We start from the raw sequence: 135,179 nt of genomic DNA, 5'->3' as shown, positions 1-135,179 counted from the left end.
TCTTGTTCATTCATTTTTTTGTTTTTAAAATGTGTTTATTTGGTGGGGGTGGATGGAGTAGGGCAAGGAGGAGCAGAGGGAGAGAATCTCAAGCACACTCCCCACTAGAGGTGGGTCTAGGGTGGAGCTGAATCCCAGGACCCTGAGATCATGACCTGAGCTGAAACCAAGAGTCAGACACCTGACGGACTGAGCCAACCAGGCACTCCTCTTGTTCATTCTTGCATTCTTAAGGTCTATAATAGAGGCTGGCATATTTTAGTTGCTTAATAAATATTGTATAAATGAATTTTCCATTTTTACATCTTACATTTTCATTCAACATTATGAAAGTAAAGCAATAAATATGTCTAAAATCATGGAAGATTGGCACAGTGGGAAATTCCCTGCAAAAAGTAGGTGCTTCTATAAACATGTATCCTTAAGAGGAAATAAAAAAGAATTCATTTTAATTATTAGCCAAAATTTTTTACTTTTTTGTTGAATTAATTTTTATATTTGCAGAAAGTTGAGGAAATATCCAAGCTAACATCAGATCATATGGAGAAATCCTTGAGAACACAGCATCTTTAGTATTCCATAGAAAGCACAGATTGAAATTTTGATCATGAATACACATTCCTTTGACACTAGCCATTATTAATCTTATTAATTTAAGGCACATTAAAACGTTTTCAATATTTGGTATAATAGTCTAGTTTAAATAACATTCCCTTTTCATAGGAAAATTTAATAAACAGATCTACTATGTGGGTAAAAAGTTCTCCCCATATAGTTTTTTAAATGTAGGTCTATAGATATGTCATGATAGTAACAAATTATTGGAAAGAAGGCTCTATTTTTAACTCAGAGAGTCTAAATGCTATGGGTTAATGAATACCTAGGCTTTAAAAAATGTCTTTTATAGACTCCCTAGGCTTTGTTTTCTTCATCTGTTTAGTTTGGCTACTCTCATTTACATACTTGTTCTCATTAGGGTTTGAATTTCAGAGCTGGCCTCACTCTGCAATGGGAACAAATGTCTTGCCATGTGATACTAACTTTCCATTACATGCTGAATTATTTGCAGTCCCAGAGGCAAAGAATTTATGGTTGGTACATGAGAGATGGAACCATCACATAAAAGAAGCCAAATTTGAAAACATATTTTTTTCTTGGTACCAATATAGTTTCAAGATAATGAGAACTTAGGATAATCAGCTAATGACCAAAAATGAATCATTGTTAAAACACTGTTTTTTTGGCATAAAATAGCTAATGTTTCTAGTTGGTTGATAATTTTCATAGCAACCATGGTATTTGGCATGTCCTAAACACCTTTCATTAGAAGGCTTCAGACCCCTCTGAGGCAGCTCATTATACTCTGAAACAGTTCTGAGAATAAGGAAAAATAATACACAACTTTTGCTGATATTCTGTAGCTGTGTAGAGGGCGTCATGTAGCACATACTTAGAATGCATTACAAGATTTCTCAGTAATTCTCCAGCCAAGTAGGAAAATCAGTAGATGCAGCAGGAGAGATTTGAAGTATTGAAAGTCAACTCCCAAGTTAGAGTTTGGTCAGAATTCGAAACTTAATTGTTTTATTCTTTAAAAAAAAAAAAAAAAGTAAATAAATCTTAGAGGCTATTTCAATAGCAGGATCACTATTAATACCCATAAAGATAACATGGCACCGTATTTTCAAGGAGTTCTGTATACTTCGTATGCTCTATGAGATTTTTCTGGTGGCAAGTTTTATTTTAGTTTTGGTCAGAAAGTCAAGGGAAAAGAATATTAAGAATAGTAGTCAATGACTACAAGAACTCATCACAGATCTATTTATATTTCTAGTCATACCTTGAATTTGCATAGTACTTTATGGTTGTCAAACTTTTGCCATGTGTCATATCATTTGATCGTTATAACTCTTTGTATGATCTTGGGCAAGTCATTCAGCCATAGCTGGGGTTCCCATTAAGTCAACTAAATTTAATAGATGGCTTCTACTAAGCCTAACAAATGCTTCAGAATTAATAACAAAATAGTTCAACACATTATGAACTCTTTAAAAGAAAGGTATTATTATAAATATATTTATATCCATCTAACTTGGGAAACTGAAATTTGGAGAGACCAAGTGAATTGGCCCTAAGTATTTAACCATATTAGTCCCAAGAAACCCACAGAACCATGGATTAAAATATTTATATTTTATACCTTAGTTTAAAAATGGCATGAGATTTTATCACAAAGGGCAAAATAGTATCTCTTAGGTGGAGAAGTGGAGAATAGTACCTTCTAAAAAATGTAGACAAATATCCATTCTGAACCATGAACTTACTAATTTTACTTAAATGCATCAAACTGAATATGATTTCATTGGTTGTTGATCAGCATTCAGGCTGTATATGATAACTGATAATAAAACAACATTTTTTTAAAAAGATACCCAATTTAGCAGTGTTTATATACTTAAAAGAAAAGTAGGTAATATTTTTGATAAAAAATGTTTTCCAAATAAATACATAATCAGAATAGTATTTCATAAGCAATAATTAAGATGGTCAACTGCTATAGCTTTGTTGTATAGCTTACATATTAGACTAAAACCTCCCTAAGAACATTGGCTATTCTATGACATGTCTCAGTATGCATAAAATGTCTTCTCTAGCTTCTAAAGTATTGTGTTTTTTTAAAATATTTTTATTTATTTATTCATGATAGAGGGGGAGGGGCAGAGGGAAAAGCAGGCTCCCTGCTGGGAGCCCAATGCGGGACTCCATCCTGGGACCCCAGGATCACACCCTGGGCCAAAGGTAGGCGCTAAACCACTGAGCCACCCAGGGATCCTGTAAAGTATTGTTTTTTAAAAATATATTATCACCCAAATCTGCAGGATTAAAAGATTATTTATATTTACTAAACATTGTGAACATTAGGAAATGATCATTTTTAATAACTTTATTTTGAAATTTTTATAATTTTGAATTTTTAATAATTCCAAATACATAGAAAAGTAGAATTATATAACAAATGACACTATTTGCATATTCAACAGGGTTCCTAGAAAATGGAGAAAAAGTGGGCAGCAGAGAGAGAGTAGAAAAGAGTTCTTAAAATGTGTGCCAGGCAGTGTGGTAGATCCTTAAAGGTGTCTTCGTTTAATCTCTATAGCAACTCCATGAGATAACCATTAGCATCTCCAGTTTAGAGATGAAGAAATTGAGCCTTAGAGAGATTGAAGACTTCTTCAAGAGTTTAGAACTAGAACCATATTTGCACTGGGTCTGCATGTTCTTCAGGCCCGTGTTCTCTATATTACTCCATTTTATAATTTATGAGCCAGCAGATTAGATATTCCCAAACTTGTGAAGACAAACTACTTTCTGGGTTTTGGTCTTGTTTTGCGATCTCATGATGGTGGAAGGAGAGGCCAAGATAAAGGGATTGAACCTTTTATGGATGGCTTTGAGGAGAAGAGCTGATAGGTTCTTGGGTGGGAAGGAAGTGGGCAGGAGGTCATTGCCTGGCACATGAAAGAAACAATAGACCAGTACAGGCTTTGGGTTGTACTAGTTAATTAGGCTAGTGTGTTGGGAACCACTGCTGTGGTTGAGTAAGCTTCTCTGGAGAACTTTCTATTTACTTATATTAAGAAGTAGAATTTTTATAATATGAGATAAAGAATTTTATTTTTCTATTCTTAAAAAAAAAAAGAAAACAACTGGAGGTATTGGTCCGCCATTCTATTAAAATGAAGATGCATCTTTAGCAGGAATGTATGTGTAACTGTCTTGGAATTAGACTCTCCAAGGTCAGACTATCTCCACACAGCAGACAAGCAAATTCCCGGGATACCAGGCAATGTTTTCAGCAGGCTGATGCTGCTTCCTGTCCCAGAGAAGAGGAGACATTGGTTCTCATCCCAGCTCTGGAACTGGCAAATCATCTCACCTCCCTGGGCCTCTGTTTTCCCTCCTCTGAAAAATAAAGAGGCTGCAGTGGACAATTCCTAGACCCCCTTCCAGGCCTTTTATTCTGTGGTTTTATGAGAACAGAAATCACAGCTATTCCTTAGGCCCTGTGGGGAGAATAAAACCAAAATAATTACCTTGCATGGTAAAATCCTCTGTCTGCTACACAAATTTTAGTGTCCAAAGATTTAAAGAACGTTTATCCTATAGACTTGCTGGGAAGCAGGTCAGTTGACATTTTCCTACACTTATTTGAATGTGTTTGAGCATTGTTCGAAAATTGTTCTGTAGGCTGAAACTTTGCTGGGAGTTTTTTTGTTTTGTTTTACATCTCATATTGAAGTTCAAAGTAATTGACTTGTTCTGTGTGTCTTATTTAGGTGCTTTCCAAATCTCAAATAATTTTGTCGGACACTCCAAAAATTGTACTCTGCTCTCAGAAATTGTCTGGGACAACTGCTTGTTACATGAAATGGGATAGATGAAAACTTAAATGTTATAATATTTCAGTTACTCAAACATTCACAACTTAGCGATGGATTCAAGCTAAGTGGAGACATATCTCACTATCATATGACTTTATGCTTTTCTACAGCATAAGGTTCATTTGTTCGTGAATGGGTGGATAAGCTTGGTGAGAAAATGAAAAGATTTTTGCATGTGTGAAAATGTAGACTCATCTTCTTTTGGAGTTATTGCTTGCTCAGCACACATATGTTGACTTCCTGCTCACTTGATAAGCACTGACCACTGACTGAGATGACTACTTTCACAGATGAGTAAGATATGCTCTCTGCCCCCTGGTAAATCAAGGCTAGTAGAAGATGCTTGTAGTTTGTACAGAAAAAGAGCTGATAAAGTTTTTCCACTCTATTATCTCATTGGAGCTCATGAAGTAGTATTATTGTTTTCTTTATTTTACTCTCAAGGAAACTGAGTCTTATAGAGGATAAATTATTGTAATGGTCTACTTGTTATTTACTTGCTCAGTATTTGTTGTCCTGTTTCTCAAGGCGTGGGACCATGTCTGTCCTTTTCACTCTATAGCGCTAGTGCCTAACACAGCACATGGAACCTAATAGGTGCTCAATACATAGTTAGTGGATTAGTAAATATTAGATTATTAGTATATCTAACAAATCTGATATCCCAGATTGGCATTAGTAGCATTAATCTTCTCCCTCTTCCAGCAAGTGTTTTTTCACTATGCCTTGCTGCCTCTTTAATTATATCTGTTTAGTATTAACAGAATGGATGCTTGAGGTCTGGAAAAAGAATTACGTACTACCTAATTATAAATAAGGAAAGAGATTGCCTTTGAAAAGCAGAAGCTGAACATCCTTGCAAAGCACCACAATAAATCCCCCAGAACTTGGACTTTGAAACTCAACAAAGTAGTACTCTTTCCTTCATAAAGAAACAATTATGTCATATGTATCAGAATTTCCAATTGTTTAATGGTTTGAAATACTTTTGAATTAGCCATTAAAAGAGATGGCAGCAAGTTTGAGAGTCTAGAAGAACTTGTGTGCAGTGTTAGTAATTTGCATGATATTTATGAAGTTCAGTTTACGGCGGAAGCTAAGATATTGGGTTATTAGCACTTTAGAATATAAGAATGGAATTCAAAATGACCTTGGCAAAACAGAGTTGTTAATCCTAAATAGGAACACATGTAGGCAGGAAAGACAAATGTACAATAACTGTAATATGCGACTTTGGCAGGAAGGAATTTAGAGTTCTAAATTCAGTAATCACAAAGTAATTCTTGTATTGCATTCTTCAGACTGTTACTAGAATACTCTGGCCAGTTGTGGGTCTACCTGTTTAAGAGATTTGTAACAAATCATATGAGATTCAGAGGATATAGAAAATAATTGAAGGTTGGAGATTTGGGAACATAAAAACATAGAAAATAAATTGAATTTCAATCATGTAAGGCCTCAAAAATTTTCACCTCTCATACACCCATTCTCAGAAGCTATGTTAGGACTTGCTGCACCAAAATGAGGGAATGAAGACAGAGAAAGGCAATGGAGACAGGATACAGGGAAGGGGGAGCCAGGGTGGCAAGTGGGTCTCCAGTGTCCAGGACTATCCAGCTGATCAATGCACATTACAAGGCTCAAGGAGAAGCTTCTTTAGAAAGATGAAATTAAAAGAATCCTGATGTGTTTGAACATTTTAAGAAAAAGGTTAAATAATTAATGGAGACCTTGGAGTTAAATTAGTGATAATACATAGAGTACTTGGCAAAACAAACAGAAAGTAACCCTAGGGAGACAAAAGTCTGAGCCAAAAAGAATAGGAGAAATATAGTATATATATGGCAAATCTTAGCTGTAAATAACATTTATATATTTACTATAATATAAACACTAAGTATTAATTGAACCAAAATTGTGATCTTGTGATACTGAGTGCATGAAGAGGTGAGAAGGGGAGCTGTGCCTGACGGGGTGGAAGAAGGAGCTGAAAGGAAACTTTGTCCTTATCGTCCACAGTGAAGAGTCATGTTAATCAAATTAACAATCTGAACAAATATAGTATATTTAGAATTGTGGAAGTTAACACCAAAAACATCATTCAGCCAATTAATCAAATAGACAAAACAAATAGCTAAAAATGTTGGATATGGTTGCCTTTGGAATGGGGAGAAAGGTGCTGGGGGAGGGATGAGGGACTGCTGTTTTTCACAATAGACCATCTAAATTGCATTCTTTTTTTTTTTTTTTTTTTAAAGATTTATTTATTTGAGAGAGAGAGAATGTGAGTGGGGGAAAGGACAGAGGCTGGAGGGAGAAGGAGAGAGTCCTCAAGCACACTTCCCACTGAGCAATGAGTCCCAACATGGGGCTCAATTTCAGAATCTTGAGATTATGACCTGAGCCAAAATCAAGAGTCAGGCACTCAACCAACTGAGCCACCCCCTAAATTGGATTCTTTACACCGTGTGTGGGCATAGCTTTGATTAAAACTATAAAAAATCAAGTTATTTAACTACCAAAAAATATATTTAAGAGGTGACCTAATAATATCCAAACATGGAGAAATTTGTCTTTTCTCAAGGTGATAGCTCACTGCTTGTTGTATTTGTGAAGTCAAGCTTTTGCTTAATGCTGCATTCTGGTAAGGATTGTTCTGCTGGAGTTTCTAAACAGATGAGGCATTTCCTTTCCTGGAGCTGTGCGGCACTAGCAATCCACACTCAACAGTCTGGCATGGCTCGCCTTATATGCAGTTATGGAGTAAGGCCCCAGTGCATTGCCCTGGCTTATCTCCTGGGTTCCTTATAATTCTGTGGGCCTCTGGCAGGGGTGTGATGTAAAGGACAGAGCACTGGCCTTGTAGACACACAGACCCAAGGTCAAACTCAAGCTCAATCATATGCTATTCATGTGACCTCTTCAGGAAAGTTACCTAACCTCTCTGAACCATGATTTCATCATCTATAAAATGGGTCTGTGCAATACATACCTCATAGTGCTGCTGAGGGATTAAATGCAATTATAAAGCACTTGAAAGATGCTCTAAAAATAATCCCTTCCCTCCCCTCTGACATAGTAATCTCACAGGTTCAGAGAAGTAATCATTTGAATCATATTATCATGGTATCTGTTTAACTCTAATACAATCAGGTAGAAAATTTTAAATATGTGTTTAAATACATGCTTGTTCTTTTCATTTACATGAGGCAAAAACAATCGGTTCTTCCACCCTAGATGAATATGCTTTAAAAATAGTCGATTTGTTCAAATTAGATAACTATTTTGATGTCTTGTAGACATAATTGGAGTGTTTATGTGTTACATGTGGTTTCGTAGCATGAAAAGACTCCAGAAATGCTCAAGGCCTGTAGGTGATGGAATAGTCAAAACATGCCCCATCCAACCAGTCTCCCAAATTGCTACATAACCCCTTGAGAGCCAGTGAATCATAGTTTGTAAACAACTATTTATGGATCCAGGTATTTCCCCTAGGGTAATTTTTATGTGAGGCTGCTAAAGAGCAATTTGGGGGAGGGGGTACTTGTTAGTGTTAACTCTAGTGCCTGGCTCACAAAGGCAAAGGGATGCAAGCGTGGAGAAGAATCCACTTAAGAAGAGCTAAAGAGACCCCTTGCAGAGCAAAGATGGCAAAAATTAAAAATAAATAAATTTAAAAAGTCAGCCTTTGAAGAAAAGTCTTCTTAAGGAACGGAAACCATGTGGTCCTATGGTCCTCCATAATCCAGATGCCAAGAATAAATGATCCTGCTTGATGAAGCACCTACCACTGACTTGATTTCATAATTCTGCCCAAAATGGATTTCCAGATGAAAGATTAAAAATAAATATTCTATGTTGCTGCCTCTCAAATCCACAAGATATTGACTATCTTCAGTGCCTATTTCCACATTGAATTTGTCATTTAATAAAAATATTTTCATCTTATATACCCTTAAAAAATGCAATCCCTAATTTTTCCAGAATTGGCTTAGGTTAAAATAGATTTCTCACCTTTGATCTAGGTGAGAAAGGGCATGGAGTTCCTACTTTGAGTTATTCCATTTTCTTTGCCTCAAACAGGAACAAAAATCCTTTCCATCATTCTTCAGTTGAATTCATCAGTTCCTTGGATTGAGCACCTGCTGGACTCTGGGGATACTAAATGGTTGTGACAGAGTAACTGGCCAGGAGGAGCTCATTTTCTGTTTAGGGTTGATGGTGGAGGGAGAAGAACCCAGATTTGGAAATAGTGATGGTGAAGATAACAGAATATACAAAGGTTAAGATAGTATAAAAGCTAATAAGGCCAACCATGGGGTTTTCCGGAAAGGCTTCCACAGATGCCCATCAGTCAAAGGGAAATTGAGGACATTTATGAAGGATAGCAAAGGAGTGGTGTATGGTCAAGGAATCGAGTTTAGGACCAAACAGTATTTTAGGGAATGGCATGAAGCTCCCTGTGGCTCAGGTGAGAAGTAAATATAGGAAGGTGGTAGGAGGTGAGAACCAGGAAGTCAGTACAAAAGTGACAGGCTCCAAGATGCAATGCTGACAGGGCTGGAGTAGGTGAGACACTAGTTAGGAGTCATTATGGTGAGGGATATGGAGTTCCTGAGCTATGGCCATAAGCACATCAGCAGGAAATGAAAAGTCATCAGAAATCATTGACAAATGTGAAGTACTATGCAAAATCATAAAAAAGATATTAATTATTGGTGTTATTATCTGTCCTAACTTGGAGTGTGTTGGGACAACCCTTCCCCAGTTTAACTAGTCCCTATGGCCAATCTAATGTACAATGTCATCTACAGTAGGTAGGTGCTAGTATCACAGTCCCCTCATGGCTTCCCGGAATTTCTTAGGAAGGCTATTTATGGAATAAGCTCATTTTAGTCTCTTTAAACATCATAAAACACACTTAGATTGCCCGCTTCATTTTCTTTAAGTACCCCGCAGAAGATGATTAACTTTGCTACTAGCACAAAAGATAATGTCAATATAACTTTTGTGGAATTGATAGGATAGTGAAATTTAAGGATGTGGCCAAAGATGCCTGTGATTTATAGGCTTTTTCACTCAGATGAATGAATTGATGGTTTTGCCACAGCATTTTTAGCATTCCAGGCTTGTGATAAAATGGTATCCAGTTGGAGTTTCTTTAGCCTTCATTTTAAGGAGCCAAGTGGCACTTGTGAGTAGATGTGTAAACATTTGTCAATATACATGCTTGGATTTGAGAATGATTTAAATTCTGACCAAATACCTATGCTAAATCCATCAATAAGGCAGCTGAGGAAATAATTTCTGGAAGAATTTTTACTGTTCTTCAGTGTCCCTGGGCAGGAAGTCACAGGAAATAATGTATTGTGGTGCATATTTCCCTGCAGGATTTGGTGTGTCATTCATTGTGCAGAATTTTGCTTTCCAGCTGCCTGTAGTTCACGTTTTTGTACTTGCTTTTCCCTCCAGGATAATTCGATGAAGTCAGTTCCTCAGAGATAGAATATGTCTTTTTATTATTATTTTTTTAAGATCAGGCACTTCCCTCCCCCCCCACCCCAGTTGAGAGATAAACTTAATTAAACAAAATATTGAAGTAGCCAGAATTATTTTGACCTATGAAATAACCATGATTGCAATATGAAATAGTCATTAGATAATTTGAATAATCTAATTGGATAAATGTTTTTGATTAAATGGAAAAATAAGGTCTGTCAAAATCGGGGTAGTTGAAGATGTAGTAAATTAGAACCTGGAATTGGAAATGAAAACCACCCCTTCCGAGAGAACCTCACTATTCTTTTATTAGGTATGGTTTTTACCCTAAAGTTTCTTTGTGCTTTTCTTCTCACTTTCCTTCACACTGTCTTTATTGAAAAGTGAAACATTTTCCCCAGTCTTACATGGGAAAGTAGTAGACCAGAATGCTTTTAAGTCAGGACGGATATTCTCCAGTGAAGTAACTCTTTTCTTTTGAACACCTATACCGCTGATTTTTCAACCCTGTCCACCTGTTAGAATCACCTGGGAAATTAAAAAAAAAAAAAAAAAAAAAAAAAAAAAACGACTCACAGACCCCACCTCCAGAATTACTAATTAGTTGGTGTGGGGAGGGGCCTGGGTGTTCACATTTCTTAAAACCTCCTAGGCTGACTCTAAAGTACAGCAGAATCGAGACCACTGACCTCTATCATTCTTTGTACTCTTTGGACGAGTATCCCCAGGTTCATTTTCAACCTGCCAAACTTGGCCCCTGAGCCCCGCTTAAAGACTGCTCTCGGAATAACTGTGGCAATTAAGAGCAGTAGTCTCCAAGGAGAGGACCATGATGATTTATTAGGGTATGGGGGAAAAAATGAAAACTTCTGTCTCTATTTTTAAATCCCATTCTCTAATGGTAGCTGTTCTTAAAATACTTTATGCTGCACGCACTATAGTAGCATAATAGACTTTATTTTTCAGAGGAGGATGCGCTATCAAAAAAGTTGACAACCTTTGAGGTAAGTGGAACAGAAAATGTTCTTTTCCCTGTCACTTGGGTCCCATAATTCTTTGCTGTCATCAAAAGTAGCTCAAATATTTTTGTGGCAACTAATTGACGTAGTTATTTATTTATGATTTTATTTTATTTTTTTAATCTCTATACCCAGGGTGGGGTTCAAACCCACAACCCTGAGATGAAGAGTTGCATGCTCCACAGGCTGAGCCAGCCAGGCACGCTGTAGCAGAGTCTTTTAGAGCTGTTGTATGGAGTCTTCTGGTCCCTTCTCTTAGTAAAGTTTCCTTAGCTTTTCTAGGTTGTTTTAAAATGCATAAGCCCTTTTGGGTACAGCAACAAAAGGAAAGGCTTTATCATAGAAATGACTTCAAAGTAGCCCCTGATATCAAGAAATTATTTTTAAGGTATAATAACGATATTGTGACTATTTAAAAAGAATAAAAGTAATCTTGATCTTTTAGAGATACATACTATATTTCCTGATGAAATGGAACAGTAGTTGGAGTATGCCTTCAACTAGTGTGAGAGTATTTTTAACCACAAAAATTAAAAAAACAAAAACCTAGTATGAGAATGAGGGAAATAGATGGAAGTTGGATGAGGCATGATTAGCTGCAATTTGACAATTATTGGAGTAATAGGTATATGAAGGCCATTTTTATATTCTGCTTACTTTTTTGTATGTTGATTTTTTTCTATGATGAAAAGTTAAAAAAAAAGTTTGGATCCTTTATGGTTCATTTATTTATTTACTTTGAAAGATTTTCTTTATTTATTTGAGAGAAAGAGCATGAGCAGGGGAGGGGCAGAGGGAGAGGAGAAGCAGACTCCTTGCTGGGGCTGGATCCCAGGACCCCAAGATCATGACCTGAGTCACCCAGCGCCCCAACGGTTCACTTATTTAGAGACAATCCTCAGCCCAATAATAAGAGCATCCCAAACCACAACTCTTGGGCCTGTACAATTTCAGATTGTGTTCTGCTGTGAATTCCACTCCTTCTGGGGGTGTTTCCTCCCCTCTCTCTTTCCTGTTGCTCTTTCTTCCTGACACCCCCCAGCCTCCCTCTCTCTCAACCTGCTGACTCACTTGCCTACAGTGAGTAGCCCCTCTTCTACCTTTTCTCCTTCACCTGCCTTCATGGTTCTCTATCAAATCATTTCAGTTTCTGCTTCACCTCAAAGCCCTCTCAGACATCAAACAGTCAAACCTAGTTGGTGCTCCCAGGCCATTTTCTCGAACCACCACCTAGTTTTGCCAAGTGGGCTGACCAAGCACCAAACCAATCCTCCTTTGCTGTGCTTCTGTCCCTGGGGGACTGGCCTTCCAGCAAGGTGAGAAGAACAATTTCCCAGCTTCTTTTGGGGGCTGATTCTTGATCTCACAGCTCTGGCCTGGAATCTCATCCTGTAGTGTCCTGTGTCCTTGGGCCTCGTATCACAATCCTGCCTGAGGGGATTTCAGATATTTGCTGACTGGGAGAAGGTGACCTTTCTGCTCCCTTCTGCTGGGCTCAGTGGAAACCACCCCCCACCTTCCATGTCCCCATGAAACGGAAAGTCTCTATGCAGGTTTCAGAGTTTGTTGGGGGGAATTTCTAGGATGCCTATTAATCTTCCCGAGTTTTTGTACTCTTTTTAAATATGAGTTGCTCTGAAAGTCCCTGAAGCATTTATCTTCATAATTGTAATTCATCCATGATATTTGGAGAATTTCAGGGTTTTCAAATAAGTTGGATGTATGTCATCTCATTTAAACAATTATTTCTTGTTCTTTCGTGAGGCACACAGCACCTGCTTTGCACGGGTCATGATGATAGGTGAAAAGGGCCCCCCTCAGCCACGTGGATACAGGCTCCATTCACTGTCCGGATCTTGGTTATTTTCCTAACAGCTTTCTGGTCCCCTACCCCTCGCCTGGCTATTAGATATTGCATCACCACTTCCCTTTCCCCTACTGCTCTGTGACCTACCATGTGAAAAGTGGTCAGTGTGAACAAGCTGGCATCACAGGGTTGGCAGCTGCATTCATCTTGACCTATAGCTGGGCCTGTGTTGGGAAACTGAGTGGGGAGGAGCCAGAGCGGAGAGGGGAGAAGAAACTGAGAATTGTTCACTTTCTCTTCTCTCTCTGCACTTTCAGTTTTAGAGTGGAGCCTCCTCTTCAGCTTGTGTTTCAAGGACACTAGGAGAGTACAGCTTAGGACCTTCCAGCCTCACTTGCAGCCCCAAGACTGAGACCAAATAGGGGAGGGAGGTGGAGGGAAGGGAAGACACCAGGGCAAGGCAGTCCTAGGGAGGGGGAGGAAGGAGGAAGAGAAGTGGGAGGGGAGGCAGCCAAAGAGGGAGAAAGAGAAAATATTTACTTGTTGATTTGCTTCTTATTCAGAAGAAAGCTGGATTATCCTGTGCCTTATTTAATTAAAATGCATTTCATGAGACTTCTGATGAGGTATTTAAAATGTCTAAATGGTAGGTGAGTTACTGATATGCTAGGATGTGGGAGGCAAAATAAGGCAATTTTTCAGATGCTTCGTAAAGCAAGAAGATCCTGACATTGAAGAGACAGTCATCTGTTGACCATATTTTCCAAGTTTCCTTCACAGCTCCTCAATAATATTCTGCATAATATGTATTTCATATCAGGCTGATGTTTTAACTCAATTTTCCAGGCCATTGAAGATAATTGCTTAAAATTCTTTCTTTTGCCTCTATAGACAAAGCCTGTGTGTTGATAACATTGGTTTATTCTTTTTGTCTAAATCCTGGCAGGAGCCTATATATAACATTTACCTTTTTACCTTTTTGTGTAATCTGGCCGCCTAAGGAAATCCAGAAAAAGTACCAAAAAAAAAAAAAAAAAAGAAAAGAAAAGAAAGGGTCGAAAGCTCAGAGAATTGCTGTTACTATTTGGTGTGTATCTGGTCCACCTGCTGGATGGATACATATACCCACTTCTCGCTCTCTTCCTCTCCCAGTAGGGACCATGGTGTTCATTTTAGCCTACATCCCTCTTATTTAACACTGTACTCCAGACACATGCCTGGGTACGTAACAGAATTTTTTTTAATAATAAATTTATTTTTTATTGGTGTTCAATTTGCCAACATACAGAATAACACCCAGTGCTCATCCCATCAAGTGCCTCCCTCAGTGCCTGCCACCCAGTCACCCCCACCCCCCACCCCCCCACTCTCCTTCCCTTCCACCACCCCTAGTTCGTTTCCCAGAGTTAGGAGTCTTCCATGTTCTGTCTCCCTTTCTGATATTTCCCACTTATTTTTTCTCCTTTCCCCTTTATTCCCTTTCACTATTACTTATATTCCCCAAATGAATGAGACCATATAATGTTTGTGCTTCTCCGATTGACTTATTTCACTCAGCATAATATCCTCCAGTTCCATCCAGGTCGAAGCAAATGGTGGGTATTTGTCGTTTCTAATGGCTGAGGAATATTCCATTGTATACATAAACCACATCTTCTTTATCCATTCATCTTTTGATGGACACCGAGGCTCCTTCCACAGTTTGGCTATTGTGGACATTGCTGCTATAAACATCGGGGTGCAGGTGTCCCGGCGTTTCATTGCATCTACGTAACAGAATTTTTAAAGTATGGATTTGGTTGCAGTGTAACACAAAAGTGCAAATACACAAACTGTGAGCAGTTTGACAAATGTTACCAAAGCGAATGCACCCACATAACCAACACGTGCAAAAGAGGCACCCCAGAAACAGGATGCACCAGCTTTCCAAAAGCCTCCCCCATGCCCCCTTCTAGGCACTGTGCTCCATCTCAGGTCTTCCCACTAGCCCACCTTCTAAAGCATAGATGCTTCCCCGCCCCTGATTTTGAACTTTATACAAACAGTATATTTATAAAATGGATGATCTGTTATAAAATATTTATAAAGACTATAGTATGTATTTTTCACTTTTGTTTTTTTGTCTAGCTTCTCTCATCCTTATGTTCAGAGCAGCACCATTCATAATAGCTCAGGAGAGGCCAACACCACAAATGCACATGGAAAATAGAATGGTTAAATACTTTGTGGTGAAATACTATGCAACAAATCTTCTAGCAGACATACATACTCCTTTCTCTCCTAGAAAATGGATTGTTGGGTTGTATGGTAGGCATATGGTTAGCATTACTAGATGATGCTGAACAGTTCCCAAGTGGCCATACCAATTTCAGGCTCTCACCAGCAACGTATGTTTAAGGGTTCCACTTGTTTCTCATTCTTGCCAACACTTGGGATTCTCAGTTTAAAAAGGCCAGACCATTGAAGATAATCTGTTGAGGCTCTTCTTTTATGTACACTGATAAGGCCTATGTATATGTTTATCTTTTTTTGGATAAACTCTACAGAAGCGTGTAGATAATATTTGTCGTTTTTATTACCACGATGATATGTTCACTTAAAGAAATATAGGACAATTTTGGTCGTTTGGATGGGTGGGTAGTGGTACCTCATTGTGGTTTTAATTTTCATTGCACGTATTTACTGGTCATTTGGATGCACTGTTTTGTGAAATGTCTATTCAAATCTTTTGCTTATTTTTCTCTTGAGTTGTCTGCTTTTTTTGTATTGACCTGTAGAAGTTCTTGATATCTTTGAATGAGTCCTTTGTCAGATATGTAGTACAAATATCTTCTCCCATTCTATGGCTTGCCTCCTAATGGTGACTTTTCATGGAAGGCAAGTTCTTATATTTAATGTAGTCGAAATTTATCACTTTTTTATGATTAGTAATTTCTATGTCCTGTTTGAGAAATCTTGGCCTATTTTAAGGCCATGAAGATATTCTCTTATGTTTTTTCTGAAAGTCACATATTTTACCTTTCACATTTAGGTCTATAATATATCTAAAGTTTATTTTTATATGTAGTTTGTGGTAGACGATCAAGATTTTTTTTCACATGTGTAGCTGATTGACCCAGTGTCACTTATTAAAAAATTCCTTTCCACACAACATGTCTTTTATTGTAAACCTATGATATTTCACCGTATGAACGGAGAGGTACTATTTAACTAATTGAGAAAGCATTTTAAATGAGTATTTTCTTGTATATATTCTTCTTTAACATGAGACCCGAGTAACTGCCAAAAAAAAAAAAAAAAAAGAAAAATTACTGCAGAGTGCTAAAGCACTTTATCCTATAAAGAATAAATACTGAGATGCTAAAAACAGCCATGTGTGTTAAAATATGATAAAAATTCTTAGTTATAATTTTGAATTGACCGTTAAGAGACAAACAAAAGGTAGACTTTAAAAAGTGAATTTTTTAAAGAATATTTTATTCATTTATTTATGAGAGACACAGAGAGAGGCAGAGACACAGGAAGAGGGAGAAGCAGGCTCCCTGTGGGGAGCGCAATGCGGGACTCGATCTCCTGACCCAGGATCACACCCGGAGCCAAAGGCAGACACTCAGCCACTGAGCCACCCAGGCATCCCTAAAAAGTGAATTTTGACTTAAGGCTTGTATAAAGCAATAATTTGGGAGGTTTAGGTTAATTCTAATTAACAATGACATTGTTATTCTATTAGCTGTACATTAATCAGCTGAATAATTAAGCTAGTGTTTCACATTTTGATAACCAGTTTGGAAATGTAACAAATTATGTGATATTTACCAGAAGAAACTTGGTTTGAAAATACATAAATACTATTAGCATTTTTGGTTATTTCACTATTAGCATTCATTTCCCCAGTAACTTATTTTGAGGTCTCCACTTTATTTGATATGACTCATAATTGTAAAGGTTTTAGAAAAATGGAAACTTGTGAAGAGTTATTTGACAAAGATGGCTATAATTAAAACTTAGTTAGGAAGTGGGTTTTGGGGGTGCCTGGGTGGCTCAGTAGGTTAAGCATGTGCCTTTGACTCTGGTCATGATCCCAGGATCCCGGGATAGAGCCCTGCATTGAGCTTCCTGCTCAGTGGGGAGTCTGCTTCTCCTTCTCCCTCTGCTGTTCCCCCTGCTTGTGCTCACTTGCTCGCTCTCTATGTCAAATAAAAATCTAAAAAAACAAGGGAATTAAAAAAGGAAGTGGGTTTTGTATATGCTCACGATATATATGTGAACTTTATGATTAAAATTTGACATTTTCATATGGTTAGAACAACCATTTTGCATAGTTTATGAAAATACATTAATCAGGAAAGAATGCCAATTTTTCAATGGACATTAAATATATTATAAAATGGTATTGGAGGAAATTGCTATTAATCTTATTTTTAGTTACTGAAAGAGTATCAGTGGTATTAATTAGCCTTTGACATGGTTTTTTTTCCCCTCTATTTATATTCTTATGAAATCTGATTTCATGTATCTGATTTTTAAAACATAATCTTAGAGTATGCTTGATAATTTTTGCCATTTAAAATGGTTGTAATCAGGGGTGTCTGGGTGGCTCAGTCGGTTGGGCATCTGCCTTCAGCTCGGGTCCCGTTCTTGGGATCTTGGGATCAGGCCTCACACTGAGTTCCCTGCTCAGAAAAGGGATCTGCTTCTCCCTCTCCCCCTGCCTCTTCCGCAGCTTGTGCTTCTTCTCACTCTCACATTCCCTGTCAAATAATAAAATTTTTTAAAAAATAAAATAAAATAGTTGTAATCAAAATAACCAAGCTGGATTTGTGATATTTTTTTTTTGCGTTTGGTTGAGCAAAAACCATTAATTTTAATTTAAAAAATCTGACTAATCTGCAGTGCATAAAAATGCATTTAAATTGAATTTTAACCTTTAGCAATAAACTTCTTGTTTTTCTGTAGCATTTACATTAGTTTATAGTCACATATATTTATCATTACACCTATTAATCATTTTTAATTTTGTTGAAATTATTTTAAGGTGAATAAATTTGTGAATTAGATTTGTTGTAACTCATGTACTCTTTTATCTTTATACTTGCAAACCAAACTATTTTATCTTCTAAAGAATCCTATCTCCTTATTTATCCCTGAACAAAATGGAATTGGAAGCTAGAAATTACCACTGCAAGGCTTGTGAGCTATGGAGAGTGATTTAGACCAGAGCTTCCTGAAGTCCTGGTTCTCAGGACTTAAGCATTGCTGTGTTCAAACAAAGCAAAACAAAATAAAACACGTACAAACACGTACAATGGTCAAACTAATTGGGAAATCAAAATTAACCAGTTTTTCAAAATGCTGAATTATTCAGAGACCTTAATATGCTAAGGTACATTATGAGTGCCCCAGTGGTTGGGGGATGAGGGTTGGGAGAGTAGTGCTAGGAGGAGCAATATTTCCCCAAAAGACTTGAAGGTGACCTGGGATCTAGTCTGGCATTTCTGGAACATTCTTCAGGAAATCTTGTTTTACAGAAAGCTTCTTCATTTACCTGTTCTTCCCAGTTCACCCCCACTGCCCCCCAACCCTTAAAGGCCCCAAGTCTAAAATGGACTTGATCATTTTGGTGCTTTTCTCTGTCTTATACTCCCGAACTGAAAAGTTCGTATAATTCCAGTTCCCAAACAAGAGGAGTTTGAATCTCCTTTACATCCCAACCAATCCCTTCCTTCCAAAAGCATTTTGAGCTCTTACTTTTTTCCTTTAGCCTGGAATAATCTCATCCTTCATATTCCTTGACATGACTGGCCTCTCATCAGTTTATTACTCAAATGCCGCGATTAGGCCACTTTATCTTATGTTGTTCTTCCCCTCTCTTACCACATTTTAGCATATTATGCCATTTTGTTATCTTCACAGCTCTTGTCCCTATCTAAAAATATTTATTGTTGCACTTAACTTTGTTAATTGTCTGTTTTAACCCACTGGGCCATGAGCTCAGAGACATCAGGGACTTTCTCTTGCTTGTTCTTTGCATTCTTAATTCCTACACCTGTGCCCTGACACATAATGGGTCCGGGATCTGCGGTCAAGGAATGTACATTCTAGAGGGAGGGAGATACAAACACAGAATCCTCTATGTTCCCAGTTGTGCTTGAGGTTCATGTAGGCTGCTCTGGGACCTCTAAGGAGGGATGCTGCTCTTGGGCATAAGGGCTGGGATGGGCAAAGGGTATCATAGAAGACTCCCCACAGGCAACCTCCGAATTGACTCTTGAAGGCCAAGTAGGACATATAATGTTTATGGCCAAGGATACAGCCCATGCACAGGGCTGAAGGTGAGTTAGATAACTCAGATATGTGCAGTCAGGGAGGGCAGTGGCAGAGTAGTGGAATTGAAGATGGCAAGGCTGGTAGAAAGAGATAGGGACGGGGCTAAAGGACTGTGCTAAGGAGCTAGGACTTTATTCTGAATGTGATGGGGAGCAGTAAAATTGGAAGGATTATAATCACGTTGAAATTAGTATTTTATTTCTGGCAGCTGCAGGGATGCTGGATAGAATGGCATGAGACTATAGGTAGGGAAGCCAATTTGAAGCCTCTGAAACCAAATTAATTCATGTGTGAGAGACCCCCAGCATACCTTGCCCTTTTTCTTCTTTGTTCACAGTCATTTCTTGGGTGGAAACCATCTTTTCTTCCATTTCCACAGCTCTAGTGCTACCTGTTGTTTGAGGGCCAGCTTGAATGAATGAATATGGGTGCTGTGGGCCAAAGAGAACCAAATATATAACCCTGGATCTGTTTCTGAGGGCATGTGGCAGGAGATTATCCTGACCATTCATGAATTCACTCTGGGCATTTGGGACTACCTAGAGCATTTCAATGTCTTGTTGTTTCCCACATGCCAGTCACCGTGTAGAATGCTATATTTATAAGGATTATCTGTTTAATCCTCACAACCTCCTGTACACTAGGTATTATTATTATTAGCTTTACATTGTGGATTAATCAACTGATTAATCAATTTATTTTCAGTTTTGTACATAAATTGCTCAAAGTCACACCATCATTAGTAAAGATTAAATATAGAATCTTGAAAGATTGGCACTAGAACCATAGTAACAGCATTATCTTTTACAGAGCATTAGGCTAAAATTCAACGGAGCTGGATTCTAGTTAATAATTAATAATGACTGTATATCCAGCTTCATAATCCAGCAAGGTAGGTGTTATCATCCCCTTTTTAATAGTAAGAGTATAATGGATTAGAGGGTTTAAATTAATTGTACAAGGGCACATAGCTTTGGATTTGAACCCAAGTGTATATGACTCCAAAGTTAATTATTATAATCACTTGGAAATGCTCTTCCCAGTAGCTCTGGTCTGGATTCAGATGAATGGTCTATAACATTGGACTCTGAGGTCCCAGCACTGTCATCTGTAAAATGGCAGAATTGGACTAGATGCCATCAAGGATTACTCTGCTTTATGATCTGCGATCTAAGAGCATCCCAAGCCCTCACTGATTTCTTCCTCTGTTACCTATCCTCTCTGCTTTGGGTTGGGTTTACTCTTTTGATCAAAGAGAGAAATATGAAGAAAAGGATGACCTGGATTGGTAATATGCAAGGTGATTATGGGGAAGAGGGCCAAGGGCTGGCTCTCAGCCAACTGGAAATTAAAAAAGGAATTAAGGTGGTAACAAACCTGAAGCCAAGCTCCATATAGCCAAAGTATTGGAGGAGAACACTGGGGAAATGATTAGGGAGTTTCAAGGTCACTCCGAGACCCTGTGAGAATCGTGAGGGAATAAAGAGGATGCTAGCAATGAGTGCACGTGGCAGGTGTGGTGGTGTATGGATAGGGCTGAGAATGGAAGTCAGTGAAGAAAAACCAGGACTTAGAGGATAGTCTGTTGAGACAACATTGTGTTGAGAATAAAGGTAGAGAAAAGCAGGTCAGTTGGGTGACACCCGATCAAGGCAGCTTGTCTAAAATGGAAAGATCACATGCCATCTGGGGACATTTCCTAGGAAATGTGTTTGTAGAAAATCCAAGCTTTAGTAGATAAATTGCTAGGAAAGTTTTCAGAAGAAGAGATGCAGGTCATGTTTATGGGGCTAATTATATCATACGTAGTTGAGACTTTGAGGTATACAGTTAGCAATTTGCCTTCTTAGAGTTTTTATGTCACAGACACAAAAGCATAAGAGAAGAGAAAGGGTGAAGTTTTAAGAGAGTGAAGGAAAAAGGCATAATTGACACATGATAAAGAAAAAAAGTAGGAAAATAGAAGCCTTTGTTGTGCAATCGATGTGCAATTCAACTGAAATAGATCATTAGGAAGGAAGGCCCCATTCCCAAGTCTCTCAGGCCTCCCTACAATTGCTTAACTCTCTCTGTCTGAAATACAAAGTTATAATGAGAACAAGTTGTCAGAGACCCAGAAACATTCTTGTATTGGAATGCTTTTTTTGCATTATAAATGTGATGAGAGTCAGTTCTTTTTAGAAGGATAAACCTAGTCACATTTTCCCAACTGGGGCCTGATAATTAGAGATATCCATTTCATTATCCTTCTGTCTCCTTTTCTCCATATCAAGTAAGGCTCATTTAAGGAAAGCATGCTTAACATAGGTTAGAGAGACCGATTACAAACCCACTGATGTAAGAAATAAAGATTTGAGACATTTTGACATGTAGATGAAGTGATAGGAAAACATCATTTTCATTTCTGGGGTCCCAAACACTGTGATGTGAAGTTCTGAAAATGTGACCTGTGACAATGACATAACCAGCTACACTTCTGTGTCAACACTAGGAGTCTATGAAGATGAAAACAGGAGGAAAGAAATTGTTTTAGGGTGAATGATGATATAATGTAACATAGTTCTCCAGAGGTGAATGCATTAATAATAAGGAAAAAAACTTGAGTCTTCACAGATGTTTAAGTGAAAAAGGAAACTATAGAGCCTTCCTTAAGCAAAGTAACACACATAACAGTGCCTGATACTCAGTAGATCTTCCTTTTTCTCCCTTTCACGACTCCTAACTAGTGAACTTGGGAACAGAGAGACTGTGGGCTTAATTTTCCAACACTTTCCAACACGTAAACCAGGTTTACATGAGGATACTGCAGGGAAGAGAACTGGAGTCTATAGAAACAGGGCAAATCCTTTTAGGAATGGAGCGAGTAGGGATCCCTGGGTGGCGCAGCGGTTTGGCGCCTGCCTTTGGCCCAGGGCGCGATCCTGGAGATCCGGGATCGAATCCCACATCGGGCTCCTGGTGCATGGAGCCTGCTTCTCCCTCTGCCTGTGTCTCTGCCTCTCTCTCTCTCTCTCTCTGTGACTATCATAAATAAATAAAAATTAAAAAAAAAAAAAAAAAAGGAATGGAGCGAGTAAATTAGATGCAATATTTATTGCAACATTTATGCAATATTTATTTTGTTCCAGGGGCTTTAGTATGTATTAGTGATTTCATTTTATGCTCACAACAGTCCAGTCTTAATCTTGAAAATGAGGAACCAGAAAATCAAAAGTGTAAAAATATGCCCAACATCACCTAGCTGCTATTAAGGCAAAATTGGGGATTGTCTCTAACCCTAATTGCATGATTTCTCAAACTACCCAACCTTGGCAATCATCATGAAAGCCATTAAAGGGCAACTGTGATGCAAGAGGTAGATGGTGCAGAAAGATCACCTGGGTGATGTGCTTCAGGGATGATGTAGAGACCTCTCTTGCTTCCACCTTTACATGCAGTTAAATAAAACAATACTAATCTTTCTTCATGCAGAGATAATACAAGTTATTTGAGCCAAGGGACAAGTAAAATAAGAAAATAAAAGTCACTCAAATTCTGACACCCAGAGGTAAGCAGGATTAACATTTTTATCACATCTCGTGAATTTTTTTCTGTACTTATGCATTTATTAGTACTGTGTTTATACAAATATATATTCTACAAAAAATGATCAAAATGTACATACTTGATTTGCAAACTGATTTTCACTCAAATAGATGGCATGTGAAAGAAGCTTTTCTACCTTAAAATTATTAAGACTGGATATTAGAACAATATTTTGACAAATCCATTCATATGAATGGAAGTGTTACAATATTTATTAGAGTTTTTGAGAGTGCCAGAGAAGTAAAACTAATCAGTATTAATGCTATTTATGTCGACTAAAATAATATTTATTCTGTGAAGCATAATAGCTTCATCTCATACAGATTTGATGTCCATTTAATAATTAATTAATATTAATATCAGAGTGCTGACAAGGCTAGGTACACAAAGTCTAACTGTATTTCCTTTGTAACTGGAGTTATTATATTCCTTCAATCAAAGACAAAATCACCAGAGTAACTTCTTTTTTGATAGTATAAGACCTTAAATTATGTTATCACATCAGTCTGGCTGAAAGAAAAAATATTTGGAGACCACTAAGGGACATATTATTCATCTTCTCTAGGGTATTCTGAGTTCTATCCTTGGATCAAATAAGGTGTTTGGACTATCACATATATTTCTTTTTAAAAAAATTTTATTTATTTATTCATGAGAGACACACTGAGAGAGAGGCAGAGACACAGACAGAGGGAGAAGCAGGCTCCATGCAGGGAGCCCGACATTGGACTCGATCCCGGGTCTCCAGGATCAAACCCTGGCTTGAAGGTGGCGCTAAACTACTGAGCCACCTGGGCTGCCCCCTGTCGCATATATTTCTATCTTGAAACCCTGTACTGACAGTAATGAGGATCCTTATAAGAAACATATGTGAAATATGTTCCTATGTTTGCTATAGAAATGCTATTGAGGACAGTGTCTATCATACCACTTGATGATCCCTACTACTAAACTCCTTCAGAGAATTTGTTTTACATTTCAGTGCCAGGAAATAATGTCTGACTGAGAGTCTGATATATAATTCTTCCTTCATCATAGTTATGGCAGTTTTAATGACTGTGAGTCCTAACCTTTTCATCACCAACCAGGAAGCATAGAGCCAAATTTCATGCCAAATCATATAAATTATGTTAAAGGCGTAACCATGTTGGCATTTCCTTTTTCATAGCATGGTTTTCTATCTCCAGTTTATTATCCTCATTATTATATTTGTATATAAAGGACATTATTTTCTCTCTTAGGAAGCTGAAGCAAATATCTTTATGTTAAAGGAACGTAATATTATAAATATTGTGCTTTACCATCTTACTAATTTATTTTGTTCATTTTATTTTGCTGTGTGTGTCATCTCATGCGATTTTTCTCCTCTTGATCCTTGAAATTTACAAAGTGCATCAGGATGTAGCTGACTGTGACTCCCTTTTCAATGATCCTATCTTGCTGTTGGTGAATTCTTGACCTGAAGAGTAAAATCTCTCTTCAGCTCAGAGAAATTTTCTTCTTTTGTTTCTTTGAGGATTGTTTCCCCTTCGTCTGATCTATCCTCCCATGGAGTTAACTTTTTCTTGGAATTAAAACACTTGTAGGGTGGCCAACTCATCCTGGTTAAACCTGGGACTTTGCCAGGTTTAGTGCAAACCAGGACGGTTGGTTACCCTACACTTAGCTAAGCTATTGTGTCCCTGAAGACAGTGGTTTTTTATAGTGACAGGGGAGCTTTTCATTTTTAATTTTGAATCCGTTGTAGACTGCTTTTTTTGAAAATACAATAAAAATAAATACAACAGAAGTTAAATTAAAAAAAGACGTACAAAACACCAGTCCAATTTAAAAAGTTATTTTTAGATGCAAAAGACAATCACCCTGTCAAAATGTTCCAGAAGTTTTAAATACTTTCTTTCTGTTTCTGTAGGTAGCTTGTAAGATCTGGTGTCACCTTGCGGACCACACTTTGAGTAGCCCTGCTCTAGGATTTCTCTAATCTGCTCCGATAATCCCTTCCATCTCCTCCACTCCACATTCTGTTCTCTCCAGCCTGTACTAAATGCCTCTTTTGTGTTCAAATACCCCCTTACATTAAGCTGTGCGCTTCTTAAGGGAGACAGTTGGAATCTTATTTATCTTTCTATGCCCAGCATCCACCACGCTCCCTGACAAAAGTTTGCTAGGCTGCTATATTCATTCTTTATTGAGAGTGGGAGAAATTGACAAAGTTTTAGTTATGATTTTTTGGGAGAAGGATCAGATTGTGGGGGGCTTTCCTTCCTTTTTGTACTTTTCAGTATTTCCTAAATTTTTTCAAACACACATGTAATACTTTTTAAATGGGAACCTTTAAGCATTATTTTAACAATGGATATTATGGAATAAGTGATATCCACCTCGTGGTTTGCGGTCAGTAAAAAGTCCCCTTTCACAGTGTAGTTGAATTGTAGGACAGAGGCCAACTTGTGGAAGAAAGAAAAAAACAATGCTAAATAATCCCTGTCTTCGCTGAGAAACAGGATCCTATTCTCATGCTATTTGGATTTGGAAAATCATCAAGCGGTTGGAATGACTAATTGGAGGCTACAGTCCAGAAAATATTGTACAAATTTTCCCTTAAAAATGGAAGATAGAAAGTGTTTCCTTTTCACACTGTGTCCCTTTTCAAGTGGCCTGTGCTGTTATGAAGTTCGATAACCACTTCATTTGCATGATTCAGATGCTAGAGTCACTGGATATAATCATTTAAACTATGAGTGATGGGGCCCCGACTTCCCTAACTAGACAATAGTGCTATTTGAACTGGCAGTTAATCAGTTTAAAAGTGACTTATCGGTAACGTACAATATGACTAATTTAGCAGCTAAGCAGTTTCATTGTGATCTTGGTGTCAGTGGAATTCCTGTCACCTATCCAACAGTTAAGTCATATTGCATAATTGTTGGGTGACATCACTGGGCTGCAAGATCATTGGCTGAAGAAATGAAAAAAAAGTTTCCTGGAGTGTCAGCCTTTCCGGCATCTGAGCGAATGACTTGTACTGTGACTGCAGTGCAGCCGGAGAGCAAAGTAAAAATGCGGGTTGAAGTGGCTGGCTTTTGGTGTGTCATTGAAAATCACAGTCTGTAGATTCGCCAACACGCCTAATGATGAGGTCTCTTCCCTTTATGTGGGACTTCACGATGCCAGTCATTAAGGTATGGGGTGAGGGAGCAGAGACAATGGCACTCTCTTGTAATGAGGGCATTTCATTTTTCTGAGAACTTTACAGTCTTCTCTTTGGAGAGAACAGTTTTGAAAATGCAGCTCACCATCTGCTATACACATAGACCCTGAAAAGATGGTCAGCTGGGACCCAGTTGAAAACCTTTTATGGTTAAAAACCTGGCTTATTTCCAAGGGAACTGGTAGTTCAGGTTAATTACCACAGAATACATAAACTTTAAGTTTATTTAATTGTACAAAATGTCAAGCTTTACCACAACCCACAGAAATGCACAAAAACTGGAGCTATGGGTGATTGGAATTTATAGGACTAATGACTAATATTTATTGTTTACTGTGCATCAGCTTCATACATATGAATTTATTTCATCTTTATGAAGAAGATACTATTATCCCCAATTTACAGATGAGAGAATGGAGACTCTGGGATCATACAACTGGTAAAGAGTAGAACAAGGATCGGAAGCCAGCTAGTTCAGCACTAGAGCACACAGTCTTAACCTTTGCCCTCCACTACATCTTTTTAAATCAAAACAACAACAACAACTACTACTGCTGCTGCTGCTGCTGCTGCTGCTGCTGCTGCTGCGGCTGCTACTACTACTACTTCCACCTACTGAATACCTTTCATGTGACAGGCACTGTACTGTAACCATTGTATCCTCTCATCAGCTCTGTGAGATACTGGCTGCACTATTATCCCCATTGATAGATTCGGAAAGTGAATCACAGAAAGTAAGTTATACAGAGAGTAGGTAATTAAAAAAGGATTCAAACCCAGACAATCCAGATCCAGACTCCATGCTTTTAACCACCATGCAAGACAAGACTGCTTTTCATAGTTACTATTTATCATCTACTGATATGTAATCTTTATAATAATCCTGTGATACCTGTGATCCACAAAAATATCTGCACTATAGGAATTATTAACCCCAATTTATAGATGAGAAAACTGAGGCTACAGGCCATTAGGTAACCTGCCAGCCTCTAGGTAGCAAGCAGAGCCAGAAGTCTTCCATTGGACTCCACCCTCCCACACTGCAATTCTGATGCAGGGCGACCAATAGTATGTCAGGTAAAGGGCTGGGATCTCAGGAGTCACTGAGTGTGAGGAATAGTATCTTGGTCTGGGCATCCCCAAAGGATGGAACCTGCTAAAGAGATGCCAGAAAGGTCCTGAGAGTCAGCAGTGCTCTGATGAAGAGGCTTCCTTCTTTGATGCACTCTCTCCATTTGTGGATCCTGGGTGATCTCCTGAATGTGGTCAGACTCCCCTCTCTCCCTTAAATTCCTTTTCTGTTTGCCTTCTTGATATTTCCAAAACTGCACTTCCCTGCCCTCCTTTGGTTAGTACAGAAACTCGCACATGCTCAGTTCTCTTGCCTTGTAAGGGTTTCCTCCCCACCCCCAAGCCTCCTCTCCTTTCGTAGCACATATTCAGTTCTGTGGAATGTGGCCACCCATAAGCATGACACACATTTTCAGAAGGCTTTAGAAATGAATGTGATCAGCAAACTTAATTTTGTTAAAGGGGAAAGGCATCAACAAGGCACATGTGTAACCCATTACTTTTACAGTATCAATGTCCTGCCTTCAAGGGTGTAATAATTTAAAAAACCTGAAATCACAACAAAAAGCCAACAGAAACTAAAAAACAAACAAAAGATTGAAAAGGAGTTTGAGTATTGCAAAAGTATTTACCTTCAAGTTTTCAAAAGTAAAGAGTTCTTCTTAAATGTTATTCTAGTAAAGGATATCCAATGTATCTATTTGTTCATTTAAAGACTATTTATTATGGAAAAAAAGAATATTTTATTTTGGGGAAGTAGAGATTAAAATATGTATGACACATCCTGCATATACCTAAATGCTTAAAGAACAGACTCAAAGGCTAAGAGTGAAACAAATTGTAGGATAGGGTTGGTCCAATTAGGAAGTGAACTCCCTGGAGGGAATGATCAGGGAAACTTCTTGTAGGAGCAGATTCTTGGCTGGAACTAGAAGAACTAGTAGAATTAGAATAGGTTGATATAAAAGTGAAGGGAAGGACAGTCCATACAGGGAACTAGTCATACAGAAAGACAACATGAAGGTATAAGGCTGTGAATCCTTCTCAGAAGTACACAGCTAGTAAGTAATATGAGAATCTTCAATAAAAATTTGCAGAAATGGCCAGTTATTTGTTCTGCTTTTATACCAAAGATTAGGACGTAATGGAAAAGTGTGTCTCATACCAAAATTAGGAAAGGGAAAATCTTAACATTTTGATGTCTGTGAGCTGGCCATCCCTTGCACATATGAATCTCTCTTTAATGAAAATAGGAGAAGACTCAGCATTCTTTTTTTTTTTTTATTAAAGATTTTATTTATTTATTCATGAGAGACACAGAAAGAGAGGCAGAGACACAGGCAGAGGGAGAAGCAGGCTCCATGCAGGGAGCCCAGTGTGGGACTCGATCCCGGGACCCCAGGGTCACGCCCTGAGCCAAAGGGAGTCTCTCAACTACTGAGCCACCCAGGGATCCCAAGACTCAGCATTCTAAACAGCTCAACACCATCCAGAAGGTGTGCTCATCTAAAACTCTTCAGTGGACAGGGAGTCTACTATTGGGTCATCTGACCTTTGTAGTGACCTCAGGTCAATCGCTCTGCCTTTCCTGATCTGAGTCCATATTCCTGAAAAATGATAATAAGATCCTTCAATTCGGAGAGTGGGTGAATAATGCATTGGGAACCTCTCTCAAGTGCTTTTTGTGGTCCTGGTCAGTGTCTTGGGAGACTATTATAGTTGAGACTGCCTTAAGATACGTAAGTTCGTTTTGGTTGTTTAATCAGTAAGTGCTTTGGGATATGGTCCAGAGGTGGTTCATTCATTCATTCATTCATTCATCCATTTAGACATTGAATAAGTGCCTACTATGTTTTTCAATCCCTAAGATGGCTCCCAATGATTCCTGCCTCCTGGTATGCGTGCTCTGTATGGTGCTCTTCCACCTTACCAGGGTAGCTTTGTGTGCTGATATGTAACTTCTGAGATAGTTTATTGAAAAAAAATTGTGGCTTCTGCCTTCCTTTCTCTCTTGGATCACTTGTTCTGGAAGAAGCCAGCTGCCATGTCATGAGGACAGTCAGTGACCTATGAAGAGTCCCATGCGGTGAAACTGAGGCCTTCTGTCAACAGATGGACAAGAACTGAGGCCTTTTGTCAAGAGTTATGTGAATAAGCCATCCCCGAAGCAGATCCAACAGCCCTAGTCAAGTCTTTGGATGATTGCCGCCCTGCCTAACACCTTGATTTGGGCCTTAGGAGAACCTGAGACAGAATCCATCCTTCTACACTGCTCTTGGACTTACATATTTATTGCTTTAAGTGGCTTTAATTTTGTTTTTTTCACATTGCAATAAATAATATGTCTACCATTGGTTTGTTACTATGACGATGCTGAGAATGAACAGAGCTTGATTTGACTCTCTAGAAGCTAACAGTACCCAGAAAAGCAACAACAACAGATATACAAGCACCTATGTACAACAGAGTACAACAGATCCTACAAGGGAGATCCCTTACAAAATGCCATAGAGGCAGGAGATAACAATTAACTGCATTTGGAGAGAAAAGGGTCCCTAAAAAGACAGAAAAACAGATATTTAGAAGCTAATCTCCAAGAAAAATCAGAACTTTCCCAGTGAAGAAGAGGGAATAGCAAATGCAAAGATCCAGAAGTGAGAAACCATTGCATATCTTCTGAGAATGTGTTCTCTTAGCTATGGCCAAGGATTCCTGTGAGGATGCCTTGCTAGGAAAGATGGATTTCTTTTAAGATATGAGAAGCCCTTGATAGGGTTTAAGTAGGAGATTGACATGACCATATACCGTCTAGCTGTTTTAGATGAACTGCTATTGCAGATATCACCAGAAAGGCCTAGTCACTAGGACTTGAAGCAGGAAGAAATGGAAATCATACAGAAAACTGTTGCAGTTCTTCTCAGCAGCTACTCCTATTAGAGACTAGTGAACTTATTTTTTTTTCTCTAAGATTTTATTTATTTATTCCTGAGAAACACACAGAGAGAGGCAGAGACATAGGCAGAGGGAGAAGCAGGTTCCCCATGGGAAGCCTGATGTGGGACTCGATCCCAGGGACCCCGAGATAACGACCGGAGTTGAAGGTAGATGCTCAACCACTGAGCCACCCAGGTGTCCCTGAGACTAGTGAGCTTCTGATGTGACTATATCACTCATATCTTTTTACTGATCCTTTAATTAAGATACATATTTTTACAATAATTTTTATTTTTTGTTTTCATTGATTTACTAAAGGTTTACAAAACTAGAACAAGGAATTCCTATATACTGTTCACCCAGATTCCTCAAATGTTAACATCTTATATAACCACAGTACAATTATGAAAATGAGGACATCAACATAGCACTTTAAACTAGCCTACTATACTTAATTCAAATTTTACCAATTTCTGATTAATATGCTTTTTTCTGGTCCAAGATCACATTTTGTTTTTATATCTCCTTAGTCTCCTTAATCTCTTTTAATCTGGAACAACTTCTCAACCCGTCTTTGTCTTTCATGACCTTGATACTACTGAAGAGTACTACCCAGTTATTTTGTAGAATGTTCGTCAACTTGGATTTAGCTTATCTGATATTTACCCATGATTAAATTTAAGTTATGCATTTTTTGGCAAGAATACCACAGAAATGATGTTACGTGTCCTCAGTGCATCATATTGGAAGTCACCTGATATGTCTCATTGTGATGTTAATTTTGATAATTTGGTCAAGGTCACGTTTGCTAAGTTTTTCCATGTAAAGTCATTATGATTCCCTTTGTAATTAGTAAATATCTTGTAAGAAGATACTTTGAGACTATGCATGTTTTCTGTTTTCTTTTTTTAAAGATTTTATTTATTCATGAGAGACACACACACACAGGGAGAGAGAGAGAGAGAGAGAGAGGCAGAGACACAGGCAGAGGGAGAAGTCGGCTCCATGCAGGGAGCCTGACGTGGGACTCGATCCCAAGACTCCAGGATCACGCCCTGGGCCAAAGGCAGGTGCTAAACCACAGAGCCACCCAGGGATTCCCCCTGTTTTGTTTTTTTAAATCAAACTTTTGCCCAAGAATTTTAATGCCCATTAATGCCTGAAAGAATGATTACTTTGGTGCTTGCCAGATGGTGACAGTCAAGAGATTTTGAATTGTGTTGTGTGGTCATTTTAAAACATGTACACAAGTTCTTTGATGCTCCATTTTTCAAGACACAAAGCCTAATTCTCCTCTCCTTTATTGTCTACATTTAGTGCCTCTCTTGTAAGGAACAGAATGTCAGAACTGACTTCAAAGACCAGGTCGGAAAGGGCATTGTGATTGCCTCTTTGCTCCTCTCTTAGATCCCCCGCACGTAGAAGTTGGCCACCATGCATGAAGACACTTGAGCGCTCTATGGTGGCTGCATTAACTTGTAAGGTGTCTGAGTGAGCTACCATAGAAGTGAATCCTCTGGCCCCAGGGAAGCCTTCAGACTGCAGCCCTGGCAAATACCTTGACTGCATCCTCGTAAGAAATCCTGAGCCTGAACCACCCAGCTAAGGCACTCCTGGATTCCTGACCTACACTGATGAGTGTGAAAGGTAATATGTATTTGTTGTTTGAAGCCACTAATTTTTGGTATAATTTGCTCCACGGCAATAGGTAATGAATTCGTGCTGGTAAGTAGAAATTAAATCATGAGGAAAATGTTAAGGAAGAGCAAACAGTAGGAAAGAAAATGTACCCCAAAGAGGGGGGAGTAGGCATGCATATTAAAATGGTAATGAGATCCTGCTTCTTCCCGGATAAGCTAAAAGTCTGATAGTACCAGGTATAAAGAATTCTCAAACACTGCTGGTCAGATTGTAAATTGGTGGTCATTTCAGAAAGCAGTTTGACATTATCTAATAAAGGTGAAGATACACATACCACCAGGTAAGTTATCAGAATCCTACTCTGAGACACACACACACACACACACACACACACACACACACAACAGAAATAGGTGCATTTGTATGTCAGGAGACACGTACATGAAATGTTCACAGCATTATTACTCATAATATCCCGAAACTGGAAACAACCCAAGTATCCATCAACGGGAGAATGTGTAAACAAATTGTGGGACATTCATTCACTAGAATACTGTATATAAATAAAAGTATATAAATACTGTATGTAATAAAATATTGCAGCTACAAGCAATAATGTGGATAAATCTTAAGAACGATGTTGAGAGGAAGAAATCCAGCATGAAGAAATATATGTTGTATGATTCCATTTGTGGAAAGTTTAAAAACTGACAAAATTAAAGTTTTGTTTTTTTTTAGAGAGGCATACTTAGGTGATAAATCCATTAAGGAAAGCAAGAAAAGGGGCGCCTGGGTGATGTAGTTGGTTAGGCATCGGACTCTTGGTTTCAGCTCAGGTTGTGATCTCAGGGTCTCTGTCTGAGGCTGAGTCCCATCAGGCTCTGCATTCAATGCAGAGTCTCCTTAGGATTCTCTCTCTTCCTCTAACCCTCCTCCTGCCCCCCACTCTCACTTTCTCACAAATAAATAAATACATCTTAAAAAAAAAAGAGAGAGAAAAGAAAAGCAAGAAAAGTGAATGCCATAAAAGTGAGAATAATGGTTCTTTTAGGGAGGGTTGTAGGAATTGTGGTTGGACAGGGGCCATGGGTAGGGTCTTTTGGAGGTATTTACAATATATCATTTCTATTTGTTTTTCCTTTAAAAATTCTTCCTATTGTGGTTTAACTGAAATGCAATAAAATTATTGTAATATTTTATATATGTATAATATATACATATGCAATGTAAATATAAACTGTGTTTTAGTCACATAAATATTGACTTTATGATAATTCATTAAACTATTCATTTATATTCTATGCACTGTGTATGTTATATAGTTTAAAAAGTTAAGAATAGGGGAGTCTGGGTGGCTCGGTCGGTTCAGCTCAGGTCATGATCCCTGGTCATGGGATTGAGCCCCTTGTCAGGCTCCCGGTAGAGCCCTCTCCCTCTCCCTCTGCCCCCAACTGGTGCTTGCTCTGTCTCTCTAGTGCCCTGTCTCCCAAATAAATAAATTAAATATTTTTTAAAAAGTTAAAAATAGGATTTGCATACAGTCAAGGCTCTTGGGAACAGACGGGATCAAAGGTTAACATGAATTAGCAGTTAGGGTTCTGGTTAAAAAAATTAACATATGTTGGGAAATAAGAATGAAGGAAGCACACAGTAGACAAGAAGCTCTCCTCCCAGCTCATATGGGAAAACATCACTGGGTGGACCAGTGATAGATGGTGACTGCCAAGGCAGGTCTTAAACCCGGGCAGTATGCTTCATGAGCTTCTTACCCTGAGAGCAGAAAGCAAATGGGCCCTAGGGAAGGTAGGCTTGACACTAGCAAGTTTAGGAAGAAGATGAAGCCTTCAACATCTTATCCCATCTGTGTCTCTGCTTTTGCTTCACTTCTCCAACACCTTCTTCGGATCATCAGCAGCCCGTGTATTTATCCCCCTTCCTTCCTGCCATACCCATATCCAAAGTCAAGGCAGGTCTAAAGGTCAGCTTTGTTGACACTTGGTCTAGTCAGTGGTATCACACTGGTGGAAGGTATTTGAACCCTAATCTTTATCTCTGATTATGAATGGAAGGTTTTGTGTCCTTTGGTGAAATTTTTGTCACTAGTGACTGGTTGTAGGGGGTGTGTTTTGGGTGAAGTAGACCTTCCTGCCCCAGACAGCACACTGTAAGATCTGGTAGTTACACCGTGGGGAGAAGGTGTCAGGTAACTTAAAAAAAAAATCACCCCAGGTGATTCATATATGACACCCTGTATCCTGTATGACAGTCTGCCTTCTTTCCACACCCCATCCCTCACTGAGAACCACCCATTTACAGGAAGACCATTCACTAAGAAGATATAATATCTATCTATCTATCTATCCATTCATTCACTCATTCATTCAACAACTATTTCTTGAACTCTAACTATGTGTCTGGCCCTGGGCTAGCACTGATTCAGGGTTCAACAAAAACAGGCACGGGCCCTGCCTTCTTAGAATGGTTTAGTACACAAATTAATGAAACCAAGCAGGTAAATGTAAAATCACCAGTCAGGTAAGTGTTACAAATCTGGGCTTATTCATCAAGAAGAGAGCTAAATGGAAGAGGAGCTTAATAATTAGGATATAAAAAAAAATAACTAGGATATAAGATGAGGAAATTATATGGAGGAGAATGACTAGTTATTTTAAATTGAGAAAAGACATTAAAAAGGAGGTTTGCTCTGTAACAACTAAAACTGATGAAGATCATTATTATTGATACTTAAGAATCCTGTTTATCTGCTCCAGTTATTCTCTCAAACTATCTTGAAAAATATTAGGCTGTAAAATTAATATCCCCCCCAAATCACAGGAAGTTTGCTGTAGCATAAAGAATTTAGCACCATAGCTATCATTATCAGAAAATTTGTCCTGTGCCAGGTACAGTATTATATATAAATATATATAAGGTATCTAAAAATATTATAAAGATATAAATATATTTATTATATATTGGTGATGATGTATATGTACATACATATATATCAATGGTTATATATATGATAGTGATTATATATCAGTATTAAATATATATCAGATATACATATTAGTAGAACCACACAGTACCCTATAGAAAAAAGAAATTAAGACTCAGGTTAAACAACCTGTTGAAGGTTACACAGCTAGTATATATATATTTTAATAACACTTTTTTGATACATAATTCACATAGCATAAAATTCATTCTTTTAAAGTGCACAATTGGGGCAGCCTGGGTGGCTCAGCGGTTTAGCAACTGCCTTCAGCCCCGGGTGTGATCCTGGAGACCCGGAATCGAGTCCCACATCGGGCTCCCTGCATGGTGCCTGCTTCTCCCTCTGCCTGTGTCTCTGCCTCTCTCTCTCTCTCATGAATAAATAAATAAAATCTTTAAAAATATATTAAAAAAAATAAAGTGCACAATTGGATGGTTTCTAGTATGGTTCACAGAGTTATAAATTGCTGCTAATTTCTAGATCGTTTTCATCACCCTGAAAGAAAACTGTCTGGACTTAACTTTTCTCTCATCATTCCTCCTCCTCTTCCCAGCCCTAGTAATCACAGACTCTATTTTCTTTCTACATGGATTTGCCTATTCTGGATGTATCATATAAATGTAATCACAATATGAAGCCTTTTGTATTTGGCTTCTTAGAGTGATTCTTTTTTCTTTTTAAGGATTTTATTTTTAAATTACCTCTACGCCCAATGTGGGGCTTGAACCTACAACCCCAAAGAGTCCCGTGCTCTCTTGTCTGAGCCAACCAGGTGCCCCTAGGGTGATTTTAAAATAGCAATTCATGTTGTAGCATACATTAATTCTTCATTTCTTCTTATTTCCAAATGAGATTCCGTTACATGGGTGTATACCACATTTTACTCATCCATTTATCAATTGATGGACATTTGAGCTGTTCCCACCTTTTGGCTATCATGAAAATGCTGCTATGAACATGTGTGTACAAGTTTTGTGTGGACATAGGTTTTCATTTCTCTTGGGTATAATTTAGACATGGAATTTCTAGATCACATGGCAACTGTATCTCAACCTTTTGAGGAACTGCCAGGCTACCACTTTCCATTCCAATCAGTTGTGTATAAGGGTCCTAACTTCTCTGCACCCTCACGAGTACCTGTTATTTATTATCTGTCTTTCTGAAGATAGCTGTTCTAGTGGGTGTGAAATGGTATTTCACTGTGATTTTGGTTTGCATTTCCCTAAGGGCTAATGGTATCGAACATCTTTTTATGTGTTTATTGGCAGGAAACTATATATGATATGATTACTTTTTTAAAATGCAAGTTACCAACACTTACTAAAAGCATAAGAAGATTATGTACCAAACTGTTAGCAGTGAGTATGGCTGTTGAATAGAATCACCGGAGACGTTGACTTCTTAAATTTTACCTTCTGCATTATTAATTTTCATAGCAACAGGCATACATTCCTTTTATACTCAGAAAAACAAAGCACAGTTAATTAAGCAAACAAACAAAAACAACAGAGACAGACCATCTCTAACCCTGGAGCATTCCCCCAGACACTGCGTTGCCTCCTTCTTGTGTCCAAAAGTGCAGGAAAGCATGGAGGAAGGGTAGTTAAATGATTTCTGAGCCATGGTTGGGAATGCATGTCCTCAGTGGTGAATTTCCAAGGCTAGCCCATTCTGCTATGGGGTAGGTATAGGCTTCTGAGGCTATCTGGTAAACTCAACTACCAAATTCAATATTGATCCTAAGGATATATGTGTTCTATTGTCAGAATGCTCAGCTTTTGAAATGCATCCTTAAAATCAGTAGAGAACTACCTAGACAAGTAAATAAAATGAATAAATACAAGAAGTTTGAGTGTGAATGTGGCATGTTATGGCAATGTGTTCAGTATTTTTAATTCTCTTTCACCATGGAACGTTTCTTTGATTTCTCACTTGCTGTTTGTGTAGCTTATGAAGGCAATTATATTTCTATTTTAGTATTGTGAGAAACAAAGTTGATAACAGAATGCATAAACCTTCAGAATGTATAATACATTCTTGTTTTCAAACAGATCAATTTTTCAGAATATGGTGAAAATAAGCAGTTCTTTTGGGAATGGAATTTTTTTCACTCCCAGACAGTTATCCTGGAGTGAATATTTATGGTCTAAATAGAATCCCCCGAAAACAGAAATGTTGTCATATTCTTATTTGTATGTAACACTTATTTATTACAAATGGCAGGAAATGCTAATTTAAAACTAACTCTTAAAAATGAGTTCAGAGAAGCTTAGTTCAGAATTAATTTATAACTTGAACACTGGGAATATTTGGGTCAATTTATTATTCACTGAGATTGTTGAAAATTTATATGATGATTATTCTGATTCCATCTCTAGGCAGAAGGTTACTCTCAGTGGAAAAAACCCAACAACATTCAAGGTTATTGAAATGCTACGCATATAAGCATCCAAGCTCCATCAGCAATTTGCATATGTATGTGTTCCCACCCCCACACACAATTCTTAAAATTACCTGGAATATTAACAAATAATATCCTTCCGTTCCACGTTAGTAATAGAGAGAGATGGTCATTTGTGAGAGTCTGTGACCATCTTGCTAATGACTAGTTTTATATCCCGACTCTACCATTCTGAGCCCACAGTGGTTTGCCCACATTCAGACAGTGAGCTAGTGACAGGCTCTGTGGAGAACAGAGCACTTCTCTGTCCACAAAATTCCAGGCACTGGGATGAACACATATGCACTGTATACTTTGAGTATTTTTATATGACTCAGTATAAATGTATACATTCATAGCTTCATGAGCGCATGTCTGTAAATATGGGGGTCTCAATAGCTTCATGCATTTTCCTCACTAGCCAGTAAGTTCTCTGGTATATTTTATAAATCCTCTACTATTCCTGGATAGGAAGTACTAAATTTCTGAGGTTTTTTAAGAAATATCATGTTTCACTTAAACCATGTAGAAATTATCCCAGTATAAGTACTTTAAAAAATGTTTTTGATTAAAATTTTATTTAAAAATAATATAAGTTAATTCATGTTCATAGTGGAAACATATAAAATATAGGTAAGTAAAAAAAAAAAATCACACCTGATCCCACCACCTGGAGATAATAACAATCATAATAAATTCGATGTATAATTTTTTAGATTTTTTTCTATGTACCTTTATGCATGCGTATTCATAAAAATAGATTATCATACATATGTCTTAAAACTTCCAAACTCTGCTTTTAAAATTTAATATGCCATGCATACTTTTCCATTTCCAACATAACGTTGAATGGCTGTGAGCCCAAGGGATTCCAGTTACATGGTACCGGGAATTCCTCATCCCAAAGAACTCAGCCCCCTCCAGGGCCTTATGGCCTAAGGGAGTGGGCTGCATCACTATGGAATCGAGGGGCAGCTATCTCAGGTGGCTGGATGTTCACATAAATGTGAGTGAGTGAGTGCATGTGGGTGTTACTTCACAGTGTAGAACTGGGGCAGAAGGAGGAGTAGACTACAGGCCAGGGGCCAGGGACCAAGAGCTAGGGTCTAAGATTGAATACCCCTACACTACCAATGAGAATTCTAAATTTAATCCTAGTTTCCAGATGGTTATGAAGCTATCTTTTTCAAGACAAAAAGAGTATATTTAATTGAATAGTTTGTTAGACTGCCTTTGAAACTTCAAAATATTTTGTATGCGAGTCTCCATTTATTTTCTAGGTGGGCCCCCAAAATGTGAGGAACAGGCTCACAGCATATATATTCTATGACTACTACTTTCTAGAAAATATATTTTGTTTTGTTTGTTTAATTTAATTTTAATTTTCCTTATGGATGAAAGGGAGTAGTATGTAAAAGGGCTCATTTATTTATTAGGTAAGATTTAGCGTAATGTATTTATTGAAGCTTTACCATACTTCACATTCCACCAGGTGTAGGGATAAGGATTAAAAATACACAGCCAGCCTGTTATGGAGTTCACGATATCCTACAGATCTCAGACATGTGAAATGATTACTACATGGGTGATAAGTAAATCAGTCAAGTGTAGACATGGGTACAGAAATCACAGAGAGAAAGGAGGGAAAATCTGTAGGTCAGGATCCTGAGATCAATTAATTAACCTGGTCAACTGTAACCTCACAGATATCTTAAAAAGGCTATAGAAACCATCCCATCCAAGATGAATTGTTGTGAACTTTCTCCTTTCTTTCTTTCTTTCTTTCTTTTTCTTCTTTATGTCGGGAGGAGGGGCTGGAGGGTGGCGTGAGGGAGGGAGTGCGGGTTTGCGGCGGGTGGGGTTGTTTTCTTTCGTTTTTGCATGTCGTCCGTTCCTTCCTTACTCTTCTTCCTTCCTTCCTTCCTTCTTTCTTTCTTTCTTTCTTTCTTTCTTTCTTTCTTTCGATTTTATTTATTTATTCATGAGAGAGAGAGAGAGAGAGAGAGAGGCAGAGACACAGGCAGGGGGAGAAGCAGGCTCCATGCAGGGAGCCCGATGTGGGACTCAATCCCGGGACTCCAAGATCACTCTCCGGGCTGAAGGCAGTGCTAAACTGCTGAGCCACCTGGGCTGCCTTGTTGTAAACTTTCTAAGTGGTTTAAAGTTTTTGATAAATTTGGTAAACTGGTCACTTGACAAAGTAAGCATTCAGGAATTCACTTTCAGCAAATCACTTTTTAGCTAACTGGCTTGCTTCTTTGAGGGGAAGCTTCATTCAAGCGAGGGTATGATGCATGCACACACGTTTGAATGGGAAGGAATGTGGTGTCTTACTGAAGAAAAATATTCTGTGAAGAGAGAACAGCACATGTGTCATCTTGAAGGCATGAAATGGAATGACATGTTCTGAGACCAGTATTTAGAAGTGCTAGATTAAAAAGAGTGAGGTAGGGAAGCAAAAGGATTCAAAAGGCCCCGCCTTTCTCTGATCTGGAGGGTTTTGTGGCCCTGTGTCCCACAGAGTTTTATCCTATAGGAAATGGAAGCTGAGGTTGAAGAATTTGAAGTCAGGAAATGAGAACATCAGATTGCATTTTAGACAGATTTTTATGGCAATAGTACAGAGGAAGAATTGGAAGTGAGTAGTCCGGAAGGAGGGAGCCCCCTGCCAAGAAATCAGAATAACTCCAGGGTCATGATGAGAGCAAGTTCTGGATTCAGACTGCTGGGAATCACCACCTGTTTCTCCCACTTAGCACCTGTGTCTTTGGGCAAGTTCCTTAGCCTCTTTGTTGACCTGGTTTCCTCATCTGTAAAATGCAAATTATAATAGCTGTGAAGATTAAAGGCAACAATACCTATAAAGTGCTCAGGGCGGACACTGCCCTATGGAACACTCTCAATACCTGCTAAGTAGTAGTAGCAGTAGCAGTAATGGTAACAGTAAAAAATAATAATCTTTCAGTAGTTCAAAAGAGAGATAACAATGCTCAGAACTGGCGTATAGGCAGTGGAAATTGTGAGGAGGGGAAGGGGATGAGAAAGACAAGGAGTGGATTCGATAGGACTTGTAGTTGATTAGATTCAGAGGTGAGGAAGGAGATCTCTTGATCTCTAGCTTGAATGGCTGAGTGGAAGGTGTTGGCGCCAAAGAAGTTTGGGAAGACCGGAGTAAGGACAAGCTGGGTGATAGAAGATAACAAATTTTGTTTTGGAGATTCTGAGTTTTAGATACTCGTGGGTCCTAAAGGTGGAGATGTCCAGAAGGCAGAGAGATATGCAGGCTGGAGTTCAGGAAAGGGAAATAAAGGCCACATGAGCAGAGTGTCAGAATAACAGGCATATTGATTAGAAATAGCTGCCCTCATGTACAAACTTCTTTTCATCTATTTGGCCTTTGATGCATGACTTCTGTTAGTATCCAGAAGGGAGGGCACCTTAATAGCTACCTCAGATGCAACTTGCATCATTAAATATTTGCTGATCAACCCAACTGGGTAGGGTCTCTTTAGTCTGAGACCCTATGCGAAGGACTGAATGTTTATGTCCCTCCCCACCCACAAATTCACATATTGAAGTCTTAACCCCAAAGCGTGGTGGTATTTAGAGAAAGGTCTTGGAGAGATGATTACGATTAGACAAGGTCTTGAGGATGGGGCACTGTCCTGATAGGATTAACACCCTTATAAGAAGAGACACCAGAGAGTTTGCTGTCTCACTCTGCGTACACCAAGGAAAGGCCACACAGCTGTGAGCACACAGCAAGAAGGCAGCTGTCTACAAGCCGAGAAGAGAGCTCTCAGTAGAAACCGGTACTGCTGGATCTTGGTCTGGGACTTCTGGCTTCCAGAACTGTGAGAAATAGTTTTGTTGCGTAAGCTATGCTATCTATTTTGTTATAGCATCCTGAACTACCTAAAATACTCTTGTATGAAGAGTTTGCTGCATTTCTCCCATAGGTAGGCCCTCCTTTCACTCTAAAAATGCACATTTCCTCTTACTGCTTTGAGATGGAGGCATCTGGAGCCCAGGTCCTTCATACTTATGGTACGTTGCTCTGCAAGGCCCTGTTTTGCCCACAGGAGATGTTTAATAAACATTTGATGACCTGAGGTCAGCTTGGCATGACTCAAGACCATGCAACACTTTGTTTGAAGAGGGTCACAGAGAATGTGCTTAGTGCGGGATATGAGGCAGATTCATCGGGTAAATCAAGACTGGAATTTAGGTGGAAGCAGGATGGTCTCAATATGCATCGGGGAGATTACCAAGATTGCCAGGAAAAAAGGGTTTCCCAAAGATCAGTGGGGAGAGTGAAATGGCCAATGTGTCCACATGAGGCATATTTTTCATGAGCATTTGGTACTGTGCAAACCATTATGTAAGATGACATGGTGGCTTATCTATTTCAAATTGATTTGAAAAATCATTTAGTTTTTGAGTTAGGATTTTTCTAAAGCAAATGAATTTAAGGGTTAAAATCAACAATAGTTCAGGCCCTTAATAGTTTGATGCTCTTCTGTTTAAAGAACAATCAACCAACCAACCAACCAACCAATCCAACAGTGACAGTTTCCCTCCAACGAGATGAAACAAAACAAAACATATTTTTGTTTATTTTATTTCAAACTCTCATCAACATCACTGGGAATCATTTAAAGTTGACTGAGTGCTCTTAAGTGAAGTCTCAGGGGTGATGCTGTGAGTCTTTGTATTCTCTGGGGGATGCCAAGTGTGTGCTGGCAATCACGGTAAGAAATACAGGGAACTTGCCCCAAATGTGTCAAGACACTCCTCTGTGAGGATGAGAGAAGTGGAAAGATTTATTTTTTTCTTTAGAGCGTCTTCCATTACCATCTTGCTAATCTCTTAAGAGCTACTAGAAGCAGGGACTTTCTAGAAGCATCCTCTCTAAAGCCCAACAGTACAGAGGAGAAGAGTGGAGCATATTTGTGCTGACCTGTCCACCTAAGAGAAACCAGAGGCACATGGACCAATGGATGACACTTACAACCTGGAGCTTTGAGAACTTCTAGACTTGAACTCTCATACAAGGGCCACCAGCCACAGGTGGCTAAGGAACACTGGACACTTGGCTAGTCAAACTCAGGATATTCTTTGAGTATAAAACATATACCAGATTTCAATTCCTTAGTCTTCAAAAAAAAAGAACATAAAATGCTCATTAATACTTGCTTATATTTATGACAGGTTGAAATAACATTTTGAGGTATATTGAGCTAAATCAAATATATTATTAAAACTATTTTACCTGTTTATTTTTATTTATTTATTTATTTTTTAATTTGGCAACTAGAAAACTTAAAATCACATATGTGGGTAAAGTTATATTTCTGTTGGACATAGTCTAAGGTTTACACCATCAAGGGGCAGATATACATTCTGGCCTTGACAGGATATAGAGCTTACAAGAATTTGTCTCTTCTCACGTGAATCATGCCCAGCTGTGCATAAAAGCAGTTTTATTATTTGTGTAATAGCCCTATACACATTCAGAGAGTCTTTCATCTGAGGATCTCAAACGTTAATTAATTCTCATTGAACAGCCGAGGAAGACTGGTAGTCTTAGTTCTATTTTACAGATGAGAAAACCGAGGCATGGGGAAATTTAAACAATTTGCCCAGGGCTACCCAGGGTAGAATGGCAGAGCTCAGAATAGAAACTGTGAATCATTATAATTAATCACGCATCTAGCCAGCAAACAATATTTTTTCTTCCTGATTAGGTGAATTCCTTCAAGGTGGGGACCATGCTTTTAGCATGCTATTCCCAACTCATAAAATACCGAATCCTCAGTGAACATTACAGAACCGTAGGAGTCATTGCTTCCAGAATAACACATTTGGGCATAACGAATAGGTAACGTAGAAGAGGTAAGTAAATGGTCTTTTTCTTTCTGAGGAAGGAATCGTTATTATGCCTTCCTTTGGAAGCAGATAAACAAATCCTACCTTTGATTAGTTCACTTGTTTTTAAAACTAGTTTTGAGGTCTTATTTTGATATTTTGAAGAGACGACATTCTGAACAAAAAGCACGTTGGTCTAGATTTGGATTCCATCTGGTAGAGGAAGGAAGTGCCTTTAGAGCTGTGTGGTGTATCTAACCAACGTTCTTCCATCAACTTCTTACCTGTGATATAAGCTTCCTTTTTCAAGCTCAGGCATTACAGCTCTGGTGCATGAGTTCTCTCAAAAGAATACACATCTATCCAACTTATTTTGGAGAGAAGACCATCAGAAACAGACATCAGATTTCCCAAGCAAAAGCTACATGAAGCAAACCATTTCTTTTCCCCAATCTTCATGTTAATCTTCCTTATACAGCATAGGGGGGGAAAAGAAAAATCTACTACCAACTTGTGATTACACTCCCTTTGACTGAGGCAGATTTTCAGTGTTACTCTAATATTGGGCCAATAAAGTACATGAGTTAAGATAAAAGTGAAGTACGTGAGCTTAAGAGTAGATTTAGGGGAGCACCTGGCTGGCTCAGTTGGTAGAGTATGCAAGTTTTGATCTTGGGGTCGTGAGTTCAAGCCCCATGATGGATGTAGAGCTTACTTAAAAAAAATAAAGATTAAAAAAAAAAGTAAGTAAAATGTGTATATGGGTGGATTTAGGGAGTTCTAGAAACCATCCATCCATCTGTCCATTCATTTGACAATGCATATCCTCTTTTATGTATTCCAAAAATGTTTATTGTGACATGAGTGAAAGGTTACTATATACCTGAATTCTGCTTCTTATAAAAACAATATGGATAAAATGTACTATTTTTCAAGAATGGTTGAGGGATGATCATTTTTGCCAATGCATACATACGTGCACGAGGGAGTATGTCCACATGATGCCCTCTCTATCTTCATTGCCAGCAGCGTTAAACCTAGATCAGTGTGTCATCCTGTCCTTGTGACAGGAAGTATGACTGGAGTGCTGAAAGATTTTTAATTATACTCGCACTCAAATAATGATAGCCTACTTGTGGGCACACGTCTTAGAGGAGATTCATAGTCTGTGCTCTGTGCATCAGATTCCTTCATTTCCTTTGCCTTTTGCTTGAACCAGAAAAATGACTTAGAGAAATTCATGCACACTTCCCTGCCATCCCCACCCACGGTGGTGAGGCTGAGTCAGTAGGGGAAGAGTTTCAATATCTTTGGTGTCTTTGACACTCCAGGCTAAGAATGGGGGAGGGGGTGAGCGCGAGAGGAGGAGGAGGGTTGAAAACATTGGAGACTCCACCCTAGACAATCCCACACTTGACGTTTCTCATGCCTTCAAAGCTGATGAATTCCACTTTTGGAGGGTCAGGGTGAGGGGGAGGAGAAAGGGTGAAGTAGAGGAGATGGTATGTGCATGTTGGATCCTTTACAAAAATTTCCCCCAAATGGTCTTTGCATATCTTGGTCACCACTTCCCATCATTCAACTTGCCCAGATACAGACAGTCTCTGATTGCTACAAAGCATCCCACCACCAGAATCGTGCGACCCTGGTTCAAGCACATCTCTTTTGGTGGAGAAATAGGAGACTTTTTAGCAGTGGTCATTTATGAGTTCATGCCAATGAGAAAGCGCAGAGAGCTGCATCTTCCATACCTGGAGCAAAGAGGGAGTCATTGCACGGACTGATGCCTCACAAGCATCTAGTCTAGAAAAGGTCTGTGAAAACAGACTGTCTTCATTCATCCAGCAACTGGGCTAAATCTGTAGCAGCTAACCTAGCAGGGAGCACTATCTGAATGACAGTTGAACAGACAATGGAGAGAATTGTTTCCAACTTAGCTCTTTATTTGATAAAACTTTATGCATCCATTGCATAAAGAAATGATAAATGGAAGTAGTGAGAAAATAATCATACTTGAGTGGGGTTAATGAAATGATGCTATTTTGCAGCAGGGGTGGTAGGGAAGATGGGGGGAAATAATAGACTAATGGAATTTAAGGGTGTTCTAAATTCGGAAAACAAATGTTTCCCCCTTATTGATGAGCCCTCTAGGGACAATTCTTGGAACGTGGCCCACAAAAGTTCTGTCCGACAGCAGCCCCCTCTCCTTCCCAGCAGCAGCAAGGCATTGCTGGGGCAGGAGTGTGGCGCCTTCTGCCCAGGCTCTGATTCATGCCTGCAGAATAACAATCTGCTCTCGGAGCACCAGGCACAATGAAGGCCCTCTAAGCTGCCACTCAAGCGGGGCCTGCTAACACTCCCGGCCCTTGTTTCTGGCTCTTGGCATTGTTGGGGCAGGGGGTGTGGGGAGAGCTGCACACTTCCATGCTGGGAAAGGCAGGGCCCCTGGCGGGCCCAGCCGGTCATGGGATGGTCAGACAACAGCCGTGGCCAGACGAGCTAGCAGGGCTCTTACACCTCTGGGCAAACTTGCCAAACCTTCAGGAATTTGGAGATTATGGTTTCAGAGAGTCTGACCTCTGCAGCCTCATCCCCCAACTCCAAAACCAACACCCACCTGCCCCAAAAACCCCCAACTCATAAAAATTCTTTTGGCATGACAGACTGCTACAAAGTTTGATGATGGCACCAATGTCTTTCTAACACCCTTTAAATGACAGGGCTGACAAATTTCCAACAGCACTGGGGCAGCTCTCAAACTATATAATCTTGACCTGGGTTGGCTAGAAAGTGACGCTAGCGAAGATGACTGATGGGGGATTAGGATAAGCAGACAGATGACATGGTGAATTTTGGAAGTAGCAGGCTTATTGCTAATCTTTACACTGTAGGCAAAGGACGTGACATGCCAAAAACATCACACCCAGAATGTATTCATTATAGGAGGGAGCAAAACATGCGTAAACTCAGAGTGTAGTTGTGTATCGGAGGTAATCCTCAAAGCTTGTCTCCAAGCAAAGACTTGTGTTGGTTCCCAGCCAATCTGAAGGATGAAAGGGGCCATGAGACTATTTTAGGATACAAATAACTACCACTTTTTGAGCCCATGTTCCGGGGATTTTAAATATATTAGCTAATTTAGGCCTAATGGCAGCCTTGTGAGATAGAAACCATTGCTCCCAATTTATATACAACTGGGGATTGTGAGGCCTGCAACAGTTAGGAAAGTGCTGCCTGGCCCCGAAGCCAGTGCTCTTAGATTCACTGTATTAATATGCCTCTCTGGGGCTAAGAGGAGACACGAAGCTATGGCCATGAGACAAATATTTGTTTTGTTTCTGAAGAATTCCAGTTTTTCCTTCAGCCTAGCTTAGAGCTTCATCTCAGAGAAGTAATCAGCGTTGCTTTTTACAGGCAAGATGCAACAGATAATATCGAGAAAAGCAAGGGAGCATTTCCATTTCTGCTGAATGTGCCAAAACTGAACCAATAAAGTCTAGCCTTTGTGACAGTTCTTTGTCTCTTCCGAGGCTAAAAATGTCTGGACACACTGAGTCAGTTGGAGTGTCAGCACTCTCTTGACCTGGCACACAACTTAACATGAGTCACTAAAAGGATTCGAAACTCAGGGTCAGGAAAACACTGCTGTTAAGTTGGTACAGCCAAAAATATTCGGGCGTCAACCTTGTGCTCCTGGATGTACCTTATTCATTCATCTGCTTGTTTATTCATTCAATAAGTGTCTCTTCTACTCGCATAAATATAAAACACAGGGCAAAAAAGTTTAATAAATACAAAGCAAGTTTCACATCCCTGTCTTCCAGATTTTCTGTTTAAGGACCACCCCTCACACCAATTTTCTGGTAGATCCTTCTAGAGGTGTCCAAGGCATAAATGTACCTTTCACTTGCCTCTCATACCTGTTATTGAATCCTTGCTATAGCCTGGATATTGGTTCATATAAAGTGATGGCCAAGACCTGGTCCTAGCCCCTATGGTTGTGTAGGTACCTAAACCAATGGCCACCATACGATTGAGGAGTGCTGAGGTTTATGGGGATGGTAGTTGCCTGCGTAGATTAGGACTGAAATGCCAACGTGTCTGATCAGCTGTCACAGTTAATTGTTGTTACCAGTGTTTGCGAATTAGTTTAAGAGATTTTATTTATTTATTCATGAGACACACACAGAGAGAGAAGCAGAGACACAGGCAGAGGGAGAAGCAGGCTCCCTACAGGGAGCCTGATGTGGGACTTGATCCCAGGACCCCAGGATCACGACCTGAGCCAAAGGCAGACTCTCAAACACTGAGCCATCCAGGTGCCCCTGCAAATTTTATTTTATTTTAAAATTTATTTTATTTTAAATTTTATTTTATTTTTTAAAAATTAGAGTTAATTCCTGTGATATGGCTTATTCCTGTGATATGGCTTATTCCTGTGATATGGCTTATTTCTGTGCTATCAAATTAATACACTAATTTGCTTTTGAGAGTGAGAGGGAAAGACACAGAGATCAAACTGGTTCACTGAGAATTGTATATGACCCTGTGTATGGAAATGTCCAGGGTATGTCCTCTTGCAAAGGTGATCTGATGCACATGCTGGGAGGTTGAAAAATTCAGCCATCCCGTGGTCAAGGGGGGGCCATAATATCCTCATCTTCTGGGAGACCCCCTAGAAAGCTTTCCCCAAATATTATATGCCTCTCATTCAGTTGGGCTCTCCGTCTCCTAGTTGCCTGGTTTCAAAATATTCATTCTTGTAATAGCAGGGAAGTCAGGAAGTGGCGAAGCCGCCCATCTGGATTGAATACAGTTTGGGACAGTAGTTTGTGCACAGTGAGACAGATAACATTTTGCAGATTTAAGAGACAGCTGAATCTGATGCATGTGGATGCAAGCTACTGGTGGAAGGCTCGGAGCAAACCCTTTCAGTGCAGCCTGGATTTATGGGAACTACTCAGGCGCTGGTAGGCTTTGAGGGAGGACATACAGTGGTTATTTTGTTCACAAAGAGTTTACTTCAGTTGACCTGGATTCTTACCCCATATTGAGTTTGACTTCCAGTATGAATGTAAACCAGCTCCAGACTCAGACACAACCTCTGCTCAACGTCTGATGGGGAGTTAAAGAGAGAAAATAAAAAAAATGGTGTAAATAAGTTTCACATGATTTCCAATCCAAGCTAGGAGTTGGCTCTTTTTCACTCAATCAACCAGGGGCAGAGAAAATTTTGCGAAATCAGGGGCCCTTTCAGAAAGCCTGGTCTATATCCTGTTTTCAAAAGAAAACCCAGAACCTGTCAGATGTGCCCTATTTCTGTTTCTGTGGCAGCTCGCCTCGTAGCTGTTCTAGGATAGAACGTGGCTTGAGTACATTCGTTCTCTTGTTTTTCCAAAGGTGCTCCTCTGAGGGGCAAGACATTTTGCTGGTTATTTGAACATGGGAGGCAGAAATGCATCTTTGAATGAATCACAGCTGAACTGTTGAGGATAGGACCATAAAATACAGTCCTTTGCAAAGGATTTCTTTCCCTGGGAGCTCAGGTGGGAGCCAGCTTGACAGCAGGGTCTCTGTGCTCACTTAGGTTCTCATTTCATGTCAGGAAAATAGAAATATAATAATTTTTGCCTCTCATTAAAAAACAAAACAAGACCATCATTCAAATTTGTATAGTTAAAGCACAAATCTTAAAGTCTCTTTTACAAGTGTACTGCAAATGCTAGGATACAGGGCATGGAGTTGGAGAGGGTTTTTCTCCCCCTGCCCCCCTCCCTCCTTCCATTCCTTCCTTCCTTCCTTCAACATGAAGCAAATCTGAGTGAAATCTTGCCTTCTTGCTCGGTTGGGTTTTTTTTCCCCTAGCTGAGCTAAAGCACAAAAAGAATGTATTTTCCAAGTACCTTATGGGAGCCTGACAATTTACTTCTTCCTCTTGCTTTGAAAATGACCCCCAAAGAGATAAAATTGTTTGCATTAATTCTTACAGAAAAGCAGCCAAGGTTTTATTAAAAACATTGCCCTTCGTATTCTTGCATATTTTCTTTCTCTCTCTAATATGGGAAGATATCAAATGTGAAAGAAACACAAACATAAGACACTGCTCCTTTCATCTTTGCTCAGTTTCCAATATCTTCCAACATATTACCTTATTCTTCTTATTAAACTTTAAAAAGGACCAAGTGGAATGCTGCATTTGAATTTTGAAGGGTGAGGACCTGGGATAGGCTCTCTGCATTGTGTCCATTCATTAGATTCTCCTAAGATCTTCCCACCCTGTATTGGGACTGGCAAAGCATGATTATACCTTGGGAAACACATTCAGACTAACTGAGTTCCCATGAAACTCAATTCTGGAAGTTCATTTTCTTTGATGTGACTGGGTTCTTTAATTTTTAAGGAAAAAAGAAAAGTATCATTGCTGCCTGGTGGAGCAAATAAACTTTAAAACAAGTTCAGGATTTCCCTTAAACATATCTGATGTATAATTGAGTACTGCTTAGAACAGCAATACTCTGAAATACATATAAGAAATAATTCAATGAACTATGGTAATGGAAAATAATATAATGAAAAATATGTGATGGCCTCAATTTTCCTTTTTTTTTTTTTTTTAAATTCCCAGCCTAATTTTGTTCACTAAAACCTGGCCCTGTCAAAGCTACCTCTAAAAGCCATAGTTATGAAGTAAACTCTGTAACAAAATGGTGTAAAATCTTGTGATCACAGGGGCACCTGGGTGGCTCAGTAGGTTAAGCATCTGCCTTCAGCTCAGGTTGTGATCCCAGCGGTCCTGGGATCGAGCCCTGCATTGGGCTCCCTGTTCTGCAGGAGAGTCTGCTTCTCCTTTTCTCTCAGCCTTTCCTCTCCACTCATGCATTCTCTTTCTCTCAAGCAAATAAAATCTTAAAAAATAAGATCTTGTGGTAATAGATCAAGCAGAAAAAAAAAATCAAAATTTTATGTTTTTTAAAGAAGACTAAAAAAAAATAAATAAATAAGACTAAAAGGAAACACACCAAAGACTATCCTGGAATTATTTCTTGTATTCTTCTTTCTTTTCCTTTTTTTTATTTTTTGTATTTTTTGTAATTTGGGACAATTACTTTTCCAACAACAACAAAAAGACCAGCGTAGCCCTTATCTTTTTTGTAGATCTGATTTATCCTGGACCACCCTGTACTTGGAGATGTAGTCCCCTGGGATTTTTTTTTTTTTTAAAGTACTTTAAACTTTGAATAGCTTATCAAAAGCTGTAATGGCAGCTGATAGAATCTCAGCCCTAAAAGAAAAAAAATATTGGAGGGGTACAGTATGTACGTGCTGGGATAAACAGTTTGAAACCAAGTGGATAATGAGGTTACTGATTCAGTGATGAGCACACCTGAGTTTTGATAAGCATGACCCAACCGCATGTGGTGAAATCCTCGATCCACAGAGAGTGTCTCATCTTTATGGAACTCACCAGAAGGAGCCTTTAGTCCCTATCAAGCAGGGTGCAATAAATCAGGAGAAAGCTGCAGATCCTGTCAGACCTGCCTGCATTCCTCTCCCCTCAGTGATTCCTTAGTTCCAGAGGATTCATCCTTTGGGAATATTCCAACACCCTTTTGGAAGCTATGCCAAAATCCAGGGATTTGACAGCTTGATAAAACCTTATTTTATCCTGAGCTAGAGAACAACCTGACTCTGGGAAGGCCTAAATTATCAAAGGCAGTATACCGTGTAGCAGCTGTAAGTTAACCGGCAGATCTGGTGGGGATGAGAGTGCCTTTGAACTTGCTGGGAAGTTTAACAGCAACAGCGCAGGTTCCTGGGAGAAAATCTGTTATAAAAGAAGACAAAGAACTAGTAAGTAGCTTTCCAGCTGGACAGAAAGGCAGGAGATAGAATCCATCCTCTCCAGAATCCGTGTTCCATTCTTACACCCGGGGAGAGAGTAAATGCAGAGAAATCTATGGGATGGTGTTGAAAACAGATGCCACAAACAAGAACTGGGGCAGATTCATTTTCCTTTAGTATTAAGGGCTAGAATTTAAAATATCAGAAGAGGGGATTAATTGGATGTGGTAAAATGACAAGTCAGGAGCCGTTGGTGATCTACTGATGCCAAGACTGAGTTCAGCTCTCTTCCTGGGGACTCTCTTTGAAGTCAGGGGAAGTTGGGCACTTACAGGACAAAGGAAAAACTGGGAAATAGGATGAGAATGGCCTTTGTAGTTGTTTCATTTCCCTCACACATTTATTGCTTTTTCCCTTCCTTCTTCATGCAGCAAATATTTCATGACCTTCTCTCTGTACCTAGCATTCTACTGGGCATTTGGGATTTGAAATGAATGCAAGAGAATTCCTGGTCTTGAAGAGTCCACGGGTAATGGCAAATACTGACCAACTCCCATCCCCTTTCTGATGAGGAGTAGCTCTGAGGAAGTGATGCACTGCCCCATGTTTCTATAGTTCTATGTCTCAAATTTCAAGACATTTCTCATTTCACGTAATTTTAATCTTATTATCAAAGGCAATTCATTAAATGTATTAAAGTGAGTTTAATTTTGATGATATTTACAAGGTTTTTTCATCTAAATAAATTAGTTCATTTGAAAAGAAAATCCCAAGTCAGACAGACCTTCCATTCTGCTTGTTGTTTTTTTTAACAATATAGCTTCCGCATTGGTTTCATGAGCTGCCTTTTGCATATGTCGGAATCTGTGGAGAGTATTACAGAATTGAGGGGGGAGGTGTATTTTTTTTAATCAGTTAGACATCTAGCCAGTCTGAAAACAGTCACTAAAGAGTGTTTGTTTTGTTTTGCCTATAGAAATATTGACAACCATGCAATCAAAATGCTAAGATTTGTAAACAAATCCTGCCCCCTCCCCAAACTCTACTTTGTCCTGCTTGATCTTCTCTGAAGAGAGTGGGGAAAAAATTTCTGTAATGTTCCAAGAAGTGAAGCCAATTGACATTTTAAAAAGTCACTTATACTCATGACCAGTAACATAGTAAGTTTTCAGAGAAGCTGTTCCTGATCATCACAATACAAAATAGGGTTCAAATACCTATTTCCTTCAAAGGCTTAGGTTATTTTGACTAACAATCTCAATATACCTCAATGTATAGCAAAATTTTAGTTTCCCAACGATGCCATGGGGATAGGTCATTGAGGGCCCCTCATGATCCCTGCCTCGTGCCCTGGGTAGCTGCCTCCTACAGTCCACCACATCAGGATTGGCCCGTGTGACCAAAGAATATGACAAAAGTGATGGTATGTCCTTTCCTGGGCTAAATCATAGAAGACAGTCTGGCTTCTGCCTCTCAATCTCTCTCTTTGTGTTTTTGATCATTCCCTCCAGGAGACACCAGCTGTTGTGTTGTGAGGACAGTCAGGCAGCCCTGTGAATCATCGTGTGGTAAGGTAGTGAGGCTCCCTGCCAACAGCCATATGAACGAGCCATCTTGAGGCAGATCCTCCAGTGCCACAGAAGCCTTCAGATGACTGCAGCCTCTGCCAGACAGCTTGACTGCAACCTCGACAGACACTCTGAGCCAGAACCAGTCAGCTAAGTCATGACCAGATTCCTAAGCCACGGGAACTGTGTGAGATAATAAAGGTTTGTTGGGTTAGGCTGCTAAGTTTTGGAGTAATTTGTTATACAGCAGTAGATAATGAATACAAGGGTCCTTCCAAACCTGAGATTCATTGATTTTCTGATTCTCATATCACACTCATAATGTCTACCATGTGAAATACTCTTTCTGGGAGTCTTGGGAAGCTTTAAGTCTCCTTGGTTGCCTGCATAGCTCATGCATTAATTTATACATATATCATATATGCATATATACATGTAGTTAATGCATTTTTTCTAAACACTACTTATTTATCTATTTTTTTTAAGATTTTATTTATTCATGAGAGACACAGAGAGAGAGGCAGAGACACAGGCAGAGGGGGAAGCAGGCTCCATGCAGGGAGCCCGATGTGGGACTCCATCCTGGGACTCCAGGATCATGCTCTGGGCCAAAGGCAGGCACCAAACCGCTGAGCCACCCAGGCGCCCCTATTTATCTATTTTTAGAGAGAGGAAGGGAGAGCATGCACCTGTGAGCAGTGGGAGTGCGGGGAGGCGTGGGAGGAAGGGTAGAAGGACAAGGAGAAAGAGAATCTTAAACAGGCTCCATCCATGCCCAGTGTGGAGCTGGATGGGGGGCTCTATCCCACACCCCGAGATCATGACCAGAGCTGAAATCAAGAGTCGGATGCTTAACCAACTGAGCCACCCAGGCACCCCTTCTGAATGCTTTTTAAAGTTTATTTTTCATTTTAAAGACAATACATGCTTGTTAAAGAAAATGTAGTGGGTAAGTTAAAATAAATTACCCACGGTTTTAACACCCAAAGAGAACTATTGTTAAGATTTGCATGTTCTTCTCTCGATTTTTTTGTTTTGTTTTCTTTAAAAAGAAGTTGTGGCCATACACTATATGCCATGCTTTCAACAAGCCAAATTCATTTTCTTTAATAACAAAACCCAATAATGTGCCTTGCTCATTCTTGTCATTCAGCTCCCTGCTCCGAGTGACAGGTTCCCAGGGAAATCAGATGCGACCGTTCCCTGAGTGTGCAGAAGACCCGTGAGAGTGTCATGGGTTTGGAGCCAGAGCCTGGCAGGGAGTGATCAGTGCCTGGGGGTGCCAGACACATGGAAGATGATTTATACCAACGACCAGTCATCTCTGCACACATTCTTTTTATTTTCAGTACTAACATGTGTGTGAAGGGCCCCTCCCTGCCCAACAACTCATATTTATATCCACAAACTTCTTAAGAAAATCTACACTCCTTTATTCTCTGTTCCTCTTCAAATAGGGCTGTGTAGAGATGTGAATTTACTAAGATGCTGATGAAGCATAAACAGCAGGGCCCTTTCCAAGACCCTGGGAGGGGTGCTAGCAATGTGTTCATATGGTCATGTATTTATACAAAATTTGCAAAAGTAAGCAACTTTAATTACAATTGCTTAAGATTGCCATCTCTTCCCACTCTGCTCCTGCCCTGCAACATGCTCATACCTTCCTTTATGCAGGTTGGCATCACATGGTCATGACCATTTTATTCTTATAAATTTTGTATCTTTATTTTTTTGGCCAGGACCCCAAAATTGTATGATTCAGGACCTAAGATGTTGGATATATGTCTTGGCCTCTGAACTGCAAAAAATGTACATGTAAACTTTTTCAATTGCTTTGTACTGTAAACAGAATTTTTTTATTATTTGTTAATCTTAAGTGTGAAGTCATTGGGAATTTTGGAGCTGTGGGAGTCACAGAGTTAGAAGGCTCAATCTATTCTACGTGGTTGTATGTAATTCCTGAGACTGTTTCATCAGAATCCATAGATCCTCAAGAGATGCTCCTCTTTGCTGACTCCATTCTTCTATTCTATTTCTTCGTTGACTCTGATTCCTTGACCAAATGGATATTTTTTGGAAACAATGGCTGCCTCATCAGTTTTTCACTGTGACCCTTTTCAATTAAGAAAAAAAAAAAAAAAAGAGTGCCTAGGTAGCTCAGGCAGTTAAGCGTCTAACTTCAGCTCAGGTCATGATCCCAAGGTCCTGGGATCCAGCTCCAAATTGGGCTCCCTGCTAAGCAGGGAGCCTGCTTCTCCCTCTCCCTCTGCCCTCTTCCCTGCTCATGCTCTCTCTCATAAATAAATAAATAAATAAATAAATAAATAAATAAATAAATAAAATCTTAAAAAAAGAAAAACAAATTTATCCGACTCCATGCAATACCTTTGAACAAAAAAAAAGGAATGCAAAATGAATAGTACCAACCAGGTGGCTGATGGACTTTATAAAAGACTGTGCAAAGAAAAACCCAACAGAGAAAAAAAGTGACAAACCAAAAAACCAGACTCTTAAATACAGAGAACAAACTGGTGGTTGTCAGAGGGCAGGGGATGGGGGATGTGAGGGGAATAGGTGAAGGGAAGTCAGAGAGCACTTACCATGATATGCACTGAGTAATGTAGAGAATTGTTGAAAAAGTAAAAGAAAAAAAAAGAGACTGGGTCACCCTGAATGTTTATTCATGTTACCTGCTGATTATAAGATTATTTGTCCTTTAATAAACTTTTGAACAATGTAAACATCAAATCAATGCCTACCATGGCAGCCATGGAGATGCATACAGATGTGCCTTTAAGAGAAGCTGCTGCGGGTGCCTGAGGAATGGCAAGCCCAGCTGCCACATCTTTGGAGCCTATGGCACTCACCTGAGCCCACCCTTCTAGGCTGCTGCCAGCCATTGACCGGACACCGCTGAGGTGCCAGGGTACCCACGCTGGCCCACCCTGCCTAATGAAGGATCCCCCTCTGGGACAACCTCTGCGCACACCCTCCCCACCAGCCCGGCTTTGCTTTCTCAGAACTGGGTGGGGTTCTGGGGCCCTTCCTACCCAAGGTTTCCTTCCCCCTCTCCCTTCACAGGCAGCAGGCCGGATCACTCCCTGTCTATTCCCTTTTAGCAGTTACCATATCTCTAGGAGAATATATTTGTGACATATTGTTTACTATTTATATATTTTGTTATGTATTGTTTGTTATATATTTCACATACCTGTTATGTGTTAGGTATATTATATGTGTAAATATATCTTTATAATTCCCGCAACCATTGACAGTACCCCTTGACTCTTCACCTTGTGAGGTGAACCCATGAATGCCCTTATCTTTTCTTTCATCTCATTTCCTTCTAAGCACAATCGAATGCTTCCTTTCAATTTATGGTGTCAAGAAAGAAAACATGAATCTTGTTTTGCCACCAGACCTGAGTCTTCCTTTTGTCTGGCCTGTGGGTTGATTCCAAAAGCTGCAAATTGGTCAACAGCATTTACAACATTTTTTCTACGTAAAGATTGTTCACAGGTCAGCCGCATAGTACACTACAATTACACATCTTTTATACATCGTCTTGTGTGTTTCTTGGAATTTCTATTTGTCTCTTTTTCCTCACTCATTTCCTGCATTGCTGCATTTTTTTACAACTTCATTTTCCAACTTCTTCAAGATAGTATCAAATCTCGGAATTCTTTCTGGTCATATACATTTCCTTTCTAGACACCTACTTTCTGGAGCTCTTGCTCCACCAGCTCCAAACTGGACCTCTGTGCTCTACATTTGGTGAAAAGTTGCTACCCTAGGTCTTACTTCCATTTTCTCCTGATTGGCTTGTTTCTTGAATTCCATTTTTTTAAAGTATTTTTTTCTCTTATTTTGCTTGAATACATTCTCCCTCTCTCTCTCTTTCTCTCTCTCTCTCTCTCTTTTTTAAAGATTTTATTTAATCACTCATGAGAGACACAGAGAGAGGCAGAGACAGAGGGAGAAACAATCTCTTCACGGGGAACCAGATGTGGGACTCGATCCGGGAACTTCAGGACCACACCCTGAGCCACCCAGGCATCCCTGCTTGAATACATTCTCGAATCATTTCTATAGAAAGGGGATATGGTAGGTAAACTTACTGAGTCCTCCCATGACTTAGAATGTCTTTATTCTACTCTCAAATTTAATTAATAATTTGATTTAATATTGAATTTTTCACTTAAAATCATTTTCTCTCAGAACTTTGAAGGCACATCTCCACTGTATTATAGCATTTGGTGTTGCTAAAGAGAAGTTTGATGCCAATTTGATTTTTTTAAAAAGAAGACAATTTGGTTTTTTTCCTCTGAAAATTTTTGGATTTTAAAAAATCTTTGTTATTCTTTTAAGGATTTCACTAAATGTGTAGATAGCTTTGGTTAGTATAGACATTTTAACAATACTTGTTCTTCCAATTCTTGAGCATGGAATTTCTTGGTGGGGATGCAAACTGGTGCAGTCACTCTAGAAAGCAGCATGGAGGTTCCTCAAAAAGTTAAAAATAGAGCTACCCTACAATCCAGCAATTGCACTACTAAATATCACCCAAAAGATACAAAAATACTAATTCAAAGGGATACATGAACCTCAGTGTATATTATGGCAGCATTATCTACAATAGCTAAAATATGGAAACAGCCCAAGTGTCCATCTATTGATGGATAATGAAGAGGTGGTATACACACACACACACACACACACACACACACACACACACACTGAAATATTACTCAGCCATAAAAAGAATGAAATCTTGCCATTTGCAACAATGTGGGTAAAGCTAGACCATATTATGCTAAGCAAAATAAGTCAGAGAAAGACAAATACTATATAATTTCACTCATGTGGAATTTAAGAAATAAAACCAATGGGTAGAGGAGGAAAAAAGAGGGGGTGAGAGAGGGGCAAACCAAGAAATAGACTCTTAACTATACAGAACAAATTGATGGTTACTAGAGGGGAGTTGGATGAGGGGATGGGTGAAATAGGTGATGAGGATTAGAGTGCACTTGTGATGAGCACTAGGCGTTGTATAGAAGTGTTGAGTCACTAGATTTTACATCTGAAGCTAATATTACATTATATGTTAACTAACTGGAATTTAAATAAAAGTCTTAAAAAATATTTGACATTCTGAAATTTCACCATTCTGTGACTGTGGTTCATTTTTAATTCATTGTGTCCGGCATTACAGCATTTGTTTCTTCTCTCTCTCTCTCTTCAGTCTAGAGACTCATGTCTTTCAGCCAAAAAATTCTCTTTATTTTTTGTTTTTATTTTCCTATCATTTTGTCTGTTCCCTCTGGAGATTCTAGTCATTGAACATTAGCCTCTTGGATTTACAGCTTACAATTCAGCCTTTCTTTTATATTTTCAATCTACCTGAATTTTTTTTCTTAGCAAATTCTTTGACTTTATCCTTCCATCTGTTTATCAAATTTCTGCTTAAATTATCATATTTTTAAGTTCTAAGAACTTTTTAAATTTTTGAACCATGCCTTTTTATAAATCATATTTAGCTCTTAAATTATAACCTTAATTATTTTTAAAATTCTCTCTGAGGATACTACTTATAGTTAAGATATAATTTTCTAGTAAATGTTCTTAAAATGTGCAAGTTTGTGTATATTTTACATGGTCATTGAGTCTGGACATGTCCATGGACTTACAGTTTTACTTGAAAATGTCATTTGTAAAATCTACCAAAAGATGTTATTTTTTCTCCTGGTAGATGTAAATTTCTTCAGCATGAGCTGAGTTTTCAAAATATGGAGTCCACATGTTCAGTGTATGTACTTTCTCACTGTACTAGACCAGCTGCTGCACTGAGTTAGCCATAGTAAAAGTTTCTTTTCTCCTTTCAAAAATTTGGGAGGTCCTTTCCTTTTTACTGTATATTTATATTTGGCCTGTCAGTTGATAATCTGAGGCCAAGTGGTCAATACTGGAATAATGTTTGACTGGAGACAAATGGGGAGACTTAGCAACCAGGAAAGAAACTCTTGCAAGAGTTTGGAAACTGATTGATATGGTCCCTTAGAGTGTTCCTGGACATGAAGGGTAATGGAGGAGGTCATTAACCTGGTAGTTGGACCTCTCAGCATCTGCCTTTCTTTTAGATAGAATAGTTGGGTGATCTGACTACATGGTAATTCAGAGATTTAAAAAACATATGTAAGTTGACAAACTATGCATCAAAATGTTAGCCATGCTTAATTCTGGGTTTCAGCTTCTGGGGTATGATCTTTCCTTGTTAAAAAGAATATATCTGGGGTGCCTTTTTGGCTCAGTCAGAATAGCATGCAACTCTTGATCTCAGGGTCATGAATTCAAGCCCCATGGTATTCACTTAAATAAATAAAACTTAAAAAAAAATAAAAAATACATGTCTGTAATAATCAAAGCCTCTTCCAGACATGTGTCTGCCCTTGTTTCATTGACTTCCCTCACAGCATGGCCCCCAAATGCCACTCTTTTCTCCTGCTCAAAAGAAGAAACTGAGACTGCCTCCTGACCCCAAGCTGGAGGCAATGACCTCTCAGCACTTTCCAAAGGAAGAAAGCAAGAAGCAATTAAGCAATCAAATATAAAGATAAAGTACAAAATGAAATAGATCGGCTTAACAAGCCAGTGAAGAGATTTTGAACGTAGAACAGAAATATAATACATGCCACCAACCATTTTTTCAGAAGACGTCAGAATTGATTGCCAAAATCCCAAATTTGGGGTAAGAGCATTTGTCAACTATCCACAAGTGTCTGCTGCTTGGGGTGGAGGATGAAGACATGCTGCATTATTTGACAAGAGTTGCAGTGATAGAATTTGAAGATATTGAATCAGGTTACAGACCAGGTTTTTATTTTGATGAAAATCTTTACTTTAAAATAAAGATCTGTCCAAAGAATTTCCTCTCATTGAGAGTGGTGATCCATCTCCAAAGTCCACTGAAATCTAATGGAATTCTGAAAAAGACTTGATGAAATGTTCAAATCAAACACAGGATAAAGCCAGCAGGAAGATACAGCTTGAGGAACCAAAGAGCTTCTTCCCCTGGTTTACTGACCACTCTGATGCAGGTGCAGGTGAGTTAGGAGAGGTCATCAAAGATGATATTTGGCCAAGTCCATTATAATACTACTTAGGTCCCAATATGGATGATGAAGGGGAAGGAGAAGAAGAAGATGATGATGAAGAAGAAGATGATGATGATGAAGAAGGATTGGAAGATATTGATTAAGGAGATGAAGATGATGAGGAGAGGGAGGAAGGAGAGGATGAAAGAGAAGCTGACTAATGGAACACTGATGGGTTCTGACCTTTCTTTTTTTAATTTTCTCTGGGAGCAAGTTGCAGTCTTTTATTCCCCCTTGTGTTCATTTGCCATTTTTTTGAAGGTTCTTTTCTTTTCCTTTATACTATGGTTCTCAACATATTTGGGGAGGAGGAATTACCCTGAGCAAAATAAAGTGGAAAAGAATTTCTGCCCATTTCTGTTCCAATTAGCAATAATCACGCCTCGGATAAACCTCCTTGGCTATGATACTGCCACTGTGCAAAGCTCCATTTCTGTTCCAAATTCATCTTTATCCCTTCCTGTGTCAACAAAAATTTTATGGGATCAACACCACTGTGTTCTGTGAGAAAAAAAAAAAATCTGCTCCCTTAGCTCTGCTGGAAGCTGGAGGGTGCTAGGCCCCTGTGTAGTAGTGCACAGACTTGTAGCCTTTTCCCTCCTCTCTCTGTATATTGGGCTCAGAGATTACGCTGTGTCTCTATGTGAATATGGATGGTTAGCATTTACCATTGACCAATATGTATCTGGCTACTTTCTCTTGTTAAAAAAAAAAAAAAAACCTAAAGAAATGGAGTTACAGAAGTTCAGCAAAGTTCAGAAGTTAGGTTTGAGATGTTTGTGTGGGTTAACCGGGCATTTTGACAACACGGTTTCTCCTTTGGCACATTTAATTGTGATGTTTAGTGGAGATCCTTGCAATTTAAGATGACACTTTTAAAATAAAATTCTCTCCTAATGATGACTTTAGTCCTGACAAGGGCTGGAAGAATCAGGAAAACCTATAGAAATTTATTTGAAATTGACATTCTCTACTGTAATTTTGTTCTGTTTATTTTTAAATTTTCTTTTTTATTTCACTGGAAAAGAAATATGCTCAGTTTTATTTTTTTTCTTCTTTTTTTAAGATTTTATGTATTATGAGAGACAGAGAGAAAGCGAGAGAGGCAGAGAGACAGGCAGAGAGAGAAGCAGGCTCCATGCAGGGAGCCCAATGTAGGACTCGATCACAGGACCCCAGGATCACACTCTGGGCAAAAGGCAGGTGCTCAACTGCTGAGCCACCCAGGCGTCCTTGATGCTCAGGTTTAAACATTGAAAGTGTACAGGTTGGGGCACCTGGGTGGCTCAGTGGTTGAGAGTCTGCCTTTGGCTAAGGTTGTGATTCTGGGTTCCTGGAATCGATTCCCACATTGGGTTCCCCGTAGGGAGCCTGCTTCTCCCTCTGCCTATGTCTCTGCCTCTCTCTGTGTCTCTCATGAATAACTAAATGAAATCTTAAAAAAAAAAAGTTTACAAGTGGTTTTGTTAAAACTAAATATGTATACACACAAAAATTTTAAAAATTTAAAAATACATCTGTATTTCTAAATTTTTTTACAATGACCATGATTACTTTCATAGTAAGAAAATAATTTATTTTTAAAGTATATATAAAGCTTTCTTCTGAATCTTCATTTACCCTATGAAAATTAGCAGGAAAAAAACCCAAACAAAACAAAATAATATAAAAAACCAATTTTAACCACAAGGCTGATGGCTATACCTAAAACAGAAAGATGAAATCCTGCAATCTTCAGGCTCAACATACCTGAACCAAACAGGTGATGAAGAAGAGAGGGGCAGGGAGAAGGGAAGAGAATGTTGGGAGGATGTAGGGAAGCAGATGGGAGCAGAGAAAAGAGGCCTCAGCTATACCCTCTTGCCCTTCTCAAAGCTCACAAATGATGGAAGCATGGCTTTGGAGAAAAGTCTGGATTTGCAGATTGAATATAATTGAAATAGTATATCTGAACTTCGAGGGTTACGGTGGTACATACTTATGAGGTAGGTTTCCTGACCTGGTATAATAATTCAGAAATAAGCCACACATGTGGTTGGATGGTATGCGCATCACTGACCGCCCATTTAAACAGGCGATATTCAGATCACCCATACCACCCAAGCAGCCTCTGCTTTGAAGAGGGCTTTTGACAGGACACCGACATCTCCCTACTGAAGATCTATTCATTTGTAAAATCAACAAATGCAACGGGACCTGCGCTGAAATTTTTACTCAGAGGCCAGAATTTAAAATGCCGTCAGGACTGAAAGGAATGTATAAACCGTATCACCACAGAACTGCACTCATGAATGATTTAGGAGACAAACTAAAAATAAAATGTTGATAGATTCTCAAAAGAATGAGAACAAAACATTGAGAACTGGCTTTTTCTTTCCCCTTTTGTTAAAAAGAATGGTAAATATTATCTCACCAGAGAGACTTTTTTTGTTGTTGTAGGGATCCTTATAAATCAGGGATTTGCATCCCTGGGCATTATTAGGAAATACTTATGTTTATAAATTTTGTGACTTGAATGGTTTATTGGACTATATTTCAGTGGTTGAGTCACACAACCATCAACTTGCCTCTAGACTGAGTTAAAAATCCTAACTCTAGGATATCTAAGAAGACTTTGAAACCAATCCCTTGTTTAAAAGAAGTCAAATTCCAGAATTGCAGAAGTCAAGCTATAATCTTTTATGGTACTTTTAATTTGGTGGTTGTTGCTAAAAATGTATTAACAATACCTAATAATAAATTGCAGGATAAATTCTAATGGTGGCGCACCTCTCAATGTATGGCATACCCCTCAAACTGAGTCATTTTCAAGCTTATGGTGAGTGCAATAACTTGCTATTTTTTTTGCCATACCTTCTATTGTATTATTAATGTCAGAAACTCACACTTGCTTCATTTTGCTATATCCTGAGAACAAGGACTGAAACCATCACCACTTCTCTTCAACCACTGCCCCAAAACAACGATACTGAACAGTGTAATTTCCTGTGACTTATTTTTAAGGGTCACCTTGGTATAAGACTTTAAGAAGTATAACAATATCATCTAGTGTTTTTAAAAACTTGCAGTATAACAGGCACTGTTCTTAAATGTTTTACATGTACTAATTCATTTTATCCTCATAAAAATCTGAGTAGGCAATATAGTTATGGGTTGAATTGTGTTCTCTTCCCAAAAAAGGTATGCTGGAGTCCTAACTCCCAATATCTTGAAGGTGACCTTATTTGGAGATAGAGTCTTTATAAATGTAATCAAGTTAAACCGAAGTCATTAGGGTGAGTCCTAATCCCAAATGACTGATGAGCTTATAAAAAGGGGAGATTTGGACACAAAGACAGACACGCATTGAGAGAAGACCATGTGAAGAGACACAGGGAAAAGACAGTCATCTACAAGCCAAGGAGAGATGCTTAGAACAGATCTCTTCTTCATATCCTTCAGGAAAAACAAATGCTGCGGACACCTTGATTTTAGATTTTAGCCTCTAGAACTGTCAGATGATAAATTTCCATTGTTTAAGAAACCCAGTTTGTGGCATTTTGTAATAGCAACCCTAGCAAACCAATACAATAGTAATATTATTATTACTCCCATTTTACAGTTGAGGAAACCAAGAAGCAGACAAGTTAATTTGCCCAAAGTTGTATGGCTAGTTATGGCTAGTAAGTGTGGTATAGGAGCCCAGGCAGTCTGGCTCCAGAGTCTACCCTTATAAATAGCTAAGATATTTGACGTTTTTGAATTCAATTATTGCAATGTTCTTAGTTTCAATACTTCCTGACAGCATCTTGCCACAGGATGCAAAGCACAATTATGAGGAACCCATTGATTTAGGTGCACGTGAAGTAAAACAAAACAATTATAAAATATATAACAATAGTCACAAAACACTAACACATATATTGAGTTCTTGTATTGAGCACTTATTATGAGCTAAGTGTCATTCCAGAAACTGATACTGTGAAAAGGAAAATGATCTGGTCTCTTCAGGAGTTCACAATTTAGGAAGGAACCATGCTCCTTTGGTTGGAAGGAAAAGACCCCATAGAGGAGATAATCTTTGAGATAAGCCTTGAGTTGGAAAGAATTTGGGCAGGTGGCTAAGTAGAGAAAAGTTTATAAATAGTTTAATTTTGAAGAATGTAGTTGGACATGTAGGCATTATTAGGTCTTAACTTTAAGAACATGTGAATGAGAGAGAAACACTGGAGCTCCAGACAAATGCTTGTCAAGATTACTTGTATCAAATGAGAGAACAGCTTTAGGTAATAGGTCATTTCCTGCCTTTCACAATTATACACCAAAAACCATTGGCTTCAAGTTTAATAAGCCTGCATAACAAATTGGGGAAAGTCTTAGAACCTTAACTGGATTTTAAGGGGCCACTGAAGCCGGGAACCAGTAGAAGAAGCTGGCTAAAGTCCAGGATCAGGGTACACTATAACACTGGGGCAGAGGTGGTAAACTGGTAGTCCTTGGGATAGATCTGGATCTTGGTCATGTCTGACCTTCACAGTATTGGCTAACACTGAAAATGAGATGTTTTTTTCATAACATTCAGCAATTCTGTCTTCTTTAAAACAAACAAACAAACAAACAAACAAACAAACAAACAAAAACAAAAGATCTGGCAATACTGGGCCTGCATTCCTACAGGGGAATTAGTGAGGATAAACTGCCTTATGCTGTGGTAACAATAGACCTGAGACCTGAGCATGTAATGAATCTACTTGGGAAAACTTTGTTTCTTACTCGTGTCAAAATTTACATGTCAATGTAATTTATGCAGCTCTTCTCTAAGTGGTTACCCAGGGATTTTTCTATCCTGTGGCTCTGCCATATGCATTGCTTGGCTCCTAAGACTTCCTGGGGCATCTTTTCTACTTCAGTTGAGGGAAAAGAAAGAGTATATTATTGAGTGAGAAACTTTTTTGGGGGCCAGGACTGGATGCAGCATTCATTCCTGCTATTCACATTATGCTGGCCAGACCTCAGTCACATGGTCCCAGATAATTATAAGAAAGCCAGGAAAGAAGTCTAGCAGGAGAAAAGGGATCTAGGACTTGGTAACCGCATATATGCTCTGCAGCCCAGTCTTCATCACTAATTTGTCATCCACCTAGCATCTAAAGGCATTTGAGTTCACAATCTCTGAATTTGATACTTGAATTGTAGTGGAAATCACCCCAATTTGGAATGAGACCTATGTTTGCAAATTGGTTGGCCACAATATTGTTTATAATAATGACTTAACTGAGATAGTTTATTTCTCTCTCATTTAAAAGCCCAAGTTGGTAGGTGATCCCAGGATGTAGAGCAATCTTAATCCATGAGGTCATTCAAGAACATAGGCTCCTTCTATCTTGTTGCTCTGCTGTCTCTTGAGGTGTTACCCTGGTCCATGTAATTGAAGATGGTTCACCATTACCACCAGTGGGAAGAAGGAAAGAGAAACTGGAGGGCATGACCAAGAAGTTGATCACATTCCTTCCTTCCACTCACTTTGCATTAACCAAAATAAAGTCATTTGGCCCACAAAGCCACAAGGAAGCCTGGGAAATGTGACCATTTCTGAGCACCCTTGTGCCCAGCTATAACTTGGGTAATTAAGTTCTTAAAAGAGGAATAGGGGGGACAATTATCAGTTGGCCACAGTCATTTATTATTTATGTGACTTTGGAAAAAGACTTCATCCTTCTGTACCCCTTTATCTGTAAGAAGGTAGTAATAGGGCCTTCCTGTAGGAGTTAAGAACATGTTTAGGTACAAGTAACAGAAAATCTAGTGACAGTGGATTGATTATACAAGTAGGATTTCAATTTTCTTATGTAATAAAAGATCCAAAGGTAGTTTATTACTTAGTAGGTTGATGATGTTTGGGAAAATATTTGTGATTTTTTTTTTTTTGCCTTTCTTTTTATAGTCTCAAAATAGTTAATTAAAGGCAAGAGAAGGAGAAAAAGGACAGCACTGTTTGCATCTTTCACCTTTATGAAAAAGCAAAAATCTTCCCAATCTCCCAAGCACTCAGTGAGTGATAAATATTATCTAAAAGAGTTAATCTCTCTGAACCTCATCTATTATATGAGATGCTAGTACCTATCTCATGGGGTTGTGAGAGACAATGAAATAATATTGTTAATATGTTTAGAACACTGCCTGGCATATTGTATTTGTCTCATATCCAGGGCAGCAGAAAGAGTGCTGGCTTCGACAGTTCAGTGTTTGAATCTTGACTCCAATCTATGTGACTTTGATTAAGTCTGTTAAGCTTTAAATCTGTTTCTTCTTCTTAAAAAAATGGGGATAATATAATTTCTTTAGAGGGCTATTGTGAAGATTAAGTGGAATTACGTATACCAAGCACTTGGCTTTTAGGAGAAATTCTTTTGAAGTTTAAGCAGGAGCCACCCTGAATTTACCTGGGCTGAGCAGGACGCAGCTGGAGATGTTGGGTGCACGTAGGCCAGCTAGCTTCTCCCAGCATGCTCACAGAGGGGTGGGGCCGTGTAACCATGGATTAGTACAGGAGCAAAACCATCAGCACAGAGGCATCTGGACAGGATCTTGCAAGCAAAGGGCTCAAGGCAGGGCTCTGGTAGGTAGATACCTTCCCTAGCAAGGAGGCTGAGCAGCTGTGTTGAGGCTGTGCCAAGTGGATGTGGCTGAGGTCAGCTCATGAATTATAAGGAGGGTGGAGGTCATGACTGGCTGTAAAGGCTTCATTTTCTGGGGGCAAATTTGATGAAGTAGAAAGAGGAAGAGGAACCCTGGGAGGGGCCTATTGGGGAAAGAGATATGGAGAGGGCGAGATTACACCTAACTCAGTCTTTACCCAACCAGGGCGGCTTCCTTCCTGGAGGATCAAGAGCTGGTGCTTCTCTTTCTTTCTTTTATTTCTTTCTTTCTGTTATTTGGATGGGGAGGGAGTCGGTGGGGAGATTGGGGGTGGTGAGTCTTAGTGCTTTGCGGCTGTCGGTGCATTAGTGCGTTTTTCTGTTTTATTCTTGTTATTCTTTCTTTCTTCTTTTCTCCCTTCCTTCCTTCTTTCTTTCCTTCCTTCCCTCTTTCTTTTTCTTCCTTCCTTCCTTTTTCTTTCTTTTGTTCTTCTCTCTCTCTCTTTCTTATAGATTTATTGAGCTACAATTTCTGTACTGTCGAATCCACACATTAAAATGTTACAATTCAATAGTTTTCAGTATATTAACAGAGTTGTGCAATCATAATCATTACTATCTAATTCCGAAAATTTTCATCACTACAAAAGGAAAACCTATACCTGTCAGCAGTCATTCGCCTCCTCCTCAGCCCCTCATAACCATTAATCTATTTTCTGTTTCTATAGACTTGCTTATTCTGGACATCTCATATAAATGGGATTACACATTATATGGTCTTTTGTGGTTGGCTTTTTTCCCACTTAGTATATGCTAATGTTTTCAAGTTTTAACTGTGTTGTACATGTACCAGTACTTCATTCCTTTTTTATGATTGAATAATTTCCCCTTGTGTGGATATATATATATATATCCATATATATCTATATCTATATCTATATCTTTATCTATCTATCTATCTATATACATTTTACTCATCCATTCATCAGTTGATGGACAGTTGGGCTTTTCCCACCTTTTGGCTATTATGAAATAACTTTGCTATGAACATTCATGTACAAGCTTTTCTTGTGGCATATTTCTCTTGGGTACCTAAGAAAAGAACTGCTGGGTCATTTGCAGCTGTGTGTTTAATCTTCTGAGGAGCTACCAGACTGTTTTCCACAGCGACTGCACCCTTTTAAATTCCTACCACTATACATGAGAATTTCAATTTCTCCACATCTCCACCAATACTTGTTATTATTTGCCTTTTCTATTACAGCCATCCTAGTGGGTGTGAAATAGTACCTCATCATGGTTTTAATTTGCATTTCTCTGGTGAGTAATGATGTTGACTATCTCTACCTTGCTCTTAAGAGCAAGCTGAGTGGTTCTTACAGGAAATAGTGTGGAGATCATGTAGCTTTTGGGGGAGGGGAAAGAATGGGCCTTCTGCATCTCAGAATAGTTTCTGAGAAGAGGTGTAGCTCATGCTCAGTTATTCAAGAAAGGCTAAAAAGAATGAGAAAGAGGGTGTTCTGAGTCCACTGACCATTTCCTCTTGGTTTCCTAACTTGGGTTATAGAGACTGTTGTTGCCTCTCCTGGGTTGCAGAATGGAGGCTCCTGCCCTAAGTGGAGAGTTGCTTTCAAAGGCAAGGTAGTTAATATAGTCAAATATTCAATAGTGTTAAGGCTGTTCCATTTGACTTTGCTGAAAACAAGGTTTATGAACGGGGTCAAGAATTTATCAGGTACCCTAGCAAGCCTTAGGCAGAAAGAATTTAGCATTTAGAGCTCTGGTTCCCAGCCTCTTGCTGAGTTCTATTCTATGAGAATGGCCTGGTAATTAAAGACCCCAAGTTGTTAGAAATAAGTGAGCAACATTTCATGGCCATCTCCATGGAACTAGATGGAACTGCTCCTTCCTCCAGTACCTAGGCACCACGGTCATGGAGAGGCTGCCATAGGCCCCTGGGGGGAAAGAGAAAATGAGCTATTTCATTACCTGTGCTCTGTTTTCTTAAACACTAAATTCACTGCTGCCACTTCCCCCAGAATTCACACTTTGCCTCCTCTAAAACCATGATTTTTTAAAAAATTATTCGTAGTTGGTATAATCTTGAACCACAAATTGTAACAGAACTGAGAAATTACTGAAAATTAACTACATTCAATGAGGTGGTTAGTTACACAAATATATAATTAAAAATAACTCCTCTGTAAGAACAGTAATCAACTAGAAAAAATACAATGAAAAAACTATTTACAATTAAAAAGTTGTACAGAACTTACATGAAGAAAATTAGAAAAATTTATTCAGGAATTTAATACTTTAATAAATGGAAATGCATGTTTTTGGACGGGAAACAAAATTTTAAAGCTAACAAATTTTCCCAATAGTTTATAGGACTAACTTATTTCAATCAAAATACCAATGGAAAACTTTAGAAACCTAATAGAAAAGCAAAAACTGATCAAGAATCTTTAAAATAACACACCACAGGATTGGTCCCATGAAAGCACCACTGGCCTTGCCTCTGGGCAGACAAGTCAGGAAAGTCTGGGTATGAGGTGAAAGAGAACAAATATCCACTACAATGAGGACATTGGAATCTCATCTCTTTGAGGGGCAATGTGAGCAAGCCACTGGAGACAATTGCTAAAAATAAAACACTTTGCTTATGAGGTAGTGACCACCCATTGCCAAGGGTCTGATGACTGCTTCGGGGGGAATTAAGCACCTGGTAAAGTTATTGACCAGTCAGGGGTCTAATGCAATGTCATAGCCAATGTCTTCCTCTTCCTCTTCAGGCTCTTGGATTTCCTTTGTAGGCAAGTTTTCTTCTTGGCTCATCAGAGAGACAAGTAGATCTTCTGAAATCTAGCTTTAAAGTGCTCATCATGAAGAATTCTCTTCAGGCTCGTTCAGAGAACTAGGAAGGAAAAAAATCTTCCCCTCTCTGCCTGGGCAGAATAGGGAAATATGGGAAGGCCCTTGTAGACTTCTGTCCAGGAGAACGCCTCAGGAAGGAGCAATAACTCTCTGCTGGCTGTTCTTTGAAGTGGGAGAACCTGGTATTTTTTGAAAAACCACCACTATTTCAAACAACATTCTAACGACCCTCTGACAGGGATGTTCTGGAAGGGGTGGGTAGGGAGGATAGAAGCTGGTTTGCAAATGGAACGCCAGTTGTCTGAATGATCTGCTCTTTTGAAATGTCTGGAATTTTCTTCTTCAAAGAACTACTAAGTGGACTCTGGCCTTCAGGTATTCTGAAAACTTCTCCAGACTTCCAGCAACTTCCCTAGCTTATGTGGAGACCACTCATGTACTTATAAAAATAATAATCTATAAGATTTATCACATTCTATGTCTGTTCTGGGTAAATTCCCAGCCATGAAAGACATGAGTCATACTTTGTGTGGTAAAGGGAGTTGGCTGTATTTCTCACTTGTTGGTCAAAGATGAGGAATAAAGGTGGAAGGGATTATCTTAAAAATCAGGATGGGAAGTGGACACATGTGTATGTTGCAATTCAGGATCAAGAGATTTCTTGGTGTGCTCTTGTATGATTTGGGATGAAAAATCCTTGTGGCAAAAAGAGAACAGGAAAAAATATTTCTTCTGGAGGGTTTTTGGGTGGGTGAGAGGTGGGGTGAGGAAAAAAGGACAAATGGTATCAGAACTTGTCTTTATTCTAATGACTGGTATTCTGATGGAGAAATGAATAGTGCAATACCAAAACTTGCTCCAAAGCTATAAATATTCCTAGAATTAAGAATTTTAAAAAAATCTTCCTGTTTTTTTTCCCCCAAACATGTTCCCCCAATACCAACAGTTGACTATTAACTTCTCTTGTGGGGTGAAGGGATAGAAGGGGAAGGGGAAAGAGGCAGTGGAGAAGCTGCTACCAATTTATAACAATGGTGCAGTCCAGGAATCCAAAATAAAAGGCATTCCTGATCATTATTCAATTATAATTAATACTTTTGGATTCTTTGAAGGATTGAGATAATTTACATGAAAATTTTTCTTCATCAAACTCACCTTGTTAATCTACTTGCTGGAGGGGATCCATAGCCTCACTGAAAGTTAATGAGTTCTTAGACTAAAAATTGGAGTGTGTGCAACATATTTGTAGAATTTAGAAGAACTATGTGGGAGGTTAGGATACTCCAAGTATACTGATTCCTTAAAAATAAAACTATTTGCATGCCAAAACTGATATAAAAGCATTCTTTCACATTACTAAGAAAATAAACACAATATTCTGGAAGATGTTGTGTAATTATTTGGTAAAGAATTGATTCACTGATGGGAGAGACAGTAATGTATATATTGTATCTTTCATTGAGGTCCGAGCCTTTTTATTTTGCAAGTGAGATTTGGAAAATTCAATAAATTGACAGAATGTATATTTAAAAATTGCCAATGTATATTTAAAAATAGTAAAAAGAAAAAAGTTAAATTGCTTGTATATGTTCATTATAGTCAGTGACCATAATCTTAAAACCAAAAGTAGGGCACATGGTCTGCAAAACAGTATTATACAATCATTCAATTTGCAAGTATTGCTTGAGTGCCTACTGTGTGCTAGGTACTATACCAGTTTCTGGCTATAAAATGATGAACTAGAGAGTCATACAGGGTGATCACAGAACAAAACATTTCAAATTGAACCTGCCTCAGAAAATATACATGACTGGTTGTAATTACACATCATGACTCGTTGAATGTTACAAATTTCCCACATTTTTTGATCGACTTTACCGGGTAATTTTTTTCATATGACAAAATGTCAGTATTTATACATAGGTTTCCACACATAAAATACAGTGTGTATGTCGTGGTTTATAGGCTTTTGTTAATGGTAAGTCCCTGAAGCCTACAATTTAGAAATGGCTTACATTCCAGAAGTTTGTTTACAAGTCACTTGTTCAGTGGTTGGTTTCCAAAGCCAATCAGCAAAAACCTATTTAACCTAAAAAAGAGCTGAAACAAAACACCAGTCTTATAATTAAAACTAACCACTAAGTTTAACAATGTGTCTAAGGTTGAGGGCATTCAAAGTTCAATTTGTGGTTCTAGAAGCACATATTTCCTAGAAGCAGCGTTGTGATGGGAGTGGGAACATTCCCCTGATTCCAAGATAATAAGGAAATTATCACCTAAGTAGGAGCAGACCCAGGTTTTGTGGCCTGAAGTTTTAACACGTGTGGGGCCTTCTTTAGGAGGAACACACCATTATGAATACAAAACAAGACATGAGGCCTTGGAAGGGACCTGTGCAAGGACCTCTGAAATTTAAGCTTCATTAACACTTTAGTAAATCTGTGTCTACATCGATGACAGGGTCAGGTCAGGAGTAACAATTGAGAGATGGGAGATTTGACAAAGAGGGTGAAGATTAATGGGGAACAGGTAAAGGACAAGAGGGACAGATACCGGGACCCTCACAAGGTGAATGCCTGGGGAGGAGATGTTTAATAGTTGAGGTTGTTTGTTCCTGCATCAGGGATCATGTGCAGAGTCAGGACTAAGGGCACGTTATTGGAGGGGCAGGGCCTTTGGGGTTGCAGGATGGGGCCATGTGTGGGACATCAACAGGGTTAGTGAAAGGTTGGGTGGGTCTGTCCCAAAGGCCAAAAGTGGAGAGATGGGGATGGGGACAGATTCTATAGCTGAAGTGGGCTGGGGTGCAGGGGTTCAGGTTAACTTCATATTGCTGTGGTTAGGGGGTAGAAGGATTGGGTCAACTTCAGGGAAGAGGATTGTGAGGGAAGAAGGAAGGTACATTCTCACCTGTAGCAGATGGAGGAAAGAAGTGACAGGTGCAGGGGTGGTGAGGAAGGGCGGGGTCCCACCAAGTGCAGAAGAGCAGTGATGTAAGGGTCATGCATAAGTCAGAAGCCTTGAGTCAGGCACTGCCTGTGATTATGAAGGATGATAATGCTCACACCAGGCCAGAAAATGATTTGGATAACTTATGAATTGAGAAAACCTAATTATTTTAGATGAATTAAACCCTAAGCAAATTAAAACGTGTTAGCAAACCTTCACAAACCTATAATTGATCTGTATCAGTTAGGCTTAGGTTAAATTTTAGCAAGTACCCTGCGGTTGACAAGAGATAGGCCCATGGTCTTTAGATAAAGGCCACTGGTCTGGTCAAGAACAATTATCTTTCTTGAGGAACAAATGAAATGAGATTTTGATTTCTAAGAGTAGAATTGCTGGAAACAAAGCAAGCCGAGAAATGGAAAGTCCATATTTGAGCACCACACAGTCATTTCCCCCCTAAAATCTCTGTCAGAGAGAAGCTGTGTATCTGACTTTTTCACAATTCAGCTACTGCCTGATACAGCCCCAGGCCAGTGTCCTGAAGAGTCTCACCAGAGAGGTTTCCACTTTTCATGTCCTAAGTGTTCTGACTCTGAGAAGAATGCAAAGGCAATTATTCCTAAGTATGTATCTCCAAATAGTATCCTTTAAAAAACCATTTACAGCATTGGGCAATGATGCAGAATGGTAGTTATGGAATATAGGGGTAATATGCAAAGAAATAACCAAATGCTCAGTGTGTTTGGAGTTCTGCAATCTGAATCTAAGATCATATAATATATGAGAGGCCCCTGAGGTGTCTTTCTTATTCGTGGGCAAGGATATTTCCAGCAAGAAACAGAAAATGTGTGCCTGTGAAGTGTATCAGTCAGGCTGTCTGACCAGAAAAGCAGAGCCATTCCAGGTTTTTCCAACAGAGGAAATTTGATACAAAGAATTGGTTACCTAGGAAATGGAAGACCTGAGGAGGCAAACTTGGAAGCTAGAAAGGAGAGGGATTCCAGAGATTAGGAACAATAGGAAGCTGCTCCCACTTTTAGACTGGAGGGACGCTGGGAAATGTAGTTCCCTGTAACCAAAGTGGGGTACTGGATTCAGATGAGAGCAAAGGGAGTGTGGCCTGCACATCGCAAAACCTGAAATTTTGGATAATGCATACTGTTACCAAACCACCTTGGAATTAGTAACCCCTTCTATTATCAACCCTGCATTATATTTCCATAAGGTGACTCGAAAATGTTACTGAATCACCACTTAGATTCCTGAACTTAACTTTTAATTATTTTTTTTAAAAGATTTTATTTATTTATTCATGAGAGACAGAGAGAGAGACACACAGGCAGAAGGAGAGGCAGGCTCCAGGCAAGGAGCCCGATGTGGGACTCGAACCTGGGAATCCAGGATCACACCCTAAGCCAAAGGCAGGCACTCAACCGCTGAGCCACCCAGGCATCCCAACTTTTAATTATTTTTAATATAAAAATTCATTGTGAGTAGATAATACAGGCACACAAAACAAAATTCAAAAGTCACAGTAAGATAATAAGTAGTGAAAACTCTCCTCCACTCCTCATCACTCCTAGCCCCCAGGTCTGACCAGTGTTCTTATGTAGCCTTCTATGTATCTATACTATGTGTCTACACCCATATTCATATCTTAATGTATACCTATCTTTTTCTATATGTGAAGGATACATATTCCTACTCCCATCACCCCCTAAATGGGAGCATACTATATGCACTGCTCTACTGACCTATACTTCAGAACCAACTGGGACCTACCAATTTAATGCCTAAGATATTTCTTCTCTTTGGAAATACAGTGGGTGTAACCATTGGGTCAGGCATGTGCCTCGATGATGAAGGACTATAAATCATAAGGCTTGCAGACATTCAATGTTCAACTAGTCATGCAAAGAATTCTCCAAGGCAGTAATTCAGCAGAAGATTTGTCAAGTCTGTCAGGATGATTCAAAGGTTTGGAATGACTCATTGGGGCTTGGGTTAAATAATCTTGGCTTAATCATATCAATTGGAGCAAAGGTAAGTTGAAGATTAAAATCCTAGTAGCTTAGTATCTCATCTGGACACTGGCAGAGAGATTTTCTGCTCAGCCACAGTGTCAGGATTAAAAAAGGTCCCAAATGCCTCATATCGTATGCCATGATAATGTCTATGTGGATTAAAGAATTTGTATATTGTTAATGTTTATGTACATTTATATACGCAAATACAAATGCATATGTATATTCATATATTTTGCACACACACACTGAAAGGAAATATCAATTTGAAAATTTCTCACATTTCTGGAGCAGGGATATCTTTATAAGCTTAGAAATGATAGAAGAAATTACAGAGATAAAAGTAAATTGAATTCATAAGGACATTAATATGTTCTGCACATAAGAATGCAAGAATGTAAAAAATATAACACTGAGAAAATACTTTTAACAAGTATGACAGATGAAAGATGATATCTTAACTATTTGACACATTCATATGAAGCCACAGAATATGATAACAGCAAGAGCCTCAACTCTGAAATTAGACTTCTTACGATGTGCACATATCTGGGGCTCAGTTTCTTCATCTGTAAAATGGTGACACCAGTAATATGGAGTTTTGTAAAGTTAAAATGTGATTATATCTGTGTAGTACTTAGAACAGTGCCTCTTGACACTCAGTAGGAGTCAACTATTATTACTAATAAAAAATATTGTTAGACAAATAAATGGACAAAGGACCTGAACAGTTAATTCACCAAATGCAATTAATAATTAATTAATAAAAGAGAAACTTTCAAATGTATAATTCATTCCAGGAGTATATTGTTCTACTTTTCCCAAAATAGTTTAAAAAAATTAATACCCAGTGCTACTGAGAATAGAGTAAAACCAACAACACCTCTTGGAGCAACAACATTAGAACTATTCTTTTTTTTTTTTTTTAAGCTATTCTTGGGAAAAAAAAAATTGCAATGCATATGCAAGCCATAAAATGTTTAAATTCTTGTTTAACTTGATAATGTTGCTATTTACAATTTTCCTTAAAGATATAATCCAAAGAGATAAAATATTATGAACTTATTTTTTTCTGCATTATTTATGAGAACTGTAAAATGGTTTCAATTTTTTGCTATTGGAGACATTGCTGCTGTCCTATAGTTTTCATGGGTATGTGTGTATATTTCTTCAGGATCCATTCCTAGAATGAAATTGCTGGCTCAAATATTTGCACATTCAGATTTCTTTCTTTTTTCTTTTTTAAGATTTTTATTTATTCATGAAAGACACAGAGGGAGAGAGAGAGAGAGAGGCAGAGACATAGGCAGAGGGAGAAGTAGGCTCCATGCAGGGAGCCCGATGCTGGACTTGATCCCAGGACCCCGGGATCACACCCTGAGCCGAAGGCAGACCCTCAACCACTGAGCCACCCAGGCGTCATTCAAGATTTCTGATAGTGACTTCCCAAACCATATTGTGAGAAGACTTTATCAATTTATGGCTCCATGAACATTTTTTAAAGAAAGAGTCAAAAACAGAGGTCCCATGAAACCAACATAAGACATAATCAAATGTACCTAAAAGTAGACCTATACCTATATTTCACCTTCATCATCTTCATAGAGGTGGCTTATTTTTGGCTTTACTCTTTCAGATATCCTTATGAATTTGGCTAACTCATGATCCTACCATATTTCCTACCCCCCTTTTTATTTTGAGAATACTTGTGATTATCATCTGGTCAGAATACTCATTTCTGGGCTTGGGCGTAGAAATATGTATCAGTTGGCTAGAGGACACTACAGGTCAATAGCTTTGTAGGTTAAGCTCATTTTTATACATCATTGTGTAGGGCATGGTCATGCAGGTTACCTGGGCAGGTAGGCACTGACATCTAGTGTGCTGCAGTCACCAAAGAACCTGTGCCCTGGGTGTAAGCAGGGGAGAGCAGAGCTCTCCTGGAGGCAATGGCTCTTTTTCAAGTTCAAGCAAAGAGGGTTTCTGGGGTCTCAATTGCCTTGATCATTCATAATTAAACATTTCTCTATTTAATTGATTCTTCAGCTCTTTGTTTAACTGACTCTATTGATAGAGCCCATCATATTAAAAGGATGATGAGAAGTTTATATTAATAGTTGGCCTTAGGATTTAAAATATAAGTACAGTTCAAGCATAGTTGAGCCTCTGGCTTTGATGAGAAAAAGTTTTGGTGAGCTAAGGAACCCAATGAGATTAGGGCTGGTGGTGGGAGGGTGGTGGGGGAGGATGGATTAAATAACTGATGGGTATTGAGGAGGGCATTTGTTGTGATGTGTGCACCAGGTGATGAGCACCAGGTGATGTATGCAATTGTTGAATCACTCTATTGACGCTAATAAGACTCTATTTTAACTAACTAGATTATAATAAAAACTTTAAAAAAAAGAGAAAATACAGACAGTCTGAAATTTACCTTATCATTGATAGATTTTAGAATATTATAAAATCTGGGATGCCTGGATGGTTCAGTCAGGTAAGGGTCAGACTCTTGATTTCAGTTCAGGTCATGATCTCAGGGTTGTAAGATCAAGCCCTGCGTCTGGCTCCACGCTCAGCAGAGAGTCTGCTTGAGATTCTCTATCTCCGTCTTCCTCTGCCCTGCATCCCCATGTGTGCCCTCTAAATAAGTAAGTAAATAAATAAATAAAATCTTAAAATGAAGAAAATCATAAAAGTTATCTCTGATTTGTATACTTTCAAGTGATGAAATAAAAATAGAGCTAAGATATATCTAGCACACAATTGTCATAGCTGTTGAGTATGGTTCCACTGCTAAACTTTTTTCCTCAGGTGTCAATTGAGGTATTTTCAAGCAGATATAATTATTGCTATGCAATGGATATGAAATAGGATATTTCCCTCATCTGTCACTAGGCACAAGTAACGATTCCAACGGTTAGCTCTCTGATAAGTTGTGACTTGTCTTCTAAAGTAAGAAGAAATCTACATTGTAGTTCACATTGTGTAAAGTAGAACATGCACAGCGTGTCTGCAAAAGCAATCAATAGTGAATGATTAAGAGAAAATCCTGAGCATAGAGATGAGGGACTGATGTATATAGACTGGGTAAGGATCTCACAAAACTCGCAGCATGGGTTAATCCTATGAACCTAAATAACATCAAGAAAGGTTTAGGTTAGACCTAAAGGAGAGAAGGAAAATAGGAAAGAAGAAAGGCAGGGAGGAAGGAATAGGAGTTAGGAAAGAAGTTAGGAAGAAAAGAAGGAAAGGAGGAAAGGAGGAAGGGAGATGGGGTGGGGGGTGTCTTTGTGATCCAGGAAGAGGGAAAATGAGAACTGAATGCATATGAGCCACAGCTCTCAGGCTCCTTCTGGGAGCTCCAAAACCTTTGAGTCTGAAGACCCATGTCCTTGACTATTCGGGGAGTTTGGATCTACTAATGGGAAGTTGCCAAGTCACAGTAACGTTGAGTCCAAGCCAGCTGTTGAGTTCATGAGGATCCCAGGCAAAATGAGCATGTACAGGGCTGATAGGACCAGGGTGTCGGGTGGGCAGGCAACATTAGGCATGTGTGCTAGAGGGTACATGGAACAGGAGGTACATGGCAGCGACGACTATTTGCCAGGTTCTCTGGTGATGGCAGTAGCTTTGGGGCAAACTAGTTTGAGTTACTGGGGTAATAAGGGGTGGGACTGGTAAAACCACAGGTTGTTCTTATATTTTGCCGAAGCCTCAGAACCAAGCATCTTTCTTGTCAAACTACTAAACTGGGTCAGTTTAGGGGCGCTTGAGTGGCTCAGTTGGTTAAGCGTCTGCCTTCGGCTCAGGTCAGGATCCCAGGGTCCTGGGTTCAAGTTCTGCATTGGGCTGTGTGCTGTGCTCAGCGAGGAGCCTGCTTCTCCCTCTCCTCTGCCCCTCCCTCCGTCTGTGCGCTCTCTTTCTCTCTCTCTCAAATAAATAAATAATAAGTTAAAAATAAATACTGAGACGGTTTACAAATAAAATTGCATTGATCTCAGTTACCTCATCAATCTTTCCTTTTCTTTTTAGCAAGAGCACTTTCTGTCACAGAAACGAGTCTTTGTCTCCCATCCCATTTCCTAAAAAACGGAGGTACTATGAGGGCAATGTATCTTTGGGATGATTCCCTGGTTCACATGAGTGTTGTCTACATGTTTTTATCTAGAAGATATAAACCCTGAGGTTAAATGGCAGGTCGTGATAGGATACTCATCACTTACCTTGACACAAGACAGGAAGCTCAACTTCAATAAAAATAGGTAACTTGGGATCCCTGGGTGGTGCAGCGGTTTGGCGCCTGCCTTTGGCCCAGGGCCCGATCCTGAGGACCCAGGATCGAATCCCACGTCGGGCTCCTGGTGCATGGAGCCTGCTTCTCCTTCTGCCTGTGTCTCTGCCTCTCTCCCTCTCTCTGTGTGACTATCATAAATAAATAAAAAAAATTATTAAAAAAAAATATAGGTAACGTTCACGAGGTGGTTTTGCTGAACTGGGCCCTGGGCTAAGTACTTGTACACATTGCATAATGCGAACTGGATGACATCCCCTTTGATGTCTTTATTGCATTGCATTTATTAGCCACATATAGATGAGGAACCTGAGTAATAGGGGAGTTAAGGAACTTGCCCATAATCACCTAGTAAATGGCAGTAACCGAGACATTTTCACTCTCATAAGATATTGCATTCCCAAACCTAAGGAAATCCTAAACCTCAATATACTCAAGTAATGGACTGGCTCCATCTACCTATTGTAGTTTCCTTTTGGTACCTTTAGCTAGGAATATAAACTGTTTTTGAACCCCAGCCTGGAAGGCCAGCTTTGAGTTGCACCCCCCTGTGCACACGGCATGCACATAAATACCGTAATATCATCAAAGACTGAGCCCAGCTGGCTGCTCAGCACACCACAGGCTCTGAGTCCCCTCGCAAGACCCCCAAAGCAGACTTAATACTCCTGGGAAAGCACTGTCCTCCCTCAGTCACAGAGTTCGGGGGAAACACTGTGACTCTGTAATAATCCATGACACGTAATGCGGGAGGAAACCACTTTATCTGCAGAGCTTAGGCCCAGTGATAAGGGACCATTCGAGTAGGGTTTTTTCTTTCCTCATGGTTGGCAGAAACCCAATCGAGCTGCCATCAGTTCCTCCTAAGGCCAGAGACCGAAAGAAACTTCTGAGGCCAGAAAAAGACCGAAAAAAAAAAAAAAAAAAAAGCTATGTCACCCAGCAGTAGAGCATGACAGGTGACAGATGACACACCAGCTGCCAGGTACTCTTCTCACAGCCCTGCTCTAGGAGGTCCTTCTGAGGGGCTTTGGACTTTTGCTCTCTCAACCTAAATACTTTGGGATGGCACAGAAACGTGTTGAGGCAATGCAATGCCAGCTCCATCAGGAGGGGCTGCCTTCAGATGGTCCCTGCCCTCCCCTAGCTAGGAGGCTGCAGGTCAGCATTCGAGATACGGGTAGATCTGACCCAGCTGAACCAGGGAGTACCTTGCAACTAGTGAGGGATCTGGAAAATGTTCACAACGCCCTGTTAAGTGAAAACAGCAGCTTATAAAACAGCAGTGTGCTCAAAATATGCACGGAAAAAGACTAGAAAGATAGATACCACAAAGTTAATGCTGGTTACCTCTAGACAGTGGGAATATGAGTGAGTTCTTTTTCGTTTTATTTTTTTTTATCATTTTATTTTTTATGAGTAGCTACCGTGAGTGAGGCATCATAAGTTCTCATGAGCATTTTCTTTTAGGTTCTAAAAACACATATGATATATGACCATCTGTTTCTTCTGTAATAAGAAATAAGCTATTTTTCAAAGACCGCCTCATATCTATTAAGAAAACTTTTACCACCTTGGAAGGAAATCCAATGCTCGAAAACCCCAAACATATGTACAAATAAGCTGGGAAGTGACCATTCATTTTACAAATGGATTCACCATACACTTCTTTTAAATAGAATGTTCTTTAGCACTCAATATCTGGTTCAGTTTGCAATAATTTGCTTCAATAATGAGGGTAATATAAATTCAAACTTTATAAATTGTGCTAAAATTATTTACAGGCCTTTTGGCATAGCCTTTTAATCCAAGTTAGAACCAATAAAGGAGAAAAGTAAACTAGGCTGATGAAATGTTCTTGTCTGTGGAGTACAGATACACAGATACTGTGCTTGTAGCAGAGGTGCCTTCCTGTCTACGGACATCTCTAATAGGCTTGGCAAGCTGAGCTGGCTGCAGGCGCTTGGCAGCTTCTACCCCAAGCCCACCCCTTCCCCCATTCCTATAAGCCTCGCAGCTTTCTCTCATCTTTAAGTGCATCACCTACAGTGGAGGCCAGTAGCCGTGAGGGAGGGAGGTGAAGAAGGAGGAGTCCTGCTATGCTGCTTGGAGTCATGGCCTAATGTTAGTTCTCAAGTAACAGACTAAAACAGACCTCACCATTTTCAGAGTTACCTGTAGGACATGAGCATCTATCAAAGGGGTTTTTGTGCGGTCCTAGAGGCTGCAGGAGGCCTTGAGTGAAGGGTATGTTGGGTGCTGGGACCCTTCAACCTCCCTCTTTAAGGATGGAAGTTGTAAGAGGTTAAAGCAAGAAGCAAGGATCCCCCTATAACCAGGTATGGTAGACAGGTGAGTTAGAAGAGTGGCTTGGTATGCCCATCTGAGCCCACTTCTATTCGGTTCCTATCATGTGCCAGGCACTGGGCTAGCGTGGAGGTACAAGTGGTTTAGAGGGCAAGGCAAGACAAAGCTTACAAAAGTACACAAACCTATAACACTGCAGAGAGTAAGCTGAGGGATGTGAGAGAGAAGTGTCAACAGAAAGTTAGCATAGAGATGGTCCTTCTTAAAGGATGGAAATGTTTTCTGGGGCGGGTGGCTTCAAAAGGGTCAAGAATTTTTTTTTCTTTTTAAGATTTTATTTATTTGAGAGAGAGTGAGTGAGCGAGAAGAGGGGAAGAGGGAAAAGAAGAAACAGACTCCCCTGCTGAGCAGGGAGCCCGATGTGGGGCTCGATCCCAGGATCCTGGGATCAGGACCTGAGCCAAAGGCAGATGCCTAACTGACTGAGCCACCCAGGTGCCCCCAGGGGTTGAGAATTCTGACAAGCAGAGAAGGCAACAGGGAAATCAGTGGATGGACCAGCCTGAGCAACGGCAATGGAGCGCTTTCATTTTTGAAAAGCGTGCAATGCAGTGGTTTTTAGTCTATGCTCTAAGCTGTACAACCAACACCAGTATCTAATTCCAGAACATTTTCATCACCCCCAAAAAGAAACTCCATACTCACTAGCAGTCTCTCCTCTTCCCCCAGTTGCTGACAACTACTAATTTACTTTCTGTCTCTATGGATTTGTCTATCCTAGACATTTTATATCAATGGAATCATGTAATATGTGGCTTTTTTGCATCTGGTGTCTTTCACTTAGCATAATATTTTCAAAGTTCATTCAGTTGGTAGCAGACATCAGAACTTCCTTTCTTTCTATGGTCAAATAGCATCCCACTATGCAGTTATAACATTCTGTTGATTCATTTATTAATTGGTAGACATTTGGGTTTTTTTCTACATTCTGGCTATTATGAATAAAGCTGCTATGAACATTTGTTTATCCATAGGCATCTGTCTTAGTCAGTTAGGGATGCTTTAAAAAAAACAAAACCCAAAAACATAGACTGAGTGGCTTATAAACAACAGAAATTTGTTTCTCATAGTTCTGGAGACTGGAGGTTCTAAGATCAGGGTGTCAGCATGGTGGGTTCTGGTGAAGGCTGGCTGTCTTTGAGGTTTTAGATGTCTGTCTTCTCAGTGTGTCCTCAGATGGCAGAAAGAGAACTAGAGAGCTCCATGGGGACTTGCTGGGCACTAACCCCATTCATGAGAGCCCCACCCTCATGACCTAAATCACACCCAAAGGCCTCACCTCCTAACACCACCACACTGGGGGTTAGGATTTCAACATAGGAATCTTAGGTTGATATAAACTTGAGTGACTGAATTCCCAAGTATTTTCTTCTCTATCAAAGAACCTGGCAGTCTTCCTAGGGCTTCCCTCTGGCTCAGACCTCATGAATCTAGGTAAACTTTTTATTTATTTATTTATTTATTTATTTATTTTTTTAGATAAACTTTTTAGGGACCAACTTGGCTAGCTTGTTCTTTTTGCAGGCTCTGGAGTGAATCCATTTCTGAGCTCCTACTAGATAGTTTCTTAACCTAAGCTCAGGTATTTCTTCCTCATTCCATGTATGGACAAGGCACAGGCTGCCACCTGTCTGTGCCAAGTTAGGCTGTCGTTTTACAGGTGGGAATCCTCATTCTCATAGCATGCAGGCTGCTTTGCCCTTCGTGGCTATCTTCAAAGAGACAGGATTTCCATCCTGCTTCAGTTGAAAGAGAAAAAACTCAAAACTTTTGGCATTCTTAAGCCATCATTAATGCATGAGAATGTTACCTAAACACTTATTTCAAAGAAGGAAATATTCCAAGTTATTGTTAAAAAAAAAAAACTCTCAGAGCATAACCCTTAAAACTGTACTGTTGTTGTTTTAGGTACAATTTTGAAATGTACCTAATATATGAACTTGAGTCTAAGATAAGTAAATCTTGGCCTGAATCCACAGATGACTCCTTAAAACTATTCTTCTTTCTCCTAACTCTTCTCTTAACCCCTTGCCCCAAACCACAGCCCTCTCTCCCTTATCTCCCTCTCAATAACTATAGACCTTTCTCTCTCTCTCTCAAAAAAAAAAAAAACAAAAAAAAACCCAACAAAAAACAAAAACCCTAAATCATACTTTCCCTTCTTAAAACTCTCTTTTCCAAACCACAGCCCCTGGCCTTTTCTTTCTAGTTACCTCATCTCCCAAGCCGCAGCACTCCTTCTCAAAACTTCTCTTTAAACTCATTTCCCAAACATAGTCTGTTTCCCAAAACCCACATCCCTGAGCTGCAGTCCACTCCCAGAAACCAAGACACACATGTCCTATCATTCGAGGACAGTGCTGGGACGGGATCCAGGAGAGAAGCATCAGGGAGTTATGACCTGCGGAGGATGTGCAGCAACATGAGGAGGTTGTGGTGGTCAGTGATGTGAGAATCATGATTTAGTGCCCCCTGGACAAGCTCTAGCTATGGGCAGCTCCCTGCACTTGGCTGGGCTTTGATTTTCTCATCTGGCATGTGCTGGGCCTCTGGCTCATAGGAGGCTCTCGGCGATATGCGTTGGCTTGGTTAAGTGGTTGGGTGAAGTACTGGGATGAGGGGACCTCCAAGCTCCTTTCAGCTTGATGTAAAACACTAACATCCACATAGTCAAGATGGAGCGGATCACAGAACTATGGAAGTTTGAATTATCCCACCAATTACCTCCATTTGTTCTTCACTTTGTGTGGCTGAGTTCTTTTTTTTGTTAAGGAGAACAATAAATGGAATTTTACTGGGGAGAGATGTAAGACAGTTGCTTTTGCCTTTGGACTCCAAACTTCTTGAATGTATATCTGTCAGTGGGCTGCTAATGAAAATAGTTTTGGTTCCATGGGAATAATTGTGAGGACAATGAAATCCAGAGATGTGAACTAGGAGTACAGGATGTCGACCCAGGGGCGTTCTAAATTGCTTCAGAAGGCACTAATAAAAGAAAAATGCCATGGTTAATAAATATTTGTTGACTGATTAAAGAACAGGAATACTGAAAATGCCTCTGATAAAGATATCTTGTAGCTCTGAGCTCATATACGTACCGGGGACCAGATGTAAATGGATATGCTGGTTTCAGTTAACAAATAACCCCTTCTGAAAAGTTCTAAAAAAAATTTTTTTAACTCCAAATGGATCATGGATAGAAATGTAAAGAGGTAAACTATATACAACTTTTAGAAGAAAACGTGAGAAAATCTTCATGACCTTGGGTTAGGCAAGGAGTCGCTAAAAAGAAACACCAAAGAATGACCCTGCACACACACACAAAACATTGATGTCTTGGTCTTCAAGAACATTTAAAACTTTGCTCTGTAGATGATGCACTAAAGAGAATGAAAGCACATGTTATGGACTGGGACAAAATTTTCAGAAATCACATGTCTATCAGAGAATTTGTACTCAGAATATATAAACAGTTCTTTTTTTTAAAGATTATTTTTAGACAGACAGAGAGAGAGAGAGAAAGAGAGAGAGAAAGCATGAGCAGGCAAGGGGCAGAGGGAGAGAGAGAGAGAGAGAATCTCAAGCAGACTCTCCTCTGAGCACAGAGCCTGACATGGGGCTTGATTCCACAAACCTGAGATCATGACCTGAGCTAAAAGCAAAAGTCAGACACTCAACCGACTGAGCCACCCAGATGCCCCTAAAAAAGAATTCTTAAAAAACAATAAGAAAACAAATAACCCAATAAAACAAAGCAAAAGATTTGAATAGATATTTAATTGAAGAAAATACATAGATAGCAAATAAATACGTGAAAAAAATGCTCAAGTATATTAGTTATTAGGGAAATGTACATTAAAGCCACAATAAGATACTACTATACACTTATTAGGATGGCTAAAAGTAAAAATAAAATTGATCCTTCCAAGGGTTGACAAGGAGGTGGGCCAACTGGCACTTTCACACATTGTTGGTAGGAATGTGGAATGATGTAGCTACTCTAGAAAACGGTTTGGCAATTCCTTCCTTCCTTCCTTCCTTCCTTCCTTCCTTCCTTCCTTCCTTCCTTCCTTCCTTCCTTCCTTCCTTCCTTTCTCTCTCTCTCTCTCTCTCTTTTTTTTTTTTTTTTTTGAAGAGAGAGACAATGGAGGGGTTGGGGGAGGGCCAGAGACAGAGGGAGAGAGAATCTTAAGCAGGCTCCAAGCCCAGCGCAGAGCCCAACTTGGGGCTCGATGCAGGGCTCAGTCTCACAATCCTGAGGTCATGACCTGAGCCTAAATCAAGAGCTTAACTGAGTCACCCAGGTGCCCAATTTGGCAATTTCTCGTAAAATAAACAGATACAAACCACAGGACTAGGAGTCCCGCTCCTAGGTATTGACTCTAGAGAGAAGAAAACTCAAGTTCACAGAAAAACCTATAATCCAAATGTTTATGGGAGCATCATTTAGAATCACCAACAACTGGAAACTACAACATCAATGGTTTTTAAATTCATTAGACAAGTGAAAGAAGCCAGAACTAAAGGTTTACATGATATATAATTCGATTTATAGGACACTCTGGAAAAGCCAAAACTATAGTATGGAGTTGCCAGAGCCTGGGGATGGGTGGAGGGTTTGACTCCAAAGAGGAGGAATCAAGGATGTTTTTGGAGTGAGGGACATCCTGATTGTGGTGATGGTTACATGACTTTATATATTTGTTAAAATTTATAGAATTATACACCCCAGGGATCCCTGGGTGGCGCAGTGGTTTGGCGCCTGCCTTTGGCCCAGGGTGCGATCCGGGAGACCCTGGATCGAGTCCCACGTCGGGCTCCCGGTGCATGGAGCCTGCTTCTCCCTCTGCCTGTGTCTCTGCCTCTCTCTCTCTCTGTGTGTGTGTGACTATCATAAACAAATTTTTAAAAATTAAAAAAAAAGAATTATACACCCCCAAAAAGGGGCAGTTAATTGTATATATACCAAGTTTTATTGTAAAAAATTTTTTATCTAAAAAACAACTCTGCAAGCAACAAAGGTGAAAAAAAAAATGGTCAGAGAACTACCCTAGGTTAGTGGTGAGGATTTAATGTTTACTCAGAATAATTGTGCTTTCGATAGTCAACCAATTGCACAATGAGTACAAGTGAACATTTTCCTGATACTATATTTACACTGCAGCTAAGGTGACCCTGACAGACATTCCCAAACACGGGGCAGCTGTATCCCCTCGCCTTTCCCAGCCAAGCTATCTGACACTCAAGATTCTGTGACCTCAGAAGAATTATGACTGCCCAGTCAAACAAAGTGTTGATAACGCCACACCCTGCACTTTTCACCTGAGCAAATGTCACCAAGATCTCATGTGCGCCATCTGCCTTGGTGACTATGCTGGGCCTGAATGCAGAGGCCACGGGAAGCTTCCATAACCTCCTTGCCAAATCCTCTCTGGCCTTGCCCACTGATCAGCCCCTACCCTGATGACAGGTGAGACCCAACCTGGGTGCCTCCCCTGAGCTGGGCTCACTTAGGACAGGCTGGATTTCGCACTCCATTTCTTTCCCTTGCAAAGCCTGGGTGTAATCCTGTGACCATTCATTGTTTAGAAATTAAAGGTCTCCTTGGGAGTCGTTTGTGTCCTTGCCAACACCCCGCCAGGCTTGCTACCACTATTCCTCTGCCAGCCCAAGGCTTTATACTGAGGCTTAGGGAAGTGAGAGAGAACTTCAGTGCACACATCCCATACTTAACCTCTTTGGTTCTTAAATTACCGACCTCCTGAAAAATCCACCAAAGTCCCAGGGAAACACCATGGAGTCCTGGCTGACTAGGAGAGTTTCTGCATTTTGGTAGTTTTCCAAAGTATATTGTATGAACTATTCTTCGTTGGAGTCTATCATAGGTCTGGATAATGAATAAGTTTCAAAAATGTAACTAGCAGAAATTCCAGTTGGATTTCCAGGGCTCATAGAATTGTGTTCTCTCTCTCTCTCTCCTCCTCACCCCCCAACTGCCACAGCGTGTATGAAAAACCGACCTGCCAAACTTGCCTTCCTGTAGAATTACCTCAGAAATGGAGCTGAGATTCCAGGGGTCCTGGCCTTGAGGAGAATCTAATCCAAGAAGACAAGCGGAACCGAGGAGCCTAGGAAGACTTAAAGTTGGCAGGAAAAAAATTCACAGCTAATTTGGGGGATAAACAGAAAAGTAGTTCTGCAAAATGTGAATACATTTTTTCCAAGCTCTCCAAGCAGAGGAAGGGGCCAGGGGGTGTATTTAAGGAGGGTAACTGCCCTTCCTACCTTAGCTTTCCTCTCTGAGGCTTAGCATTCAACAGCAATGGAAACATCCACAACGAAGATGGATATTCCCTGTCCTCGGACTCCTGTAGCTTAATTCCCACACATATCAGGTCTCCAACCATCATGGCAGGGCTTCTCACCAATTTTTTAAAATTCATTTTTTAAAAAAAATTTATTTATTTTTGAGGGGGACAGGGGAGGGGCAGAGGGAGAGAAAAGTCACAAGCAGACTCTATGCTGAGCATGGAGCCTGACTCAGGGCTTGATCCCCCAAATCTGAGATTAGGACCCAAGTCGAAACCAGGCATCTGGTCGCTTAACCGACTGCACCACCCAGATGCCCTTTAAGATCCATTCTGATTGTTCATGAACCTTTTTTACTTCTTCTATCAGCTTTGTGTCCTGAAATTTCACTTTGCCTGGCACGCCCTCCCTCTACCATAGCTAAAGGAGAACTAAAATGGGCTCTCTCTCCAGAGTGGGAAAGGACCCAGCTATGTGGGGTAGTATCTGTTCCTTCCTGTGCCATTAATGTTTAAACCCTTGTGTTTTTTTTAAAGATGTATTTATCTATTTGAGAGAGACAGAGAGAGCGAGAGCGAGAGAGAGAGAGAGAGAGAGAGAGAGAGAGAGAACACACACATGCAAGCAGGGGGGAGAGGGAGAGGGAGAGGGAGAATCTCAAGCAGACTCCCCATTGAGTGCTGAGCCCTGAGCCTACATGGGAACTCGATCCACAACCCTGAGATCATGACCCTGAGCTGCAATCAAGAGTCACACACTCAACTGACTGAGCCACCCAGGCACCCCCTAAACCCTTGCTTTTTAAAGGAAACATAATCCTGACATTTCTATCTCATTCACATTAGATTTAAGGAAGTATCTTTTTTAAGTGCAATGGGAACTGTGTGATGCCTGCCTTCTTGAGCATCTAGAAGGCTTCTTCTAGAAGACAAGTGTCTTCTTGGCAGCTTTTTTCATGAGCCCCTGCATGTCTTCTACTTCCCAAGTAGGAAGCAATATTTTCTCAGCCTATATTGGCTGCATGCGCGCGCGCGCACACACACACACACACACACACACAATTTAGTGAACATCAAGGAAGTTTAGTCCTGAATTTCCGTTAATGCTTTCTCTCACACGCCTATTTGGGAGCACTGAAATTTGAGAATTTAAGAGTCTTAGTGTGCGCAAACAATTCATTTGTGTAACATCAATGAGCTCATACTCCAGCAAGTCAAGTCACCAGGAAGCCACACATTTGAATTCCGTAGGTCACTGTGAGCCCCTTGTAGCAATCTGAGGATATGGGCTCTAGGGCCAGACTCCCTGCATTTGAATCCTACCTTAAACTCTTAAGTTGTAAATATTAAATGAGCTAAAGGTCTTTACCACAGTGCCTGGCTGTCACCGTTGAGTCCTCCTTAGCTGTCACCTCTAGGCTTTTGCATGCTTTTGGCACTCCTTTTGCCTTTCAATGTCCCTTGTGGAAAATACTCCTTTGTTAAATTCATGTGGGATGATTCAAGTTGGAAAACAAATCTCTCTCTCCTCATGAACAGATAGGCTTCTTTTAAGGAAGTAAATGGAAATGAACCACTGATTTTTAATTCTTTGCTCTGGCTGCCAGGAAGTTGGGGCTTATGTTCAATTGTGGTAACCATCCTGAGTTTAAGAATAATAGCTAAATAATAACTCTTGTTGAAAAAGACTAAAGCTAATGCTTAAGAGCATTTGTGAGTGGTCTTGTCTGATTATGTGCACTAGCTCCGGAAGGAGGGCTATTACTACTACTAAGTATACCTGAAATTAATAGGCAGGGTTTTTGGAACCACTTGCTTTATGCCTGTCCTGACCATGACCTATGGTATACTCTCCTGATGTAAACTAGATGAAAATATATTCTAATAGTGCTGATTTAGGCAGCTGTTAAAATTACACAGTAATTGTCCGTTCACACTGTGTTGAGTTACCGTGATGAATTTACTGCTATTGCAGAAGGAAAGAAACCAGCATTGATGAAACTAGGCCTTGATGAAGACTCATTAAGTCAAATAAACACAAGCAAAATACTCTGATGGACCATTTTCCTCTTTTGCCTATACTTCAGTGCTGTATAAAATATACAGCCAAGGTTTTCTGGGAAAGTTTCTGAGTCTCCACTTCCTCAGGAGCTTGCATATGAATATAAAGCAGATGAATGGCCAGGATCCTTGGCTGTACCCCAATAGTTACCAGGTACTCCAGACACCCCCAGCCAGAGGGCAGTCAAGAAGGGCTCACATTGGGATTATATATCCTGGATATTTCTGATGGGATGTATTTATAATTAATCATCTGAACAAGAATATCTTGGAGAGTGAAAGGGGGCACAATTAATAGCTTTTCCTGGGACCATAGGTATAAACATATTCTAGATAAGTCAGGATGTATGATCACCATGCCTCACTGGATAACATCAATGAAAACTGAGTAATTATGGCTCCTAGGGCACTGGGAAGGCTTTTGAGTTAAAATATTTCTGCATTGGGACACTTGGGTGGGTCAGTGATTGAGTGTCTGCCTTCGGCTCAGGTCATGACCCTGGGGTCCTGGGATCGAGTTCCACATCAGGCTCCCTGCTCAGTGGGCCATTTGCTTCTCCTTCTCCTTCTGCCATTCTTCCTGCTCATTCTCTCTCTCTCTCAAATAAATAAATAAAATCTTTAAAAAAAATGAAATGAGTTATCAAGCCATGAAGAGACATGGGAAACCCCAAATGCATATTATTAAGTGAAAGAAATCCATCTAAAAAGGCTATATATTGTTTATTTCCAACTACATGATGTGCTGGGAAAGGGAACATTTTAGAGACCATAGAAGGATCAGTTGTTGGCAAGAGTTAGGGAGGAGAGAAAGATGAATACATAGAGCACAGAAGATTTGTAGGGCAGTGAAACTATTTCATATAATACTACAATGGCGGGTACAGAAGCGTGTCATTACACATTTGTCAAAACCTATAGAATGTACGCCACTGAGAGTGAACCCTAATGTAAATTATGGACTTTAGGTGATAATGATGGGTCAGTGTGTGTTCATCAATTGTAACAAACGTAACATCTAGATGTCGAAGGTGGGGAGGCTGTGCGTATATGGTGGCAGGTGTGGGGTGTATAGGAAATCTCTGTACTTTCTGCTCAATATTGTTATGACCCGAAAACTGTTCTAAAAAAAAGAGAAGTCTATAAAAAAGAAGATAAATGAGGAGAAATACATACTGCCCATTGAATGATTTTACCAAATGATAAGCAGCAGTGACAGAGAAAGGAGATGCCAAGGTCAAAAATGACCAGCCTTAGCATTTTGCCTCTGCTGCCTCTACTAGTAGATGGGTCAGGAGATGTGGGAGGTGGATGCTTTGAGAGAAGTTAGGAAACTCATTTATTCGTTTTATACTGTCTGCCATACATTGTGGCCTCACCCAATTAAGAGGTTAGAAAACAGAACAAAACCAAAAACAGATGATAGGAACAATTGGGTGAGGATTATTAGCACCGTTATTTGGGTTTGTGGGAGGACTAGATCTCCTCTCTTGTCTGTAGGGTCTGGAGGTTGGCTCAGGGAGCTCCCCTTCCTGAGTATCCTCTGCAAAAGTACTTCTCCTGCCTTGATGACATATGCATTGGAGGAGTTTCTGGAAGAGATATTTAATAGCCTGTAATGATTTCTGAAGGAAATGAGACAGTGTTGCCAAAAACATCAGAGAACTAATAGTGTGGCAGCCTAAGCAGAAGGGTAAGGAATTGAGAAACAAAGAAGGAACTGAAATATCCTACTGGCTAAGGAAATCTAAGTCTGGGGCTTTGTCTGTGAGTTCCCAGGTAGCGGTGTTATTTCTCAAATGACTGTGATGAATTACTAATATACCGTAGAAACCATGTCGTCCTGACCATATGGGTCAAAGCTTCCTTTTAAAAACCCTGGCCCCAGATTCCCAGACACCTAGTATCTTAATGAAGATGAGCAGGAACTTTAACTTGTACACAGGGATGAATAATTTTCACATCATTTTCCGTGTGGCATCTTGCAGATGTACTTATTTTCTTTTTTTAAAAGTCACATGGAAGTTAAGCAGTCTCAAATATTTCTTGAAACATGTAAGCCACTGCTTCGGAATGGAAGTGCTCCTTTATGTATTATTTATTTGGAAAAGAATCTGCTTGTCCTAACTAAATTGCAAACTGGCACATAATACACATTTATTGGGGGTTAGAGGTATGTCTTTTATAACCTTATATCCCCAAAGAACCTAGCACAGAGCTCTGTACATTGTCAGCACTTAACAAATATTTGCTCAATCAATGCACAAAGGAATTAATACCAAACCCCAGTGGAGCTGGAAGGGACCCCAAGTGATCAGTGTACTTCCCCATCTGGAATGAGGTAAACAGACACGTGCACATGAAGGGTTCTTCCTTCCTGGATTTGCTTTTAATATGGGAACAACAGGGCCAGTCCCTCATTCTTGAGGATCCATGGGGGATTGGCAGTCACAAGCCAAGTTCCCAATTTACAGAGTGCTCCAAAACAGTTTGACATGGAGAAACTCTGTAAGGACAAAAGAGTTTCACTCATCAAAGGCTTTCAGCAGTCCCATCAGGCATTCAGAACAGCCCTTATTAAGTAACCATACAGGCGAGGCAACATAGGAGGTTCAAACAAAAATAAAATACGAGGAGATCAAAATCATGCCTTCTGAGAATTTGTACTCCCAACTGACATGCAGATCTATTAGACACACAGCCATTCCTTTTCCCATAAAGTTAACGAATGTAAGGCTAAACCAAAAGATTTTCTCAGTTTCATGGTTGGCCAAAGGGGGATTTTCTATAAGGTGAAGGGGACAAAATGAAAATACTCTACACACAGGTATCGTTAAAGAACTTACAGTGTGAGCCAGCAGTTCGTTTTGTTTCTTGACTTGTATAACCTGTGACTGATGACTGGTTAGTGACTAAGCAAGCCCAGAACACATGTAAGGAAATGATGATTATTTCTTATCAACAGAGATAAACGGGTCACTCTGATAGTAGTAATTAAGTGTGCTGTGTATTGGCACAACTCTAACTGAAAGTAGTATTTCTATGAAGGGATGTTGGGATTACTTGTAGTACATTCACTACCTGTAAGCAAGACTTTGGCCTTCTTCACCGCACGAGTGTTTCCGGGTCACACCATACACAATGCACCAGGTACTAGAGATAAAGAGATCAAGGACAGAGCAACCACCCTGTGGAAGAGGGTTTTGTACACAACATAAACCTCAGGGAACACAACCTAAGGGAAGCTGAGGAATTCAATTCTACAATGGGTTTTTTTCCCCTCTGAAAAGATAACACGTATATTGCTTCGTCTAACTGATTTCCTGCCTCCTGCCCCCACCCTCACTTCACCACAAACGGGGTCAAATAGACCCATGATTCAGAGATGATGATGTCATGGTCTCCAACACGATGGCATTTTTTTTAAAAGAACCTTATGTGATGTAAGCCACAAGGCTCAAGTTTGCTCTAAGTCTGTATATTGGAAACTACAATTTTGTATGTCTTTCTCCTGATAAATTTTCATTATTTAATTACATGTAGCAGTACCTAATAGCTACACATTATTGATTACACCTCCTAATTGAGCCTTGTAAAAACTTACATGAATTTTTTTAATATAGCATATTGTGACTGAATTGAGATATTATGTACTGAGAGAGAGAACACTGATTTGTTCGGCAAGCACTGTCAGATTATGCCTTATTTACTTTCAGTATCACTTTTTTGTTCTTTCTCTTCTAGTTCAGGCCTTTTTTTTTTAAATATTTTATTTATTTTTTCATGAGAGACACACACAGAGAGAGAGAGAGGCAGAGACACAGGCAGAGGGAGAAACAGGCTCCAAATGCAGGAAGACTGACGTGGGACTCGATCCCGGGTCTCCAGGATCACACCCTGGGCTGAAGGCGGTGCTAAACCACTGAGCCACCCGGGCTGCCCCTAGTTCAGTCTTAAAACAACTGTTTTCTATCTTAGAAGTAACAGATATGGCAGAAAACTTACAAAACAAATACAAACAGGTATATAAGTCACCAGAAATCCTGCCACGCTGAGACAGGCTCCGTTATGTTTGGCAAGGTCTTACATTGTGGGGTTTTTTCCATGTATATTTAGTGTATGCTGTTTGACAAAAATTGAATGCATTATACTTATAGCTTTGCACTTATTTTTCTCATGTAACAGCATATTGGGGGCTGTCTTCTCATGTCAACAAAGATTCTATTTCATGACTGCCCAGCATCAAAGTGTGTAATTCTTAAACTGCTACATGCTGCCTTGCCGTGATCCAGTGGAAATAGAGCCCCTCAAGCCAAGGTTTTATGTAGACCAAGAAGCCATTCTTTGCATTCTCAGTAGAGGGTCCTCCCCTTCGGAATGTGGGGCTCGTGATGCTGAGCGTGTCCTTGACCTTCTGGGCAGGATGGAGAGCTCTTCTATTTTCTCAGGCCTCTGCCTGATAAGGGTGATCAAACAGCAAGATTCAAGATTTATTACTTGGGAATCTAGTTTATTTGCAGTTGTTTAGAGCTTTCATTTGTGCTCTGATCCCTTTATCTAGTTGCTGCCTTATTCTAGAAACTCACTAACTGAAAGCAATACCAATCAACAAAACCCAAAAGGCTTTAGTTTGCACCCTATTTCCAATTCTCAATCAGTTGCTTTTCTTATTTATTGTTTCTCTTCTTGTGCTATTGCTACTATAGTGATCAATATTTCATATTAGCCCAGTGCTTTATTTCTGTCAAATGCATCTAAAACATGCTCGTTAATTGTTTGTTTGTTTTTTTAAGATTTTATTTATTTATTCATGAGAGACAGAGAGAGAGAGGCAGAGACAGAGGCAGAGGGAGAAGCAGGCTCCATCTAGGGAGCCCCATGTGACACCCAATCCTGGATCCAGACAACCGCTGAGCCACTCAGGCATCCCCAGAGTATAGGTTTTAGAAGTCCTAGAAAAACCTAGGTAACTGAAAATGATCCATTATTTTCAAACCATGACAGAAAACAGTAATAATGGCAATAGCTATTATTGTATTCATACCAAGCCTGTTCTACTTAAGCACTTCTCAGATTTCATTTCGTTAACTTCCCAAAACCACTCTAAAAGACCAGTGCTATGGGGGAGCCTGGCTGGTTTAGTCAGTGGAGTATTTGACTTAGTCTTGGGTTGTGAGTTCAAGCCCCACGTTAAGTGTAGATATTACTTAAAAATAAAATCTTAAAAAAAAAAGACAGTGCAATTATAAGCCCCATTACACAGATGAGGAAAATACAAGTGAGAGTTTCTTAGAAGCCTAATTTTTGACCATTTTTGCTACCGTTCTCCTCTAAGAAACTCAGGATGAATCTTAATGGTGATTGTCCCTTTCTAAAAGCTAACAGCGATACTATTAATAGTAATATGAGTCATCATTCACAGGAGCATCTACCATGAGGAAGGTACTTTGTTATTGCTGATCTTCATGTGATAGATTGTATCTGTAGCCACAATAACATCTCCCTTCCTTCCACATGCTCTTCTGCATTGTGACCTTGCCATTACCCCATCAAGAGAACTTGATTTCTCCACCCCCTTCAATCTCTATGGATCCTATGACCGCTTTGATCAAAAGAATATGGCAGAAATGACACTGGTTTCAGGACCCAGGCCTTAAGAGCCTAGTTCCTTCTCAGAATCCTTATAGTTGGAAATCAGTCACTATTTAAAATGTGTGACTGCCTTGGGGCCACCATGCTGTGTCAAGCCCAAGGTATCTGTAGAGGCCCCAGAGAAGGGGTCAACAAACTATAGTCCATTGGCCAAATCTAGCCCACCTCCTTTTTTGTACGGCCTTAGAGCTAAGAATGGTTTTTACATTTTTTAATGGTCAGGGGAAAAAAAAATCAAAAGAATATTTTTTGATATGTAAAAGTATACATGAAGTTTAAATTTCAATGTCATAAAGTTTTATTGAAACACAGCCATGTTCATTTATTTACCTTGTCATCTATAGCTGGTTTCATGCTAAAAGAACAGAGTGGAATAGTTGTGACAGAGATCGTGTGACCCTCAAAGCCTAAGATGTTTACTCTCTGGCTTTTTATAGGAAAAGTCTGCCTACTTTCCACCCTAGAGGATGAGAAGGAAAGGCCAGGAAGGACTAAGGCACTGATACATTTGAGTGCATGTTTACCTCTGAGCCGTGCACTCAGACCTCCAGCCCCAGCCAACTCAGCTGATGCCACATGGAAGAGACAAATTACCCAGCTGAGCCCTCCCCCAATTCCTGAACTACAATACTGAAATTGAAATAAATGGCTCTTTTAAGGCAGTAAGTCTTGAAGGGTTTATTCCTTAGCAGTTGATAACTGAAACATCTCACAATCTATCCCTACTAAAATAGACATTATCCAAATATTTAGATGAGGAAACAGGCTCAGAAAGAGTAAATAACTCATTCAAGGTCATACAGTTGATAAATAGGGAACTGGGATTTCAAGTCCGGTCATTTTGCTTCCTATGTTTTATTTATGACACTAACCCTCAAATATTCAACGTTTTTTCTCCTCATTCCCCATGTCAATCTTCTTTCATTCAAGAAATGTTTTTTGAGAATTGTCACCACATGTAAGCACTGCCCTAAGCTTTATGGGGAAACAGATGAATTCAGGTAGAATCTGAAATTTTTACTTAATGTTTTACTGGCTGAGAAGACCAAGAGTTATAATAATATGATAATACATGAAATATTTCAAATTCAAATTCAGCACACTTATTCTGAAGCTCATGATCAATAGAATCCCATTCTAGGTAATCAAGCTTTCGGAAACGCTCTGTATTTTATTTTAATGTCACAGTTTTAAGACTTTTTTTATTTTTAAAGATTATATTTATTTATTCATGAGAGACACAGAGAGAAAGAGAGAGAGAGAGAGAGAGAGGCAGAGACACAGACAGAGGGAGAAGCAGGCTCCCTGTGAGGGGCCTGACATGGGACTCGATCCCGCGTCTCCAGGATCATGCCTTGGACCAAAGGCAGGCGCTAAACTGCTGAACCACCCAGGGATCCCCCAAGACTTTTTTTTAAAGAACAAGTCAGCAGTCAGCCCTAGATGACTTAAAAGCTCATTTCACTTACCCACAAGATTAGTTACTGTTAACTGGTTGTTTCTTCTTCTTTTTTTTTTAACTTCAGATTAACCATCTTCTTCCACGTTCAAAACATATGTAACCACACCTGAATAAAAGTTACCTAGTTGGAAACCATTAGGATTGTAAAGCAATGAAAGCAGGAAGCAGAAGCCTAGTGAAAATGCTTTTGAGGGACCCGGGTAAGGAATGTGAAGGGAAGTACTATAGGACATTCTAAGTTGCCAGTCTTTCTCTGAGGTCTTTAGTAGAAATACATCACTGATTGAAGTAAAGATACGCTAAAGGGCTAGGAGATATGCTAAGACTGAGGCCACCATGTGGGTAAAAGCCATTTCCTTGTTTATCAAGGACCTCTTTACTCCCCTACTTAAGTATGGCGTCCTCAAGGTAGAAATATGACACAGTCAGTGGTGCGTGAAACTGGCTTGTATCAGTTTAAAAATCAATTGTTAAATTTTCAGAAACTTGTGAGCCAGTTGGTTAATCTTTGGTAGCTTGAAATCCCTCATAGGAGGAAGATTTGTACCGTGGAATTTGGCAAATGCTACAAATGAGGGCTTCCCTGCCCCCTGTCCTGAAACTAAGTTTACCAGCACAGCCCTAAGACAGGGTCAATATGAAGGGTTAGCTGGTAGTGAGCAACCCTCTTCATATGGAGTTTATGACAAAATATTGGCAGGCAATCGTTGAAATTTTGCTTTAAATAATTTTTAGTGATGTGAGGAGAAAAAGCTTTAATCAAACTTTATCTCTAGTATAGTCTTAAGAGTTTTAAAGCATATGGCAATGTATTGAAAAAATTAGAAAATAGATCAAATATGTTCACAGTGGTTATATTTGGGTTGTGGATTTACAGGTGATTTTTGTCTTGTTCATTATAACTGTACAAGTATTCTACTGGAAATGGAGGTTAACTTTTTAATTTAATATGAAAATTAAGGCTCAGCGGTTGAGCATCTGCCTTCGGCTCAGAGTGTGATCCTAGAGTTCCAGGATCGAGTCCCACATTGGGCTCCCTGTGTGGGGTCTGCTTCTCCTTCTGCCTGTGTCTTTGCCTCTCTCTGTCTTTCATGAATAAATAAATAAAATCTTAAAAAAATAATAATATGAAAATTAAGAAACTATGTGCCTATGTATTAGTGCTTTTTTATTTTGTGTACTGAGGCAACTGAGGAAAGAGGTACAGGAAGAGAGAATGGAAGAGGAGGGCTTTCCCTTCCTTTCTTGTTCAGTCCTGTGAGAATGGGGGTGAAGAATAACCATCACAATGTGATGGGGCCAGTGTTCTGTTAGGAGTGGAGGTGGCAATAGGCAGAGAGGCAAAGGACAAATGAATAGCAAAAAGGCAGCAACTGTCTCAGAAGGAACACTAGAATAAGAATAAGAACGAACCAGAAGTTCTTTTTCCATATGCTAAATCCCATGGTGATTCAACTTCTTGGTCATCAATTTCTTCATCTCTAAAGTAAGTAGGTTACATTACAAAATGATCCACATATTTCTGGATATTCTCTGTGAGCCAGCTTTCAAGGTAGATGTGCGGCAGCAGGCAACTCAACTGACAAAGGAGAAGTAGTGCCAAGTAGACTCTGGAGGAGGAATGTTTGCTGGAGGGGAAGAAAGTGAATTTTGGCAAAGTGGCTGTTGGAAAGCGTCATTTAGTGGTGGTGCTAGAAGAAAACTTTGTCCCTAACTAAAAACTCAAAGGTATTATCAAAGCGGGATGTTGGGAACAGAAATAAGATTCCAATTTTATTTTATACATGGAAAACCTTTGCTCTCTCAGGTACACTTCTAACTTCTACAAAGCATTTCTGAATATGGTCTTCGTGACAAGATCCTTGATTGTGTGTTATAAGAAAGTCTGGGGTCTTCTAATATAGACTCTCAGTTTCTTGGAACACAATAGTTTCCATCTTGTAGCACTTTAGACACATCTCTTAAAAGTCTAGATCTTTTTATAAAATAGAAAAATCTTAAAAATACAATAGGATTTTCGCTGGTTGTTAGCTCTGATACTAGTTCAGTTAAATGGAAATAGAAACCAATAATTCAATATATTGCTTTATATGTGGGTTCTTTTAAAAAAAAAAAGACTTTATTTATTTATTCATGAGAGACACAGAGAGAGAGAGGCAGAGACACAGGCAGAGGGAGAAGCAGGCTCCATGCAGGGAGCCCCATGTGGGACTCGATCCCAGGACTCCAGGGTCACGCCCTGGGCTGAAGGCAGGCACTTAACCACTGAGCCACCCAGGGATCCCTATATGTGGGTTCTAATTATCTATGCAAAGTTACTGCTTATTTCTACATATTGTTTTAGGTCTTTTCTAGCTATTCTCAATCATCTTTGAAGAAAAAAGTCCCCCGATGTGATCAGATAGATGGTTCCAGCCAAGATATTTAGTAAGTTTTTATCTTTTCATATAACTTGATTCAAGACATGGCATGTGCATGCCTTCTCTTCAAGGAGCATTGTGGTTTTTAAACATCTTTATTAGTGGGCAGCCCTAGTGGCGCAGCAGTTTAGTGCCGCCTGCAGCCCGGGGTGTGATCCTGGGTACCCGAGATCGAGTCCCACATTGGGCTCTGTACATGGGGCCTGCTTCTCCCTCTGCCTCTGTCTCTGCCTCTCTCTCACTCTCTGTGTCTATCATGAATAAATAAAATAAAATCTTAAAAAAATATATTAGTGAGCAACTCTCATATACATATATGAAGTGGAAGCTAGTTGGTGCTTTCTCTCTGTTTTAACTGTATTTTCGAAACACTCTAAGAAAAACATCAGTGTTGCTTGCCACGGAGTCCTCCTCCAAACAGGCCTGGATTAGTCTTCCCCAAGGCCATGGCCTTCTGTGCTATATGGGGCTGGGTGTCGAGGACGTGGACACATCTGTAACCAAACCAGTGAGCCACAGTGGGAGCCGAGATCCATTTCTCTGGAATGAGAGCCTCTCATTCCTTTGTTCTTGATATTTCCTGGCAACGTGTCCACAAGCACATGTTATTAACAGATGGTGGAAGGCATAATTGGGATTTTTATCATAACATATCCTCTATGCTTCCATCATGCACCAAAGAAGCAGAGATGTATGGGCTAGTTCACTCTATCACAGCAGGATTAAAAACATCTACTTCAAACCTCCAAAGGCTCTTATGACAGGCTCGACCGCTCAGTTAGATGTGGTTTTCCATCAGAAGTACAGAGCTCACTTCAGCAGACTCGTTCGTATCAGATTCCTTTTAAGATCAGCAGTTACTATGAGAAAGATCGGTTCCTCCAGAGCTGAGTTGACCCGGTAAGTTGAGGCATACATCTGTGCTGCAGAGCTGGAACCTGTGAGATTGGCAGAGAGCCCTGAACTTTGTATGGACAACTGTGCCTCAAAACCCGCACAGATGAAAAGATCTCCTTTGCTTAAACCCATAGTTATGTGCTGAGCAAGTTTAAGGAAAAAAAAAAAAAAGCAGGAGGAAGTATGGAAAAGAACTTATCCAAAGACGCTGTGAGGATTAATTTCAATTTTTTGTTGTTGATGTTCAAATCTAGCATGTGCCTTCTCGATTCAAAAATCAAGATTGTTGAGGTCTGCTCTCTCTATATATACAGCGTGTGTTTCCTTAGAGAAAGTTAATTCCTTCATGATTTATGGGTTTCTAAAGAAGTACTGTCCATAATGTTCGTAAAGTCTCTTGTGCATTTATGTGGCTTGCATCATCCAAAGAATTTAAGAGGTTTTGTTCAAAGTATCTGCTGGTTGGGAATATTCCACATTTCATCCAAGATGATTAAAATTGCAAGACTGTCCTCTGGCAGATGCCTGAGCATTGCAATCAGTGAAGTTTATATTTGGAGGTCAGAAGCATAGCAAAAGAAGTACCTCAAAAGGCTTGAAATCTAAGATGGCAGTGGTTATTCTGGAACTGTTTCTGGAATCAGGCAGCTTGGTTCAAATCGGATTCTTTGTCCTATCAGCTAAGTGACATTGATCAAAACACTTGACTTCTTAAATCTTGATTTCCTTATTTACAAGTGCGCATGAAAATATTACCTATCTCTCAGGGTTATTGTAAAGATGAAATGAAATAATATATGAAAAGTACCTAGCATAGTCCCTGGTGCATAAACTGTGTTCAACAAACATTAGCTATTATTCTTCATACAGTGATAAACAGGGCCGGGTACATAATTTTCAGACACAAAGGCAAAGTGAAAACGTGGGGTCACTTATTCAAAGGAAAAGAAAAAAATGCTATTAGAGTATTAAAATATGTAGCTTTCTCTTTTATCCCATGCCCTCTCTCTCAACTTGCATGTTCTTGTTTTGTTTAACTAATAGACTTTTTTAAAGCAGTTTTAGGGTTATGGAAAAATCAAGCAGAAATACAGAGTTTCTATATATCCCTTGTCCCAGCCCCGAGGTTTCCTTTATATTAACATCTTGCATTAGTGTGGTACATATATTTTAATTAAGAAACCGATATTGAGGGCAGCCCCGGTGGCTCAGCGGTTTAGCGCCGCCTTCAGTCCAGGGCGTGATCCTGGAGACCGGGGATGGAGTCCCACATTGGGCTCCCTGCATGGAGCCTCCTTCTCCCTCTGCCTGTGTCTCTGCTTCTCTCTCTGTGTGTCTCTCAGGAATAAATAAATAAAATCTTAAAAAAAGAAAGATACCAATATTGATACATAATTCTAAGACTATAATTCACATTAGAGTTCACTCTAATTATTTGTCCACTCATTTGGATAATCATCTAGGAGTGCAATAGCTGGATCATTCTGGAAGGCTGTGTTTGCCTTTGTAAGAAACTGTAAAATTGTCTTCAGAAGTGGCTGAACTATTTTGCACTTTCGCCAGCAATGAAAGAGAGTTCCTGTTGCTCTTACATACTTGCCAGCATTTCATGTTGCTAGTGTTCTGGATTTTAGCCATACCAGCTTAGGTATGCGGTGGTATCTCACTGTTTTAATTTATGATTTACTAATGATATATGATGTTGAGCATTTTTTCACGTGCTCATTTGCCATTTGTATGTCTTTGGTGAGGTGTCTGTTCTGATCTTGTGCCCACTTCTTAATTAGCTTGTTTTCTTATTGTTGAGTTTTAAGAGTTCTTTATATATTTTGGACACAACTCCTTTCTCAGAAATGTCTTTTGCAGATACTCCCTCCTAGTCTGTGGCTTATCTTTTCATTCTCTTAATGGTGTCTTTTACAGAGCAGAAGTTTCTAATTTTAATAAAATCTAACATCAATCTTTTTTCTTTTAAGGATCATGCTTTTGGTGTTGTATCTTAAAAACTCAGCCAAACCCGAGGTCACCTAGTATGAAATAATAAAAGATATATGCATTGGCCTCTGTCCCCATTCCTGACACAGAGCTCCTAAAACCCACGTAATTGTCTTAAGTTATAAGAGAGAATACTAGGAGCAACTTTTGTTCTAATATTTGATTTTTGATTAGAACTCCTAATTCCCTGGAAATTTCCTGGGTAATAGGAGCATCTTGTGTTCTAATGAGGCAACTCTTGGTTGGCTCCTGCACAGCTTCAGGATGGAGGCTGGTCACCAGAAAGACCAAGCCATGATTAGAAGTTTAGAACTTTCAGCCCCATTCCCCATCCTCCAGGAAGCAGAGAGGGGCCAGAGATTGAGTTAATGATTGATCATACTACATAAGGAAGCCTCCATAATAATCCCCAAAGTATGGAGTTCAGAGAGCTTCTGGGTTGGTGAACACATCCATGTGCTTGGGAGTGCATCCCAACTCCATGAGAACAGAAGCTCCTGCATTTGAGACCCTTTAATATACCTTGCCCTACACTTCTCTTCCATCTGGGCATACCTCTGTATCTTTTATTATATCCTTTTATAGTATATCAGTAAATGTAAGTAGAAATTTCCCTGAGTTCTGTGAGTCATTCTAGCAAATTATTGAACCCAAGATGGGGATTGTAGGAATTTCAATTCATAGCTGGTCAGTCAGAAACACAGGTGACAACCTGGGACTTTTGTTTAGCCTCTGAAGTTGAGGGGGAATGCAGTTCGGTCTCCAGGTAAATAGTGTCAAAACTGAGTTACTATGTGGGACACCTGCTGCTGTCAGAAAATTGCTTGAGGCGTGGAAAACCCACATATTTTGTGTGAGAAGTGAAGTTCATTGCAGGAGGAGTGTGAGAATAAAGGAGAAACTAGGGGAGATTTTTCCATACACCTAGATTTTCTACTGCATTAACTTCTAGAAGTTCTATAGTTGTGTATTTTACATTTAGGTCTATGATTCATTTTGAGTTAATTTTTGTGAAAAGTTGGTCAAGATCTAGATTCTTTTGGTGGGGGTGGGGGGTGTATAGGTGTCCAGTTGTTCTAGTACTATTTATTGAAAAGACTATCTTTTTTCCAGTGAATTACCTTAGCTTTGTCAAGGATTGGTTAACTATATTTGTGTGGGTCTATTTCTGCACTTCTTACTCTGTTCCATTTTTCTATTTGTCTATTCTTTCACCGATATCTTACAGTCTTGATAACATAGATTTATAGCAACTCTTGAAGTTGTATAGTGCCAGTCCTTTGTTCTTCAATGTTCTTCTGCAGTGTTATGTTGGCCATTCTAGGTCTTTGCCCTTCTCATAATTATGTTGACTGCTCTAGGTCTTTTGCCTCTCTCTATAAACTTAAGAATCTTTTTGTCAATAAAAAAAAAAATCAGTTTGTCAATCACCACAACTTGCTAGGACTTTTGCTGGGAGTGCATTGAAGCTACAGATCAAGTTAGGAAGAATTAACATTTTAACAGTGAGCTTTCTCATCCATGAACATGGAATAATCTCTATTTATTTAGATCTACTTAGATTTCTTTCATGAGAGTGTTATAGTTTCCCTCCTATAGATCTTATACATATTTTATTAGCTTTATACAAGTATACCATGTCATAACATTTATTTGCTATCTAATGCTGTTCTAAAAAAATAAAATTTCATCCTAAATTTTATCATTCATTTTATATCATGTAAAGCCAGTTTTAAATGCAACTAGGAGAACAGTTAAGTCATATGTAGAATTACCAAAATTATACAATTTGTATTTCATAGCTTGCGCATGCATATGTATTTTTGTTCTTGCCAGAACAGTGGAAAAGTTGTACAAAATTAGTTCCACTGCTTTAATTGAACTTCTTGATACTCACACATTCTACCAACACTTTTTTGCCTTCAGCTTACTCTTAAACAAGGAATGGCTGCAAAGAGAAAGACTCCTGGGTTGCCCGACCTTTACCTCTCCTTCTCTGTCATCATTTTCAGCATAAGCAGTTGGCTAACATAGAGAAATGATATGAGTAACAAAGAATATGTTCGTATTCCTTGATCATTCATTCATGTATCTTAGAGAACCATTGTCTTCTTTCTGAGTTTGAAGCAAGTTCTAGTTTGAATAGAAAGCTTGGCCTCTCAAAGCTGTCAGCACTCCTGCTTACTCAGTAGTAGACATAACATACTTGCTTTGTACTTACATGGGTCTTGATGTACTCTCGGGCATTGTGGGTTCACTGGGCTTCTGTGTCAGTGGGCATCTTGAAGGCAATGGAAATGGGGTGGCAAGGAACAGCAGCAGTGAACATGCATATTCCATGTATCTCTTCTGTTTATGTGCACCCATTGGACTTCATGTACAAAATGCAAGTTCAAAAATGAAATTATTAAGAATTTCAATGTGGAGTGGCATAGCATTAAACCAAGCACAGGGCTTTCTGAAAGTGGGGCCCAGAGCATACACAGGGTATATATGTCCATGAGGCCAGCCCTGCTGATAGCTAAGAAGCACTGGAGATATAAGGCAGAGCAGCTGATCAAAAACTAGGCTCCAAAAATATAAAGTGACTGGCCATGGTCACATAGGCATGTAGTAGGATGGGAACTCCTCTTTTCATTTAAGGAGCATTGTTGAAATTCATTATGTGATACTATTTCAAACTTCTTATTCACTGGATTTCAGGTCCCCTGGCTTACAAATTTTATTGAGCTTGACTTGATACTTCTGCAAACATATAGATTTATATACTGGGAGTCCACGCTGAAACTCAAAGCAGCTATGACTGTCATAGACAGAGCAATACCTAAATCAAGACTAGTTGTAACAATAGGTTTTTAGTATTAGGCATTGATCTATTAGAAAATAGAAGAAGAAACCTATTTCTTCATGGAAGAGAAGAATGTCTGGTTTGTGTATGTTCTTGGCAGCAGTTTTAGCCATCTGACCCAAGCTCAGATTCAGAGAGAATATGAGATTCAAAAGAGACCTCAGAGATAAACTTACCCAGAGGCTTTTAAACTGTGCTCTGTGGAAACAAGGATCCTATAGAAGTGCTTTAGGAGATCCACAAGCATTTGACTGAATTTATTTGTAGTTCTTTCAAAAACTAAGTTAGAAAATCATGATACTCAAATGTAGATCAAAGGTTGAAGCAATAGAGATCACAGACTGATCTCTTCAATTTCTCATGAAGAAATATTATATATTTCAATTTATAAATAAATTAGGTATGCCCCTCCTACCTGCTCTTTGTATTGGAAGCCATGTGAGACTTTATTTTATTGAAGGAGAGTCCCTTGAATAAAAGTAAAGTGTGAAAAACATTGGCCATCCTCCTCCATCTAAACCTCTTAGAACAGTGGCTGAATTCACAATAGGTACTCAACAAATATTAGCTATTATTATTTCCTACAGATGGAGAGATGGAGTCCCATGTTGACCAAGTGGCTTATATAACACATCCAGATACTTAGCAGTAAAGCCAGAATACCAGCCTGTGTGCTAATTCCTTTTCATGCCATCCAATTGCCTCCAGGTCCAATCCCATCCCCAACATAGCAGCTAAAATTTTAAGTCTGGCAGGCATAAACTGTCTCTACTGTTTTTTGACTCTACCCTCTTCTTGGTCTTGGGCCACACTTGAGAAATAGAGGAAGAGAAGAAGAGGAAGAGGAGGAAAAGGAATAAGAATGAGATGAGGAGGAAGGAGGAAAAGGAGAAGAAAGGAGGAGAGGGGAAGTGAGAGGACTTTTTAAAAATAAGTTTGCTTATCTCAAGGAGGTCAAAGGATGACTTAAAAAGAGTCCCAGTTTCAATCAAAACCTGAGCAAATTATTTTATAAATATCAGCAAACTAATTCTATAATCTATATGGTGGGACAAGAGACCCAGAGCAGCCAACATAATATTGAAGGAGAAGAATATAGAAGACTGATACTACCCAACTTCAAGACTTACTGTAAAGCAACAGTAATCAAGACAGTGTGATGCTTGCAAGAGAATTAACAAAGAGGCCAGGAGAATAGAATAGAGAGCCTTGAAATAGGCCCACATAAATACAGTCAGCTGATCTTTGACAAGGGAGCAAAAGCAATACAATGGAACAAAGATAGTCTCTTCAACAAATGGTGCTGGAAAAACTAGACATCCACATGCAAAAAAAAAAAAAAAAAAAAAAGAGCAAGAATGTAAACACAAACCTTACACCCTTCACAAAAATTCAAATGGTCCAAATGGAAAATGGAAAACTATAAGTCGGCATAGCAGAAAACCTAGATGACTTTGAGTTTGACAATGGGTTTTTAGGTACAGCACCAAAGACACAGTCTATGAAAGAAATAACTAATAAGCTGGGCTTCATTAAAATGAAAAAAACCCTGCTCTGTGAAAGACATTATTAATAGAATGGAAAGACAAGCCATAGAATACCAGAAAAAATTTTGCAAAAGGCACATCCAATAAAGAATTGCTATCCCAAATATACAAAGAACTCTCAAAACTCAACAATAAGAAAAGAAAAAACCTGGTTTAAAATGGGCCAAAGGCCTTAACAGACACCTCACCAAAGAGTATATGCAGATGGCAAAGAAGCATACGAAAAGATGCCACACACCATACAATCCAGCAAACATGCTCCTTGGCATTTACCCAAAAGAGTTGAAAATTTACATCTATATGAAAACCTATACAAAGATGTTTATAACAGATTTATTCACAATCACCCAAACTTGGAAGCAATCAAGGTGTCCTCCAGCAGCAAGTGAATGGATAAATTAATTGAAGTACTTTCAAAGAATGGAATATTATTCAGCACTAAAAAGAAATGAGCTATGAAGCCATGAAAAGACATGGAGAAATATTAAATGCATATTGCTAAGGGAAAGAAGCCAGCCTGAAAGGGCTACATACCATATCATTCCAACTATATGACATTCTAGAAAAGGTAAAACCGTAGCGACAATATAAAGATCATTGGTTGCTGAAAGGGGTGGTGGGGGTAGGATAGGAAGATTAACAGGCAAAGTACAGAGGATTTTCAGGGCTGTGAAAATACTCTGCATGATATGACAAGGACAGATATATATCATACATTTATCTAAATTCATAGAATGTATAACACCAAGAGGGAAGCCTAATGCAAAACACAGACTTTGAGTCATTATGATGTGTCAGTGTAGTTCATCCTTGGTAAAAAAATGTACCATTCTGGTGAGTCATATGGTACATTTTGATAATGTATAGTAGGGGATATATGCATGCGTGGGAGCACGGAGTATATGGGAAATCTACCTCCTTCTTAACCCTCCTGTAAACCTAAAAGTGCTCTTTAGAAGGATTTTTTTTTAAATATTCAAACAAACAAACAAACAAACAAACTCCAGGCAGGATAGGAGAGACAGAAGGTTGTGATGGAATTCTGTCTGCTCTCAGAAACTTAGCAACGAATCCCTGAACACTTACTGTATGAAGGATACTGTAGTAGGTTTTATAGGCTTTCAAAAAAAGTTGTCTTCAGAGCTTAAAATCTGGTTTCAGAGATAAGACAAAAATATATGAAAAGTTAGGTAAAAAGGAAAGATATGAGTAACTTTCAAAACTAGGAGTTCGGCAAATGGCATTAAATGAAAATCATTTACAGAAGAATTAAAACACTATCTCCTCAAGCCCTATAACATCTCAAGCTTAGTAATGCTCCACCCAAAACATTAAAACATACTCTCTGTCCCCCACCAAATTCCTGACACGAGGAGGCAGCCAAAATAGAGTAACGGGCAAAAGCATGCACTTTGGAGCAAAGCTGCCCTGGGTTAAATCCTGACCCTCTAACCTGCTGTCTGGGTGAGCCTGAGCAAGTTACCCAACTTCTCTGTGCCTTGATAACCTCAGCTGTTGACGGTAATCATATCCCCATCCAAGAGCTGTGAGGACTCCGTGAAAGGCACTTTGGATAGCACCTGGCGCACAGTAAGGCTTCAGTACATTTTAGTAATTACCACATTGTCCACTCTTATTTCCGTCATGAGAATTTGGAATCAAAGAAATACTTAGAGTGCTCTGGTGTTCCTTCCATGAGGTCACCTGTGCTGTGATTTTTCTCTCTAATACAGTTCCTGCTCTGCAGTTACTGACTGCGTAAGCTGTGATAAGGAAAAATATCTCCTGTATGGGTAAAGACACTTCCAAGAAATCAACCAGGTGGGGCGCCTGCGTGGCTCAACCGGTTAAAGCATCTGCCTTGGGCTCAGGTCATGATCCCAGTGTCCTGGGATAGAGCCCTGCATCTGGCTCCCTCTTCAGTGGGGAGCCTGCTTCTCCCTCTCCCTCTGCCCCTACTCCCTCGTTCGTTGCTCACTCTCTCTCTCTCAAAATAAATAAATAAAATCTTTTTTTTTTTAAAGGAAGAAATCAACTAGGGACTGACTGAATCTGGCCTTTGAAGACAATGACCTGTGATTTTAAGAGAGAAGGGAAGGGTAGAGATACTGTTACAGTTTTAAGGTGCTATGGAAAAACCAATGGCAGTTATTGAGAACACCAGGCTCTGGGAATGCGGCTTGAAGGAAATCAGTCCTGGCTTGCAGACCCTGAGAGAAAGGTTACATTTTTTTGTCATCACTCAAGGGCCTTGGCTGACAGAGCAGCTGCCATCTTGAGCATAGCTGACCTCTGTGCCAGAGAGAACAGAGTGCTCTGAAGACTCTCAAAACAGCAATTAAATGCTCTGATTTATTTCATTTTCTTCAACTTGTTTGTCAGAAATATTCACATGGCCTGAGCCAACTAAAAAGGGCTGGAAAAATGCAATCTGACCATGTGTCAGATTGTGGAGAGTTAGAAATACCTGGTGAAGAATTCTTTCGGTAAAAGCTGGTGAAAATATAAACATTTTATATTATAAATATAAATATAGACTTGGCGTAGATTAGAGAAAACAAAACAAAACAGAAACACCTTCTTGATTTTCCAGCAAGTAGAGTTCCTTGGTTGATCTTCTTAATATATTCTTAATGTAGGATCCATAGTCAGTGGAAATTTTCTGGCCTCGGTTGAAGCTAGTGAGTGCAGCTGACAGGGAATGAGTTTGAACTAGGCTAGAAGTGACCAGGTAATTGATTCACAATTTGCTGCTTATCTTATTAATCGTCAGGCCAAAGCACTTCTTTATCTATGAGGGATGATTCTTTACCTCATCCCCAGCACCCCGGCAGGAAGCCCATGGAATCTTGCTGGTTTATGGCAACCGTATATTCTGAATTCTCCGTGACAATACTGATTTTAAACGTTCCATGCATTTTCCTCCTAATGACATTTGTATTTGTCAGACCACAGTTCCTAAATTTTGGTCAGAAATGTGGGATGCCTGGGTGGCTCAGCGGTTGAGCGTCTGCCTTCGGCTCAGGACGTGATCCTGGAGTCCTGGGATTGAGTCCCACATCCAGCTCCCTGCATAGGGCCTGCTTCTCCTTCTGTCTATGTCTCTGCCTCTCTCTGTGTGTCTCTCATGAATAAATAAATAAAATCTTAAAAAAAAAAAATGTGGTCTCCCTTTCAGAGGTCCAGAGAACCAGTTGTTTAGAGCCTGGAAGGCAGGGAAGAGCCCACAGCGTCCATGAAGGAATGAATGAACTTCTGATATCACCTTCCAACTCTACACACTGTGGCACCACACACAAATTTGAAATATCCAGAAATCCCACTTTTGATAGCTTAGAGTCATTTATACAGCCTGTTGGGAGGGTGTTCTCCAAGCACTCTTTTTACCTTCCTTCAAGAGATACTTAACTAGTGGTCCCCTTCATGCAACGGACTCCATCTTCTATACACTGATTAAGTCTTGTCTGAAATCACACTGTATCACACAGTATCACACTGAGGTTGTTCTTGATGTAATTGTCTTTCTAGACTGAACGCCTTCAAAGTAGGGCAGAGATAAACACATGAATAAATGTGTTAACAAACTAAAGACCCAAATCCCTTTTAAAAGGTTTAAAAGTATGATTAAAATGTCATTTAAAAATCTACATGGCAAAGAAGAACAACTCAAGAAATGCTCGAATTAATGAATTTGTGTTTTACATATGCTTTTTTGAAGACTTCTTATTTTCTACCTGCATGTTAAAGTGATTGTTGCAAAGAACACAGACTGATGAAATGAATAACCCAGCAAGCAAAGAGGTCTTTAGGGTGGGTTTTGCCCCTCCTCTGCTACACTTGGTTGCTTGCCTGCCCATAGTTTTTAGTAGGAGTGGTGAGTGATTTGCCCAAATTCAGCCGTCTCTAACCTGCTCCCTCTTGTGGTCGGTGTGAGATTTTTTTTTTTTTTTTTTTTAGGTGGCTGGTTTGGGTTTCCTTCCCTTTGTGGCTTTCAGTCCTTGAGCACCATGTTCTGACTTAGAGATACAATCATTCACAGATAAAAACAAAATTCAAAACCCAATACTTTGATATCAGACAGATATTTTAATAGTAGACTTAGTCTAATGCGAACACAGGAAGAGCTAAGGAGCCAGTCCCTTTACTTCTGATCTTTTCCTTTCCTGACCAGCAACTTTGCCTTTTGCAAGAACCAGCAAAGGGTCAATCCAGAAAGATGATTTCTTGCTCTCTGGATTTTGGGCTTCACCTTGTGGCATCCTCTAGCAAGAGACCTATCACTCTGTATGTCTGCTTACTGAGTAGCCATTCCCATAGACCGTGAACACCTTGTGGCAGGGGTTGAGGGTGCAGGAACTGCGTCTTGCATCTCTTTTTTCCAAAATATCTTTAGCACCAGCTATGGAATAGTTGTTCAATAAGTATTTGTTGAAACAAACAAGTGGTTCTTGCCACTAAAAACTTCGAGCAAATGGTATAATGGCTCAAGTCTCAATTTCGCATTTATACATTTAGGGACTTTGAACTTTAAGTCCCTAAAGAGCCTGGCATTATTTTCTCATCAAAATGTTCTGTAAGAATTGTTCCCTTTTTAGCCTTCAGGTTCTTCTTTGTGGAGGCTTCTGAAGACCTTTTTGGTTCTATAGGGTCAGGTGTTGTATGTCATGGTATGTTAATATTGGAGATGGAAATGGAAAATAGCCCTGTAATTATTAGCTAAGGATGGAACCAAAGAGAGTTCTTTACGGTATAAGTAATTGTACATGAATAATTCTTTTTCAAAGAAAAACATCTATTCCGTGAAGAGGTCAAGGAAATTCATATTTACATATTTTTCAATTTGAAGACATACCAGCTCATGGAAAGTTCTAGAAATATTTCTTCCCCTTGATTTGGAGCTCTCTTTAGTCAATTTTCTCAACATATCAAGTTTTAATGACATTTGACTCAAGAACCACAAAGCATTATTTAGTAAATGCTCAGTTTGTGTTCAAGACCTTTGAGGATAATAAAAATGTGAAGAAAGGATTTACTAAGTTTCCTCCACCAAGTTTTAAATTTCTACATTGACACAGTGGCCGAACATTGAAAAATGTGTATGTTTGTGATTGTAAGAACATTAACCACTTATACAGACTCTGCCATTAAAAAAAAAAAAAAAAAAAAAAGACTATCCACACCATCCAAGATCTAGAAGACATTAGAAAGGGTGTTATACAAGTTTGGCAGTAAAACCAAATGAGAATTCACTGTCTCATTCATCTCTGTTTTTATTTCGTGAGATTCTAGGTCTGTCTGTGTCAGAGCGGGGTGCTCTCAGAGTCCTGAAACTTGGGTTCTCCAGAAAGTAGGAAGCCTCAGGAGGAGGAATCCTTTGGAGAGACAGTCTCTAAGAATGGAGGTAAAAAATCTTTTCAAGCTAAACTAAATTTGGACGCCGATGGATAGAAATGGATCTTTTTGATGAACTAATTTAGGACAGGAGAAATCTCCAATCAGTCCGAAAATAGAATCTTGAGTGAAGAGAAGAAAAATAAATTTTTTAGATAAGAGAATCTTTGTTGTTAATCAGGGGTTGGGTTTGTTTTGTTTTGTTTTGTCTTAGGAAAAGCCTCACTGCTAGCTTGTAAAGGTAGACTGTTAGGCTATAAAGAACTGCAGTTTGAAATGTAAATTAGCCCCATAATGAGGCCTGTATTTACCTTTACTGCAGTCTTTCCAGGAATGTAGGTACAGGTAAATCCGTGTGGACAAGATTACATTTCCTTCTGGCAGGCTGGCTGGGGAAGGTTAACGCCATTAAAATCATGAGGGCCTTTTCTACTATGAGTATTTTATTTTTGCTAGATAAGAAATGTAGGAAAAAAACATTACCATGTATCTAAGGATGATCACAAGGAGTGATCTCAGATCTATTTTTCCTTGGGAATTTCTAATAAATTGGATTCATATTGGTTTTGAGTTCTGATAAATAGTAAAGTTCATTAACTTTCTGATAGCAAAGATCTGTTTCTTTAGGAATGCATATGTATTTCTTTTTTGTCTGTTCCTAGGCAAATAGCTGTATATTCATTTACCAGAGCCATTAGTGGTTTTTAAAGGTGTTGGGATTTAACAGAGTGTGGCACACAGGAGACACTCAAATATTTGTTGACTGATTGTTAACAGATATCAATTTGGAGGATATAATAAAAATTCCGCTTGGGTTATAACAGGTTTTGATAAATAAATAAAATCTTAAAAAATAAATTATTTTGAGAGAGAATGCACGAATGCATGAAGAGAGGAGGGGCAAAGGGAGAGGGAGAAGCAGACTCCCAGCTGAGCAGGGAACCCGATGCAGACTTGACCCCTGGACCCCTGGATCATGACCTGAACTGAAGGAAGACACTCCACCAGCTGAGCCACCCAGGCGCCCCTCCATATAATTTATCTTAATCACAATTTTACCCGAAGTTTTCATTTGTCTTCCTTCATTTGGATTTCCTGATCTCTGAAAAATAATTTTAAGTCATCAAAAAAGTCACCTCTAAAACGTCTAGAATATTGTGCTGTCTGGGATTTGCTTCAAAACAAGCTGGCAGAAGGCAGGGAGTGGGAAGAGTGGAGATGAATGAGATTGGCCACTAGTTGACAGTTACTGAGTTGAGCGACACTATTCTTTCTACTTTTGTATGTATCTGAAAAATGTTCAATATAGAAGGTTTTTAAATAAAGACTGGTAAGGCAAAGATAAGGACCTGTGTAATACAGTTCCTTGTCTTTCCCAAGCATTTTTGCCCTTCTGGGTACCTTACTGCAAAGGCAGATGGGGATGGGAGGGGCGTCTCTAGGATCCAACTCTTTGATAGCATTGTTTATCTCCCTAGCCCTAGGCCTCCTCTTGAATTTCTGGGCAGAAAGAAAGCCTTCTAGAACCTTCCCAAGATTTATGGCTGAACAGCTTAACTTTTAGTTCCCTTTACCTTCTTTCCTGGACTGGAGAGAAATGACCCTTAGGTTCAGCAATCCGTGGGGCGGGTGTGGCAAAGGAGATGGTCCTCCACTGAGAATAAGATAATGTCAGCATTCCCGCCTGAGGAAGGGGCTGCAAAGATGTGTTTTCCTGTGGCCTCAAGGTACGCTCTGAACAGCTCAAGTCAGCTCTTACTGACTGGGCTAGGTTTTCATGAATTATTTTGGTAATCAAATTGGCAACTTTTCTTAGCCTTTGAAGAAAGCAAACACGTCTAACTTTATATAGCTGCTAGAGGAAAGGCAAGATTCTCAGGTATTCAATTAGGGTGCCTTAACCAAATTGTATTGTGTCCCATCAGCATGGACTGCCACCATACTGACCATCTAACTTGTGAATCTTTTTTGATCATATACACTTTACTAGTAATAGGTTTCAATGAAGGAGAGAAGAAATTCAAAGGTTGTCTTTGCTGTTGTCTTGTGAGATTTTCTCACCCCCCTCCAGTCTGTTCACTTGGCTTGCATAATAATCAAACCAGTATTAGTTTTAATCTTTTTCTCCCATTAACAAGTGCTCAAATTTACATATAATACAATGAAATCCAATATATTTCTAAGACGTCCACTCCAGACAGTGTAGAAGGAAACCTACATTTGTAACACTACAATGATGCAAAAATTGGTTTTGTTCAACTTGAAATAGTTAAATATTGGCTGATAGAATTGGGGAATTTTTAGAGGTTGGAAGATTTTTTAAAAAGCCCCTGGAGATTATTCTCGCTGAAATTTATACAGTAGTTACTGAGGTCACAAAAAGCAAAGGTACTTGTTCACTGTCATAGGTCCCTTTCTAGAAAACTCAAGTTGCTTTTCCTCTCTGAAGAGCATTATTATAGGGCTTGACAAGAGATACACTGAGCACTCCATAGTTCAAAAGTTAAGGCCCTATAGGAGCTACAGCAGGATAGAAAAATGAAATTGATACTGTCCTGGGTTTAGTTCATGTAAGACACATGCCACAGACTCTTGAGCGTTAGAGGTCTCTGGGAGACAATGTCATATTTCTATTATAGAATAAGAAGAAAGAAAAGTCACCCATGAAAGGATCCATTTCAAGAATCCAGTTAATGTGCATTTGAGAAATCAAAATATCCTTTTCATATCAAAGAAAATAATTACTGGTAAGGTCCATTTTGTGGATGTCTGCTTTTAACAATACTTTCGTTAGAGAATAGTCACACCAAAAAACTGAGAAGAGATTCAACCTCAAATAAAATATTCTTTATGCATCATACTGATAAGGCAGAAATGGGGGTGGGGGAGTGTTTTTTGAAAAGAACCAGTAAATGGAAAAATATATTACCAAGTGAAATAGGTTCAACATTTTAGCTCCGTCAAAAGAATAAAATACGTATATGCATCAACTTTATTCTTCTTATGAACTGTGTATTATTTATAGCTATTTAAAGGTACTGAAAGAAAATAGAAAAAGGCAATTTAAAACTGTTTACGTTCGCTTATCTTTTGTTATTTTGACTTATTCCAACCACTGCCACCACACAGAAAATCTATTCTAAAGGAGATGAGACCACTCTGAACAAGAATGGCTTTAAATACTTATCTTGTGGCTTTAGGGTGAGTGGAGGTGAAAGGAAGAAGAAAGAAGTAAGGAAGGTAGTGGAAAGAGTTCCTTTCTAGCAACCTTTCAAAAGTTAGATTCTCAGGGGTACCTGGGTGGCTCAGCTGGTGGAGCCTTGGACTCTTGATTTCTGCTCGGTGTCCTGAGACAGAGCCCCAAGTCGTCCTGGTGAGTTAGAGCCCAGGGTCCCCTTTGTTGTCGGGCTCCCTGGGGTTCTGTGGGGTTCCACTGGGCTCTGCATTCAGTGGGGAGTCTACTTCTCTCCCTCTCCCTCTGCCCCTCTCTCCATCAAATGAATAAATACATCTTTAAAAAACAGAGTGAGATTCTTAGAAATACTTAATTCTTAAAAACTTTGCTTCACACTATTTGTCTTATGCTAAGAAAAAGAGTAAGGCAAATTCTAATAGTGGGTAGCAAGATGGAAAGGAGAAAGACAACAAAGATAAATCCAGGACAGGGCTCCCATCCAAGTACTAACCAGGTCGACCCTACTTAGCTTCCAAGATCAGATGAGATCCGGTGCATTCAGGGCGGTATTTGCCATAGAGAAACTCAGGAAAGGAATAATAGCTACACACAGACCCAGGATAAGGTAGTGGGTCATAAATGTCAGGACCCTTGGAGCCTGTGAAACACATGCCCTTCAGTTCATCTGGGGATGATTTAAAAGAAATTAATACCCTATACCTCTTATTTAATTCCAATGAATTTAAGTGCATGAACTTTGCGAATTGCGTCATCTGTTCTTATTGCTGCTAAGAAATTTTGAACTGAATAATTTCACTAGGTATAAGCCTGACTAGCTATCAAAGGGATCTTCTGAGAAAATCAAACTATTGACAAACCATGGACATTATTTTAAGGGCCTTGGAGCATCCCATAAACCAATATTTTCAAAACTTTTTTTATACACAAGCCATTGTAAGAAATACATTTCATATCACAACGCACATATACTATACACCCACACAAAACTAAGTTACTTAAATAAAAGTTCCATGAAAAAATATTTTTCCTTGCTAAATATGATGCATTCTCATATTTTCTTTCTTTCCTTTTCTTTTTTCTTTTTCTTTTAAGTAGGCTCCATGGCCAGCATGGAGCCCAGTGCAGGGCTTGAACTTAACCACCCTGAGATCAGGACTTGGGCTGAGATCAAGAATCAGATGCTTAACAAATGAAATGCCTGGGCAACCCTTTTAAAATTTTTAAAATTCTGGTTTTAACCCATTAAATTTATTTTACCATCAACTGAAGAATTGAGGCTCCAAGTGTGAAAGACAGACCTGAACAAATCAAGGTGCTGGTTGGACTCTAGAATGACAGGAGATTCAAGTATACTTTACTTGAAGCAGACAAGTTTTATAGAATTCAGAAGTTAGCAAATTTATCATTATTTGCTATAATGGGAAACTTCAAAGTTTTTTTTAAATTTTTTTTGCAATCAGTATGTGACTCATACTGGCAAGAGATGATTTGGCATCATAGCTCTTTGAAATATGAGACATTTTGCAATAAGAAGAATGATTTCTTGGTTCCAGGGCACCTAAGTATGTAGTTGGGATTTGAAGTAAGAATAAAATAGTGTCAGTAGAGAATTGCAGGAAGGAATTGATAACAGTCTGGAGAGAGCCAAGAGTTCCAGAAAATTGCAAAATATTCACTATGACATTATACCTTTACCACTGAATTTGCTTTTCCCCAGGACAATGAACCCTTCCAAGAATTTCACAATTAAGGGATCTTAAACTTTCTCTGTCCAATGTTCTACTCAATGAATGCTAGTTACCTCCCCTCTGTGTTATTCCTTCATTCATAAAAATATATTCATTGAAATCTACAATGTGTCCAGAAATCCAAAAACAAGCCAAATTAAAAAAAACCTGTCCTCAGCATGACTAGACTATATTAAAGGAGATAAAATATAAGCATAAATACCCTGACACAAAGTGGACAGCCACCCCAATAAGCAGGGAGAGCCTTCTCTGGACTCTCTCTTTGCACAGAACTCAATTCTTCCAAATGGCAGCCTATTTTTTTTTTTTAATTGAACAACTCTGGTTGTTAGGAAGTTCTTCATATTGAATTATTTTCTCAATGACATTTATCACCAATCCTATATCTGTCCTCAGCAGACACGCAGTTTAATAAAAAAAAAAAAAAAAAACAAATTTGGAGTAAACTCAGCTTTACTGGATTGACATCCAGAAGGGATACACATTCCTAAGACACTAGGGAATTCTGAGAGGGGCCCGTTCACTGGCATTGCAGTTTGTGGGAGGGTACCTCCTGGACTGAATCCTAAAATAGAATCAGAACCATAGTCTATTTTAGTTGACAGAGGCCCTACACAAAGGCTATCCAGCCAACTTCTATAATTCTTCAAATAAGAAAATAAGTTCGCAACCGAATCCACTGGAATATTTTCTAGGAAACACAATTCTGATTTCATTAAGGGCATCCGTGGGAAAACAGAATTCACTTTTCAGAAGTTCAGCTCAATCAGCTTTGCTGCCACAGACTTTTTGCTCCCTGAGGCTGACATTTGATATGGTTCAGCCCCTAAAATAACCTTAGACATAAAGTTCTTTGCTTTCATGATGAAGAATATGTGTAGGTAATATCCCAAACGGAGCTAAAGTTAGGAAGAACTAGTAGATACAATAAACTGTAATGCAGAATTTTTTCAAGCTATGGATCATTATCAGTAAACTGTATTCACAAATTTACAAAGTGGGCTCTCAAACCAACTCATTTAAAGCGTCTCAATAATCTTTGAAGAAGATATTTTGAAGCCCTTATTTCATGAAAGGAAACTGAGGAAGAATACTTAACACACATAGCAAATTAGAACTGCAAGAGGTGTCACGATTTCCTAATCTACCTCCTTGATTTTACAGAACTCGAGGTATAAAAGAGTTAAGCAGTGTGGTAGAGTCAGGAATTTAGGAAATAGACTCTTAGGGGCTCTCTTTGTGCAAGGTTCTGCACCTGTTTATCACAACCCTATTGGGGTATTTTCTAAGTCTCTTTAGAAGAGGATGTTCCTCTAAACTTTTACAAATGGAATCATACATAGGGTTCAAACCTTTTTTTCTTTTTCTTTTTCTTTTCCTCACTTGGTGTATGACACCTATGGTGCAATCTCGTTGAATTTGAAGTGGGGAAGACTGGTGTTGGGGAAGTACACCCCCGTGCAGCCGGCCCTATCATTTGTGGCCAGTATCCATCTTGTCCGTGCCCAGGCCATACTGACTATGACATATTTTGAAGGTTTATTCCGAGTCCTTTCTCCGTATTTCAAAAATGGGACAGCTTAATCTATCAATTGCTGAATGTAGCCAATCATATTTCCCGACGAATCTAGAACTCCACAAAGACTTGGAGTATGTGGTAAGCATGCAGATCTTAAAGCAAGGCAGCCCATCACGTATTTTGAGGGCAAAACCGATGTCTTCCTATAGCTTCCTAGGCCAAATGTGGAAGTTCATGGTTGGTAACAGCAGGTAAGTTTTGTTCTTTGATTTTCAACAAAAATTTCTGACTTGGAGCACCTTCCATGGGCATTAAGATCATTTTTACTCATTTGAACTAATTTAAGAAACCATAAGCCTTAATGATAATCTCCAATATTTAGCAAGATAGAATTTCTCCCTACACATCATCTTTAGTCACATGAGCAAAGAGTTGAGCAGAACATTCTTTGGATGGAGCCTCAAAATGCCTGAAAGGACAATGATTGGATTGGTGGTAACAATGATGTTTGTCATTTGTTGGTAGGAAATGGATGAGGAAATATTTGGGAATTTTTTCTTAATTTTCTCCCTAAATATAGTTTTGGAAGAATGCAGAATATGAAGTGGTAGGTTTTGTTTTGTTTTTTTGCTCCTAATTTCATGATAGAAAACCTTCACCACCCTGTGAATTCTTGATGTTTTAATATTTTCAGTTTTGTGTGTTGCTGACACTTGTGACTTGCAGAAAAATAAACAACTGTGCAGCATTTTAAATTAGATTTGAATGATTATGACTCAAATGTCCCTCAAGATGATAGTCACATAGTGCTGCTGTCGAGTGTTTTGGAATTTGTAACACACTGGGAAGGGGGATCTCTTCTTTGGCAATAACCGAGAAGCCATAATTAAAAAAAAAAAAAGAAAAAGAAACAAAAGTTAAGATTTTATTTATTTATTCATGAGATATTCACACACAGAGAGGAAGAGACACAGGCAGAGGGAGAAGCAGACTCCCTGTAGGGGGCCTGATGTGGGACTTGATCCCAGGACCCTAGGATCAGGCCCTGAGCCAAAGGCAGACGCTCAACCACTGAGCCACCCATATAGGTGCCCCCTATATTTGTTTCTCTTTTTCTTCCTATTATCATCAACCACCCATCAACCACTATAATATTATATCTTATAATATAATAATTATATAATAATAATAATAATTCAGGAGTACTGAAGGAAAGGTGTCTAGTCAGTCTAGTCAAGCAATAAAGGAGGCCTGATAGGGGTGTTGGGTGGTATGGTTTTCTCCCCTCAAGGACTTAATTTTCCAAGATCTCTAATAAATGGAATTTTTGTTTATTTTCCATTGACACATTTGCTCAACAGTATAATACCTGCCACCATTTGTTGATGCCATTAGGAAATCTAAACAAATTTACTTACTTACTTCACACTTTTTTCAACTTTCTCAATTTATGGGCTGGAAGAAATAGAAGAAGAAAGAGGAATACATTTTAAGGGCCTGAAAGTCCTTTCATTGGTACTATATTACTGTAATATCAAGGCAAATTTTAAATTGAAACAAAATTTACACTCATCTTAAGACAGAAAACATCCTGCTCATGTCATGGCAGAGAAGTATACATCGTACCACATAGTTGATGATACCACAAGTAGCTAACAAATAGGTCCTTCCCTGAATTCTAGGACCAACTCTGAATACTTCTCATTCCAACTTCAGTGCACCAGATCAGTCAATATTGTTTGGTTTAGGTTTTCTTCTTTTAGGTACTTTTATAAAAACAACAGGTATTGCTTTTGATTCTTCCCCTGCCCTGAGAACAACACACCCACAATCATATTAGAAAATTGTATATGATTTTCAAATGATAGCATAGCCCTCTTTGGAGATTCTGTTATATTACCCTCAATTTTCTCCTGCAACAACAAGCTTATTGATAACATTCCATATCTGCTCTTGGATATTCTTTTCTCTGATCTAAGGGACTGAATCCTGTTTAACTGAAAGTAAACACTTTTAAGAAGGGTGATGTGTAAAGATGCTATCAGTCATTAACACCATAGTACGAATTGTTGAAGTCAGGTGATAAACATTTATTGTCGGGCCTCTGAGGGCCTGTGTCAGGCTCAGTGACATGCCTCTGAGGAGCATGTGACCTTTGTCATCATTTCATTAGGCAATATTGGACAAGTTGATTCAATTTTGGTCTCAAGTTTGTCATTTGTAAATTGAAGGAATGCATTAGATTGATGTTTTTCTAGGTCTCTATACATTTTCAAGTTCTCTTCTGGGAAGGGAAAAGTCTGATCAAAGTAGCTCTTGAGTATCTTATTTATATGTTGGACCTTTTCTTTCAATTTTGTTTTTTTCTGAAGAAAGAGTTTTACAGCTAATCTAGGAATTAATAATTTTTAAAATTACTGGATGACTTTTAGCATTTTTTTTTTAGCATTTTTAAAACTAACTTGTGATGGCTTTCAAAATTCTGTAATTTGACCCTATTTTCTCCATTTACAATAGGATAGTCTCCTGAGAAGACATTTTCAGAGAAGAGAGAGAAGGAAGAATATTCTACAGCATAGGACACTTGACAGGACGTTTTCTAGACATTGGCCGGAGTAGGGTTCAAGGTGCTTGGTATCCGCCTGGGCCAGTGTGGGTGTATAGGGGGTTGCAGCAAAGCCTGATTTTGCCAGTTACTCAGATTTGCCAAAGGCTAGCCCCAGGGCTCAGTAGAGCATAGACCACCTAATTTGTGGTTGATCCTTCTGAATGAGAAAAATTCCCTCTGAGAAACAGAAATCTCCACAATAGCTCCACTTCACAAATGTCATCCTCTCTAGGAACTACATTTTCTGCTACCTTTAAGAAAAAAGTTTAGAGTTCAATAATTCCACTAGCCACATTTCAGCAAGTAACATCCAGCTTAAAAAGTAAACATAAGAAAAAAGAACTTTCTATAAAATAATCTTATCTGATGTGAAGAATCTCTAAATACAAAATGTATTATGCCTTTAGGTCTTTTCTCCCACCCCCAACTTGGAATCTTCTCTGGAATTGTTCCAAAACAACTATGAACAATGTCAAAAGAGATTTTAGGACACCCTTTCAAAAGTTCCTTAAAATATTAGGAAGTACAAAATCATTAAAATAATTAAATAACTGATTTGAGGGATCCCTGGGTGGCTCAGCAGTTTAGGGCCTGCCTTCGTTCCAGGGCATGATCCTGGGGTCCTGGGATCAAGTCCCACATCATACTCCCTGCATGGAGCCTGCTTCTCCCTCTGCCTGTGTCTCTGCCTCTCTCTCTCTCTCTCTCTAGGTCTCTCATGAACAAATAAATAAAATCTGAATGAATGAATGAATGAATGAATGAATGAATAAATAAATAAATAAAAACTGATTTGACCTGATAGAAATGGAGAAAGGCTGTTGATGTTATTTCTATCATGCTCTGATAAAAATCTCTTCTTGGATTAGGAGTAAGAATGGAAAAGATTGGAGGCTACCTAGGATAGGTTGCCCCTGGAATCCTTTTCACTGAGGACCATGGATTTGAGGCTTGAGAAAAGGTGCTAACCCTCCCCCCACCATTAAATTCTGGACACTTCGGATCAGAATGATCGAAGGGGCAAATTTATAAGGGCCTCAGGTGAAGCTTTCATAAAGGTGAAGATGATGATGATTGATAGTTGGTCCTGGGAGTCTTATATGGCCTCTGTTCATCATGACTGTGATAGCATATATGGTGGGAGGTCTGACACATGACATCCACCTTATAGAAAATAGGAAGACGTCAGTAAAGCAGGAAGAGTTCCCAGATTAAAGGGATGCAGGCAAGCCAAGGTGAGAACACAGCGATGGGCTAGCTTGGTGACTAAGGTACAGGTAAAAAATCAAACTGTTCAAAATATGCTTCAGTGATCTTTGAATGACTCAGCCTAGTGAGTGACTTCTGGTCAAGAACAAGCTTGGATTTTAGGCTCATGGTAGATATAAATCTTGTTTTTAACATCTCTTGAGATTTCTTCTTTGACCCATGTATTATGTACAAGTGTGTTGCTTAATCTCCCTACATCTGGGGATTTTGTAAGTGTCTTCTGCTACTGTTCTAATTTAATTCCACTGTGGTCTGAGAGCAGATGGTAGGACTTCTATTCTTTTAAATTGGTTAAGGTATGTTTTATGGCCCCAAATATGGCCTTTCTTGGTGAATGCTCCATAGGAGGTTGAGAATGTGTGTTCTGCTATTGCTGGATGAAGCAGTCTATAGATGTCAATTATACACAGTTGATTGATGCTGTTGTTGAATTCAACATGTCCTTACTGATTTTCTGCCTACTAGATGTATCCATTTCTGATAAAATAGTGTTGACTTCCAACTATGAGAGTAGATTCATCTATTTCTCCTTGCAGTTCCAACAGTTTTGCCTCATGAAGTTTGACACTCTGCGCTAAGTGTACACACATTAACGATTGTTGTATCTTCTTGGAGAACTGACCCGATCATTATGTAACACTTCTCTTAATCTGTGATAACTTTCCTAGCTTTGCTGTCTGCCCTGTCTGAAATTAATATAGCTACTACTGCTTTCTTTTGATTAATATTAGCACGGAATATTTCCCCCCATCCATTAATTTTTCATCTGTATGTGTCTTTCTACTTAAGGTGGATTTCTTGTAGACAATATATAGCTAGATTTTGTTTCCTTATCCATTATGATGAAAAATTCATCATAGTTTTAATTGGCACATTTAGATCATTGACATTCAAAGTGATTACTGGTAAGGTTAGATGAATAGCTGTCATATCTGCTTCTGTTTTCTACTGGTAGCCTTTGTTCTTTGTTCCTGTCTTTTGTGGTTTTTTTTTTTTTTTAAGATTTTATTTATTTATCTATTTATTTAGAGCCAGGGGAGGGGCAAAGGAAGAAGGAGAGAGAATCTCAAGCTGACTCTGCAGTCAGCATGGAGCCCAACTCAGGGCTCAGTCTCTCAACCCTGAGATCATGATCAGAACCGAAATCAAGAATCACTCAACTGACTGAGTCACCAAGGCACCTTATGCCTTTTGTGTTTTTTACTGAGCATTTTATATGATTCCATTTTCTGTCCTTTTTTATCATATCAGTTATACTTCTCCCCCCCTTTTTTATAGTTGCCCTGGAGTTTGCAATATGTACATTTACAACTAATCCAAATCTACTTTCAGATATCACTATACCACTTCATAAGTATTGTGAGTACCTAATAATAATACTGATAATAAATAATTCCTTCCCCTATCCCCTGTATTACTGCTGTCATTCATTTCACTTACTTGTAAACATACATGAGCCATGTATACATAAGATATATAAGCATACATAACTGAATATATTGTTGCTGTTATTTTGAACAAATTCTTATCTGTTAGATCAATTAAAATTGAGAAAAATAGGGATCCCTGGGTGGCGCAGTGGTTTGGCGCCTGCCTTTGGCCCAGGGCGCGATCCTGGAGACCCGGGATCAAATCCCACGTCGGGCTCCCGGTGCATGGAGCCTGCTTCTCCCTCTGCCTGTGTCTCTGCCTCATTCTCTCTCTCTCTCTCTGTGACTATCACAAATAAATAAAAATTAAAAAAAATATATTAAAAAAATTGAGAAAAATAATTTTTTTCTACTCTCACTTATTCTGTCTTTTCTACTCTTCCCCTCTTTCTGTAGATCCAATTTTCCGATCTATATTATTTTCCTTTTATCTAAAGACATGTTTATTTTTTAAATTCTTATTTAAATTCAATCGATTAACATATAATGTATTACTGGTTTCAGAGGTAGAGGTCAGTGATTTATCAGCCTTATGTAATATCCAGTGCTCATTACCTCACATGCCCTCCTTAATGTCCATCACCCAGTTACCCCATCCCATTACCTACCTCCCCTCCAGTGACCCTCAGTTTGTTGTTTCCTATGATTAAGAGTTTCTTACAGTTTATCTCCTTCTCTAATTTCATAGATTTCTTTAAACATTTATTGCAAGACAGGTCTAGTGGCAATGAATTCCTTTAATTTGTGTTTATCTGAGAAAGTCTCATTCACTTTTAAAAAATAATTTTGCAGGGTACAGCATTCTAGGCTGGTGGGTTTTTTTCCCCCCACTCAACACTTTAGATATTGCACTATACTTTCTTCTTGCTTCCCTGGTTTCTGAGGAGGTTGTATATAATTTTTATCTTTTTTCTTCTATAGGTAAGTGTTTCTTCCCCACTCCCCCAATCTTTCAAGAGTTTTTCATTATCTTTGATTTTCTGTAAGTTCAAAATACATTCTTAGATATAGAGTTTGGGGCATTTATTTTGCTTAGTGTTCTCCGTGCTTCCTGGATCTGTGGTTTGTGTCTGACATTAACTAATTTAGGATAAATTCTCGGTTTTTGAGTACATTAATGAATTTCAATAATTTGAAATTATTTCATATATTTCATCTGTTTCTTTGTCTCTTTGTCTTCCTTTCAATGTCTCCACAGTCCTTAGATGTTGTATTCTGTTTCTTCTCAGTCTTTGTTCCCTTTACTTTTCAGTTTTGGAGATTTCTATTGGGATTTCCTCAAGCTCAGAAATTCTTTGCTCAGTCATGTCCAATCTACTGCTAAGCCTATTATTAAAGCCCTTCTTCCTTTCAGTCACAGTGTTCTTGATCTCTAACATTTCTTTTTAGTTTTTTCTTAGGATTTCCATTTCTCTGCTTACATTGCCCATATGTCCTTGCATGTTATCTACTCTACCGATTAGAGCCCTTAGCATGTTAATTATAGTTCTCTTAAATTCCTAGTCTGTAACTCCAACATCTCTGCTATGTCTGGTTCTGATGCTTGCTCTGCCTCTGTCTCTTCAAACTGTTTTTTCCTTTTAGTATGCCTTGTAATTTTTCATTGAAAGCCAGACCCAATGTATCAAGTAAAAGGAACTGCTGTAAATAAGCCTTTAGTAATGTGCTGCAGGGAGAGGGAAATCATCCTGTAGCCCTATAATTAGACCTTAGTCTTTTAGTGAGCCTAACCCTCTGGACTGTAAACTTCACAAGTGTTTCTCAGTGTTTTTCTTCCCCATAGGTGGGACAGAATGGCCAGATTGAGCTGGAATTGGAGTGATTCTTCCTCAGGTCAGTTAGGCTTTGACAACACCACAGCTGTTTAGGCTCTTGTTAACTAGTATCCCCTTAAGGCATGCCTGTTGTTAAGAGAAACAGAGGGCTCAGGGGTACCTGGATGGCTCAGTCGCTTAAGCAGCTGACTTCAGCTCAGGACACAATCTCAGGGTCTTGGGATTGAGCCTCATATTGGGCTCCCTGCTCAGTGGGGTGTCTGCTTGTCCTCCTTCCCCTACTTGTGTGCTCTCTCTCTCTCTCTCTCCCAATTAAATAAATAAAATCTTTTAAAAAGAAAGAAAAAGAATGCTCTGACATTATTTTTAATTGACTTTTTCCCTCTCCTCTTTCAGGAAGCACAAGAGGATTTTTCTCTGATATTTACTGTGAGAACCCGGTTGAACTCCTGGAGGTAAATCTTGCAATTGTGTGTGTGTGTGTGTGTGTGTGTGTGTGTGTGTGTGTGTAGGGAGGCCTGAATGACTGCCTCTCCCCCCCCCCCCCCTGGAGTTTTTAACTCTCAGGCTTGTCCCCACTGAGCTGCCAGCAATTCATGAATTATAGTTCAGGTTTTCCTATCCTGGCACTGGTTCATGTGGGTAATTTCTACTCTTGAGTCTCTGTTTCAATAAGCCAAGGCTCTCTGTATTTGCCTGTCTCTTCAATCTTGGGTGCAGGTATCTGCCCTGTGTTTTCCCCTCTCTCACGGATCCATAGAGTCGTTGAGTTTTCAGTCTTGAGCTTTTCACTTGTTGTTAGGACAGAGAGAGGACTTTCCAGCTCCTTATATGCAGAACCAGATCTTGATAAATGCCAGTGTCACTGAGAGAGCTTTTTTTTTTTTTTTTTTTTTTATTCATAGAGACAGAGAGAGGCAGAGACACAGGCAGAGGGAGAAGCAGGCATCATACAGAGAGCCTGATGTGGGACTCGATCCAGGGTCTCCAGGATCACGCCCTGGGCTGCAGGCAGCGCTAAACTGCTGCGCCACTGGGGCTGCCCCTGAGAGAGCTTTTTATCAGGGTAGAGGAATTTAAAATATATCAGAAGAATCCAGATGTCCCATGAGTCCTAATTATAAATCTTTTACTCCAACTAGGAGGATCAGAACAATTGTGAAGAACTGGTTGGAGTGATGGATGGGTGGGGACTAAGAAAAAGTCTTATTGCAATCACCGGGCTAAACAAGGTGCTGGCCTTTCTTTAATTCCTATAGTCTTTCTTGGAAAGGCAATATTCATGGTGAAGGGATATAACAACTCAGGCAATATCTATTAAAAAATGGGTATATTTCTAGTTAGTAAAGATGCTCAGAGCATTTGCTGTATATAGTGTATATACACTGTATTTGCTGTATATATAGTGTTGTGTTATTTTTTTCTCAACAAATCCAAGGTAGGTGTCCCTTGCCAATTCTTTCTATCAGTTCTAACTCTTCACATATTAGTTTTTTGAATAGAAGTGATAGAGTATGATGTTTCCTACAATATTGAGTATTTCTTTAAAAAAAAAACAGGCTATTCATTTTGGGGGAAAAGGTGAAAACCACAGTGTATTTATATCTTTAAATAAAACACAGCCTAAGAAATAATACAATATTTTGTGTTAAGTTGATGCTGTGTATTGCATATCATGCTTTTTTGGTTTTGTTTTTGACTTCTGCTAAGGCTTGGTAAAGAATCTACAACCTGGTGTTGAGAGAAGACTGTGTTCTAATGGAGAATGGAAGAGATAGATTCTGATAAAATGGGCCTGTGCCTCCAAATATAATAGCAGCGCCTTCTGATTTTGCAGTATCTCTAGTCAATGAAGCCAGAAGGTGAGACCATTCAGAACATTTTATATTAACTTAGGGATGGCAAGATAAAGGAGAGAAGCAAAACTTGAAAAAAGCAAAATCTGGTTTAATCAAAATCAGGGGACCATGAACTGTTTGGGACTCAGATGGAAAAAGGAGAACTTGAAAGTAGCTCTAATAAATGAGCTCCAATGCTGCCGCCTGTGATGGCTTCTACTTAATAGAAAGCTGTGGTTCTCCAAGGTAAAGATTATAAATCTGATTACGGATCTGCCTGGAACAGGGAGTGTACTCTGACCTCTGGGAGAGGGTTTTGCCCTCTCAGAAAGCCTCACCACATCCTATGTGTACACTGGATGACTAATATTTATTATAGAGCCATGTGATGGAACAGCGAACAAAGGTTGTCCTTGGTCACGTTGGGTCCATCCTCACAATTGCTCTTCTTGTGGAACGTGACATATTGCTGGCCTCCCTCAGAAGTTTTTGAGTCCAACAAATGCTATTTTATGACTACAGCTGAAACCCTCGGGCATGTGTTAGCATAGCTTATCAGACATATTGCACACTCACTGTGACTCTCAATTGCAAAATGATTCTCCCAATACTTTCTTTACCTTTGTGACTGTGCTTGGATTGGCTGTGAATGATGTCATGTCACTGTTTACTTTTCCTGGTGAAAGCAAGGATCGGAGTGTGACGTGCGTGTCCACATTGCATTAGGTAATAGGAGAAATTCTAAGCATGGATCTTGAGCCATGTTGGACTCATTTACTATGAGCCCATGATGTGGCAACTCAATGAAATACACATCAAATGTGTGCCCTTTGTTATTTACAACTTTTGGAAATGTCTGTTTACATTGGATCCTTTCTCCTGGACTATCTTTCTAAGTTTAGTATTCAGGCTCTACTGTTAACAAGTTGTATCTTTCCACAAACACAAGGCAAGCTACTAGGCACAATTTAAGAAGAGATTTACCGATAGAATTTTGCCTTTACAAATTTTTAAGACAAGGAAGCTTTGTTTATAATTGAGAGTTGAATTGTAGGTCTTCATAGCTCATTTCCACAAAGCAGAAAATGCCTGTAAAGGAGGCATTTGACTAGATGGTTTTAGAAAAAATATTGACACATCTTGTGAGCCTAGAGTAGGTTAGATAATTCTCATTTCTAGGGAGGTAGGAAAATACTCATTATTGAGTCTACAGTTTAAGTCGTAAAGTTGAATGTACGCAATACTATTCAGCCAGATGTCATGGAAGAGACCAAATTTCAGGAGACGTAAAATTCCATCAAAATGTCTTCAAAGTTTTTTTTTTTTTTTTTTTTTTTTTTAAAGTATGATTTCACTCTCTTCTATACAAAATATATTCCAGGATTTTGGTTGCACAGTCAAAATAAAAACAGTAATTTTTCACAAGTACTTTTGTTATAAATTTGGAGGTAGAATGTTCAATAAAACATTATAGACTCCAATTAAATAAAAATTGCATTTAAGAATCCAAGGGGGAAAAAAAAAAAAAGAATCCAAGGAGCATCCTGAGGCATTGTTTGGCTTTTGGACATTTAATGCTTTCACATCCTCATTATTCCATCCACATGATAAGCCTAATAAACATTTGTTAATGTGGATAAGAGACATTTCACATGATTTTAGCATACCTATTAGAAGCAACTGTATATTAAAATATTCTTCAAGGTTAATTCTTGTTTCATTGATAAATTTGGCTGGCTCCATAGGATTTTCAGAACTTACATTATTCTTTCAGGGTGTTGAGCACAACTCATTCACTTAAAACTTCTTTCCTGGACAAAATTCAAAATGTGTTGTTTTTGCTATACCACATTCATATTCTAAAAGGTGAATTTACATTATACAGATCAACATAATTTTTGGATTCCCATTAGAGTATGTATTTGTCTAGAACCTATCAAACTTCTTTAGGTAAATATTTATAGATATTAAAATAAAAATTTCCTAAAATATTTAAAATCTTGAACTTAAAAAATAAGATTAGTGTAACCGTATTTAAAAAGCTCTGTAAGGGATTATAAGTCACTAGCCAGTACTGTGCTTTGCAGAATCACAGCTTGGACAAGACCACTTGGACTTAAGGATAATCTATGACTCAACATCAGCCTGTCCTCAGATACTTCCTGTGATGAGGAACTCACCTTTCATGATAACTCTTTGAACTTTATACAGCTTTAGAGGAAATTTAGCTGGTTGCCCTTGTTCAACATTTTTAAACTTTTGGGTCTCAATTTTACACTTATAAAGTTGTTCAAGACATTTTTTGCATTTGTACTATGGGCCAGGAAATCCCTTTTTTTTTTTCTTTTTGGTGGTGGGGGTATCCAGGGTAAGGTATAAGTGCATGGATGAAATGAACAAATAAGACACACAGAAATTTTAGGCTTTGGGGATATAAAGCTGAACAAGATGATAGTCTAAAGGGAGAGACTAGGATGTAGACAAATAGTTAAGACAATACAATGAACAGTTTAATAAGGTCCAAGGAATTCTGGGCACACTGAGAGCACTGCTATTTGCTCTTTTAGCAACTCCCTTCCAGCCAATCTCAAGTTGCCAATTTCCTACAAAAACTGACCAGTTGCCATGCCCTCTGGATCAGGACTTCTCTCCAGGTGCCTTCTGCCTACTTTTTCTTTTCCCCTAGACTATAAACTCCTATCAAAGAAGAGATTTCATCTATTTGTTCATCTTTTTATTCCATATCACCAAGCCCAGAGACTGACATATGGAAATCCTCAATCAATATTTGCTGAAAAATAATTAAATGATCCATATCCAGAAGCTAATGGGGAGTTACTAAAGGAAGTTATCTAAACTGGAGACACGAACTTCCCTTATTATTCTATCTGGAAACAATTCTGTTAGCAGTGGGTACATGGATCAAAGTAGATTTGAACTAAGGTGCTCATGAAGAAGGATATTGCAATAATTCAGATATGGACTCATAAGGGGGTTAAATAGGGTGATGCTGAGAATGCTGGGCGGGGGCAGCCTCAACAACTGGATACGGGGGTGAAGGAGTGACAGAAGTTGAGGATTATTTTCTGAGTTTGGGTTCATATTTCTGATCAAATGAAGGCATATGGGAGGAAGAGCACTTTCTAGGGGAAGAAGAGGAGTTCACCTTTGGACATGTTGCATTGAAGATGACCGTGGACAGTAAGATGGGGAGACAGCCAGTGGTGGGCACAAATTAGAAGAGGTCTGGGGCTGACATTGCAGCTCTCTTTGACACCTCGATACCTGTTCTGCTCCTCTCTCAGTGTGATTTTGGAAATTAACCTCATCTTAAACATGGGACTGACTGATCTAAAAGTACTTATTTAGAAGTAATTACTTGTCAATAATTACATCAAGGATGGGCATGTGATCTAATCCCCATCAATGAGAGACAAAGAGAGGTTTGCAGGAGGCCTTTGGGAAAGGTGCAGGAAGTCAGGATTTCTCTCCCAATAGATATGGATGAGGAAACCTAAAGCCCTAGTGTTCCTGACAGTTTTCCTCCAGCCACAAAGACATCCAGCCACAGGGTGAAGCCAGTTCTGGACTGCAGAGTAGAAAGAAAAGAATCTGCTTCCTTGATGGCACTGTTGAACCTGTGCATCAGCCATTTGGGAAGCATATACCACCTCTGGACTGCCTCTTCTATGAGCATTTCTGTGTCTTTCATGATCATTAGGGTGAGGGTCTTGTTAGTGACAGTTGAAAGCATCTTAATTGAAGCAGCTGAAGATATAAATTTGGTGGTCACCAGTCAATGGGTGAAAGCTAATGCCAGGGACATTAAAGAGATTCCGGGAGACATAGCTGAGAATGGAGTTCTGGGCATCTTACACTGAATGCAATTCTGAATTCCAGCCTATGACTCAAGATCCCTTTTTAATCAAACTCAATCTCCCTGAGTCTATCCTTCAACAAGTAGCTCTGTGACCCTAAACATTCTGCAGGTCACTTATGTGTTTCAATGAGCTCAACTGTGAATTGAAGGTATGTATTGTCTACTTCCCATATGGGCAGATTCAGGTATCTTAGGGTTTGAAATGTACAGAATTTTGAGAGGCCCTCTTAAAAACTGGGCACAGAATCTTGGAAGGAACCCATGCAAGTGAGGGATCATAAAGCTTCAAGGCCCATCTTCCTCTGCTTAGCTTCTGGGTTATTTTGTGGAATGGGTAAGATAAAGCAGGAGCTTGGCGCATGGTAATTGTTTAAGAAAGGTTAGCTGGCATGATTAGGAAGACTTAATACATGATTTAGATCTAGATTGTAGAAATACACAAATATATGTACTTTTGGAATTTTTGTATTGTTCCTTTTAACTCTGCCCTCACTTTTTTTTTTTAAAGATTTTATTTATTTATTCATGAGAGACACAGGGAGAGGCAGACACATAGGCAGAGAGGGAAGCAGGCTCCCTGAAGGGAGCCCGATGCAAAACTCGATCCCAGGACCCCGGGATCATGACCTGAGCAGAAGACAGGCACTCAACCACTGAGCCACCCAGGTGTCCCACTCTGCCCTCCCTTCTGAGCAAAGTGTTCTTCCTATCTCCCTCCTCCTCACTCTATCTGTAGGGCCAACTTCGCCCCTAGACACAGTGGGCACAGTATCTTGGGCTCATCATCCTTTTAGGAACACACAAAAATATGTTTATTTCCTTTAAAATCAGAAGAAAAACTGAACTTTCATTTTCAAAGAAAAAATTTAATACATTATGTAAGTATAGTTATCTTTATTCCAATGCAGTAGTAAAATCTCATTTTAATATTTTCTTCTGAAGGAAGACACCCACAAAGGCAAAAGTTCCCAGGGCCCACAAAAGGCAGAGCACAGCCCTGCTATCTGCTTTTCCCTTTTGCATTGCTTTTTCTCTCTTTCCATTATTTTTTACATCTTTGTCTCTTCCTTGCCTCTCTCTACTCTGCCCCTCCATTTTTTTTTTTTAAGATTTTATTTATTTGTTCATTTTGGAGAGAGTGTGCATGAGCAGAGGGTGGGGCAGAGAGAGAGGGAGAGACTCCTCAAGCAGACTCCCCACTGAGTGGGCAGCCCAAGGCTGGGCTCCATCTCTCCATCTGGAGATCATGACCTGAGCCAAAAATCAAGAGCTGGACACACTTAACCCACTGAGCCACTCAGGCATCCCTCCACCATTTTACTTATTATTCTCCTACCTCTAGCATTCTCTGGCCTATCTCCCTGTGACCCTCTCCTGTAAAATGAAAACAAAAAATAAAAATGAGCATTTCTCACGTGTTAGCTTTTCTTTCCTGTCTCAGCTGCTTATTTCCTCAGGTTATCAGCTTTCAGAGGGAAGACACATAATCCCTTTTAGAATGGAAGGCTCAGAATAGCATTTGAGACACACCTTCTGAAATGGCAGCCTCTTGAGAGCCTCATTCCCAGTAAAGAGTGTTGCTGCTCCGCATTTTTCACACCGAACACAGTGAAGACAACGAACATTAATTAGGATTACAGAACCAGAGAGGCTTACCACCCTGTGACAGCTCACAAGAAAGAGAACGCCACTTCTTTTTTTGGATGCAATCCTAAGTGTCATGTATGTATTAATTCTTGGGCTCAAGCCAAGTTACTTTGGGGGTGAGATGTAATCTGTTATTTTTAGGTCATATCAGAAGGGGTATAGGCTATTATTTTAGGTTAGTAAGAAGGTAGGTTTGGCTAATTTTAGATGATCAAGTTTCCTATTATGAGCCTTCCTTCAAAAACTAATTTTGAAATGTTATCATTTATAGTTCATGCTTATGAAGAACTTAATGCTGGAAGCATTCCTTAGTTCAAGGGGATTTTACGCCTGGGTAGTTTTCAAGTTTTATTGTTTTCCAGCTTACTTGCCTGACTTAGGATCCCTACTGCTTCTTAAATTTCACAAATTAAATGAAGTAAAGAAAAAAGCATACACACCAAAAACAAACCAATTCTTAACTCTCCCTTCTAACAACCCTGCTCTCCAGAGGGAGATATGTGTAAGAAATAAAGTAAGAAGTGGCAAGTTTCCTGTTTCATGAATGCCTTGGATTCTAATTATTTCTTACAGACAGATTTAAAACAAAGACTTATGAATAATGTACAGATCATTAAGATTGTAATCTCTAAACTCTGGCATATAATATAAGCCTCTGATTCACCATATGAGTTCACGCTGATTACCCAGGATGATTTCCAGATGTTTACTCTCTGCATGTAATTAAATTTTGGTAAAAATTATAACTTAGCTAGTTTAAAACAACAACAACAACAACAACAACAACAACAAACCCTCTCAACAGAAACATGAAAGAAGTTTTTACTGAGATATTCCCTAACTCCCCACAGGAGTCACTTCTCTCATGACATAAATCTTCTTCCTCAAAAATCTCTAGCTTACTTAAACCCACTCCTGATTATAACCAGAGAAGAGAAAGCTGCTCTAAGAAATGTGATGGATTGATCACCTCAAGTCCATCACTTGTGAGGAAATTGCCACAGAATTTGCATAACAGATAGAAAACTGGTACAAGTAAATTACTATATTCACAGACTTAAAAGGAAATAGGAACATATTACAATGGGCAGTAAAATTAAATCTTCAGGGAGAATCAAAGTATCATGGAAAAACAGGATATGAGCATTGTCTTGTTATGTGTTGGGAATTGAAATGATAAGTTTGAGAAAATCTGTGCAATGCATCAACTGGAACGTGACAGGATAATGTGCAACAGCTAACAAAGAGACAGATGCCCCCAAGATGAAAAAGGAACAAAAGTTAGATCCGCAAGAAAAGAGTTCAAAGGTACATGTTATGTAGAAATCGTTTAAATACATCAGAAAAAGAGGAGACGGTAAAATAATCAAATACCGACTAATAAAGCAGAGGGGAGACGCTGAGAGACGAACAGAGAAGTAGAATAAATTGACAAGAGAAAGGATGGAGAGGTGGAGTGAGAGCAAGCTCTAGGCACTGGTTCTGTAATGACCTGTTTCTCATGAAAAATGCATTATCCTAGAAGGGAAGGATTTTTCTCCTCCCTCACACTACTTTGATTTGTGTGTCTACAACACGCCAAGCCCATGGGGATGCAGCGGATGGATTCACAGTTCCAGAATGTTCAACTGGAGACTGCCATTCCAGACACCAAATGCAGTGTAAATAATTAAATATCAATGCAAGTCAACTAACATTTATTGAGTGTGCACGCCCAGAACAAAGCACGTGTCAACATTCTGACAGAAGTTTCCGGATCCTGACGGAAAAGCAAAAACCAAGGTGGTCACTCTGGTTTGGGGGCAGGTGGGAATGGGACTCAAAAAAGGGTTAGGGTAACTTTGGCCCAGACATTCTTGACATTTTTTAGAATAACGGACTGCCTATTTGAGGAAAGCCTCAGATTTTTACCCAGAAAAACACACACTGGTGGGTCCCAACAAAATTTTGTTTCTATCAGGAGGTTTACAGATCTTCTGAAGTCTAAGTTGTGTTCCCGGTAGTTGAGAACCTTCGAGTTCTGAATTTAATAGAGATACAATATGTGGTATGCCACTCTTTAAACTACTTGCTGATGTGGTTCAGTTACACTCTGAGGACTAATTGGAGCTACTGAATTTAACTAAAGGGTGAGACACAGATGTTGCCCCTGAGAAATCTTTATTAAAACGACTTCCTCAGTCTTCCAGCAGAATTTGAGTTTTTGGTTTGCTTTCGTAGTATTTATACCTTGCTGTGTACTAGAAAAGAAAGTTGCTCTTTTTAATGCATAAACAGAATTGCAAAATAAGTACTTGGAGGTAGTGGGGTAAAAGGAAAACATAGATCAGCAAACAAACAACCAACCCAGGGGGAACTGGCTGGCTCAGTCGGTAGAGCATGGGACTCTTGATCTTGGGGTTGTGAGCTCAAGCCCCATGTTAGGTGTAGAGATTACTTAAAAATAAAATATTAAAAACCAAATAAACACCTCCCAATACAGAGACAAAAATTAACAGCATATGGTCTCATGTAGACAGGGTTACAATTTGGTAACCTCCCCGGGGAGCCAAAGCTAAGACAAGAGGCATGCCTAATTACAAGGCTTATAACAAGGTATAAAATGGAAACCAGTCTGGCTGTTGGATTATCGGTTAGGGCGTGTTAGGTTGCAAGTAACAGAAAGGCCAACTAATAATGGTCTACATACCATTGGTGGTTATTTTTCTCACTTAGCAAGAAGTTTAGAGGAGGGCAGTTGTTCAGTCTTGCTATCAAAGATCCAGGCTTTTCCTGTCTTTTCCACTGTCCTTAGGGTGTTGATTTTCCCCTCTTACAGTCTCATTGCCTCAAGTCAAGTGAGGACTACATTTTTTCATCAGGAAAATTGCCATCCAAGAAACTTCTTTGCAGATTCCCTTTTATGTTTGATGGCCAGACTGGATCATGTGATTACTCCTTGCCCCAAAGAGGCTGGAAAGCCAAGCATCTATCTTTTTGGCTTTTGTAGAAAAAGGAGGGCAAAGTGAAGGCTTTGGAAATGGCTTTGGGTTGGTGTCTTCCACACACAAAAAGAGCAGGTTTTCCTGCCCTTGAACAGCCTCACTCCTGGGTGTTCTTAAAAGGAGGATACTGTCTGGCACCTCAGCTGATGCCCTAAGCATAAACCCCTGCAGTAAAT

General features: G+C 39.2%; 2 long non-coding RNA genes and 2 pseudogenes across 5 annotated transcripts; 2 read left to right on the top strand and 2 right to left on the bottom strand.

Moving 5' to 3' along the window:
* Positions 1-25,086: 25,086 nt before the first annotated feature.
* Positions 25,087-52,780, top strand: LOC111091990. Its single transcript, XR_005377193.1, has 3 exons — positions 25,087-25,861; positions 31,303-31,542; positions 52,196-52,780. It is a non-coding gene; the product is annotated as an uncharacterized LOC111091990 (long non-coding RNA).
* A 4,258-nt stretch (positions 52,781-57,038) lies between these two features.
* Positions 57,039-59,564, top strand: LOC100683577 (annotated as a pseudogene).
* A 97-nt stretch (positions 59,565-59,661) lies between these two features.
* LOC119865474 lies at positions 59,662-59,830 on the bottom strand (annotated as a pseudogene).
* An 18,410-nt stretch (positions 59,831-78,240) lies between these two features.
* Positions 78,241-108,560, bottom strand: LOC119865422. Of its 4 annotated transcripts, none has more exons than XR_005377194.1 (5): positions 108,296-108,560; positions 106,805-106,869; positions 103,545-103,694; positions 91,979-92,050; positions 89,655-90,489 (listed from the first exon to the last, which is right to left on the bottom strand). It is a non-coding gene; the product is annotated as an uncharacterized LOC119865422 (long non-coding RNA). The 4 variants fall into 4 exon arrangements; XR_005377195.1 differs by lacking the exon at positions 89,655-90,489 and adding an exon at positions 91,275-91,403; XR_005377197.1 differs by lacking the exons at positions 89,655-90,489; positions 91,979-92,050 and adding an exon at positions 78,241-78,292.
* Positions 108,561-135,179: the final 26,619 nt, after the last annotated feature.

Source organism: Canis lupus, chromosome 23, assembly GCF_011100685.1.
Source record: "Canis lupus familiaris isolate Mischka breed German Shepherd chromosome 23, alternate assembly UU_Cfam_GSD_1.0, whole genome shotgun sequence".
Lineage (NCBI taxonomy): Eukaryota > Metazoa > Chordata > Mammalia > Carnivora > Canidae > Canis > Canis lupus.
Note: the sequence above shows the minus strand (reverse complement) of the source record. Positions and strands in the feature narration are given on the sequence as shown.